The 144,179-nt window shown below is 37.8% G+C and overlaps 1 long non-coding RNA gene across 1 annotated transcript; it reads right to left on the reverse strand.

The window, feature by feature from the left end:
• Positions 1-15,263: 15,263 nt before the first annotated feature.
• On the reverse strand, positions 15,264-76,267 carry LOC132122570 (uncharacterized). The gene is made up of 2 exons (XR_009426398.1): positions 75,925-76,267; positions 15,264-15,720 (listed from the first exon to the last, which is right to left on the reverse strand). It is a non-coding gene; the product is annotated as an uncharacterized LOC132122570 (long non-coding RNA).
• Positions 76,268-144,179: the final 67,912 nt, after the last annotated feature.

Consider the following 144,179-nt stretch of genomic DNA (forward strand, 5'->3'; position numbering starts at 1 on the left):
TTTTTTTTGATTCTCAAAGTGACTGTTGCTGCTGACTTGCATTTTATGAATCACCAAGGACCATGGTTTCAGCTAAAAATCTTCTCACCTACATCTTGGATGTCCTGAGGTTGAGTAAATTAACAGCAATTTGACATTTTTGGGTGACTTATGAATTAAATTGACTGTGTGAGATTGTGAAGGCCTCAGAGTGAGTCCGGCTGTCTTGGTGTGGTGTGTGTGTGTGTGTGTGTGACAACACCCATCATTTATAAACGGCTGTCCCTTCAAACCACACCAAAAGGCTGCGGGTCTGTGAAAGCATAAAAAGTGCACACTGCACTCATAATATTTTCCAGCATGTGAACTTTTGTTTTGTTTGACACTGCTGTTGTAATATGTGTGCATGGTTTATTTTCATTTGGAAATTTCTCTGGCTTGTTGCTTGCATGGGGTTTTGGGATTTTTTCTCCCATTATCACATCGCTGACAGAATTCACAATAACTAATATTACAATATATGAGTTCAGATTATGATTTAAATCTAAATGTGCAGCTGAAACAAAGTCATAAAAAACGTTTTTTATTAAAAAGCAAAAACAAAAATAATATATATATATATATATATATATATATATATATATATATATATATATATATATATATATATTAATACAAATTTTAGTATCTCAATGATACTAAAACAGCACTGACCCAAACACCAAAAATAACGTTTAGTTGAAAAACTGATTTTGCCATCTTCTCCAAAATAAATCCTCAGAATAAAAAGAGAGAAAAGTGAAAACAGAGTTGAAAAAGAAGGATGAAGGTATCTGTCTGAAAGGAAAGGAAATGACAGCGAGGACGATCGTGTCTCGAGCTCCTCGCAGCTGTTTCTGGGTAGAGAGATGAGCGTTAGGTTAAGCTCATTTCCCACAGGCAGTAATTGCTATAGCAAATGTCTCTTAATGCAATTGAAGTAATGCATGTTGGCCTCTGGATGGGTCAGTCTGGGACCGATTCACTGCTCATGAGGAGTGACAGACTTATATTCCATTACTGCTATTAACAGCCATTCTGCTTTTCAAATAACAGGAGAAACCAACCACTGTAAACACTGGGACTGATCAGTCGGGTTTGTGTGTGTGTGTGTGTGTGTGTGTGTGTGTGTGTGTGTTTGAGTGCAGATAATCACTTATTTTCCAAATGTTTGACATCACTCAGTAGACCCGGCCAGAATGAAGCTTAAAGGTATTTCATGGGAAAATCAATAAAAAATGGGGTAAGACGCCTTCAACATCTCAATCCAGAGACAAGAGAGAAAGAGCAGCCTTTCAAAAAATGAGAGGATAGAGGAGGGAAATTTGCAATTTACCAGCAATAGTGAGGTGGGACAAAACAAACTTGAGCTCTGTGCGTCATTATTGACGCACACTCTCTATAGAATTACGGCCATGACATTTATCAATACAATTATTCAGATTTTTTTAATTTTTAATGAAAAACTAAAATACTAGCGTTGATATTACATCTTAATTTTAAAATATAATGCACTCAATAATTGAAAAATACAACAAAGGAAAGGAAAGGAGTTTTTCCATTGTATTTGTCATTAAAAAATAATAATAAAAAAATCAAATATTTGAATATATCAAAGTTGGATATTATGAGTAAATTTAACAAATATTTCAGATAATTCACTCAATACTTTAAATAAATAAGCACACACACACACACACACACACACACACACACACACACACACACACACACACACACACACAGACACACACACACACACACATACACATATATAGTCCAAACATTGGAAACATTTCTATTGAACAACATTCATTTTGTATTTGTAAATAAAATAAAATGAACAAAAAAAAAAAAGAATATCAACTTGAGTATTATGTGTAAATTCAACTACTTTTCTACTTGAAAATGGATCATATAATTATTCAAGTTTTATATTTCTTCTTAAAAAAATAAAATAATAATAATCATCATCATGATCATCATCAAATGATTGTCCCTACATGGGAACGAACTAAACTAAACTAAACTAAACATATATATATATATACATAATGTGTCAAATGATTTTCCCAACATGGGGAACCAAATGATAACATAAAATAGAAAATAAACTAAAAAAAGAAATAGTGACTTGAATATTACATGTACGTACATTTTAACAAATATTTGAGACATATTACTCAGTACTTAAAAATATATATTTATATTTGTACTGTATTTGTCAGAAATTCAGAAGAAAGGGATAAGAAAAAGGAAAGAGAGAAAGAAAGAAAGAAAGAAAGAGAAGCTATTAATCTTATGTAAAATGTTACTTGTAATGCATTAGCCCCAGCTTGTGATAGGATCTATATGAAAGAGGAGTAATTGTGTAAAAGGAAGAGGGGAACGAAAGAGCACTTGTTTTGGACACGGACTGAGATGGAGAATCAGGCAAATATGATTTGGCCTGCTAATTCCTGTCATGTGAATGGAGAGATTAATTAATGGGAACACTGGGTTCTGATACAATCGCTTCAACCCCAACCCCCAAAATCTTTTCTCTCGTCCTTCGCATCCTCATTTCCGTAATTAATTCAGCCGAGCACTAATTACAGAAGCCTTTTACCAAAACACCGTGAGGGGGAAGGAAGACAATCAAGTCCCACTGCTGCACAAGAAAAGAGAAAGAATGTCGTTTCGGAGGAAGAGAGCTGGAAAAATCTAATAAACAAATTTGTTTGGTTGTTTTTAAACCCCGGAGGGCCAAAGACGGGAAAACTGCAGCCTCTCCGTCCCGTTCCAGAGCAAATTGATATTCCTGTCCACAGCTCCAGGCCCGATCCTTTCACCCGACTCTCTTTGATGAAGTTCTGAGGGACACTGACATCACAGCAGCACAATGCATCGTGGGAGGAGAGTACAGGCATGGAATTAGTGAAGAGAGTCATGGGGAGTCGGCCATATGCAGATGAAGAGCGGCGCGCATCTCATTTATTCCCATGTTCTCAGACATCAATCCTACACAGATTCTTGGGAAAACGACAGCTTGAACTGCTTGGTCAAATAAGGAGTCTGCACTAAAATTGAGCTCTATTGAGGTTTGACTGCTTTATCTGTACAAGTGTAAAGAGATAGTTAATCCAAAAAAAAAAATGCATGTTATTTTAATTTAATAGTACTACACAGATCAATATTATGTGTACCTTATAATGCAGATCGTCATTATAAATGTATTATTAAACAAATATGAGATACATTACTCAGTACTTGAAAAAGATCACATGATTCTCACAACATAGGGAATGGTGTTTTATACTGTATCTAAAACAAACAAACAAATAAATAAATAACAGTAACTTGAATATTTTAGATAATTCATTCGATATCTGAAAATATAATTTGATTCACTAAACAGATAACCACGATTTTCTATTGTATTTGTCAGTAAATTAAATATTGATAATAATACATATATGAATGAATATTTATTTTAAAAAAAAATATTTTTTCGATTATATTTCTAAGTAAATAAAATATAATAGCAACTGGGATATTACATGTAAGATACCATATCAGTTTTTCTATACTACAAAACATCAGGATTATTTCAGTTTGTTATAATTGCTGTCTCTTTTTCATTGTTTGTGAAATTACTCTCAAAATAGTTTCTCCACAAAATGTATTTCAGTGTAGGTCATCTTAAAATGGACACATCATCTTAAATATAACAGATATGTGAGATATTGTACTCAATACCAGAAAAAGATTTTTTGCTTGTAAAAAAAAAAAAATAAAACAGTGCTTCGACATTTGCATACCATGAACTGTAAATTGCATGCTTACTGCTGTACATGCTCAAAGGGATAGTTCACCAAAAAAACAAAAAAAAACTTTCATGTCGTTCCAAATCTGTTAAACTGTTAAAGGTCTTGTTTTTTGTCCAGACAGTAAAAGTCAATGGGGTCCAGTGTTGTTTCAAATCCCACTGACTCTTATTGCATGCAAATCATTCTTTAAAATATAATTTGTGTTTCACAGAAAAAAATAAGTCACAGAGGTTTGTAAATGATGACAGAATGATGTTTTTTTTTAGGGGGGGGGCTGAAGGTTCCATTTAAGAACCGGCTGTTGTCGTTTTTTTTATTTTTTTTTTCTCTGTCACAAACACACAAACATGATGACCCAATGCGGCGTTGTTGCTCGGGGCAACACAGCATCTTAGAAAGCACGGGTGAAGGGGAGCCTGTGATGTCATTGTTCCGGGGGCCCGGCGAGGGGCCGTGTGTGTGTGTGTGTGTGTGTGTTTGTGCATGCATGCAATCAGATCCTACTGGAATGATGTCAGCTTTTGTTGCCCGTCTCCATTCAGCACAGCAGATCTGGCCTGAATTGAGTCCTGAGGAGAGAAGTGTGAGAAACTGCAGGCTAAGGTAGAGGAGAAACTAACAGCGCCGCTATAAAGATGTCATCAAACTCAGCTTAACCTCCGTAAATATCCGACGCTGGGCTTTTAAATCTCTTCAGCATCTTTTTTGACTGCACAATGTAAAACCAAGGGAAGCTTTTCAGTATCTGTGCTCCCATCCAAAAAGTGGCAAATCAAATTTGGAATATCATATAAAATATCAGCAATAACTTTCTAACATAGTGAATGACTTGGAACATGATTACAAATGTTGTTCAGATGTTCGGGAACGCAATCATGTGAGATAGTTTTGCAAGTATTTATACAATTTATAAGTATGGGTTTTTTCTAATTACACAAAATAATTGTGAAAACAAACTTTCAGGCATTTCATTGACTAAAGGTAGTTGATGTGGTGGTTAGCACAGTAATCCAATCACAACAATTTTGTATGTATTTATGTATTTTCCAGTAGAAAACCATGTTTGGAGAATCAGATGATCAAATAAATAAATTTGAAATAAATATATATATAAAAAAAAAAAAAAAAAAATCTAAACATAAAAAAACACAAAATGACTAAAATATTGTTATAAATATTTGTTAAAATTAATATTGAATAAAATTTAAATGAAAACAGAAAATCTAAAAATAAAAAATAATTCCTAATTTACATTTTTTTTTTTTTTATTACTAAAAACTACAATAGCATCTCAGTGACACAATGGCATCCATTTTTTTGTGCATTTTGAGATTTTATGCATTTTTATGCAATATCCCCAAATTTGCATAAAAATACTTTTACTTAAATGTCAAGAAGTTTCTTCTGTGAAAGTCACAGACTAGTTTCTCTCTGTGCTGCTGAAGTTCGTTATAGGCATTGCTGTTTTACTCTTAGATGGGTTTTCACCAGAACGAATGATGGTGTTATTTATTTGCATGCACCGTCTGCGTTATTTTAGCACCTGGAGGGAATCATGCAAATCAGATAACGGTGCAAACATGTTCAAATATCTGTGCTGAATGCATCAAACATGTCTCTTAAATAAAATTCTGCAGACAGTAATTACACCGTCTTAAGGGTGACAAGCGTACAGCGCAAGGTTTTTGATGATGAATCCTAACAATCTTAATTTAGACAAAAATGAATCATGTTTGCACTGAAAAATACAATCTAAAAAATATGCATTTTGCATTTATCTTGAGGGAATAATACAGCGATTTGCAAAGAAATACAAAGCTTAAAAATGGCAAATTCACTCTGTAACAATGCAGTATATGAAGAATTTCTATATTTACTAGGATGAAAAGTTGGTTTAGTAACAAACATGACCAATCTCTTATGATGTAAATACATCAAGCTTTTCATAAACTAAAGTTACAAATCCATGTGTCTGGATATAAAAGGATTTTTAACTGTTTAAAATATAATTCAAACTGCATTTACCCTCGTTTATCATCATTTGTCAGCAGTTTGTGGGATGATGTCATCATCCAAAATCACAATTGAGCATAATGATGAAATAGTTTGAATGGATTTAATTTATTGTACTTCATCGACCAAGAATCTCAAACATTATGGTTGGTGAAAACAAATGAACCATATACAAAGCCACAAACAATGCTTTTATATATTACAAACATTCCAGCTCTGTTTGCAATGACAGTTCACCATAAAACATTAATAGATTTAACTACAGAAGAATTTTTTATATATGCATCGCATTGATTAACGTCATATTTGATGCAGGAGACCATTTTTGAAGCATCTTCACTAATATCTGACTCACTTATTTAGAAATCCTCCACTGTTCACTGTAGAAGCACAGGAATAGAGGCCTGACTTTAGTGGATTGGCCCCAAGCGCTGTCCTCCACAGGTTAAACATCACTGTATCTCTCTTTGGGAAGCTCAAAGAGGACAAATGACCAGCACTTCACCGCTAGACTCTAATCTCCATGGCTCAATGTATAGGGAAGGGCTTCCTCATCACAGACGACCCATGCAGGACACTTAAAGAGCAGTGCTGAAGCCATTGGACCCCGATGCAGTTTATAACCCAGACGCAGCCAAACAAACATAAACCAGATGGACTGATGTGGGATTTAGAAGGAAGGGGGGTCAGAAAGAGAAAAGGGTGTCTCTTCTTACACCATCACTATTATAAACAACTGGTGGCGCATGCAGATGTTCGAGTGCTTCCAAACCACTGCTCGTCTCTGTAGAGTATGTCACTGACAATCACTCAGAGACCGAGGACAGCCACTAGCTCTTCAGATGAGAAAGTCTCTCTGTGAAGATCTCTGAAGGGGTGTTAGCATGACCCCAGTGTTTATTACAGCTCACCGGCAAAGATTTACTGGTGAAGGAGGCCAGCAGCACAGGTGTATGACACCTGATGGATGAAATGCATTTTGCATTGCTTTTCGCTTCCTGCAGAGAAAAGCAGAGGAAGCTGTGAAGGACAGTCTACATGTTAGTTTTATACTGTGTGTGTGTGTGTGTGTGTGTGCGTGCATGCGTGCTTGTGTGTTAGTGAGTGAGTGAGTGAGTGAGTGAGTGAGTGAGTGTGTGTGTGTGTGTGTGTGTGTAGAAAAAATGTAAACATAAATTAGGCCATATGAATTTAACAAACTATTTATTGATTTATTTATTTACTTAGATATCTATATATTTTCAGACTTTTTGTTTGCTTGTTACTACCTAATACAATTTTTATACAAATGCACATTGCATACAGTACATGTACATATATGTACAAACATGTGATGTGTATTTGTAGACTTATTTAAATTGAATTAGGTAGTAATGTTGTATATAATTATGATTTCATATCAATTAAATATGTTGAATTGAAATAGAGGGATGGACGGATGGCCAGATAAATAGATAGATAGACCTACACATGGTCTAAAGCTTCTCAAGCGTGGGCTCACTTGCTGAGGTTTTGACTGCAGGACTCTCACGCTCTGCAGTCAAACAACCGCTTAAGAGAAGGCCTTGTTCCAGTTTGATTTCTTTTGTCATGCTAACTGTAACCTTTTGAAACGCATTGACGGGGCAGGTAGCAATGAGAAACAATGGGATACAGTAGCATCCTTCTCTAGAGTTACTCCACTCCCACAGTCCTCGTCTTCCACTCCGTGGGCATGAATGAAGCCATCCAAGTATGACATCACGGCTAGCCATTTGTTTTCTGTGCATTGCCATGGAGATGACATCAGCGCATCAGGACAGAGACGTTACGGTCTTTGCTTTTAATATAAGCACTACTGAAAAGATCAGAGAAACTATGAAAAGTCATGCTGACTTCCTCCTTCACTGTGAACTTCCACCGGGTCAAGAGCAATAAGGTTCTTCACCAATTAACCGGATGGGTTTCAATCTCATCTCACTCCATCTCTAGCAAAGAAAACTTTAATATACAGCATGTCAGCACAACCACCATCTACTTGTTAATCTGCGACATTCTGCCAGCGTCAGCGACATTTTCCACACAAAGTTGTAATTTTCATTTTTGGTATGCAGGTGTTTCTTCATATGTAGGAACTCTTATGTCCCAAGAGATGATTTTCATTAAAAATATAAGTTCCTTTTCAGGAACTCGAGCTGCGTCGAAACGCTTTTGGGGAACGTCCCTGACGAGACCGACTCTGAATATCGTGTGCAATCAGTCCATCGGAAAGGCGTGACGTCACGGGCGGGGTGACGTAGCGACCAGGAAGCTATAAAAGCACGTGCCGTGCAGCTGGCTTCAGCTTCGAATCTGTCAGCAAGCGCTCTGTGTGTGCATGTGCAAAAGTCTGTCCTGTTGGTCCTATTTATTGTTGTCTGTCCCTTAGCTTAAAAAGATCGCTAAAACAGCTCAATATGCCTAAGCAGAAGCAAAAGACCAAACATTTGAAGGGCGATTCCAAGCCGCGTTACAGACTGTGTGTTCCTCCCTGCACTCGCTACATTACGAGCGGGGATACACACAGGCTGTGCGTGGCTTGCCTGGGATCGAAGCACGCTGAGTCGGCTCTCGAGGGGGCCGACTGCCCGCATTGCGAACGTTTGCCAATGCGGACGCTTCGATCCCGGAGGGCTCTCTTCGAGGAGGGAGCCTTCACCAGCGTTCCTCGCGGTGCTGGCCCCGCTTCTGCCGAGGCAGAGCGGCTGCTGCACTCGTGGGGTTCGCAGGTGGATCTGTCTGAAGGAATGGAGACGGGCCAGTCCTTATCTCCTTCCTCATCTGCCAGATCCGGCGCCCAAGCCCTGGGTTCGGAAGCACGCTCGTCGGTTTCTTCCCCCCAGGGTGAGGGATCAGCTCTTCACCTCTCGTCCTCCGAGGAGGTCGATGTGGAGACTGTTGCTGGGGATTCGCCACCCCTGTCGCCCCAGTATGAGGAGCTTTTGGAGGTGGTCACGCGTGCAGTAGATAAATTAAAAATCGACTGGCCTGCTGAAAAACAGACTGAGCCGCAGAGAAGCAAATTAGACGAACGCTTTCTGCGGCCGAAGCAACCACCTCCACGTCGGAGCCTTCCGTATTTTCCCGATCTCCATGATGAGTTATCGAGATCGTGGAATCACCCGTATTCGACCCGCCTCTTTGGCCATGATTCACTATATTATGGCAACGTGATGGGGCTGGGAGAGCGTGGTTATAGAGCGATGCCACGGGTTGAACAGACGCTCGCGGGCTATCTGTCACCCGGTTCGGCCTCGTCTCTAAAGGCTCCGACATTGCCCACTAAGCCGCTTCGAGTTACATCATCGCTAGTGGGCAAAGGTTATGTGGCAGCAGGTCAGGCTGGGGCGTGCCTTCATACTATGGCAGTCCTGCAAGCTTATCAGGCTGACCTGCTGAGAGATGTCGATGAGGGGGAGGGGATTAAGTCTGAAGATATTGAAGAACTCAGAAAGACCGCTGATCTCTCCCTCCGCGCCACTAAGGAGACCGCTCGTGCAATTGGGCGGTATATGGCAGCCTTAGTGGCCGCGGAGAGGCATTTGTGGCTGACCCTGTCAGAAATTAAAGAACGAGACAGGGTCTGCCTCCTGGACGCCCCGCTTCAAGCCTCGGGCCTGTTCGGCGACACAGTTAATACTGTCGTCGACAGGTTCCAGGAGGCGCACAAGCAGGCGGCGGCGTTCCAGAGTTTCCTCCCTCGTCGCTCTCGTGGAGCATCTGGGCGGGAGATGACCATGCCACATACCGGCTCCTCACACCGGGAAGCGCAAAAGCAGAGCGTCGCCACTCGTGCTCCCCCACGTCGGGGCCGAGGGCAACGACGCTCTGAGTCGGGGGCTTCTAGGGCGAAAACTGATTTAAGATCTGTCATCGAAGCCCGGAAGTCCTCGACGAAAAGATCCTGACGCCAGGATCCAGAGGGTAGCCCCTGCTGGGGTAGAGCGCGGTTCACCTCATTACACGGTGCCCGTCTCACCTCAGTACCCTCAGGAGGTCGGTCTGCCAACCCTGCCAGAGCTTCAGGGCGCAGCGGCCTCCAGCGAGCGCCACCCCCAGTTACTTCCGCCCGTGAGCGTAGCGGAGCTGGGATGCTCGCCGCCCCTTCGGGGGCCTCTTACACCAGAGGTCAGTCTCGAGAGACTGATTCCCTTAGTAGATTATTTAGCAGCGTGGAAGCTGCTGCCAAATGTATCTCAATGGGTCCTGCGTACAATAGAAAGAGGCTATTGCATTCAGTTCGGTCATCCACCACCGAAGTTCAACGGGGTTACACCGACTGTGGTCGGCCACCAGCAGGCTCTGGTTATGGAACAAGAAGTGAATACCCTATTAAGGAAGGAGGCCATCGAGGTGGTCCCTCCTCTAGACAGGGAATCCGGATTTTACAGCCGGTATTTCATAGTTCCAAAGAAGGATGGGGGGTTGCGTCCGATCCTAGACTTGCGTCTCCTGAACCGCTCAGTTATGTCACTGAAGTTCAAGATGCTCACTGTCAACCAGGTTGTAGCTCAAATCAGATCCGAGGACTGGTTTGTCACAATAGATCTCAAAGACGCATACTTCCACATATCCGTCCTTCCACAACACAGGAAGTTTCTGAGGTTCGCTTTCGGGGGCAAAGCTTATCAATATCGAGTACTTCCCTTTGGCCTCGCACTCTCACCCCGCACGTTCACGAAATGTATGGATGCGGCTCTGGTATCCCTCCGTATGCAGGGCATCCGCATTTTAAATTATATCGACGATTGGTTGATCCTAGCTCAATCAGAGCAGATGGCGGCTCGACATCGAGATGTCGTTCTCGCACACATGGGGGAGCTGGGTTTGAGACTAAACGCCAAGAAGAGTGTACTTTCTCCAGTTAAGAGAACCACCTATCTAGGCGTAGTGTGGAATTCGACCACGATGCAGGCACGCTTGTCTCCTGCTCGGATCGAGTCGATCCTCACATCAGTCGAGAGAGTCAAAGAAGGCCAGTCACTCACTGTCAAACAATTCCAGAGATTGTTAGGGCTGATGGCAGTTGCGTCCAACGTGATACCTTTTGGCCTGCTGTACATGAGACCCCTACAGTGGTGGCTCAAGTCCAAGGGCTTTTCCCCGAGGGGAAATCCACGTCGAGTTATCAAGGTCACGCGGCGGTGCCTTCGTGCCTTAGACATGTGGAGGAAACCTTGGTTCTTGAATCAGGGCCCGGTGTTGGGAGTTCCTTGTCGCCGTGTAACGCTAGCGACAGATGCGTCCCTCACCGGTTGGGGTGCGGTCATGAGCGGCCACCCTGCCCGCGGTCTGTGGAGTGGTCGCCATCTAACATGGCACATCAATTGCCTAGAGATACTAGCGGTCTATCGAGCATTGAAATATTTCCTCCCAGACCTGAGAGGTCACCATGTGTTGGTGCGCACCGACAACACATCAGTGGTCTCTTATATCAATCACCAGGGGGGTCTGCGTTCGCGCCCCTTGTACAAGCTGGCACACCAGATCCTTCTGTGGTCCCAGGGCAAACTCCTCTCGATCAGAGCAGCGTATATTCCTGGGAGATTGAATGTGGGAGCAGACATACTGTCGAGACAGGGGCCGAGGCCCGGGGAATGGATGCTTCACCCCGAGGTGGTGAAGCAGATATGGAGAGTATTTGGTACAGCCCAGGTGGACCTCTTTGCGACTCAGGAGACATCGCAATGTCCCCTCTGGTTCTCTCTAGTTCATCCAGCTCCTCTGGGACTGGACGCTATGGTACAGACCTGGCCGAGGCTTCGTCTGTACGCTTTTCCCCCTATCGCTCTGCTCCCGGGAGTTCTGGCGAGAGTACGCCGGGACGGGGCCCGTCTACTACTAGTAGCCCCGTTCTGGCCGGGCCGAGTATGGTTCTCAGATCTAGTCTCGCTCCTCGACGGCTCTCCGTGGGAGATACCGATCAGGACAGACCTACTCTCACAGGCGCAGGGCACGATAATTCACCCTCGCCCGGAGTTGTGGAAGCTGTGGGTGTGGCCCCTGAGGGGGCACAGCTGTTAGCAGCTGGTCTCTCAACCGAGGTTGTTGAGACCCTCCTCCAACCCAGAGCTCCCTCTACGAGGAAACTGTACGCCCTGAAGTGGAAGCTCTTCACTTCATGGTGCAGAGACCGCCAGCTTGACCCAGCAGACTGCCCAGTTGGTACAGTTCTGGAGTTTTTACAAGCCAGGCTCTCTGCGGGGTTACCCCACTCCACCTTAAAGGTTTACGTGGCGGCCATAGCTGCTTTCCACGTCCCTTTCAATGGTCAGTCAGTGGGTAGACACCCCCTAGTTACACGTTTCCTCCGCGGTGTGCTGAGGCTGAGACCTCCAGTACGATCCCGTGTTCCCCCCTGGGATTTGGTTGTGGTTCTAGAGGCTCTTTGTAAAGCTCCATTCGAGCCAATACAAGATATCTCAGATAGACATCTGACATTTAAAACTGCCCTGTTACTGGCAATCACCTCACTAAAGAGAGTTGGAGATCTTCAGGCCCTTTCGGTGGCCCCTACCTACTTAGACTTTGCCCCTGGTATGGCCAAAGCATTCTTATACCCTCGAGCGGGTTACGTTCCGAAGGTTCCCTCTGTTACACCACAACCTATCGTACTGCAGGCCTTCTGTCCTCCTCCCTTTCGGGAGCCAGACCAAGAGAAGCTAAACTGTATGTGTCCAGTGCGAGCACTGGACGCATACGTCCACAGAGCTGCCCTGTGGAGAAAGTCAAACCAATTGCTTGTTTGCTACGGTCCTTCTAACAAGGGTTCTCCTGCCACCAAGCAGACCCTTAGTCGTTGGATAGTCGAGGCTATCAACGTCTCCTATGAGTCCTCTGGTCTTCCCCCTCCTTTGGGGGCCAAGGCTCACTCTACTCGGAGTATGGCGGCCTCCAAGGCCTTCTCAGCAGGTGTGTCCCTCTTGGACATCTGCAACGCTGCGGGGTGGTCCACGCCCTCCACATTTGTCTGATTTTACGATCTTGACATGCGAGCCACGCCGGGCTCTTCTGTTCTCTCGTCTTAGCAGTGCTCTTTTGACTACACACTAGGCAGGGATTTGGAAGTCTGGCAGCGTGGGCACATCGTTCCCCAAAAGCGTTTCGACGCAGCTCGAGTTCCTGGAAAGGAACGTCTCAAGGTTACGTATGTAACCCTAGTTCCTTGAAGGAACGAGACGCTGCTTCGCAGAGCCATACTCCCGGCACCCCTGCCGGCGCTTGCTTCCCTACTCGAAGCTGAAGCCAGCTGCACGGCACGTGCTTTTATAGCTTCCTGGTCGCTACGTCACCCCGCCCGTGACGTCACGCCTTTCCGATGGACTGATTGCACACGATATTCAGAGTCGGTCTCGTCAGGGACGTTCCCCAAAAGCGTTTCAACGCAGCGTCTCGTTCCTTCAAGGAACTAGGGTTACATACGTAACCTTGAGACGTTTTTCATAATTTTCCATTTGTTATATGAACGTCACCATCGCAAAGTTTTCTGTGTGAAAACAGATATTGTATAAATTAGAAAAAAAGGTAAATAACATGATCAACAAATATATGCTTGAGTATGAAAATATTTAATCATAATAAAAATGTGCAATATTTACTGTGTGAAACATCTTATTTTATAAATGTTTAAATTACATTTACATTATTACATTTATGCATTTAGCAGATGCTTTTATCCAAAGCGACTTACAGTGCATTCAGGCTATACATTTTTTATCAGTATATGTGTTCCCTGGGAAATGAACCCATGACCTTTTGCACTCCTAATGCAATGCTCTACCACTGAGCCACGGGTAAATTACAGTACAGTAAATTACTCCAAACTATCAGCAAATATTTGTATCATGTGCAATAATTTAATTAAAATGTAATCTATGCATCTTAAGTGATCACAATGATCCAGTACTATATAGTAAATTTCATAAATAAATATGAAGAAATGGCAAGTGCAATTTAAGTCTAATTTCTGGATGTTAAAGACCTTGGGACAATAAAGGTAACACTTTGTCTTTGCTATATACACTTAAGGTTTTAAAGAAACTAAAAAGATGAGCTGAGCATACAAAATTTGACAATACATAGAGTGATGAAATACTACTCCAGTAAAATTATAAATAGAACAAATTTTAACATGAGTAAAAGTGTTTTGTATGAAGGGTGAACTGAGGTAAACTGGAACACTTATTGCCATTGAGATGACTGGGAATAAAATGGCCCAGTCATTCTGGATTAAGTATACTTAAGTATCAAAAGTCCAAGTACTGATCTCTAAGAACTGTTTACTTTTTGTTGTTATTTGATATAATTCATCCTTATGTTGTAAATACATATTGCTAATATACGTGTATTTCCAAATATCTACTGTATATATATATATTCCCGGTGGCACAGATAGGATTAAACATAAATAGGTTATAGATCATATAATGAATCCTTAAGAGTAAGCACACTGGAGCTCTCAGGATCTTGGCTTATTTTGAGTCAGATAAGACCAAGTGTTTTGTTAATTTGAGACTTGCTCTTAATGTATCTCAGAGTAAGTGGTGATCAGATGACTTAATGTGATTTTTGAACCAGTGAAACTGATTTATTTAAAAGCATTCTGTCATGACAACCCTTGGAGGGATTGGCATGGTAATGTACATGACAATGTTAATGTATTTGCTCTTTAGTGGAATAGATCTGCTACACTGCAGCTGAGGCAGAGCAAGAACTGAGACATGCTACTGTCAATACATCCACCACATGCTGCTGTGAGCATGTAAGAAATACTGCTGCTGCAAATATAACATACATGAAATAACCCCCCTATAGAATACATGAATCACCTCGTAGTAGATCTATACAGGTGGAGCTGGGGAAGGTGGAGGCTTTCTGAAGCAAGCTGAGGCAAGCTCTAGTCATATATTTGAATACTGAGCAGTGAGCCTATTGGCTACTGATAGAGGAGAGAACCAATCAGCTGTGCCATGTGATAATGATGTCATTAGGTCAGATTGAGTTAGACCTTTAGGACTGCGCCATCTAGAGTTTCATGCCAGAACTCTGTATTTGTCCCATAAGAATAATCTGTTCATGAATTGGACATTTGAGATCGCCATTGCGCTTTAAATTGGATCATGATTTTTATTTTGTTTTCAATAACTGTTGCTCCTTGTTATTATGAAGTTGAGTAAAAGCTATTATCCTTTGGAAAGAAGTAAAGGCTTTTAAAAAAACTAATAAAGTGACAAACACTTGGAAACTATGTCAATCAAAGATGTTTTGCCTTAGGTTGTTGAAATGACTTTAAGGCCTGTTCACACCAACATAGAGTTTTGGCACAAAAATACTTAGTGCTTTCTCTTTCCAGACCAATACGAAACAAAAAATGCAGATGGGCTGAACGAAAACACAACTCAATCGTAATTTATATTTGTTTAATAGTCAGTGATCCAGTAAAGAAAAAAATGTTCTCCCTCATACAGTAAATCCTGGTACAAATTACAGTATAAATAAAGGCCTCGGATTGGTGGTGACGGTGTGACGAGGCAGTATCAGGATGAGTGATGTAAATGTCAGACAGCTTAGAGGACGATAACATTCTTTCCCTTGGGTTCACGGCTGGATGGACTTTATAGTCCTGCATCATCTGCTCTCCTGTGCTGAGTGATAAATTGAGGCTCTGTAAATCTACACAGCTTTTATTTACTGTACAGTTCCTCAATAATGCTATCCAGAGCCTCCCGTGAGACCCAGTTTGTGTGTTTACGTCGGAGAGTTTTTTGATGTAGCGGTGTGATTTTTACCAGACAAATGTCACTCTGTCTGAACAGATGACAGCATGCTGTAGTTTCCCATTGGATTTGGGTGGTTGATGCATCTGAAACAAAACAGAAGAAGCCCAGTCAGAATTGTGGCACTGAATCAACAAGTAACATGCCTATAAAAGTCAAATGTCAAATACATTTTGTTCCCATTTTTGTAATTGATCTTTATTGCTGACTCTAATGTGGCAAGTCATAATCTCTTATCTGTTTATCTGGTGCATCTACACTGCTGTTCAATAGCTTGGGGCTGGTATTGTTTTTTTTTAAAGAACTCTATTCTATTCATCAAGGCTTTTAATTTTTTTTAAAATATTATTACAATCTAAAATACCAGTCTTCTATGTAAATCTCTGTTAAAATGTAATTTATTTCTGTGATGCTCCGCTGTATTTTCAGCATCATTCCTCCAGTCTTCAGTGTCAAATGATCTTCAGAAATCATGAAAATATGAAGATTTACTGCTCAAGAAACATTTCTGGTTATTAACAATGTTGAAAACAGTTGCTGCATAGTATTTACGTGGAAACCACACACACACAAAAAAAGTATTTTTCAGGATTCACAGATGAATAAAAATTTCAAAAGAACAGCTTTTATTTTTAAATAAAAATATTTTAAAAAGATTATAAATGTCTTTACTGTCACATTTACATTACATTTACATTTATTCATTTAGCAGATGCTTTTATCCAAAGCGACTTACAGATGAGGACAGTGGAAGCAATCAAAAACAAAAAAAAGAGCAATGATATATAAGTGCTATAACAAGTCTCAGTTAGGTTAACACAGTACACGAAGCATGGGATTTTAAATAATACAAATAAAAAAAAAAATAAAAAAAAATAACCGATAGAATAAAAAAAGAATAGAGCAAGCTAGTGTTAGAGATCTTTTCACATACACACACACACACACACACACACACACATACAATTGCATAATAAATGAAAACAAAATAGAATACAAAAAGGTTAGAAAGGTAGGTAGATTTTTTTAAAGAATAGAATTAGAATAGTGAGTGTTAAAGTTAGAGAGTCAAATAAAGATGGAAGAGATGTGTACATTTGATCATTTTAATGCATCATTTGTATATATATATATATATATATATATATATATATATTAGTGCTGGGTGGTATACCGGTTCATACCGAAAATGGTGTATATTTTAGTTTATGATATTAATTTCGAATATACCGCCATACCGATGTATTTAATTACTCAGCGTTCGGAACAAACATTATGCTGCGCCGCAGCCGCGCGACACTGTTTCAGACGGACCCTTTACAATGTTGCACTTCTAAGCAGCGACTGCGAGGCGTGCTGAGGGTAAACACAGCAGTGCTCTGGTGTTACGTTATAACGCCTGCTTCACACATACTCCATCTGCAGTCCATATTAACGGATTCCAGCTGCACGAGGTTGCGTTCAGGGAGTTCAAGGAGCGGTGCGTCTGCAGCAGTGCAGCGATTGTTAACGTACTGAGTCTATTTTTGCTGTGCTGCAGGCGCTGAATTAAAGTGAAAGAGCATTGTTCGCGGGAAAAAATTAACATGGATATCACAATATTTGTCATTCACAATAAATGTATACGAATTAAAGCCTCCACTTGGAGAGTTCCTGCCTCAAGTGGAGGAGTTTAAGTATCTTGGGGTCTTGTTCACTAGTGAGGGAAGGATGGAACGGGAGATTGACAGACGGATCGGTGCAGCTTCTGCAGTAATGCGGTCGATGTACCGGTCTGTCGTGGTGAAGAAAGAGCTGAGCCACAAGGCGAAGCTCTCGATTTACCGGTCAATCTACGTTCCTACTCTCACCTATGGTCATGAGCTTTGGGTCATGACCGAAAGGACAAGATCCCGGATACAGGCGGCCGAAATGTGCTTTCTCCGCAGGGTGGCTGGGCGATCCCTTAGAGATAGGGTGAGAAGCTCAGTCACCCGGGAGGAGCTCAGAGTAGAGCCGCTGCTCCTCCACATCGAGAGGGGTCAGCTGAGGTGGCTCGGGCATCTGTTCCGGATGCCTCCTGGACGCCTTCCCGGGAAGGTGTTCCGGGCACATCCCACTGGGAGGAGACCCCGGGGGAGACCTAGGACACGCTGGAGAGACTATGTCTCCCGGCTGGCCTGGGAACGCCTCGGTGTCCCCCCAGAAGAGCTGGAGGAAGTGTCTAGGGAGAGGGAAGTCTGGGGTTCTCTGCTTAGACTGCTGCCCCCGCGACCCGGCCCCGGATAAGCGGTAGAAGATGGATGGATGGATGGATTAAAGCCTACTGTGTTTCACACGCAACACATGGGTTTTTGGCTAGGTTTAAAACAAGAAAAAGAGCACTTTTAGATAAACAAGGAAAACAATATATATGTTCACCTTTATGGAAGCAGAAAAACAAAGTTCATTAAGACCCGTGGGATTGCTTGTGATAAAGATTTAAATGCAAAAGGCACGAGACTGTTTCTGTTTGTTGTGTTTTTTATTTTTAAATATTTTAACAAGCAATGTAGGCTAATTATTGTGTTTAAATATTTTGTCACTTGCTTGAGCAGCTTATTATACAAACCTAGAAGTAAAATGCATGAATAATGCTTTGTTTATATTTATTGAATTCTATTTTTAAAAATCTCTTTAAATAGCTTCACACTGAAGAAAAAAAAATTGAATTTGCTAATGTTTTAAGGTAAGTGGTTCCAATCTAATTATTTTAGCTACATTTAAATAAACAAATTTAGTTGACTAACTTTCAACATTTTATTTTTTATGTAGCTAAACTAAATTGTTTGCGACCACTTACCTTAAGAAATGTTTGTAAAAAAAATAATAATAATAATAAATAAAATCAGTGCAGAAAGACCAACATTTCAAGTTTGTCATTGTTTGTCTCCTGACACAGTTGGAAAAAGAGCAACCAGCATTAACGCCATAATCTACAAGTTATCATATATCAGCCAAAATGCTTGTTGAAAAACCCAGTTAATATGCAGTTTACTACTACTTCTACCCTAATACAGAAACATCTCACATCTCATCCCTACAATCCTCCACAGCCTTCCAATCTTTCTCCATCTCTGACATCACAGCTGTCTCAGAGACAACAGAGCCACCCTCTTTTATTCCGAACAGATGGAAAAACAAATAACAGATCCAGCATGATTCTGAATCCAAGCAGAACCAGCCCTCCACTCCCTGTGACATGTCAATTATCACCGATATATATCTCTTTCTTCTAATCGCGCCAAACAGAGGCCGCTCTCATATTGCCGCTTTTTAAATAGCCGTGGCTGTGTACTTTCTTACCTGAATGTATTATATGTACCTGGAGAAGAACAAATCTTTATAAAACACTGGATTCTTGTTGCTCTTAGACTAAAATTATCAGTACTTTTTTTGTAGGAGAATTCGAACTGAAGTTCAGCCATATACAGCGTCCAACCACAAACCACTGAACATAAGAATATCTCCAAAGGATTAAAGGAAATGTAAGTGAAGACAAGAACTGTTGCTATTTAAAGCAATAAAAACAACACTAAACCTTACCAGAACATAGCAGAGTGGCATGCACTGAATAGAAAATAGGAATTAAAAAACACCTCAGTGAACTAGACATGTTAAGTACATTTTATATCAAATCATACATGAACTATGTGGTTGCATCCACAATTTCAGGCCCTATCTACCAGTATAAACCAGTTTGGGGTAAGACTGATTGGTTAAGATTGATTGGTTGGTTGGTTAATGTTCGTTGGTTGCTTGGTTAAGATTGATTGGTTGGTTGGTTGGTTAAGGTTAGTTGGTTGCTTGGTTAAGATTGATTGGTTGGTTGGTTGGTTAAGGTTAGTTGGTTGCTTGGCTAAGATTGATTGGTTAATGTTCGTTGGTTGCTTGGTTAAGATTGATTGGTTGGTTGGTTAAGGTTAGTTGGTTGCTTGGCTAAGATTGATTGGTTGGTTGGTTGGTTAAGGTTAGTTGGTTGCTTGGCTAAGATTGATTGGTTAATGTTCGTTGGTTGCTTGGTTAAGATTGATTGGTTAGTTGGTTAAGGTTAGTTGGTTGCTTGGCTAAGATTGATTGGTTGGTTAAGGTTAGTTGGTTGCTTGGCTAAGATTGGTTGGTTGGTTAATGTTCGTTGGTTGCTTGGTTAAGATTGATTGGTTGGTTGGTTAAGGTTAGTTGGTTGCTTGGTTAAGATTGATTGGTTGTTTGTTTAAGGTTGGTTGGTTGTTTGGTTAAGGTTGGTTGGTTAGTAGGTTGGTTAAGGTTGGTTGGTTGATTGAGATTGGTTGGTTAAGACTGCTTGGTTGCTTGGTTTAGAAATACATTTAATACTTTTTCTTCAGCAAGGACAAATTAAATAGATCAAAAGTGAGAGTAAAGATATTTACAACATGGTTGGTTAAGGTTAGTTGGTTGGTTGGTTAAGTTTGGATAAGGCTGGTTGGTTGGTTAGTAGGTTGGATAGTTGGTTAAGGTTGGTTGATTAAGTTTGGTAAAGGTTGGTTGGTTGGTTAAGACTGATTGGTTGTTTTGTTTAGAAATACATTGAATACTTTTCTCCAGCAAGGAAAAATTAAATAGATCAAAAGTGAGAGTAAAGACATTTACAACATGGTTGGTTGGTTCAGGTTAGTTTGTTGGTTGGTTAAGTTTGGTTAAGGTTGGTTGATTGATTGGTTAAGGTTGGTTGGTTAAGATTGTTTGGTTGGTTCAGCAAGGACAAATTAAATAGATCAAAAGTGACAGTAAAAACATTTTTAAGGTTACAAAAGACTTCTATTTAAAATAAATGTTTCATTTTTGAACTTCTATTTATTAAATAATCCTGGAAAAGTGTATCATGGTTCCCACAAACAACATTTATCAGCAAAACCATTTCCAGCATTTATAATAATCAGAAATGTTACTTGAGCAGCAAATCATCATATTTTCATGATTTCTGAAGATTATGTGACACTGAGGACTGGAGGAATGATGCTGAAAATACAACTGCATATCACAGAAATAAATTACATTTTAAACTATAATCACATAGAGAACAGCTATTTTAAATTCAAATAATATTTCACAATATTACTGTTTTTAATGTTTTATATTTGATTAAATAAATGCAACCTTGATGGGCATAAAGGGTCATCTTTCAGAAAAAAAAATCTTACCGCGCCAAAACTTTAGAACAGCTGTATATTATAATATGTCATATTATGGATCAGAAAATTGGCTTCTTTTGGAATGATTTTCATTGGCAGAGACAAATATACAAATTAACTGGCCAAGTTAACTGGCCTGAAATGCGAGTTGCTCAATATTAACAGTTCTTTTTATTAAACCTGCTGATAATCAGAACATCTTGTGATGCATCTGATGTATAAACAGGGTAATAAATATTTTGATTTAATGCAAACAAGACAAAAAAAACAAAACAAAAAAAACATTCTCATACTCACTTTCACAGTAATCATATTCACATATAAATACTTCATCACTAAAGACTCAGAATAACCAATTATTGGCAGCAGAATCGTCTGTGAACACACTCACCTTCACGCCTCAGTGGCAGATGGTGTTTAATGCCTCATTGATCAATTACAGTCATTTGAATAACTATCTTCTGTAAGAATGGACATTATTCCTGGAAACAAATTACTCATCTCATGACTCATAGGGGAAACAGCAAAAGTAGTTATAAGAGGAAAAATCTTTTTTTTTTTGTTTTTTTTTTTTGAAAACAAGACAATGAACGTGATTTGGAAACCTGGCAGTGTCTCCTGACTTCTGACAGTCAAAGCAAATGGGAGTTAAATAACAAATCTGATAAATTCTTAACAAAGAACAGAATTCTCTTTTCAAGACAAAAACAATGTGAAGTAAAACTGGCACTCATTAGCGAACTGCTCGCCCAGCTGCAGATCAATGACAAGATGACCGTCTCACTACGGAAAACTCTTGCAAGTAACTTTTCAATAACATTAAATCTAGAAGAACTTAGGAAAGGACTTGACTTTTCAATGTCAAGAAACCCCAAATAAGATCCGTTTTGCAAATGTACAGTAACATAATCATATGCTCAGATGAATGAATGTATGTTCATACAACCTCTTACTAGTTAATATTCAGTCTGTCTCTATTGGTTACACTTTACAATAAGGTTCAATTTGTTAATATTAGTTAACCAAGTTATTTATTTTTTTAATATTCATCTTATTAGTTTTTTTACATTAGGTTATTTAAAGGTGCCATGTGCAAAAATTGAGGTAAAAATATCCAACAAATGACCTACACGCATCAAAAGTATGAGAAGAAATAAGAGCGATGATGTCATTAAAAAAATGTCAAGTTATAGTGCTGCAGAGATATCAACCTTAATTAGCATTAGCATTACTAGCCCCGGCCCGACAGGTGTCGTAATACCGGTTTCGGCCATGGGAGGCAGTATGAGGGCAACATAACCACCAGCCTACCTGCAATACACGAATAACTCGCACGGCTTGTGGGCGTAATCTAACCTGATGTCAATCGTGTGGAAAGTACAGCCCACTACTTCATTTCAGTTCAGGGAAGAGAGCGGAAGGATGACTAAAGCCCTTGGCAAGAGACCACCACCCGCTACAGGGAAACAACCGCGCTCGGAATCACAAATCAAATCCGATAAGAAAAGGAGCCGAACCAGAGTAAACATCGGCACTGCTTTCAATCGCTGGAGACAACTGATGGACCTGAAAGAAATGAGGTTCGACACCGAACTTGCAACATTTCTTTTGGATTGGTAAGTTAGATGCTGTTAGTATTTCGCTAGAAGTTTCTTTTATATGTTTGTGTATTTTTTTTTCGGGAAGTTATAACATAGAAATGTATCGAAGGCTGTTCTATAAACGTGCTAATGTTAGCGATGGCTAACCGTAGCTGCGTTTGATAATTAGCTAGCTATAACTTACCCATTTTTTTATACCATAAGTAACCTGCTCTGTCTAGTCTGTTGGTCTCCGTGTTCTCTTTGCTTCGTGGTTTTTCTGTACGTGAGAAAATTGATGTGTGGCGTGAAAGCGTGTGAAAAGAGTCAATTGCGTGTGTCTCACGGTGAATGCCGGTGAGAGTTGGCAGCTCTGGTTACGTTGGTTGGCGCTAGCTTGGTCAACATCAGCTATCTGATGTTGACCAATAATGTTGACAGAATGCTGTCTGTCAAATTAATTTAATTCCAATAATGTGTATATACAACTCAATGTAATATGAACAAAACGAATATGAACATATTCACTGGTAAAGGTGAAGGGGAGTAGCTTGAAGATGTCATGTTTCAAAATCACTTGACATCACCCAACGCTCCTCTGGAGGCAAAACGTCCTCTTATAGCAGCGGTTCTCAATTCCAGTCCTCGCGCCCCACTGCTCTGCATATTTTGCACGTTTCTCTTTGTTAACACACCTGATTCAGATAATCAGCTCGTTAGAAATGAACTCCGTTCATGAACTGTTTTTCAAATGTTCATTGCTCCCTACTCCCTGAGCAGGGGAAATCTGTTGAAGTTTACCTCACATTGAAACATTCATTCACTGATTTGTGCTGTGCAGCGTCTTTAAACATGGACAACTGTGACATCATATACCTCTGTAAATCGATACAATTTAAATTCATGTCTTGCACACTTCAATGCACTTTGATTGGAACATATAGCTACGTTCACTTCTAACTGGAATCATGGCTGAATATCCTGTGATGTCCACTTCGCAGGGCACTTATGTTCGAATAGAACAAATGTCTGAAGCGCTAAGAGAAACGTTCAAAATGTGCAGAGCAGTGGGGCGCGAGGACTGCAATTGAGAACCGCTGTCTTATAGGCTTCAGCTATGCTCTAGGGTTGTTGTGAAGGTAGGGGCGGAGCATAGAGACAATGCCGTTTCTCGTTTGTTACTCTAGAGTAGACCAATTCACTTTATTGAGGCATACTGCCCCCATCTGGTATGGAATGTGGAGTATGACTTGATTTTTTTGCCAGACATGACAGATGGCACCTTTAATGCATATCATTGCTCTGTTGTTGATTCTGATTGCTTCTATTGTCCTCATCTGCTAAATGACAATATAAATGTACATTTTATGCTTTAATTAATGTTAGCTAATGAACTTTATTGTAAACTGTTACCTTTCAAATCTCTTCCTCCTACAAACATTCACTTCCTGAATTTTCCAAAAAGCAGTATGAAACAGAAAATCTCCAGTTCATTAAATGTTTAAAAATGATTGTCTTAAACATAAATAACAAGTTAACTTTGAAGGTCATTGAACTTCATTTCTCCACCGCCTCCTTGCAGCCTCACAGCAAACAGATCCAGATGGACACCCGCTGGAACTGTATCAACAGATTTGGTATCATCTTTCCCACTTGTTCTCTAAATTATGTCAGAATTTTCATAGAAAAGCAATTCTGAAACCAAATAGAGCTGTAATATCTCTTGGTCACAAAACAATGGTCTATAGTTATCTTAGGTTATAGAATCCCTGGCAGATTCTATTTGAGAAAAACCTAATGAAGTCTTTGGTATTTGGACCAAATCATATCGCCATCGCTTGTGAGGGATGAACTATAAGTGAGGGGGTTTATAAATACAATATAAATATAATACAATACAAATTTATAAAATTAAATAAAATATTAAATTAGAAGCATTGCAATCATTAAAGAGAAGACCCTTAAAACAGACAATCAAACATCATCTCATTGTAACCTCATCTTCTCACTGTCCTTTTTAATAATGCTTGTCTGATATGATGCAATGCTGGTGTACGTGAGTTGATGTTACTCTGATGAGGGTGTGTGTTTCATCAGTTTCCATTTTCCAACTTTATTAAAAGCTCTTCCACAAACAGACAGTGTCTTACAGTGCCTGGAACATCTAAGCGGGCTGCATCTTGGGACGGGGCGTGTAGGACAACAGGGTGTTGGGATATGAGGGTGCGCTTGGTGAATTCAGTACTTTAACAAAAGAAATTAATCATTGAAACAAACAATTTTTTTATAAATTGCTTTTGTATGAGTCCATGCATACTTTTATGAAAACATTTAAAACAGCTAAGCCATGGATCAAGTCTATAGTCGTGTTTTTGAAAGCTTACTTGTTTTATAATTTTGATACGTTTAAAAATATAATATAATATATGACATAATATAAAATTATATAATTTTGCATTATAAAATTGCAGATCACAAAATAAAAAAGTGGCCCAAAAAAAAAAAACATAAAAAAGCGCCCATCTAATTTAATATAATATAATTTTTTATTTTTTTATTTTTTTTGTGCAAAAGCAACCGTTTTATGAAAGCGGTTACTGTCATGCTACTAAAAGTTACTACAATACCATAAGTTGTATTATATATATATATATATATATATATATATATATATATATATATATATTGTATAGTTGTGTCTATTCCACTGGTTCTGCCTTTGCTGTAAGTCATTGTGTTTATTTCCTCTGCCGCAGATGGAAAAGACAGCAGTCTTTATGGTTATCTGTACGGCTTACGTTTTCTTGTAGAAATCTTCATTGCCTCAGCTTTCATGCTGATATTTAAGACGACAGGTAGTGAGCAAGCAATCACAGAAACACTCACATGCCAAACAGCATCCTGATGAGGAAGAAGTCCTCTGTCTGAGGTAATGTTTCCTGGCCAGAAAAACTATCTGTAGAGATTGTGTGCAATGGCTCTCCCCTTAACAATCAACCCAGACTCCTGTGCATGTTGTGACATCAAGTCCATTGAGTGGCGCTAAAAGCAAAACGGATCAACGTGAATCGAGCAACGTTTTATCATGTTGGTTGTTGTGTCGTGAAAGTTTATAAATAAAATGTCTGCTAAAAGGTTAATACTCAATTGCATTTGAAAATAACAATCCACCTGCACTACAATTAACCAACAGTGTTATTAAAAACAAACATGATATAAAACACATTTAAATGTGCTATATAAATAAAATACAAATGAACTGAGCAAATGCAATGCTGTACTGGGTGTGCTACCAAGCAAGTTTACTATGTCAGAAAAGCCAAACATAATGAGCTGATTACGTGATTCAAAAGTCAAAATGCATTTGTTTAAAAATCATGTACTGATATAAGTTTTTTTTTGAGGAATTTCCATAGTATTGTGAAAGGAACTGTGCAAGTCTTTAACCGAAAATCTGCCGTTATCACAATGTGTGAAAACGAATAAAAGTTGTCCGTGTTTTACTGTCACAATTGTGTTGAATTGTATGTACAGGTATGTTTTGCAAAAATGTAGGAAGTGACATGTTTTTCCAATAAGCCTGGGTTGCAAATATCTCCTGTTAGAATTTGCTTACACTGGCAGCTTGGCAGAAAGTGCCTTTGAATTTCGCCAAAAGACAGTATCTTAGCAGGGAGCATTACTAAGTTTCCGACCTTTTTCAAACAGATCTCGTATTGGGAGTGCATCTATGAAGCAGCACTAGGTTTTGGAACAGATCAAGCCTCTCTTGGCAATCCTCTCAGCCTAGTAAAAGACATTTCAAAGATCATATAATTGGTAAAAACGAACCCTATCCCACTGCACACGTGTGCCAGTGCGCATCCACATGGTGAGATCTTCTGTGCAGAGCATTAGCAAGAGTTTATCCCCGATCGGGTTTTAATGTTAGAGGCTTGCATGGAAAGTGGAGGAGGTGGGGGTTAGAAACAGCTCTGTGGGAGTCTTTTGCAATTAGTAGCTATTCCACACATCTGGAAACATCTGTCACAGGGGAATTATCTCTTGCTTCTGGGAACAGAGCTTGCAGGCCAAAGGCATATGTTTTCCAAATGCACGTGCACACACACACACACACACACACACAAATCACATAAATACATAACTGCTAGTCAGCCTGAAATAAATTCATATTTAAGTATATTTAGCAAAACATGTTGTCGGAATAGTTTAGCGTTTTATAAATACATATGAATATAAATTTACTCAACTTTTTTATTTATTTGGGAATGCAAAGCCACTAAAAATATTGCAAGTGCCAACTTTCTCTCACTAACACACAGAACATAGACAAATATCAACTCATTCATTATAAGCCTGTGTAAAATGAAGCAAAAACGCCATGATTACTTTTCCTTTCCAGTCCTCTTTTAATCCAATTTCTCAAATTATAAAAATCTGGTGCCATGATGTTTTGGATATTAGGCAGAGTGGGGCTGAGGCATTCAAGCCTTTTCATTAAAAGTTAATTAGAGTGTTTATTTATTTCCATTTGGCTCCAAAGAAAGGGACTTGAATTAGGAATCAATGAATTCAAAAGCTTAATGATGCTACAAATTAAAAGCAGTGTTGCACTCAAAGATCTTGTAAAGATTAAGAATGCCACATACGAAATATGAGGGGAAGATAAATATGCCATCGATCAACATCTCTGGGGCATAATCGGTCTTGTTAACTGACCAGTATCCTCTAAACATGTCCAGCATGGGTTCAAACAAGTGTAAAAACGACTCACTCGCTCCGCTACAGTGTAACCTTTAAACTAAATCCTAAAACGTGGAATGTTTTGATACACAATCAAGGCCAAAACTGAATGTTGCACACGATTATGCAATCCGATCTAAAATGAGTCAGCACTTTTACATGATCCCACTCTCTCCTTTCTCCAAACCCCAAAGCCAGAGTCTCCACATGAGTACTGATCGGTCCCAATGAAACTCTCCCCAAGGGAATGATGAGTGTGTGTGTTTGTGTGTGTGTGTGTGTGTGTGAGTGTGTGCACCCGCTTTACTGCACCAGGATAAGGTCTATTCTCAGTATGCATGTAAATGAGTGGGTCAAATTCCAGACCCAGGGATTTGTTGGAGACACAAGGGTCTGGCCAGGACTATGTCAATAATTCAACCTGACCACAAGGTCTCTTCCGCCTCCCAACTGCCTGTTTAAGACGGTTCTCTCGTTCTGTCCGCCATAACAAACACAGGGTGAGAAGTACAAAAACACATGCAAAAGTGAATCAACACACATGCACAGACTCACATAAACAAATTGTCATTCACTTATATGCAAATACCTTTTAAGAGACGAAAAATAAATAAAAAATGTGGAAAGAATTGTCCCACATTGACTTTCTGTACCGACCCCCAAAACATAAACAAATTCCCACATACACACCACAATACCTCATCTGAATTGCTAGAATCAAACAAAAGTGGACAGGGACAAAGATGGTGGTCTGCAAAAAATATTTCCACCTGAAGTAATATTTCACAAAAGAAAGAAACCAAAACAACACAAAAAAGAAAACAAAACAAAAAACAAACAAAAAAATTACAAAACAACAAAACAAAACATGCATTTAACTCAAAACAGAAAGGGAAAAAAAAAAACATGAAAAAAACCATGACGCAAAACACAACAAAAACATAAAACAAAACAAAATGTACAAAAAAAAACATGAAACAAAACATAAAAAAAAAAAACTAACATGCATCTAGACACCTGGATTGAGTGTTTGTCACAAATTTAATCAAAAGGTATAGGCCTAATATTTAATACGACACCCGATTCAAATTGAAGATGTAAAAGAGATTAATATCCCTCCAGAAAGTGTACAGCGGAGGTTTCTTGAAGGTACAGCCTGTGAAAGCAAACCCATGTACTCTCAGAGCTAACGCAAGTACAAAGGCACACAAGGATAGAAGCAACACATGAAGACAGATACACAGTCTTACAGGTCAGTGTCAAGTGCACTTTCTTTCTTCGTCTAGACTAAATACATATTTATAAATGTGCATGCATGCACGCTCTAACATCAGGCCCAAAGAAAGCAGACTCCTGAAACCAGAGCCAGCAAGGTGCAAGAACGTTTTCCTGGGGACACCCAAATGAATAACCAAATAAGCAAACAGTAATTCAAGCTAATGTGGACTAAAGCACAGAGTTCAGGCCATATACCATGAATAAACTCTTCTCAGTTACAGCAGCGAGGAAGGTAGGGAGGTCTAGCAGTTGTTAAGGATGTCTTTTCTCTCCTTGAGCCACCGGATCAATGACTATCCCCCTTCACTCTGTTTGACTTGGAGTCTGACTCTGGACTGCAGATGCTGATGAGACCAGGCTTTGAGCTGGACCCAAAAACCTGCAGGAAACCAACAGACCCTCCTCGCTGCTCAAATCATGTGCACCATGAGCTTTTGTTGTTTTGAACTTACTGAAGTTGACAGGTTTTATTTAACTTCTTGTCATAAACACATTATACACAAATCCATTTGGTCAGAAAAAAAAGTAAAAGTAAATTTTAAAGTAATGTGCTAAAGCAAAACATTGGGTGAAATTGTGACGTTTATACTCTTTGTGCCTATTGTGCTTGTGCAAACCATGAAACCTCAACTCACACGCAAAGAAAATGCATAATTACTAGGACTTTGAAATATAAACCAACAGGGACATTCATACGGACAGTGATTCATTGCAACAATGCAAATGAACATTCATTTTCCGTGAGAATTGTGTTTTGTCAGTGACAGACTCCACTGGCGCAGCGACAAAGCTGAGCTCAAGATTATGCAAATGAGGCGGAATACTGCTGCGACTTGGGAAATTACATGTTTTGTCTCCTATCTATTAAGTTACAATAATAATAAATAAATAAATAAATAGTAACTGTAATAGTAAAATAGTAATTTTGCTTGTTTATGTTCAATTAAGACATAACGTGTTATGTTAATATGAATACTCACTACGACGTCATTTTGCTATATTGAACGATTAAACTTTAAATGCAACAAACCACAAAAAATTTAATAAAAATTATATATATATAGGCAAAAAATTGTTCAGATGCAAGTTTCTTAAAAAAATAAATTAAATAATAATAATAATAAAAATCTCAGGCATTCAATAATGTATTCATTAATTAACTTCACAAAACAAGCAAATAAAATAAGGACTGACTAAAAATCTTTTAGCAGGACCTGGATAAAAATGCTAATTTAAAAGAAAACAATCCCAGAAAAATAGACAGAGATTTTTGCATTTAAAGTATTTATATATTTGCTAAAATATGTATATGTAAACAGATTTTATACCTAAATATTTTTTGGCCATTTTTTCATAATGTTTTGAAAATATATGTGAAAAATATAAATATAGTTATATTTCAACCACATTTTTTATTAAAAATGTAAAAACTATCAAACTTGAGTTCCATCATGAGTAGAAGATAACACTTCCAAAGACTTGTCACTATGGTTAAGATCACAGTAAGGCCACATCTCTCTCTCCGTCTCCCTAACGCTCTGGACTCGCGTGATGAAAGTTTGATTGGCAGTATCTGTGTAATACATCTGAGTTTCTAGTCAGTGTGTATCTCTTTAAACAGACAGCCAGATGGGTAGATATAAAGTGAGAAGTACACGTTAGAAAGGACGAGACCGTTGTGTAGGAGGAGTCCAAAATCCCACTTACAGCTAGACTCGTTATCATCCAACAAACGCAAGCGCTTCCAGTGAGATCTTTCCGTCTGCAAGCCTCTTCTCTTTGTTATGGAGCAAATCTCCTGCCAGGCCACTTTGTTTATTGTCGGCATTCATGCCCATTTGGACAAAAAAAGGTTAGTCTTTTAAAACACCCAGTCCTTTCCAAATCACACTTCACCAGCTATCCATCTCACACTTAAAGCTTTCCATCCCATCCCTTCTTTCCATTTTCTCTCACTTTTCTGCTGTTGTCGTATCTCCAGGACGCCGCTCACGCAAAAGCTGGAATTCAGCATGTCAGATATATGATGCTCCACAGAAGATCTCGCTGGGTGTTGAGAAGCCCCCTGGCGCTCCTTCCCGCTGAGATCTGATTCGCCAGGAAGAGAGAACTGAGAAGCGGGAAATTGAAACATCTTGCATTAATAACCGTAATCGAGTGGTTCTCATTAGGCACTTCCCATGCTGAACCCTTTCAAACAAAAAGCATTCGTGTCTAACATTTCTATCATTTTCTGTATCACCTCTTCATTCACACTTTCTATTAGGTGACTTTAAGTACTACTGTACATGCTTAATCATTTGGTACAATTTACTTATGTTATTTTACTTACAATTTACTTATAATGTGTTAGTAATCTGTAGCTACACTGTAAAACTTCAACCCATACCTAGGGCCTTTACTGGCCATAAATAGTTTTTTACTGCATGTGCATCATTTAACAAATCTAAAATTCTAATCCAATTCCAATGATTATTATTAGATGTTCAAGATGGTAGCACTGAAAACCTATTGTAATTGTTAGAGTGATCACAGATCAGCGATCTCCACATAAAACGGATCGTGCAGACCAAACCGTAGGTCAAAGAGATGTGATACTTGTCCTAGGTTTTTCATCCGATTGGAATCAAACCAGTGCTGAAAGAATCTCTGGAAAGTGAATATCAATAATTATCAAAAAAGTTGAACTTTTGACCAACTGTTCCAAAGGGGTGCCAAAATGTTTGAAAGGGGTGGGCCCACTAAAATGCCTATAACTAATGAACGGATTGAGATATCTTTGCCAGCTAAGAACGCATTTTTTTTTTTTGGTCTTATGAAGTATTCTAATTTGTTGAGATTGGTTGTGAATTGGTGGGTTTTTGTTAAATGTGAGCCAAAATCATCACAATTAAAAGAGCCAAAGACTTAAACTACTTCAGTCTCTGCACACTGAATTTATTTAATACACATGTTTCACAATTTGAGTTGAATTACTGAAATTAACTTTTCCATGACATTCTAATTTATTTTTATTTTGAGCTTGGCCAGTTGGTGATGGTGTAAGACAGAAAAACATGAAAATGGCTATAACTGCACAACCATTTGTCTTATCAACATGAAAATCTGTATGCATGGTCTACGAGGAAATTTGAGGTCTGAGAGAAATTTTAAAGAAATTGGCCACTGGTGGGGTGATATTGCATTTTTTCCAATAAGCATGATATTTGTATCATACAAAAGAACTCCTCATTCCCGGACAACTTTGCCTCTAGAACCAATTCTGTCAAATAAAATTGTTTGTTAAATGATTTGGAAGTTGTAGAAACTACTAGTGCAAACTAGTCGTAGGTTTTTTGCTCAATAAAAAAAAAAATCCTTAAAAAAAATATTGAAATTTACACTGTTGGACACTATAACGGGGTAGTTATAAAACAGGCCTGTCCAAATTTACCCCAAATCCTATAAAGCCAAAAGGAAAAATCAAAACTTCGCAAAACCTGCTGAGCACATGTGACAGATAATTCTGAACAAGCATGCAAAGTTTTAAGGAGATTGACCCACAGTTGGCACAATAATGGTCATAAATGTTAAAAACATCATATTTCTATATTCATGCCTTAAGTGCTGGAACCCCGGTATTCGCTGCTTGCAGCTATTATTATTATTAAATTAAAATATATATATATATCAAAGAACTATCACTATAATAATACTGATCATTATTAATAATATTAATTAATATTATATTATATATTAATATTAATACACTGTAAACTTTAATATTTAACCCTATAACACAAACTCTACCATTACTCCTAATCCTAACCATACCTCAAACTCAGAAGTAATTGTGAGAATTTTCCAGAACAACACTGTAAACCAATAGACTTGTACTGTAGTTACTGAATGTTAGTAAATAGCAGTTACGGTCACCTAATATAAAGTGTGACCTGATCTTCAGTCTGTCTTCCCTGTTTTCCATGTCTGAATGATGCACTATTTAATGCACATAGTAATAGTCATAATCTCAAAATGAACATACTGTCTTTTATTCTGCACTAAATTAAGCCTTTTTCCTCTAGTAAAAATAGACATGCTAAAGTAGGAGACTAAAGTGCTCACTGAAACCCACGTCACTGCTGACGAGGTGCAAGGGTGTGCTTCTGTTCCTGCAACCAAGCTCCTGGAGACGTAAGAAAACAGAAATAAAACCCGATGGAACATTTCTTTCCACTGGCTTGCTGGAGGGTGAGGACATGGAGTAGCAGGTGACTATCACTTCTGGAGCACCAGAGAAACTGTTCCATGACTCACAATTAGATATGAAAGCGCTAAAATATCCATTTCCCAAATTTCATTTATGATCTTTCTCGTAAATAATAAAATCGAGCACGGGCAAAGTACACTCCAGTACTGCGAGCTAAAAGACTGCCATGTGTCAATGGTGACAAGTACATGGTAAACGTCAAACAAACACAAAAACACTGAAGCAAAGCACTGAATCACATCACTGTCATCCGAATGAAACATTGAAAGCTTGCGCCAGTCAGTCTGCCTGGCTGAATCCCTGGAAGTACAATTATAGGAACGCATCGAGGGATTGAGTGGGTGACTAACAGGCCGCTAACAGATGGAAGGAGGAATAAGTAGCGGAACGGAGGAAAAAGGCGAGGAAATCCTTGGTCCAGTGCGTTGGCATGGAGCGGAGGCAAGGGCCAAGGCGGGCAGGTTAGTCATTACAGCTGCTGCATCTTCTGGATCAACAGTGGCAGGCATGAAAGAGCAGAAGAGAGCGAGAAATAGATGACTGTGACTCTGCAGAAAACTGAAGTTGGGTCATTCTGTGTCAAACTCAACCAGAGGTACCCAGCTTTTTTTTTTCCTGAGGAAAAACAGACATGTATTGTGATGAAAGCCAAAATATTAAATGTCATGGATGAATATTTACTGAGTAATCCACTATTTTGTAGAGGGGGTCAAAATGGGGGTGAAAATGACTTTGAAAACATAACAGCATTATAATGATATTTTTACACAGAGATTGATAGGTTTGTTAGTAAAATTTGTTGACTTTAGCAATCTATGTTACATTCTATGTTACATTATGTGTCCATTTTTACCATTCGAAAATGGGGAAAACCCCATGGAGAAAAATGGGGAAAGTTTGTTAAGACCCAATATCTAAAAGGACATTCAGATATCTTTAATACTTCTTGAGTTACAGGTAACTCTTGCTGTTTCCCCATTTTTTTATTTGGTGACCATCAGGTCAATCGTGAGTCAATCAAGAAAACATTGAAAAGTTTAATTGTATGCAGTTGTCACTGAGGCGGTACCTTCTCAAAGTACCGAAGGAGTCCATATTGGTACCTTAAGTTTACAAATTATTTACTAAAGTGTACATATAAGTACATAAAAGGTACCACCCCAGTGACAGCTTTTTTACCTTTTTTTCTGAGAGTGTAGGCCCAAGAAGACCTTTCCATAAATGTTAAATGAATCTTTAAACTAATAAATGACAAGGTCCTCTTGTTCCTCTGAAATTAAACCTTGGCGATAACGCAATTCGAGAAGAGCAGGAAGCTCGTGCCAGAATCAGTCAACAAAACAGTGGGGAAAAAAGCCCATACACATGCAAATACACATGCAAAACAACTCCAGACTCATTAAGCATCATCATCAATTAATATTGGACCCTTTGAGAAGGCATGTAGAGTTCCAGTATGGAGCAGAGCCCTGCTGCTAATGAAACGGACGGATCATTCAGCCGTGGATCCTGCTGCACTCAGTGGCTGCTAAAAGACATCCATACTTAGTCTGCAGTCTTTACTTCCCCTCATCCACAGTGGGATAAATTAACAGTGTGCAAGAACGGAGGGGGAGAGGCTGGCATCCTGATGAAAGTGCTACTTTTCTTGGAGTACCTTCAGAAACGGCACAGCTTTTCCCTCCGAAGGTTCTCTAAAACTCCCAGCTGTTTTCTTTGCGTGTCGTTTTTGCCAAAGAGTTAATCATAATAATCACACTACTATTAGTTGACGTCAATACGAATAACATCTAAAGATGATTGGTGTAAATCACTACTATAATGCCCCTGGTACGGAGCGATTGGATAGTGTTTGTGTTCCTTCCTTTAATAATCCAGTGGAAAACAAGTGGAAACGGGTTTATAAGAGACAAATTCAAAGGACCTGCTTCTGATTCATTTTTCCTCACATGTAAAAGTCAAGAGAGATTTGCCATACGTGGCATGTTACAGTTTCATGTGTGTCAGCTGACCACTGCTGAGATGAGTCTTGACAAGGTAGGGCAATTAAGGCTGTGCTGATTTGTTGGGGTATTTCAATAAGAAATTGCTTTGACAAGTCATGGAAGAGAATACAACGCTGGAGACAACGCAGCTTTTCCACCTTCACCTTTCAAAGTGTGTCTTGAGCTCTTAGATGGCAAAACCGATCAGGTGTAAATAAATTCATACAGTATAATAAAATTTCAAGCAACTGACGTGACTTTCACGAGAGGCATTATAACTTTTAAGACTTGGTTCTCCCAGAAGCATGCAACATCTTTCAAAATGTAGATCTTGCATAAAATATAATCTTCAAATTACTACAAATCTAGTTTAAAACTTGTTAAACATTTTTTGGAGGGAAAACAAGTTTAAATTGAATTACTAAAAATGTGATTTGATATTTTTTTCAAAAATATTTTTCAAGTAAAAGGCATAAAAGCAAAGAAAAATCTGAAAATATATCTGCATTGTTTAACATTTCGATCTTTTATTCAAATAATCAACAAAAATATAACTTTTCATTAAAATGGAAAGTGTTGTAGGAAATCACATTACGAAATATGTGTTTTTGTATATATGATGCATACAATTGTATTTGTATCTCAAATACAAAAAATATCAAATATTCAAATATTATGATTTTTTTTAGTTTTTTTTTTTTTTTTTTTTTTTTTTTGAGAAGTAATTTCTCTCATCAAAAGGGCAAATTATCTGATATTATAAGAGACTTCTTGACCCTGACACACAGCCATGAGTGTCTCCAGGGGTCCTTCTCTATAACATTATTTCCTGGTTTATAGGTTTTTGTGGTCGCACTTTTAAAACCACAAGAAATAATAAAAGAATATGCCAAGAAATACTTAAAGATTGTGCCAAACTATTTTTTTGTCCATGTGATTGTATTTAAGGATTCCACGTTTTAATAATGGAGCATTAATTGCTCTAGCACATAAAATACAATCTACACAAACATGTACAAAAAATCACTTCATGACATAAAATATGCTCTAAACCTGACTGAGACAAGTGCGTTCACTGGGATCATCTGCTGGGCTCTGTTTATTACGTCCATCCACATCCAGCCCAATAAAGAAGCTTTCTGCCTACCAAGCGGGTTTGAGTGCGTATGGTATGTGAGTATTTCTGTGCCAGCATCACAGCAGAAGAAACATATTACAAGTAACTCAAAAAACAACATCACTGACAGAAACCATGAGGCCTAAGACCATAATATGGACTCCAATTACGCCTTCTAACAGATCGCACAATGAAGAAGTCCTTGTGCTCGTCTTTGAACGGTTCCATCTTAAACCCCAGCTGCAGCTGGTACTGAAGCGCTGTGGCATCCCGTCCCCAATTAAGACCCAAAACAAACGACAGAATCTGCCTTTTACGAGCTGTGATTTGAGTCCTGACCTTTTTCCAGCTTTGCCATCCATAATCACAGCAATAACTTTGAACAGACTGAACAAAATCTTTCATGTGCCGTTTTACAGCTTTTTTTACAGCGATGGAGAGGAAAATCCCATAATGCTGGTTCTTCTGTTCTGATGAGCTGATATTTGATGGGAAAGTATGCCATGGCGATTGAGTTCACTTGCGTCTGATGTGGCTCAAGCGTATTTGCTTCTCTAATGTGTCTGTGTGTTTTAAACTGTACTTGTAGCTGTGCACGCATGAATTTGCAGAGAAGAAAATTATACTTACGTAGGAAAGTGCACGACAATGTTACTACCAAGAACCTAATACTGACTTTGTGGGTAGTCTAGCATTAGCGTGGATAATCTAATGAGTGCGAAGGAAGCATGTCCTCCAATGACATTATTACCTGTCACTCAAAGGGACATAACGCATACAGACAAGTACAAGAACTGTTACAATAATAACCAGTCACGGTCAAAAAAATAAAAATAAAAAATTTAGATGCATTTACACAGACTGTTCAATGTACCTCAGATGTGGCATGAATGCATTTACATAGCATTTATGAAAAACTGCATAAATAATGCTATGTGTTTGTTCATTATTATTATTATTATTATTATTATTATTATTATTATTAACGATAATAATAATAATAATAATAATAATAATAATAATAATAATAATAATAATAATAATAATAATAATAATAAATGACACACTTAAAGTATAATTCCATTTATTTCAAAATCATTTAGAAGTAACAGATAGTGGCAAGCCACTGGGGTTATTAAAGCAATAAGCCAAAAGATGTTGTGGTTTACAGTGAATGTATACCAGCTTAGGGCATTGGGCAATAATACAAATAATAAAACATTTTCCACCAAACAATGTAGTTCCTCAAGATCAGTTGTGGTTGCAACAAAGTGGTTCCTGAGCAACACACAAACATAAACAAAGGTGTGTGTTTGTAGAGTAATTTACAACAGCTTCAAATGCGGCTAAGCCAATCAGAATCAAGGACCGGAACTATCCGCTTTATAATGAATAACCATTAATTTAACAAATTTGTTAAAATGGCTGATCTAGGTCATTGATTCATTCATCAAATGGATTTGTTTAAAACAAATAATTATTCACAAATGAAAGACTGCTGTGTTTCTCAGAGACTCAAAACACTTCTGCTATGGTTGTATTTGAATTTTTTTATTAACAATGAGAACAAACAGACAATTTTGTGTCTAAAATGTAAAACAATGAGACATTTGCATTTGTGCTGATATTCGGGAAAATGTAAATATATATTAATTGATTTAAACACAAAACAAAACTGGCTCTGAATATTTCTATATCTTGAATTTAAATAGGCCGGATTATGCAATGAAAGGGGGCATGCTGAATCTGTGTTTTTGCAAATCTAGTGACAGTCAGTTTGCACATTGTTAAAACAATACTAAATCGATCTTATTGTAGATGATACAAATCGCACACCCATAACAGGAACAGAAGAGAATGTGATTGGATGAAACAGAGGGAGTTCCTGCTTTTGAACTACAGAACTGATCAATAATGTGGTTTTTCACACATGTGGTGGAGATAGAGCACACTGCAGGAGCTGATGTCATCAAAGAGCTCAGAGCCCAGCCTAACCGGGATTTCCTCTGGCCAATACCCCCTAGGGCTCATGGGAAAGCACAGGCTGTCTGCTCGATTAAATACTGCCCAGCATTGCATAACACAACCCATAATGTCACAGCCAAATGTCAGGAGCTGATGCAACTGTTGTTTAGAGGTTTACAGTCCCGGAGCTCAAAAGTGGACACCAGGATGACGTTGCAGGATGTACCTGGAACATATGTCAGCTAATAATTTGCCTGTTAACATGATTGAGAAAATATTTTGTGGTTACCCTGACAATAATGATAAATAATGGACGCTCATCATGGGTAACACATTTGTGCCACTTTGATGTATTGAAAATACTGCACTTTCTTGTTAGTTTAATAATGACATTAAAACACATTTTAAGCATAATATTAAGAAATGTGCATTGTGCAATAAATAAATAATTAAAATACAATTTTGAAACAGTGCATGATCCTGTCTCAACTCTTCTGTGTTTGACAGAAGAAAAAGATATATACATAATACAGGTTGAGGGACAACATGAGACTGAATAAATGATGACAATATAATGTCTCAATCTGCAGATTGAGGTATAGCATGACTCAAGAAAGAGAAATGAGGCATGAAAAGATGATAAGAAAGAATCAAGCACATAAATTCACACAAATTAATGTTTTTTTTATGTCTCTGTATGCAGCCGTACATGGCTAGAGCTGTACAGCTCCCTCTCTCCCCATCATTACTCCAGTGCTTTTACACAAAAGCCTCTCATTAATGGATCTCGCGGTTACAAGTGGTCAAGCGGCAGTGCTAAGACCGGGAGGAAGTGCATTCCATCGCCCATGGTTTCTGGCAAAGCCGTAAGCTACTTACCATGGGTCCTTCTCATGCCCTGTGCACGGTAACTCCAGGCTGTGGGAACCAACTAACCTAGATAGGACATCTCACTTAAAGGCAAAGTTTATGCATAAATGAAAATCTGTCATCATTTACTCACCCTCATGTTGCATGTTATGATTTCTACCGTGTATGACAGTTTGCTTATGCTCCTCTATTGTAAGTCGCTTTGGATAAATGCATGTGCTAAATGCATAGCTGGAATTGGAATAGTTTCATAGGGAAGTTTAATATTAGTTTGATTTCTGCAAGCAGGGATAGGCAGAAAGATGAGGCACATTTTCTGCCTCTGCTACGGCCGCAACATTGCTCTGATTAGGGGGTTAAACTGAAGCACATGCAGGGAGCACCTACAGATGGATCTCATTCTCTCTGACTCATACACACACACACACACACACACACACACACAGTAATTTAAGGTCAGTGGAGACCATATTAATACTGCTGGCCAGTAACAGGATGGACATATTGAGATACTTATGAAGTGGTTTACAAGAGCCTAAACTGCAGCAACAGGCACGAAGACTTCTGTTCATCTCTCTCTTCATTTAAAGCAAAGACACATTTTGCCATGGACGACTTTATCTGTTTTTTGACTTTTTTGTCACTTTATGAAAAAAGCGGCCGGGTTGCCTCTGATATTGAGAAAACATCAGTCAGAATATTGATATCAATGCATCTCTAATTACTGTACAACACATACAAACAAAATGAAAACTCTTCAAAAACTGATTAGCTGATAGCATACAAAATATAAATGACAATACAAAATTTCTATACTATTTCCACAAAAATTAAAAAAAAATAAACGCAACTGTTTTAAAGATTACAAGCGAATTTAGGCATCACAATAGTTTGTACAGCATGACACATGGATAAAGACTAAATTCAAGAGTGTTATTAAATTCTTGTTTTTAAAATGTTTAAAATAAAATAGGTCATATTTTATAGACAATATCTGCCAGTGACCAGCGTGGTCTCAATATGTGATGCATCCCTAAAAAAATCAGCACTCATTATATCGCAGAAAATACAGTAATTGATGTTTAATTGTTTTGAGGCTATTTTAAGATTTAGCTCATCATCTAAAAGTAATTGAAGAGACAGCAACAGGTTATAGCAAAGATTACACTCTTTCAGTGCATTTTCCCTTTACATGTTGTGCATAAACGTCAGTTCACCAGTTCGCACTAACTTATAATTAAATAAAGGTTATGTGTATTTGGCGTGCTGTCCAGGGAGAGAGCTCAGATCTCGGCAAGACTCCCGAGCCCGGCCCAAATTTGGTTTGGATTGGTTATTTCTAGGAGTTTTCTCTTGTGCTGATTGGATAAATGTTGTAATTACTAATGATGAACTGGCCGTGTTAATTATCTGTGCGTGCTCCTCCCGAAATGTGTTTATAAAACATCACTTAAGCACATTTGCAAAATAAGTATCTGTTCTAACAAAAAGCACAACGCAAAATGCTAACAAATGTATACTACCCCATGACATGCATCCACCAATGTACAGAGGCAATTTCAGTCAATTTTCTTTACAAAAAATGCAACCACTTCCCATAAATCAACTTGATATTTAGTTCTCAATTCATGCATTTATCCACTGACCTGTATGAAATCCTGGGACTGATAGATATAATAGAAGTTTTCAAAATAAAGTTAATTTGAGCCCTTGAATAGATCAGCATGAATTGAAGGTTTGAAGTCTTCGGTATCAGTCTTGAACTCCCTACAGTAATTGTTCACTGACACTGAAATGCAGAACATGTTTAGATTCCTAATCTAAAGCCAAAGTCTGCATGTGTATATGTTCTCCTGCTCTGAAATAACGAAGCAGTGTGTTTCTGTGTCGCTAAGGTTTGTGTGGGCTCGGTGAGCGTTTTGTGACCACCGTGACCACCTTTGTGAACATCAGGCCTGTTTGTGGTGGTTTAGACACAAGCTTTCTGCCAAAATCTGTTCCTGCTTTTTTTAGTTTTCGGTCCACTTGCCAGATGAGTTTATGTCCGTGCTGAATGAGCAACGCTCAAGACTGGAGCTGCTCAAAATCAAGCCCGTTTCCTCGCTCGATTATGTTTACCTTTTCTTGAGCTCCTCATGTCTCTGTTCCACCTGAACAATCAAAAGTTTACTTAGTGGTTGCTGAACGTTCAGAAGAATGCTGTGTAATACCATTACCTCAGCTTTTCCACTGTCTTTTAATACACACTTTGGTATCACAGTGTGTGGCTCGGTGCGTCCACAATGTGGATGTCGGTGCCTGCAGACACAACCAAACATTCACAATATGTGCACACGTGTATTTATAGGCATGTTTTAGAAATTGTCAGAAATTTTGTTCTGCAACACGATGAGCATTTTCCCTGTTGCTGCTCCTCAGCTGCTGTCTTAAGGTGAGACTCTTGAGGTGAACAGGGTAAAAAAATAAATAAGAAGAATTAAAGGTTAGTTCACCCACATATTAAAATTATGTCAAACCAGTAAGACCTCCGTTTATCTTCAGAACACAGTTTAAGATATTTTAGATTTAGTCCGAGAGCTCTCAGTCCCTCCATTGAAGTTGCGTGTACGGTATACTGTCCATGTCCAGAAAGGTAAGAAAAACATCATCAAAGTAGTCCATGTGACATCAGAGGATCAGTTAGAATATTTTGAAGCATAGAAAATACATTTTGGTCCAAAAATAGCAAAAACTACGACTTTATTCAGTCTTCTTGTCTTGTCTTGTCATTGTCTAACCCTTTAACTTACAGATAGCATCATACTTCCGCAATTAATAATTACAAAATTAATTAAATTAACTAAATTAAAAAATATATATATATATATATATATATTAAATTAATTATTAAAAATGAATAATTTCAAAAATGTTTGTATTACAAGTTTTATGAAATGCTGTTTACATATGCATGAGGCGATATCAAATTAAATATGCACTAACTTGCATCGTTTATTATACTTAACTAAAAATAAAACCATAAAACATTTTTTTTTGTTAAATCACTGTTTTTAAGAATAAAATAAAAAATGTTATGATGTATGAACCGTTTGGTGTAAATAGATAGATATGTACTGTATTTTATATCTACAGACAGATATAGATCAAATGAACACTCATATATGTATTTTGGATGCTTTCGTTACACTAATGTGAAACTCCTTATGGAAAGCCAAATAGCCCAAAAGCTCAAAATTGGCCAATGCATGCCAAAACAATGTTTGTTTGTTTTTGTTTTTTCCCCTGTACTCTCTTGCCTTGAAGGAAACATGCATTTGTCAGTGTGTGTTTGAGCTCTCCTTAGGTATGAAGTTAAATTCCAAGCATTTCCCAACCCAGCAGCCTCCAGCGGCTCCGTCTGAGCTTCCAAGAGCTACAAAAACACTCTTTCTTAAAGACCCCGTGAAATGTCTTGCTGAGCGCAGTTTTCTTTCCTGCGTTGATATATTTGCTATAGTGAAAGGAAGTTGAAGCAGGACACGATTTAGCCAATAGACTTAAGCTACATCAGAGTGGCTTTCAAAAGTCTGAATCAACTGAAACAATCGCATCACAAAACTCATTTATAATGCCAACTTTTACAAACCAGCTGCACATGTTTTCATGAAAGTGTAAAACGTAATCAACGGTACAATAAACACTAGTAAGGAAGAAGTCTAGGCTACTCCATTCAGTATAGTAATAACATTTTCACATCATGCTAAAAACATTCATAAGAATCGGTGGGTGGGGTTAAACAGGTATTGATGTAGTTTAGGTAGGGTTGGGTACCGAAACCAGGTGCCAATATTGTACCTATGGAACCGGTATGCACTGAACCGAGTCAGAACGTAGATTTCGGTGCCTCTTAAATGCCTTAGCGATCATTTGAAATATTTGTCCTGGTTCTCCGAAATGTACACAAGAAGCATGGCCGTCGCTAGGCTTTTTTAGCGTGGCTATAGCATTTCGCTCCATAAACTGTACACAAATCTGCGATCGCCTCAGAGTCAGTCACCTTAAATTGCATATAAAAATGGTGGCAGACCGGTCTCCTCCTCGTCTTTCAGCACGCTCTTCAATCAACAGAATGCGGCGGAGCAGCGCGAGCGGACTCAAGCATAAACAGAGGACACAAGGTATGTGTTTATCGATAGTTTGTTAGAATATCTTTATCTGTGCATTTCTTTGTCATAAATACAGTTTACAAAAGGTCACGAGGGAGCAATCGGTTTCCCATCTACTGTAAAGTTTTCGCTTGTCACTGCTCATCACACCACAGCTGTTTCCTCCAGCGACAATCTAGCCCTTAACACATATGAACACATACTTTAATTACACTTATTCAAATATACTTAATCTAATTACACATACTTTATACATACACTACTGTGCAAACGTCGTAGGCACTTTAGTATTTTCACCCAAAAGAATGGTGTTTGGCCAGTTATTTATATATTTTTCTGTAGTGAGTCAGAAATAAATATCAGTTTACATTTTATTTGTCTTACATTTTGGTTCCTCAGTTCATGACATGTATAGTACACCACATAAGATAATATTTTTCGTTCTTTGTGTTTTTATAGCATATCACTTAATCTAAAATTTACAGAGTTTTATTTAAGTGTCTTTGTTTGATCAGGCATTACAAACGCCAGCCCTTCTGGGGTCCTAGGCAGATTATATTCACCAAGTGGGCCAAATCAATGAATGCTTCCTGCTTCCTCTCCTTTATGATGTCTGTGAATTCTAATTTGACCCCATTAAATCACTCTAATTTGATTTAATGGAGTCTATTTTTTTTTATCTTTCCTTTTGCTCTTTTCGGCTAGACACTGCTGCCATGACAGCACAAAAGCACAGTGGGTTTGTGGGAATGTGGTGCTGTTATCTGTACGTGAAGGCCATGGGATCCTCTGCTCTTCTATCTCCCACATGACCACACTATGCACAGAGACCCCGAAGTTTAGTTGTTGCTAAGCGATGATAATATTCATAATTCTTCTTCCTGCTATGATTCATGTTGGGTTCACAGTAAATAGCTGTGTAATTGCATGTTGGTGTTCCAGACTCCAGAGGTGCAGAGTTCTACTGGGTCGACGCGCTATCGCTATTAGCATGGCCACTTTGGTCAGAAATATCAGCCAAGTCTTCGTTCCAAGAATGCAGTCCGAGCTCAAATAAATACGCTGTAGCATATCATTCATACTAAATCAGGGTTGATGGCCTGGACCGCACCACATGGCACCCTAACCAGTGTTTTGATGAGCGAGCTCAATGAGAAGTGCTTACAAATTTCCTTGATAATAAGAGCTTGATATAGTATAAATACCAGAGTTAAACATGTCAGGCTTTTGTTTCTTTGCACTGAGAATATTTTTATAGAAACCACTGCGGTTTTGTGCCACAAAGGCAAGAGAGCCATAATAATGGTGAGGTGGATTTAGGAACAGAGAAATAAACTTCAGACCATTCCAAACATACATCTGCATTAGAGAACCCAGAGGGAGGAAAGGTGAAGGAAAACACGCTGAATTGTCATGGTTAGAGAATCTATTAAAGGTAAGACAAACCCTACGATGTACTGGTGAGCTTTCAGACCAAGGCCTGCTGTTCACAACAGTCTTCACATATTTGATTTACCAGGTCATGTGCACCTTGACAAACCCAAAGACGTAAATAATATAGCTGAGCCAGACTGCACTAGTCTAGGGGTGGGCAATATGAACTCAAGGACCTCCTAGCCAGCTAACTACTGCAAGATAGATTAGATAGATAGATTTCAATCAAACCAGACCGATCAAACTCAATCAAAAAACATCCCAGGAGTGAAGAGCATATCTTTGAAAAAGTCCAGGCCAGGATAGAGCGCTTTAGCTCAGAGATAATGGGGTCTGTTTGCTTGTTTGCATAGTTATAGAGCAATTTTTAGACAACTCTTCCCATGATGTCAAAGAATGGTCAAAGACTTGCACTCCCCGCTGACCACTTCTGCCTGTTAATTCACACACTGGAGTTTGGGGCCAGTTTTGTCAGAAAGCATGACTTCATAGTCGTAGCAGCGTGGCAAAGGTCTAGCAGGGCTTTAAGCCTGGGTAAACAACTCAGTGGGAATACCGCTTCTTCCACTGTTTTTTCAGCTCATGCATTTGTTGCTACTCATTCCTATTTGATCAAGCAGCGGTGCACATGCTGTCAAACCAGTTTTGGGCAGTCATGCCTCTACAGTTGACTGAGATGCCACCAAGGAAACAAAAAAATGGTGTGCCAAGTATGGAAAAGAGACATTTTGGGTAATAATAACAAATCTTGATCTTAATTAATTCCAATGACATGAAATGTTTGCATTGGGATAAATGAAAACACAATATCCAATCTGGGGTCTCATTATGTACTGTATTTACAGGAAGTTCTAAAAGCAGGTCCGACTGAAAGCATAGGCTTTGTGGACTCTCACAGAGATCAAAGGAGGATCAACAAACAGTTGTGTAAGGAGAGTCTGGGCGGGGGGGTGGAAAGTCTTTCAGATATCTCTCCAGATTAATTCCTATGGAGGAGAGGAGCACCCTACAGTCAGTAACGATTCAGGAGAAAATGAGAAAACACAGCAACTCAAATTAAATTCTACTCATGTGGGAAGATTCAGGGGCGTTCACGCAACACCACTTTTAACTAAAAATGTACATTTGTATGCATTTTGGGGGCCTGAAAATATAAACTTTTGAAAATGGATATGAAAGTGCACGTTTATGAAAACAACAGGTACATTTGCATGTAAAAACGGAAACTTTTGTAATTTGCATTTTTCGACAACATTCTCAAAATAATCCCCATTCATACAAATCCATGAAAGTGACTTAAAACATTGTATTATGCATTAGCCATGCCATGTTTTAAGAAACACTACGTAAACACATAATATGTATGTGCGTGACATCACGTTTTCACAAATGCTGTCAGTGATCCATAAAAAAATTATTAATCACACATTTTTACACACAGAAAATTCATTTTTCTAATTCAGAAAAAAATGAAGAGAGTATATTTTTAATATTTGTTTAATAACATCTTTATTTAATTGTTAAATATTTTTAAGTTAAACTGATAAAAAATTAATTGCATGCACTAACACTAATTTTGACAGCACTAATTTTCACAAAATAGCAATGAGACGATAATGGGATCATTTTTAAAAACGTTTAAAACAGTTTTCAAATGTTTGCAGTCTCAGGCCCTCAAAATGTTGTTGTCGTGTAAATTAATGACCAAAACAGTTTTCCATTTTTAGTTATTAGAAAACTGTGTCATGTACACAGCCCCGAGGTAAACTACGAAAATGTAATTTTGTGAAACATCATGCACATGCATATTACACGTTAAGTCTATAGGAATGTGTATGTGCGCATGCATGTAGTGTTTCTTTACAAAGTGACAGTGCTAGCTACTAACCTGGCATGCATAATGCAGCATTTTTTGTTGTTTTCGCAGATGTGCATCATTTTGACAATGTCTTCTGTACATAGGGCTGTACGATTAATCGATTGCGATTAATTGTGATTGTCATGTGCATTTACTCAGTAAAGCCGGTTCTGTGATTAGCAGTAAATCGTCATCACCTGCTGTGATGCCATAGTTTTCTGACAAGCTATACAAAACCGCACTCATAATCGCAGACGATTTAATCATATGATCCTGAAATCAATGAAATCATTCTCAATTATGACAGCTGTTTGCGTATCTTCTCAGTGAACTACGGCTCTGTGTAGTAAATGCTGCTCCATCTGAGACCACGTTAAAATATCAAATTTAATAACATGTTTTAACTCCAAATTGACTTCATAACATCAGTCGAGTGTTTAAAATAAATCCTTCTATGAGATGATGTAGCTTCTTAAACAGAATAATTAAGGCACACATTATTTCAATGTATTCTAAGCAGTGATGAAGGCTAGCATGTCCTGATATTGCTGAGTTAGATGTGTTCCTAGGTCAACATATTTTGTTGACCCTGGAACAACATCTTACTCAAAAAATTTAGTCTTGACCATATCCCTACACCTAACCTTAACCATGAGTGACCTATGACTTAACCAGAGGAAATGATAGATGAATGTCACTGATGTACAAGCACCCAGAGGTGGAAAGAGTACAAAAATATTCTACTCAAGTAAAAGTACCATTACATTAATTTTACTTAAGTACAAGTAAAAGTACTAGTCTAAAAATCTACTCAAGTAAAAGTAAAAAGTAGCTCATTTAAAATTTACTCAGAGTAAAAATTACTTAGTTACATTTTAACAGTGGGAGGGAGTCAAAATGGGACAGGCCAAGGGTGTCAAACTCAGTTCCTGGAGGGCCACAGTCCTGCACAGTTTAGATTTAACCCTAATTAAACACACCTGATCCAGCTAATCTAATCATTTAGGTTTATTTGAAAACTACATGATATGTGTGCTGGAGCAGGGTTAGGGCTACGGCCCTCCAGGAACTGAGTTTGACCCCTGGGATAGGTCTATTAATCTCAAACTAGTTGTTTTTAATTAAAGGAATCAGTTATTTAGAATAATAAAACATTTGGGCTGTTACCAGGCAAACCAATATCAGCAAACTCATCTTTTAATGCAGAGGAAATACAGAAGATTCATTGGAAGTGGCATTTAGATGTATTACACTGTTTAGTGCAGGACAAGAATGCATTTAACCTGCAGTTACAAATGCATGAATAATGTTTTGATATACAAGACATAAAATGTTGAATACTCATTTGAAATGATAAGAAATTAATTATTTAAAAAAATCAAAAGATACTTTAAATGTGAAATAAAAATGGCCAGTATGTGTCAGCAAGTCACTGTTAATAAGTGAGTCATTGCGATTGAACCGAATCATTTAAACGGTTGATTCATTCAGGAACGAAGCACTGTCACGTTGCTCAGATACGCAAAACTGTGCTTTGGTGGCTGTGTTTGGAATTATTTTCTGTTGTAGAAATAGAGCTAAAAAAGGCAATATGGTGTCTAAAACGCAAGTCTCTTAATTAACTTGTTTACTGAACTGTTATATATATGTATGTATATATTCATGATGATTTTTGGAGGAAAAGACGGCATTCTTTGTGTGATTTTGATTTAATGTATGAAATTATATAAATATGTGAATTTTCTGCCCCTATATCTTCAATTCTGTGATCATTCTAAATGCATTTTAGGAGACTGAATCACACCGTGAAAGAACGCACTATAAGCGCGCACATCATTAAAACAAAAAACATGATATTATCGCAGACGATATATATAGCACACTCCTCACCACTGTCTTTTTGGCTAATTTGAGCAAAACCTCTTGCTAAAATGTCAAAGCTTCATTTTAACCACCAATGCAACGATGCAATTATTTAGCTTACCTCTACATTCTTGCGAAGGGTTGATGTCTCGTCGAGATTTTATAAGCTGCTAGTTTGGTCTTCCTAGGCAAGTACAGCTTACACTGCATAATAGAGCATACATATGGCCAGGGGTTCACTTCATTTCCTTCGAGTTCAACTTCAGAATATGACGGGGTTTCGTTTTCAGCGGTGTCTGCACCACTAACGCCTGTTTTGACCGTCTGCATCTTTCTTGTGATTTTAGCACCAGTTTGCCCTCCTGCCCATTATTTACTGACGTAGTTTCCAGGGAGCGATTTTTTTTTTTTTTTACTCAGTAATTCATGTGTTTTACAATGTAGCGAAGTACAATACTTCAAACAAAATATACTTAAGTAAAAGTAAAATTACAGATTTAAAAAATTACTTTAAAAAGTATTAGTACACAAAAAAGCTACTCAATTACAGTAACGCGAGTAAATGTAATTCATTACTTTCCACCTCTGCAAGCGCCTAACAGTGATTGTAAGCGTAAACTTCACAAAATCTATAAACCTGTTCTTCAAATCTGATTGGTTAATCACAATGTGGTTCCAGGGTCAACAAAGATGTTGTCCCAGGAACATGTCTCACTTGGTAAAATCAGGTTCTGCATGAAGGCTATGTCGATTAGCATTTTATCATAGATATAGTTTATTATGATGAAAATTATAATAATAATTACTCTGATACACCATATATTGCCGTAGTCATATATTTATTAGTCACGCTAAATCAATGAAAGCAGTTAAATCTTCTGTTTATTTAGCTGCAGTGATTTCTTCTTCGGGACATATTTGGATTTTCAGCGTGAGAGCGCCCTCTGACCTTTGGATGGAGATTTACTGCTGATCACAGAACCGTGCTTCATTGAAATATATTCATGGCAATTGCAGCATCTGCCTTATCGCGATTTATTGCCTTTGCGATTTAATTTTGATTCATTGTTCAGCCCTATCTATACACATATTTTTCAAGGAAATACGTTTCAATTTTTTGTACACTGTCATGTAAACATATTCTTAATTAAACAGTTGAAGAGGTTATGAAACATTTTTATATTACCCTTTTAAAACTTTCTCCTCAACACACCCCTTAAAATGCATCCTCATCTTATGTTATAAAGGAAGAACTCCTATTACAAGAGAAATACTGCTCTTAGGTTAATATATATATAAATAAATATATATATATATATATATATATATATATATTGTTTTGACACACAATTATTAGTAAATGGGACCCATTGATTTTAAAATGTTTACATAATAGAAATGTTTAAGTCAGCACAACCACTTACTAATTTTCCAGATGCTATCCAGATGTTGACAATTGCGCACAAAATTCTTTAATGTTACTGGGTTTCACATGTTTTTGAAGCCTCATCAACAACACAATTCTTAATCATTTTCCTTTATGCTTGACAGTCATGCAGGTTTAGAATAACAAAGCTAGAAAAGCAAAGTTTAGGTGAACGATCTTTTTAATGGTTATGTCAGCCATCATGGATGTATGGAGTGATAGTGGGATAATACAGTAATATGCTAAAACCACACTCTTGGAACGAGCCCTACCTGGGTTTATATTTGAGATTAAACTTTATATAATAGGATTTACTGAAAGATCACACTGCTAAACACTGCCTGGTAGTCATGGAGAAATATCATAAATAACAATGTCACTACTACATGGGCCTTAGCCAAATCCTCTGCACTCTTCTCTTACCTGAAACAATCAGTCCAAGTCACGTAGACACTGTGTCTTTTGACGACACACTTCATCACTGCAAACACACATGCACATAGACAAACGGAGTAATATATAATTTTCCCTGACGCATTTTCCAGTAAATTACTCTGCCTTGCCAGTGAAACAATATTCTTGGTTGCTACCAAGTTTTTTTTTTTAGTATTCTTTAAAAAAAAAAAAATCCTTTGGACCACTGAAATACTTTTTGGAAAAAGGCAGCGACTGTCAAAGTAGAAGTAACTCAGGTTTGGCTGATAGCTTCATCATGTTTTCCGACCATGTTTGACTTGATCTGGCAAACTATTTTAATGTACAAACTAATTTCATGTCCAGCCATCAAACTTATCAAGCCTGAGCGACTTCTCAGCACTTCTTTCAGAGCGCAGGAAACACGGTTTCATCACTTGTCCATTAGCTGTTTTGGCTCGGCACTATGGTTTCACCTTCTTTTGTGCTTACTTGGTATTTGAGAAACTACAAAAAAGACTCTTTCCCAGTTTGATATATTTAACATCGATCCCTGTGTTTTTCAACCTGCTTTACTTCAAGACCCCGATTTTAAGTGGCAGCAGAGTAAAACATTTTTCATGCATTTAAGTATTTTTTAAATGTCTTTAAAAAGCGATAATGTCATCTGTTTGTCACTATGCACTAGCACTCACTTCTAGTGGTTGACCGATGTATTGCCCTTACCAATTATATATATATATATATATAATTATTTTTAGGAAACAGTAAAGAACTTGTTCTACACGTGTTATTTACGATATTTAAATAGAGATTTCATATCTATTTAAAATTATAAAATTATATAATTTTTAATGAAACCTTAAAAAAGAAAAATGGTCTGATATTTCTTATTAATAAAAGTAATGATTATAATAATACAAAGATTGCAACTTTATTTATATATTCTTATATATTATTATTATTATTTATATATTCTTATTATTTATTATGTATTATTATTATTATTATTATTATTATGTAAAGCATGTTCTACTGTACAATAGTAGTATGTTTCTGTCACAATTTCTTCAAGTAAAACCATTAACTCTTATTTTGGCCGTGGTCCGTGTGGTGCTAGTTTTATTAGTTGACTTCAAATCATATTTCTTTTCGTGCTTTAATAATCACAGACACTGGTCAACTTCACAATTAACAGCCCTACTTTTGATTTATTCATCCACAATTTGCATCTTATAATGTACATTCAATTTTTAAGGCTGGAGAAATCATGAAAGAGAGAGAGAAAGAGTAGTACTGTAGTTGTAGTAACAAGGTTTCATTCATAATGAAAGGTTATTTATACAGGTATGTTTGGCCACCAAAGAAGAAAACATCTCGCATACCTGAGTTTCAAGGTATGTGGTCCATTACACCCTCTCAAATGTTACCCCCTCCCCTCTCTCTCCCTCTTACACACACACACACACACACACACACACACTGCTCAAAGTCGGGAGAAGTAGCATGATAAAGCAAAATGCTTCCCTGTTGAAACCAACCACCGACCTGAGATCCTTCCAAGCTTATTTCTGCTGATCCCCAAAGACTGTGAGGGAGTGAGACCTTATTTACAGCATTACATTTCCACCACATTCCCTTAAACTGATCAAATAAAGCAGGAGCCGATCATAATTCAGCCAAACCAACCAATTAATCATATCAGTTAAGAGCACATTTCTGTCTGCTCCCCTGATACAGGCAAAACATCTTACTTACACTGTTATTTTTGCATCCATGTGTGTGTGAGAGCCTCTCTGTGGCTCTTTCTTCAGGACATGCATGTTACATGTACCTTTGTGGTTTCAGTTTGTGGTTCACAGATAATAAAACATGCTCATGATCGGTTTAACCTGACTATTGAAATTGTAGTTAATATTTAACACTACCCTGCTTCCTACTTGGAAAAGTGCTGTAAAATGGACAAACAATCAACTTGTAGAGAAATCCCCAAATCTGATGTTATCTGTATGATGTTACAGGGACATAGCAGCACCCAGGAAGACCTTCACACTTCATGACAAATCTTCACTTTTAAGCAAATTAGAGTCAAAGTTCCTGCATTATGCAATAAAACCTGTTTGGGAAATATTTCCAGAAGTTGACTGTGAAATGCATTATTTATGCACCACAAGCATCAGCGAAGAGAAAAGCAAAAATAATACAATCTCATATTATTATTATTATTATTTTTTTTTTAGAAAAAACAGGTTGTTCCACATCAAATTCACAACAAAAATCATTGAGCTGATTTAATGACTGTTAAAGTCAACAACAAAAAAGAAATAAATAAAATAAAATAAAAAAAAAGTGTTACTATATTGCACATTTTTGGCATTGCTGAAATGTTGTATCAATCAATCAGAAGCCAAAGCTGGAACTTTCAGGTTTTGAACATCAGTGAATAACTTTATGTTGGCAGTCAGAGACAGCAAGCAGGAATATCCCCAAAAAAGGTAGTTTAACATCTGTGATACGAGTGAGATTCACACCAGCCGCAGGTCACCATTCGATTGTGAAACGCTTTCTCTCTGACACACAAACATGATGCTGCTGTGATGCTAAAATCCTCTAATCTCAGGTTGTGTAACTCAAGCTGATATGTTCTGCCTGTTTATGATGCAGCGTGACTCGAAGGTCAGTTACAAAAGAGTAATCTGAGTGATTAACTTTTTCAATTTGCAAGGATTGCCATCTAAAATTAGCAACACATTTGATTGCATGCTACTAGAGGTAAATAAGCATGTAAATAAGCAAAAGTAAATGAACAGATACTGGTCAAATGCTACGTCCATAACTTTTTTTTGGTATTGAATATCACTATTTTTTAAGGTAATGTAAGAAATCTCAGTATTTTGACAAGACTATGCAACGCCTTCATTCATTCTGGATACTAAAGCAACATAGAAGCACAAGGCTTACCCTGCTCTACGTCTAATCCCAAAGTAAGACCGAAATAGAACTAATACAAGAGGAAGCGCTCTCTTTTTTGCCCTTCCTTCTTTTTTTGGTACTGCGATGGCACGAGGACAAAGGATGGTCTCCTTTCTGTCCGTCAACGGGTCATTTACAGGAACAGAGAACGATCCGTTATCGCTCTGTGACTCTTTTAATTGCATCCAAAGCAAACATGGCTCTCTTTCAGGTCTTCGGTTTTTCTGAGGACGACATTTTTGAGCTTTGGAAGCATGTCCCCGCTCCCCTCGTCACCTCCCTCTCGGATCCGTTCCCGGAGAGTTCCTCAAAGTCACTGCGCATGGAAGAAACCTGGAATGAATCAGCTAAAGCTTGCATAGATCTGCCATTTCATCTGCATCGTGGAGGAACTGTTGAGTAACAAGTTGCATAATCTTTGCCGCTTTCTCCCATAGATGCACACACAGAAGGCCAAAGCGGCAACGTGTGGCTCAAATACACACTTCAGTTTCAGAGCAAACACTTGCCAAATTTCAACAATCGTGACTCATTCCAATGTTTATCTCATTTGTCATACATTGTCTTCAACTGTTTAAATGAAGAAGCAGATAGACACGACGAAGGCCGACATCAAAGCGCTGTCCTCAAATGCTACTCGTTGGATTCAACATTTCGAGGATTCACATTTATTTCGGTCTGCTGTGGTTCCTGTGTGCTGGTGTCCTCCGCGACGGGCTCTTTCCGTGGGAAGTTGATTCGGGGCTCCTGTCCCACTGTGGATTATTTCCTTTCCAGCTATTGATGACGGCTCCGAACGGCAGGCCTTCAGAGAGAAACAGCAGGCAGAGGAGCTGAATCCTCATTTAGTTATCACTCTATACTCCTTTTGGGCCCACCTCAATATTCATTAGCAAAGCCTGGCCGCCAAGATCTAGTTAGCCTTTGCGTTTCAGCACACGAAGGAGGAATACCAATTCAAATAAATATATTAAAATGTGACTTTTCGAGCTCAGATCGCATGATCCCATGACAAATGCCTTTAGGTGCCAGTTTTTGGCATTCTGGGAAACAGCGGTGCAGTCATACAGCAGCTCTGGCGGTCTCAACACGTACAGTATCTAGCGGCCGCTGCCAGGCAGGTCCTCATCCATAACATAAACAAAGGAACATTATGTCTGTCAGCCTACGCTGAAACATAAACAGCAATTTATCTCATCCACATGGGAATACGCATATTCTTTTATACCTCCAAATTCCCCCGCTTGCCTTCCTTTCTGACCTGCAACCAACAGAAATAGGATGTGATAGATAAATGAACTCGAAACTAGCAGCAGAAAGCCTGGTTATATATGAGCATGTGAGGAGATTATAGATTAAAAAACTAATACGAGGTGTTTAAACCTCAGGAAATAGTGATCATTTAAACCCACAACGTTGAACAATTTACTTTTACACGTCGTTTGACCTGAAATGTGTGTTGGCAGGGTGTGGACACAACCCCCCTATAATGATAAAAATCCAACCAGTGCTTTTTATACAAACCCGATTCCAAAAAAATTGGGACACTGTAAAAATAGTTAAATAAAAACAGAATGCAATGATGTGGAAGTTTCAAATTTCAATATTTTATTCAGAATACAACATAGATGACATATCAAATTTTTAAACTGAGAAAAATGTATCATTTTGAGGGAAAATAATTTTTTTTAAGATTTTAAATATCATGGCATCAGCACATCTCAAAAAAGTTGGGACAAGGCCATGTTTAGCACTGTGTGGCATCCCCTCTTCTTTTTATAACAGTCTGCAAACGTCTGGGGACTGAGAAGACAAGTTGCTCAAGTTTAGGAATATGAATGTTGTCCCATTCTTGTCTAATACAGGCTTCGAGCTGCTCAAATGTCTTAGGTCTTCTTTGTCGCATCTTCCTCTTTATGATACACCAAATGTTTTCTGTGGGTGAAAGATCTGGACTGAAGGCTGGCCATTTCAGATCCTTCTTCTACGCAGCCATGATACTGTAATTGATGCAGTATGTGGTCTGGGATTGTCATGTTGGAAAATGCAAGGTCTTCCCTGAAAGAGACGACGTCTGGATGGGAGCATATGTTGTTCTAGAACTTGGATATACCTTTCAGCATTGATGGTGCCTTTCCAGATGTGTAAGCTGCCCATGCCACACACACTCATGCAACCCCATACCATCAGAGATCAGATCATTTGTGTTTCAGCTTCATCTTCAGAAGAAGTATAAGTTTTTGTTTTGTTTTTAATCTCTGCAAATTGCCTTTCCTAACACTGAACTAGTTAGTAAGTTCCACAACGAAAGCAGCTAGTTAACAGACTCTAAGAAAACGCCTGGTCACCCCACAGAAGAGAGGAGTGAGGTCAGCGGAGCTCATCAGCATTTAAAGGGACACGTACCAAAACAGATTGCTGAAAACAGAGCTGATTTTGACTGGGTAAAAAAAAAAAGTATGTTATGTTACAGTTCCTGCTCCATATTTTTGTGTAAATCATGATTAATTTAATGCATATAAATTCATTGATGCATATGAAGTTCAAAGGAACAGTATTTATTTGAAATTTTGAAAGACTTTTCTGTCATTTTTGATCAACTGACACTTTACTTGAAGCCTTTATGAATGATGCATAAGACAGCGTTATTAAAGGGTATAATTCATTATAATTATTCATAATGTGCGTTGTAATACATTATATCTTGTTGTAAATAATTATAACTAAAATATAATTAACACATAATGTAACAATGAATTGATGAGTGTAATGTATTAAAGGAGCCGTATATAGGATTGTGGCCAAAACTGGTACTGCAATCACTATAAAAATACTGTAGAGCGGTGTATCCCGTCCCCCTACCCCCTGACTCAAGGTTGCCAGATAAGCTGCAGGATTCAGCAGAAACGTAGGCTGCTTCACTGAGCTTCCAATGGCAAGTGACGAACAGACGTACACAGTAACACAGATTTTTTTCTGTTAACTATGTTTATGCTTCATGAGAGATATTTTGATAAGTAATTATGTATTTAAAAAATTTACTAATTGTCATTAGTTAACTATAATAGTAAAGATGTATGCTCGTATGTGACAGTATAATCGTAAAGATGTATGCTCGTATGTGACAGTATAATCGTAAAGATGTATGCTCGTATGTGACAGTATAATCGTAAAGATGTATGCTCGTATGTGACAGTATAATCGTAAAGATGTATGCTCGTATGTGACAGTATAATCGTAAAGATGTATGCTCGTATGTGACAGTATAATCGTAAAGATGTATGCTCGTATGTGACAGTATAATCGTAAAGATGTATGCTCGTATGTGACAGTATAATCGTAAAGATGTATGCTCATATGTGACAGTATAATCGTAAAGATGTATGCTCGTATGTGACAGTATAATCGTAAAGATGTATGCTCGTATGTGACAGTATAATCGTAAAGATGTATGCTCGTATGTGACAGTATAATCGTAAAGATGTATGCTCGTATGTGACAGTATAATCGTAAAGATGTATGCTCGTATGTGACAGTATAATCGTAAAGATGTATGCTCGTATGTGACAGTATAATCGTAAAGATGTATGCTCGTATGTGACAGTATAATCGTAAAGATGTATGCTTGTATGTGACAGTATAATCGTAAAGATGTATGCTCGTATGTGACAGTATAATCGTAAAGATGTATGCTCGTATGTGACAGTATAATCGTAAAGATGTATGCTCGTATGTGACAGTATAATCGTAAAGATGTATGCTCGTATGTGACAGTATAATCGTAAAGATGTATGCTCGTATGTGACAGTATAATCGTAAAGATGTATGCTCGTATGTGACAGTATAATCGTAAAGATGTATGCTCGTATGTGACAGTATAATCGTAAAGATGTATGCTCGTATGTGACAGTATAATCGTAAAGATGTATGCTCGTATGTGACAGTATAATCGTAAAGATGTATGCTCGTATGTGACAGTATAATCGTAAAGATGTATGCTCGTATGTGACAGTATAATCGTAAAGATGTATGCTCGTATGTGACAGTATAATCGTAAAGATGTATGCTCGTATGTGACAGTATAATCGTAAAGATGTATGCTCGTATGTGACAGTATAATCGTAAAGATGTATGCTCGTATGTGACAGTATAATCGTAAAGATGTATGCTCGTATGTGACAGTATAATCGTAAAGATGTATGCTCGTATGTGACAGTATAATCGTAAAGATGTATGTTCGTATGTGACAGTATAATCGTCATACTTGCCAACCTTGAGACCTCAGAATTAGGGAGATATTAAAAAGGACCGGGGGGGGGGGGTGTCGTCATATATATCACATACACAAACGATGTGTCGTCATATATAATATCACATACACAAACGCAAAGAAAAATGTAATTCATTTATTTGACAAATTCAATTCCTTAAGGCCTCTCCTCAGGAGGTTAGACCCTAATTTGTTAGCTACTGTAAATGAAGAGATATGAAATAGCTAGATCTTATCAATAAACATTAATTAATTCATAGCCTAATGCAACAATTACATAAGTAAACTCTCAAAACATTCTAATTATGACATTTCATTTTTAAATTTTCATGTAACAGTCTAAAGCTAAATAAATAGCTGTTCTTGCCTTTCATTTCAGACGTCTGCTTCTAGGGGCCGTTCACATATCGCATCTTTTTCGCGCTCAAGGTCGTTATTTCAACCGTAGGTGCGTGGCCGCGGTGAGCACGCTCATAATGGAAGCAAATGAAAACCATTCTCTCCTCGGGAAACTAGGTTTGACATTCTGCAGATTGAAGAAACTTCAGAGCTGCCAAGGTATGAAGAGGAGTTAATTGAGAGGTTTCGTGTTTATTCAGGTCTTTATTCTGAAGAAGGAGCGATAGGTAATACAGGGTAGTCTGATAATCGGGCATGGACATAAATAAAATAAAATAAAAAATTAATACATGTTCTTTTGAACGTTCTATTCATCTGTGAATCTGAAAAAATAAAATGCATCACGATTCCCACAAAAATATTGTGCAGCTCAACTGTTTTCAACGCTGATAATAATCAGAAATGTTTCTTGAGCAGTAAATCAGTATATTATTCTGATTTCTGAAGATCATGTGACACTGAAGACTGGAGGAATGATGCTGAAAATACAGCGGAGCATCACAGAAATAAATTACATTTTACAATATATTCACATAGAAAACCGCTATTTTAGATTATAACAATATTTCACAACAGACCTTTGACTGTTTTAACTGCATTTTGATCAAATAAATGCAGCCTTGGTGAGACTTCTTTTACAAGCATAAAAAATCTAATTAACTAAGTACATTTTAATGAGGGTTATATTTATGCAGATATAATAAACACTGTCTGGAGGAGGAGACATGTTTTCCAAGGACAGAGAAAAAATGCATTATGCATATTTCACATATTCTGAACATTTACAAATAAATAAATAAAAATACATGGTCTACAACTGGTCCTAGCAGACAGAGATGAAGCCTTCTGAGGCTTTTTCTCCTCCTGAGTGTTTATGGGCTGTGCCCTAATCTGAGGCCACGTCAAAGACAAGGATCTCTGGGAATAGAAGAGCCGTTTTAATATTTTGTAAAAAGGCTCTTGTAAATTGTGTTTCATTTTACTAGATGTTTGACTGCAGAAAAAATAATGATTCCTTAAGGATACAGTGTATCTTTACAATTAAGGAAGACCTGATTATTTGGCCTTGAAACGTCTGGCTGTGTTTTGTACCTGTAACTTTGTATCATTATAAACTACGCAATGTGCCTAAGGAGTAAAACAACAATATCTGGAAAGCACATTCTCGGCCAAATAGACAAAATGTAGCAAACTCTTACATTGACCAGCCATGTGTTATATTTACACCGTTCTTGAAGAACTCTGCATTGTCAATGAACACAAAAAGATGGTTCTTTCCTTAAAAATAAAGGTTCTTTATTAACACCAATGGTTTTGTTAAGAATCACTGACACAAAAGGTTCACATTAAGGAAAACGTGGTTCACTTTTTACTGAAAGGTTCGTAAATAAACAAATAAAGAGAAAATGAATTAATATTGGTCTGTAAATGCAAGATACTTCAGGATATTTTTCATTGGTGTAGCAGTTTCAAAGCATGTTTCTTTATGGTACATCATAAATATGTTTCTCTTTGGCAACAAAAAGGATTGCTATAGTTACAAACTGAAGAACCCTAATCTGGTACCCTAAGTGTTCCTGTGGGTTATGAAAGCAGTCGCAGTCGATGTCGACGGTGGGAAGAGTGTTCAGATTGAAGCCACACCACTGTCCAGCATGAGAGAGGACGGCAGGATTTAACCCTAATGCCTGGAGCATGACAAATCAAACTGGAATCTCTCTATCAGGGCCGCTTCAGTGTAAGATGCCTGGAGAAGAGCTCTGTATTATTCACACTAATTGATTAAAACTGTAGCAGCGTTGTTAAAAGAGAAAGCTGGACCCCAATCCACCCTAATGAGACACTCTTCACTGAAAAACCACTCAAAAAAACAAAAAAAACTGCGACTAACAGCAGTTACACTGTCCATAAACTGCAGGAGAGTTCCAGGGAATGATGAATTCTGCACTCTGTGGGTCTCGTCATAGATTCGAGATAAACTCAAGTTTACACACTGCTTGATGAAAACCGATGTTTGATATGCACTGATGTGATCTTGTTCTTCATCATCCTCCCTCCCTCCCTCACACACACACACTTTTAACTCACACACAGATTGATGAACAATGCTGCGAGAAATAAAATCCAAAAACAACAGTATTTATGGGTTCACAGCGCCCAAATTCCTCACCCGAGGTTGGACGGGACGCCAGCGCAGGTTTTCAGAGAGGCCAGAAAGTGCTGGAGGTTCAACACGTAATCGCATGATTTGCAAAGTTTCATTTGATACAAACAGAGCTTGTGGATCTTTTTATCCTCCAATCGCCTCAACAAAGCTTGTTTCAGTGCAAGTTTGTGTTTAATTCGAGCAAACTGTTGTTTCGGTTCAAGAAAATTGATTGGTTTCAGAGTAAGAGATTGCAGATCAAAACTGGACCAATCAGTTGAGAATAAAGTGAAATATGTCTGTGGCAATACAGCCACAGTCATGAACAGTGATTCGCTATTAGTTGGAGAAGGCGGGACATTCTTATCCTACAGAGCATCTGATTGGACAAAAATCTGTGTAGTGTATAATGAGTCATTAATATTTACAGTAGGTTGTTGCCTGGAAGATGAGGACTGTCTGTTTGAAATATTTTATTTTAAAGTCTTTCATACTTAGATTGTATGTAACTGTATGAAAAGTACACTGTAGTTGGAAGTTAAAAAAAAAAAGTGAGAAATTAAACTAAGTAATTTATCAAGCTATTTTCTTCCCTCCAATCAATTGCCATATCAATAAGAATTTTATTTAATTCAATAAGGTCAGAAAACAACCTTGTCTCCATTGGCTTTAAACTTAAAAATAGAGAAATACAAAAGTATTTTATAGTAAGACTTTTTTTTTATTTTGTGAAATCTATAGTTACTGTTTTAGCCTTTGTACGCAAGTACTGCAAAAACATCCCACCTAATTGATTATAAAACTTTATTAATATACTAATTTTAAAGTGCAACATATGACCAGAGTCAATCACCCATTTAAATATTTTCCCAAACATAACAGTGCAGTAAACCATTATACTAGATGGAAGAAAATTAATTAAAAGCGAATGAGTTCCAAGATCTCAAGCAATGAAACGACCCACTAAAAATATCACCTATATATAAATACATATATATATATATATACAGTACAGACCAAAAGTTTGGAAACATTACTATTTTTAATGTTTTTGAAAGAAGTTTCTTCTGCTCGTCAAGCCTGCATTTATTTGATCAAAAATACAGAAAAAACAGTAATATTGTGAAATATTATTACAATTTAAAATAATAGTTTTCTTTTTGAATATACTTAAAAAAAAAATTCTAATAATATATATTATAATAATATATTTTATTTACTATCACTTTTTATCAATTTAACACATCCTTGCTGAATAAAAGTATTGGTTTTATTTTTAAAAAAAGAAAGAAAAAAAATGACTGACCCCAAATTACTGACCAGTAGTGTATATTGTTATTACAAAATATTTATATTTTAAAAACATAGCTTCTTTTTTTTTTTTACTTTTTATTCATCAAAGTATCCTAAAAAAGTATCACATGTTCTGAAAAAATATTAAGCAGCAGAACTGTTTCCAACTTTGATAATGAAGCATCATATTAGAATGATTTCTAAAGGATCATGTGATAATGATCCTAAAAATTCAGCTTTGCATCACAGAAATAAATGATCATTTAAAGTATAATAAATGTAAAAACAATTATTTTAAATTGTAATAATATATCACAATATTACATTTTTTTTCTGTATTTTTGATCAAATAAATGCAGGCTTGATGAGCAGAAGAAACTTCTTTCAAAAACATTAAAAATAGTAATGTTTCCAAACTTTTGGTCTGTACTGTATATATTAGTGAACATTACATCAAACCCTACATCAAAGTTGTCCTAAAACCTATAACCAAAGTGTGCTGCTGTCTTAGGACAACTTTGATGAACTTTTTTGTTCCACTTCAAATGTTGACTACTTTATATATATACACTGTTCAGGAAATGCTGGTATTTATAATATAAGATTTAAAAATATATGGAATGAAAGATTACATTTATGGGATGAGACTTGAATCAGGCAGGTGGATGATTGACATTACAGAGTTCACTGTTGTTTTGAAACATGTCAGTGGTATCTTGCTGGTAAAATAATTCCAGTCAAGATCCAGTCAGACTAAGCACATCATTTGACACATTGTTCAATAAATAGATTTTACAAGTTTCAGGGTTATTACAGTTATCTAGAACCATAAAAGTATCTGTCAAAATAAATCTACTGTATATTTAGTCGGCTAAAATGTTGTATTCAGTTGACTAAAACAATTCAAATGACTAAAATATGACTAAAACTATATGGCATTTTAGTCAAAAGATTAAAACTAAATCAAAATTCCCTGTCAACGTTAACACGGGATATGATGGAAATCAAGATGACGGGATGTTCACTCTAAACTCGTTGTACTGTTTGGAATATGACCAGCTATTGCCAATGTTTTTCTAGTTCAACAAAGTATTGGAAAATCTGAGGCAATGAATTCAAAGTCATTCAAATTAGAAAGCTATTGCTCTGATAACAAGGATATAACAAGCTTTATTATTATTCATTAAGCACTGTCAAATTTGTATTTTATTTCCATACACTGCAAACGTCATTCTACAGTTGCTATATATTCAGACTTTATTCCCTATATTCAGACTTTCAATCCATAAATTCAAACTTTCATTTCATATATTCAATCTTTGATTCAATACAGTCATTTCATTAAATATATTCAAGTTTAATTCCATACATTCAATCTTTCATTACATATATTTAAGTTTCATTCAATATATTTAAACTTACATTCAATACTTTCATTCCATATATTCAAGTTTTATTCAATATATGCACTTTCATTCAGTTTTATTAGAGCTTTCATTTAATATATTCAAGTTTAATTCCATTCCATATACTTCATATTATAAATATGATATTTATCCTGAATGGCATGGCATGTGTGTATATATATATATATATATATATATATATATATATATATATATATATAGTGCTGTAAAAATGATTAATCGCATCCAAAAATAAGTTTTTTTTACATAATAAATGTGTGCGCTGTGTATATTATTTATATATAAATATAATGTATAAATGTAAACAATTATCAATTTAATGGATTAAATGTAAATGACCTAGTCTCCATTGGTTTCACAGAAAAATTCCAGAAAGAAGACGAAATTACTGTTGAATATCGTAAAATCTTAGAAATATTTCGCATTTTACACGACCTATAAAACTTTAACCTGCACTATTACGAGATGTGTGGCCCAAAGTAACCTGAACAAATGGCTGCCAATGCCAATAATACATAATTAAGATAATAATGATTCCAGATCCTTAATATGCATGAATCATCATATTTGTCATCTTCAGTAAACAAGCTCAAATGATGTTTTGCTGGACAACTCTCTCATAAACTTGGTTGACATTCATAATTATTCAGTATATATTACCCTAATAAAGCAGATGAAGTTCAGCCTCATGTTAAATGCAGTCTGATCTCTCAGCAGGAGGCCGGCGTGCAGAACAGCAGGTAATGTTAGTGGACTGGCAGTAAACATTTACTGCAAACTTCTTTGGTAAGGCAATTATGCTGCTTTCAAATTCCCTGATGTTATACTCTCTCGAACTGCTAGCTGCATGCAGTGAAACTCTCAAACAGTCACGCAACTGACAGCAAATAACTAAAAAATTTAATAAAAAAATAATATTAAAACACAATATACATATAGCAGTTTGTTTTAATTACAGACATTGCTGAAGACGGACGAACTTGAGTCAAGTGTGTCTTATAAACAATCATATTTGAAGGTCAAACAACTACTAAATCAGCTGCTGTTGAATTAAATGTTTAACATTTTCAGGAAACAGGTTCTAGAGTAACTTCTGATGTGTCCTTAAGCCCTACAACTTTATAATTAAACACCTTTTCTTTTAATATCTCCTGATTTCATTAGTCAAAGCAATACATAAAATTAAAATATTTTTTTTATAATTTACATAATTGAAATCAAGTATTTTACACAAATACATTTGTTTGCCAAAAGCAATTATTATTATCATTGTTATTATTATATGACTTTGTATGCTTACATGGTTTACTCCTACTTATTGAAAACAAGTAATATTTTTACTTTTACTATACAGTTACAAACTTAAATTATACTAGAAAACCATGACTAGGACGAGAGATAAGCCCACGCTGTATAAATAAATGTATTCAAAGGGAAGGTGGCAAGTGAACCCATCTAGCTTTGGACCGAAGTTCAGCAATAAACATTCTCCAGACTGAATTCATTTGGTGAATGCCAACCAAACTGATCAGCACGAAAGTTTTATGTTTGTTCACCATGAAGGAGACAGAGCACTTTCATATAATTCACTTCGCAGAGTTTATACGAGCCAGGATTTCGTTGTTCCTTCACACGTTCTGGAATCCTTATGATCCTATAGCAGCACGATTAACGACTCGCAAACCAGCTCCAGAGAAAACGATTAGACGACAGAATTAAGAAGGATGTTGATATTTCTGGCACGAGGATCAGTGGAGAAGCACAGAAAGCGAAGTGGCCCAATTTGCGGATGTTTAGCTGGAGGTGGAGCTCGGTCCCCCGAGGGCCCGTCGTCATGGGTACCAGCGTGTCACCAAGGGCCCTTTCTCTTTCACGCTTTCATTCTCCATTCTGTTCTCCCTCTCAATCACCAGGACAATTAGACACAAAAACACAAGTCTCCCTCCCTCTCCTTCTCCAAGGCCAAACTCTCCATTTCAGTCCCCGGAGGGAAGGCTGAACTAAGCAGAAAGTGTGTTTTTTTTTTATTTTATTTTTTATGAATGCTGAGCTGAAGTGGAAAGAAAACTTTGAATGTTCTTTTCATTGTTTGTTTTCTTACCCTCACAGTTTTCCCCTCCTCTGAGTTGATCTGTTCTTTTAGTCTAGAATTACATAATGGTGCCATCCATCCCCATTAAGAGCTGTTGCTTCCTAAAGCCTCCGTCGGGGGAATAGAACGGGGACGGTGTTTTCTGAGCTTCTGTACATACCGTAATGTTGTGACATATGCATGTGGAAAAAATGTCTTTAAATTGGATGTCAAGAGAGCTGGAAGTGTAAAGTATGTAAGCGAGGCCAAACTCAGTAGCCTGTGCCAATACCTCATCTGTAATGATGACATTAGAAATCGTTCAGGCCACTGTTGACAACTGTTACTTAAGGGAAAGTAACTTAAACTTGCTTGAAGCCGTTAATTAACATATTCGTGACATCACTGAGTTTAATTTGCATACTGCCTAGCGGCAGTCATCTATTGTATTTCTGTGCTCAAATACTGTAACGTACATTAATTTGAATTCTCAAATAAAACTTTCCCAGGTCAGTTTTTAGATTTAAACAACATAAATAGCAATGAAAGCTAAAATATTAAATATTATAAATGTGTATTTACTGAGTAATCCCCTATTTTGTAGAAGGGGGTCAAAATGACAATTTCCACCAAAGATTTAGAGCCAATTTCCAGTTTACTCATGGAGCTGTGTTGAGATCTCCATATCTCTGCGCCTTTACAATCAGGATAACAAAAGAAAAGTTTGTTGAGAACCAGAATCTAAAAGGATATTAAGATATCTTAAATACCTTTTGAGTTACAGGCATGCAAACTTGAAGCAAAAAAAAAAGTCACGGTTGGCATATAATGAAACAAAGATTGCTTAATTTTACTAATAGACCTACCAATCTCTGTGTAAAAAATAATATTGTGATGCTGCAATATTTCTGAAATCATTTTTTTAAAATCACTGGCTCAAAATTGTCATTTTAATACTCCATTACTCAGTAAATATGCATTTGTGACTTAATATTTTGGCTTCCGTCACTTTAAACTGTATGTTTGTCTTTCCATAGAAAAAAATATATCAACAAAATAAAAAAAATGATCTGGGGGTCTCTGGTTGAGTGGACTTGGAATGACTCATACAATATGCATTTTCTATGTATTATACTGTATGTATACAATTTTTATTTGAAAGTACTTTTCTGGCATGATCATGTTAACATCAAAGCATTATGGGAGCCCGATTCTGCCACTGAATGAAAAAAATAAATCAATAAATGAAATTTTTGTATGTGTGTCTTTTTATCTTATGATTCTGACTGGTTTCTTGCAATTGGGAGTTTACATCTTGCATTGACATTTTTTTTTTTTTATTGTGTCATATAAACTCACAATTCTGACTTTTTTCTTGCAACTGCAAGTTTATACAGTATCTTGCAATTCTGACTTTATTTCTCAGAAATTATATACCCCAGTTGATTGGGTAACTGTTTTCACTCAGTACCATCTGCATCCATTTGGTCCATGTCAACTTGGTATTTAAACTGACTGAATCGAACAATGTGTTCTGCAGCATTGAGCAATATGGCCAATCAGAGACATATCTGATGATTTCTTGAACACGATGGCCAATCAGAGGCATTTTAATTCAGAATCCACTCACCACTTCACGATTTACGGAAGCATACGAATCCTCTCAAGTGTATACTCGATGTAAATAGCATTCATTGTGCAGTGTAGATTGTAACAGAACTTTAGTGAGGTGTTCATCATGGCGTCAAATAACCTTCCAATATATGTCTGTATATTCATGTTTTTCGTTTGATGACAGAGGCCAGTGACACATCTAATGCATGTTCATCCTCTGTGTTGTGGAGTATGCAAATAATGACGGTAAGAAAACCCACTTCTTAGCAAATTATCAGAATATTGAAAGCTGCATGTAAACTGGAGTGAGGTTTGCTGATCTTGCTGCGATTAAGGAAATAATCACATTATTGGTGCACTTGTAAACATAGCCAGTGACAGACTGAAGCAGGTTTCATTTCTGGAAATCTAAGTTACTGTATATTAACTACTCATTCTGAGCTGTAATGTTACAACTGAAGCCGTGATCGAAGACCCATAGAGAGAGAATAAAACAAAAAGCACTGCACACAAGTAAAGCATTTGAAACCAAATGACATTTATTTTTATGCATATTCATTTCTAATCTATGCATCAAAATGTTTTTAATATCAATGATCTTAGTCTTTTAGCTGTGTGTGAACACTGCAATTTCACTCCCAACAGCAGCAGACGACAGTGAAAGCCTGCAGGTCAGACACACTGAATAATCTGCGATTCAGGAGTAAAAGTAATGCTCTACTGTGCTTTATGGACTTGGTTAGCCAGTTGGCTCACCACAATGCAAATCTGTGCTTGAAACAAAATTTCAAAAGGCAAAAAAGCCTTACAGAAGGAAGCCCTCATGTCTTACATCTGACGCTGCATCACTAGCCCGAGCGCTCAGTCACACGTGTATTTACTCTCTACACAGACCCTGACAGCATCTGTGAGCCGCTTCTCCAGACAGCACTGAGATTAAACAAAGCGCAAATGGAGACTCCTCAACACATCTTCTGAGAAAAACAGAACTGCCTTTTAAGATGACATCTCATCGATGTCTGAAACAGCTAGATATCCCAGACCAAATAGAGTTTTAGAAGAAACATCTTAAACAAAGGAGAATTTCACCCAAAAAAGAACATTTGCTAAATGTTCTCACACTCAGGGCATCCAAGATTAGGATGAGATTGTTTCTGCATCAGATTTGGAGAAATGTAGCACTTGTTCACCCATGGATGCTATGCAGTGAATGGGTGCCGTCAGAATGAGAGTCCAAACAGCTGATAAAAACATCACAATAATCCGCAGCGCTCCAGTCCATCAGTGAACATCTGGAGAAGACAAAAGATGAAACACATCCAGCATTAAGATGTTTTTAGTCCATTATAAGACTTCATCCAGTGAAAAAGTGGTCTGGTCTGAATCCTGAGAGAAATCTGTGCTGTGGATCACTTGTGGATTATTGTGATGTATTTAACAGCTGTTTGGACTCTCATTCTGACGGCACCCATTCACTGCAGAGCATCCATTAATGCGACACTCATGCAATGCTACATTTCTCCAAACCTGATGAAGAAACAAACTCATCTACATCTCGGATAGCATGAAGGTGAGCACATTTTCAAAGAACTTTCATTTTTGGATGAACTATTAGTACTCTAAATGAATCACATTAAAACCAGGATGTGAAACAAACTCCTTTTGAGGAAACAAAAAGGATTCTGTTTTCACTAAAACGGTGTAGCTGGTTGTACTAGTTACATCATGTTGAATGTTTTCTTGGCTTACCGGCCTTCATCTATCTGGACCTTTACTTAGACTCTACCTGCTTCATGTTATGTTTGTGCAATCTAGTCCCTCATTGGTTTTATAAGGCACCCAACACTAGGAGAAAAAACTAAATGCATGGAAATAAAAGAAGAAGCAATGGTTACTGAGAGCTTACTTTTTAATTTGTTCATGTAGGAATCATTTCTCAGCAGAATACTGTCAGATTTCATTACATGTGAGATGGAAATACGCTTTGAAAGTGTAAACAACAAGATGCCTCTCCAGTAGTTTGAAGCTCACCTGACATCCCAGAAGCAGATCGAGCCGGCTGACACACACACACACACACACACACACACACACACACACACACACACCTGCAGTCCAAAGCCTAATCCTATTAAAGCGGAACTAGGTATTATTGAGATCTAAAACCAACCCGCCCTCACAAAGAGGCTAACAAATGAAGACTTAGGTTAAGAAACACCTCCAAAGCCTCTGGACAAAAGATTAAAACCAAAGATGTTTAATAAAATACAGCTGGAGCACTGCCTGTGGGATAAAGCTGCATATGCATTAGATAAGAACCACAGATTTACAGATTTTCTGCACTGAAAGTTTTAGCACTTCGTGCATTTTCATCATTACCATTCAAACGACTGATTAATATTGAACAATGATCTGCCATTAAGGGACAACATGTCTGAGAAAGTATATCAGAATGAATTCAAAACACATTCACACACACACATGCAAATATATATATATATATATGTGTGTGTGTGTGTGTGTGTGTGCGTGCGTGCGTGCGTGCGTGTGTGTGTGTGCGTGTGTGTGTGTGTGTGTGCTGTCAAACGATTAATCGCATCCCAAATAAAAGTATTTGTTTACGTAATATATGTGTGTTCTGTGTATGTTTATTATGTATATATATAAATACACACACAATCAGTATATATTTTTAAAATATTTGAATGTATTTACATATTTATTACATATACAATTACATAATTACATATACAAATATAACATTTTCTTAAATATATGCATAAATATGTGTGTATTTATATATACATAATAAATATACGCAGTACACACACATATATTATGTAAACAAAAAAAATATTCTGGATGCAATTATTTATTTGAAAGCACTAATACAGTACATACATAAATATATATATATATATATATATATATATATACACACACACATCTCACAGAAGAAAGGACCTGAACTTAAACGTCTTTACAAGTATATTTGTGTAAATGTGTGTGATTGATTGCCATTGCGAGGTTCACATCTGCATGACTGCTGAGCGTAAACAAACACTGAGATATTACTGTAATCCAGAGGATTTAAGAGTATGATTAATATGTGACAGAAGTAGATGAAGAAGCGTATGATACCAGCCAGAGGTGGAAAGTAACGAATTACATTTACTCGCGTTACTGTAATTGAGTAGCTTTTTTGTGTACTAATACTTTTTAAAGTAATTTTTTAAATCTGTAATTTTACTTTTACTTAAGTATATTTTGTTTGAAGTATTGTACTTCGCTACATTGTAAAACACATGAATTACTGAGTAAAAAAAAAAAAAATCGCTCCCTGGAAACTACGTCAGTAAATAATGGGCAGGAGGGCAAACTGGTGCTAAAATCACAAGAAAGATGCAGACGGACAAAACAGGCGTTAGTGGTGCAGACACCGCTGAAAACGAAACCCCGTCATATTCTGAAGTTGAACTCGAAGGAAATGAAGTGAACCCCTGGCCATATGTATGCTCTATTATGCTGTGTATGCTGTACTTGCCTAGGAAGACCAAACTAGCAGCTTATAAAATCTCGACAAGACATCAACCCTTCGCAAGAATGTAGAGGTAAGCTAAATAATTGCATCGTTGCATTGGTGGTTAAAATGAAGCTTTGACATTTTAGCAAGAGGTTTTGCACAAATTAGCCAAAAAGACAGTGGTGAGGAGTGTGCTATTTTTGTTTTAATGATGTGCGCGCTTATAGTGCGTTCTTTCACGGTGTGATTCAGTCTCCTAAAATGCATTTAGAATGATCACAGAATTGAAGATATAGGGGCAGAAAATTCACATATTTATATAATTTCATACATTAAATCAAAATCACACAAAGAATGCCGTCTTTTCCTCCAAAAATCATCATGAATATATACATACATATATATAACAGTTCAGTAAACAAGTTAACTAAGAGACTTGCGTTTTAGACACCATATTGCCTTTTTTAGCTCTATTTCTACACCAGAAAATAATTCCAAACACAGCCACCAAAGCACAGTTTTGCGTCTCTGAGCAACGTGACAGTGTTTCGTTCCTGAATGAATCAACCGTTTAAATGATTCGGTTCAATCGCAATGACTCACTTATTAACAGTGACTTGCTGACACATACTGGCCATTTTTATTTCACATTTAAAGTATCTTTTGATTTTTTTAAATAATTAATTTCTTATCATTTCAAATGAGTATTCAACATTTTATGTCTTGTATATCAAAACATTATTCATGCATTTGTAACTGCAGGTTAAATGCATTCTTGTCCAGCACTAAACAGTGTAATACATCTAAATGCCACTTCCAATGAATCTTCTGCATTTCCTCTGCATTAAAAGATGAGTTTGTTGATACTGGTTTGCCTGGTAACAGCCCAAATGTTTTATTATTCTAAATAACTGATTCCTTTAATTAAAAACAACTAGTTTGAGATTAATAGACCTATCCCAGGGGTCAAACTCAGTTCCTGGAGGGCCGTAGCCCTAACCCTGCTCCAGCACACATATCATGACATGTAGTTTTCAAATAAACCTAAATGATTAGATTAGCTGGATCAGGTGTGTTTAATTAGGGTTAAATCTAAACTGTGCAGGACTGTGGCCCTCCAGGAACTGAGTTTGACACCCTTGGCCTGTCCCATTTTTGACTCCCTCCCACTGTTAAAATGTAACGAAGTAATTTTTACTCTGAGTAAATTTTAAATGAGCTACTTTTTACTTTTACTTGAGTAGATTTTTAGACTGGTACTTTTACTTGTACTTAAGTAAAATTTCATTAATGTAATGGTACTTTTACTTGAGTAGAATATTTTTGTACTCTTTCCACCTCTGATACCAGCAAACACAAGAGAGTGTAAAAAGACACTTTATCGATGCAGCTGAGGAGAGATGATTTTTGGTGGGAATGTGCTGTGATCTACCGATGTCACGTGCTTATTCATTTTCTAATACAGTTAGATACATACAGGTACACTTCAGGTGTACAGACTTGTTTCTTCTGCATGCCCTCGTGCTCCAGTGTTTCGTGATAGAGCGCTGCTGTCATCTCCTGGCTGTGTTTGGAACAGACGCTCCTGAACACTGGAAAACGTCAGTAAAAATAAAAGCCAATGTTCTGATTAATGTTCATATTAATGAATTATTTGTGTTGATGTTTCACAGGTGTTTTACTCGTAATTTAAATTATGCATTACATTTTTAGGGTTATTGGAAACATCCATAACTCAATAAATAATGAATGACCTGGCAGAAAATTTAATTTTCAGATTTGTTTTTTCAACTAGCATGATGCTACATCACATGGCATCATTTGGATGCATGTTTAACCACTAATGTGTATCCTTGATTTAATCAATAATGATTGGCCTTTTAAAAACTGCGTGTAAATCTCTCATTCTGACATATTATAACCAAATATTACATTCAATCTTCGAGTCAGCTTGTTTTCTTTCAGTTAGCACAGGTTTTGTATTTATTTTGGTTGTAAGCCCTTATTGATCTGATCGTATGCACCTCAGTTTTCAATTGTATGGATAATACTCTTAAATGTAATAATATTTTACTACTCAGATGTGAATGTGAAGTGCATGGCCCGTATTCATAAAGAATCTTAATGCAAGAAGTAGCTCCTAGTGACAAAATTAAAAGAACATTCTTAGAAATGTGGGCGTTTACTCTTAAAATTAAAGAAAAAATCCTAGTAAAGAAAAAAGTTATTCAGAAAGCATCTTAACCCTTAAAAGAGGTCTTAAGGTCAAACTTGTTAGGAGCACAGACGAGGACTTTTAAGAGGCTTAAGAATTTCTTTAGCAGAGGAGAAAATGGCAGAAAGACGAAGAGGCAGAAGAAATTACATTTAAATTACATTTACATTTATTCATTTGGCCTTGTGTTCATCTACTAACTGGACTAACAGTAAACACTGTTCCTCTGTCCAGTTTGGCTTTCTCGCCCTTCTTGGTTTTGATTCCATGTTTGATACATTAAAACCAACATTCAAACTGCCACTTAAATAGGACAGCAATCACTGTAATTGGAAAGAGTGGAACAATTCTTATCATTCTAAGCCAATCAAATACCTTATAGGAAATTAAAAGCATGGTTAAAAAAAAAGGATTTATATACACACATATAATGTGAGTGTGTGTGTGAGAGAACGGTCAAATAGGAAAAATTACGCATGTAAATTCAAAGTGAGAATTAGAATAGACCCTATACTTAAAATCACTCTTTTTTTCCTTCTTGGACAACCAACCAATCACAGTCTTCAAAAGATTGTGTCATACATAGCAACGGGGTCAACCCCGCCTCCTCACTAAGATGAAATTTTTTGTCTTTTCCTTACTCAGAGTTGCTCTCAGATCGGTCCCGAATCGCTCTTAAGCTAAAACTCCTACGTAAAAGTGTTTAAGCTAAATTAAGAGTTTTCTGAGAGGATTCTTAGAATCTTTCTGAATACGGGCCCTGGATTTTAGTCTGTTTGTCTCCCTCTGCTGGTCGTTTGCTTGCACTTGCACAGCTTTTATTTTTTATTCTCTCCTAATTGGAGTTGAATGGGCATATATTGTGTGATATATGGGTATATTGCTGCCAGAAATGTGTCGAATGTGTGACAATGAGAGGGTTTTATTTGATCCATCGTACATTGGACTGTTAATATGTATTTTGTTAATAGTGTACTGTAGCACTGCTGGGCCAAATGCACTTTTCATCATGGCTTATGCAATCCTGACGTGAAGTATCTGCTCTCATTATTTTAGTACATGCATGATTATTAATCGTGAGGATTTTCTTGTACTAATGCTCCCAGAAGATCATTAAAATAGTTAATTTTTCTAAATCTCTCCACTGAGGACAAAGCATCACGACTGCGCCAGAGCTGCGGGTTTATAATGAAAGTAATGACTTGCATTGTTTGTAACTGATACTGGTCATTAGGACGGTCTTTTACATGTTTATATGGATCGTGTTTCTACACAGGGTTTGGATTGTTTTCAGATATGAATAGGATAATATTTTCCATGTGTACTCTTTGTAATATTTTGAAAAGCTTCACTACACTAGATGTTGAATTGGATATTCAAAGACATTTTTTTTAACGTCTCTCTCAGAAGAGTTTTATAATTTTTATTATGGATTCAAATGTAAGATTCTATATGATTTTTATGAGTACTATTGTTGTTACTTGTGTGTTTTTGTTTAGTGACCTCACTGATCTGAGCTCATGGGCCCGTATTCATAAAGATTCTAAGAATCCTCTCAGAAAACTCTTAATTTAGCTTAAAAACTTTTACGTAGGAGTTTTAGCTTAAGAGCGATTCGGGACCGATCTGAGAGCAACTCTGAGTAAGGAAAAGACAAAAACTTTCATCTTAGTGAGGAGGCGGGGTTGACCCCGTTGCTATGTATTACACAATCTTTTGAAGACTGTGATTGGTTGGTTGTCCAAGTATTTAAGTATAGGGTCTATTCTAATTCTCACTTTGAATTTACATGCGTAATTTTTCCTATTTGACCGTTCTCTCACACACACACACTCACATTATATGTGTGTATATAAATCCTTTTTTTTTTAACCATGCTTTTAATTTCCTATAAGGTATTTGATTGGCTTAGAATGATAAGAATTGTTCCACTCTTTCCAGCTACAGTGATTGCTGTCCTATTTAAGTGGCAGTTTGAATGTTGGTTTTAATGTATCAAACATGGAATCAAAACCAAGAAGGGCGAGAAAGCCAGACTGGACAGAGGAACAGTGTTTACTGTTAGCCCAGTTAGTGGATGAACACAAGGCCATTCTTAAAGGAAAATTCGGGCCGGGTGTCACAGCAAGGGACAAGAAGCAGACATGGGAACGTACAGTACAAACTATTAACGGTTCATTCCCCCTGCTTGTGCGCACCTATAAGCCTGCTATATTCATAAATGCAGTTTTTTGAGCCTGCGAGGTGGGAATGTCCAGTGGAAACGAAATGAACTGCGACACAATAAGATGTTCTGAAAGTGCTGTAATTGTTTGTGTGATCACTCTGCTTACAGAAGGTTGTGACAGACCCAAATCATCACTACTGCATTGTTGCATTTTCCCAGTTGCCAAATATCTTAATGTAGTGATTACTTTAATTTCTGGCGCTATGGCATTTCTGCGCTGTTTCGGAGATGTTAGCACGTCTCTAATAAGATCAGTCACAAACATGATCCCAGCATGATCTAATCTAGCGTCTTATTAACTCACTGTCATCCATTGTCTGCAACACATTTCTTCTGCCTCTTCGTCTTTCTGCCATTTTCTCCTCTGCTAAAGAAACTTCTAGTCCTCGTCTGTGCTCCTAACAAGTTTGACCTTAAGACCTCTTTTAAGGGTTAAGATGCTTTCTGAATTACTTTTTTTCTTTACTAGGATTTTTTCTTTAATTTTAAGAGTAAACGCCCACATTTCTAAGAATTTTCTTAGAGCTTTGTCACTAGGAGCTACTTCTTGCATTAAGATGCTTTATGAATACGGGCCCTGGACTATGGACTGCACCACTGAAAGAGACCAGCAGAGACCAGCAGAGACCAGATCTGCTGCCATACACTTGAACTTTAACCTTCTGCTCTCTCATCCAATCAGAAGCCCTGGTGAGACAGAAGGAAACGGTTTCTCTGATTGCACCAATCAAAGGATTGATGCACTTTCTGCCAGCCAATCAGTGGGCTTTATCTACTGTACAGATTAACAGACTGCTGAAGATGTAGGGTGTTGTTTTTTTTTGTTTTTTTATTAGTCCAGAAGTCCTTCTTCCAATTCCAGGGCAAGGTTCCAGAATGGAAGTGTCCATTAAAGTTTCTGCATTACTTATTTAAGCAGCAGTTGCATTGGTTTTTTCACTGGCTTACAGAGAGACAAAAGCATCTTCTTTCTTGAGATACTGATATATAAATTTTAGTTTTTGAGACTCGATGTAGCTACACAGAATGATCTCATCCCTTGTCAGCAAAAAAAAAAAAAAAAAACTCAAATCCACTCAAATGCTTTTCTTGAGAACAAAAAGTATAACAAAAAAAAAAGCTTTCCCCCTTTAATTCCCTCATTTGTGACCATGGGCAACAAAACCAGTTTTCATCACCTGAAAGATGAATAAATATGCTTTCAATTGATGTATGGTTAAATAATTGTCTGAGATACAACTATTTGATTTGTAATCTGAGGGAGCAAAAAAAAAAGAAATTTGAGAAATTCATCTTTAAAGTTGTGCAAATGAATTCTTAGCAATGTGTATTACTAATCAAAAATTAAGTTTTGATATATTTATGGTAGGAAATTTGCTAAATATCTTAATGAAACATGATCTTTACTTAATATCCTAATGATTTTTGGCTTAAAAGAAAGAATTAATAATTTTGACCCATACAGGGTATTTTTGGCTATTGCTACAAATATACCCCAGAGACTTAAGACTGCTTTTGTGCTCCAGGGTCACCTTTATAAAATACTTTATTTTTATTTTTATCCTGACTCAATAATAATAATAATCATCACCATTAAAAAAGTTTAGCATTTCTATGAAGAAGCCTACAATATATACACATTTCTTTAGACAGCAGGAAATACTCTTCATATTGCATTCTTCAAAATCATTTAAGTGAGTGAATTGATCTCTGATATTGAAAACACATATTATTAAACAAACTTAAGGAACCACACCATCCTCATCAGACAGACTGATGCTTGTCAAACTAATTTTACAGAAGACAATTATAAATGATATGCGGTGCAAACACCTCTATCATACACCACAGATGGGGGGGAATAATCAGCATTTTGAGGGCAGTTTGCGCAGGTGCATCACATCAGTCCACTACAGCACACACAGATTGATTCATCTGAGCCATAGAAGAAGAAGAAAGTCAAAGTGAGACTTTCAGTGAGACAGTCAGCAGTCTTTATAATACTGTAGCCTTCATTATAAATAATGCTCTTACCTTAACAGCGATGTTCTCTATTCTCCAGTCTCTTTAGACTCCAGTCTCAGTCCATAAATCCATGAACTCTCCTATATCTATTAATCGATTAAAGGCACGTCTTCTTCATCCTCGCTGTAATGTTATTGATTCCTCCTGCGCGCTGTAACGGTGCGCGACTAACGCGTAAAACACAACCAACATACACTTCGACAGAGACAAACATAGTCCTAGAAATAAAAAGCCAGCAGGAATCCATGTTGCCTGATGAAGATGATGTTGAAGAGAGAGCTTCGCTGCGTCCAAAGCGAGAAGTTCAAGCTTCTGAAAGTTCTCAAACTCAACAAGTGCGCTCTTCATTCCACAGGCGCGCACACGCGCTCAGAGCAGCGCGAGGCATCATGGGAGATGTAGTTTGACCAAACTTTATTTATTTTTTATTTTTTTATTCTTTTATGTATGGTGTATACTATGAAGGCTTTATATATATCTTATCTACTATGTCTAATATCAATGATGCATTGATATAAAATAAAACCAATATTTTCAAAGTGTGTTATATTTTGAATGCAGTTTTTTATGAGGCCAGATTAGTTTAGAGACTATATGGAATTTGAGCCATAAAATCACTTGCACAAGATCACTGAATCATTGAATCACAGTATAATTGAAAAGAACTAGTACAAAAAAAAGGAAAAGAAAAAAAAAAACCTTGTTGTGTATAAAACCATTACATTAAGTTTTATTGTTACCCCTGTATGAAATAATATTCAGATTTCTGTTTCACAAAAGCTTCTTTGTGGTGAAAGAAGGTTCTTCAGATTATAAAAAGGTAAGAACGAGATGGTTCTTTAAAGAACCTTTGACTGAATGGATCTTTATTGAACCAAAATAGTTCTTCTATGGCAAGAACCTTTTAAAGCACCTTTATTTTTAAGAGTGTATTGCTGCATATTTAGGATTCATTATATATTCATATTTAGTTTTGATAGAATTATTTCCTTTACAACACCATATAGTGAAATAAATCTGTGGGAGTTAGTGCATATGTGGTCAAAAGCAATGATTTATTGAATAATACGTGCTCACCCACCCACACATATAATTCTTGGTTGGTGAGTTCGTCCAAGCTGCATTACTGTGCAAGCAAACACAAAGACATTGTGAGCCGTCCCTGTGTTTAACCCCAACACATTCCTTCACACATGCCATAACCAAAACTTCAGCTCATATGACTGCAGCCCACTATTCCAACACAACAAAAAGAGCTCTTTCTTCATGATCTAGGTCAACGATTTATAAACAGTTATTGTCAGCCATTTATTCAAAACTAAATGGTTTTCTACAGAATGGTTTCATTTACATGAAAAACTCCCTCAGTGGCGTTCATTAATAATACCTGACTAATCTGATTTGTTAATTGCAATAACCAGCTCCAGTCTGGAGTTAACATTCAGAACAGAGCTCTATTGACTCAACAAAAGACAGATGAAGGGCGATTCGGAGCAAGCAGTTGGTCGGTCTCCCTCTTACTTAAAGAATTAGGGATCAACAACCAAATCTTTTAAGTAAGGCTTCTGATGTGATGAAGTATTGATTGCAACCTTCTTATCCACCTCGGCATAATCAGAAAGTTTAGTGGCTGAAATTGAATCTATTGCGGTTCTCGTCAAACTGCTTCCACGATGCATTGTCTGATCCATAAATATGCGATCCAGCTCAGTAAGAAGCTTATGGAGAAGCATATTTAACTGGGATATTTGACATTCAGTTTCTTTGGTCGCCCTGTAGGATACTGCAACAATGTGATGGACGTAGAAAATATTCAGTTTGAACAAAAGACCAAAGCGTGGTGGACAAAATTGAGATAGTGAGGGAAAATCACTTGAAGCTCAGATTCAAGCTCTAACTCTGTGCATTGTAAAATTTACACCAAGGAAAAGATTTTGCATCAATGCACTGAAGATTAGCCACTTTGCCAGAGACTATAATGACCACTTCAAGAGCAAAACATTGGGTTTCCTTCAAATTATCTTCATAGTTCAGATACTATTTTGACTACTTCACTTTCCATGAATACAGAGTACAAAGCAGACTCTGAAGAAATTATCATCCAGAAAATGTTCAGATGTCAACCTCGACATGAACTGTAAAACTACTAATTATATGTAATGTTCTTATTTTCTATTGAAGCTGCTATTTTTTTTTTAAAGAAGTTAGCAAAATTTGTGACAGATTTGTGTGATATTATCTGGCACTTTAATATTAATGTAAAAATTTACATAAATATTAAATACTTCCAACATAATATACAAAATGTTGATCATTTTGACAATATTGCTAATTTGTTTCTTAGATAACATTGATGAATTGTTGAGTTTGAATAAGGTAATTGTCAAGAATGTCAATAATCCATGCATATGATGCGAAACCACACTGTAAAAAAAAAAAAAAAAAAACAAATAAGTGAAATTTTAATGGTAAAGAACTGATCACTTGTGATAAACGGTCAAAACCTGAAATAATTTGAACAGGACATTTTATGTGTACTGTGAAATAGTAAGTTTACAGTTTTTAAAAAGAGAAAAAGAACAGTTCATCTAAAATTTACATTAAAACTTAAATTGTCAATTCCCAGAATTCCCTTTGTGACAGATAAAACATTAAATTGCACTTAAAGTAACATTCTGTGCCAGACGCTACAGATGCGAGAATCAGTTTTTTACTTCTTTCTCCCTGTTTGAGTAATGAAATAAAAAAAAGTTCAATTCCTTTCACACACAGTGCAGAACAAATGTTTCAAAGTAATAATTTTACATCATTTACATGTGTGCATTTTACCTAACATTTCATCTTATTAGTCATAGTCTTATTGCATATCTGTAATCATCAGCAATTCAAATAACAAACAAGATTGTCCATAAAATGACAACTTCATTTCATAGCTGAAAACATCCAGTTTACTGAGTCATCATTGCCTTTCATTCAAATGAGTGCACAACAATATTAGGAACATATGGTCTTTAGATTAATGATGGGAATCTCACGTATGCACACACACACACACCTAAACAACCTCTCAAGTCACTCATTCAAGTTTGAATAATTTTTCTTGTGTGGCATCAAAGTACCGCGAGTGTGTTTCGAGAGCAGCCGGCTGACTCAGCCGCCACAGTTTCTCCAGAGCGACCGCAGGAGCGCTGATGATGACACAGCTGTTTCACGATTGGCCAGATCCACCACATGACAACAATCACGTGTGTTTCGGGGTTTATTCACCATCTGCAGTTCCAATAATGTCCACAAATCTGTGTTTTTAGAATGGTAAAAGCTTTTTTAATGTAGTCGCACTGTTGTATTGAATAACGTTTATCATACAACACTGATAAAAGGGTATATACCCCACTGTATTAGTATTTAAATAGTATATGATTATGTTGAACTTTTATTCTTGAAAATATGGCGCTGTATTAAGCAGTATATGGAAGTGTGTCTGTTGCTCATGAAAACGTTTCTGAAACGTGTATTTGACAAATACTGAATTGTATTTACTTCATCTGTGATAAAGATTGCAAACACCGCATGAGTCTCACTAACGGGAGCAGAAGTGTCCGGCTGACATCTCTGTTTCAACTCCGACCCCGACTGCAAGCGGCTGCTCTCGTTGATCACCGTCCGTGATAAAAAAATACAAAAAACACTTACAAAAAAAATAAAATAAATAGGGCCTGCTGTTTTTTCCCCCTTTGCTGCTTTGACTTCAGGGGCCTGCTGTTCATCCTCAGCAGGGGATGAACACCCCTCGCTACTTTAATTAAAGAGGGGCCTGCTATTCTCTCCCTCCTTTTAAGGGGAGAATACCCCTCTGCAAGCCAGTAGGCTACATTAAGAATATCTCAATAACATTCGTAACATATTCAAATAATTTGGGAGCAAGAACCCCATAAGGAACCATACCGCCAAAAAATTGTGTTCAGTAAACTCAAGTAACTTGCCAAAGTGGTCCTGTCTGAAATGTATTTATTTATCCTGATTGTCTGATAAGTGCCGGAAGCAGGACTTGAACAATTCATTATTAGTAATTACTAGCAAATACTGTTATAATTTCTCACACATCTTAAAAAAAAAAAAAAAAAAAAAAAAAAACTCCATATCAGTCAACCACTAATCTTAACTGAAATTAATCTCATAGGTGAAAGGTTCAAAAAGTTTTATAAACATCTTTTTTTCCAATGAGATTGGCGCAGTGCATCTAGGATCACCTTATCTGGAAATGTTTGTCTAAATTACAGTCTCTAAACTGTTCGGAGCAGCCTTTGCACTGGAAGTGCTTTTGACATCTCAAAAGAGCACAGATGCAGGCAGCTCACTAGGTTTTGGATGTGAATGTGTCTCTGTCTGGACTCACCAAAAGGATCTCCATGTGGACACCCCAGAACCCCTCAACGGGAGACTCACGGCAAGGCCTTCTGGAAAGTTTTGAATGCCAATGCCAAGAGCCAGATTTCTGAAAGAAACTGACAAATCTTTTCAACTTGACAGATCGGTATTAAAGTGGTCCAAATGACTCTGCTTCTGAGTCTTCTGAAGCAAAACTGTATATTTTTGTCAGTTCCTTCAAAATCGAGTTTCTTCTATTCTACATTTTGATGAATTAGTAGCTAATTTATATGAATTTGTACATTTTCAAGAACATTATCACTGTTCTTTTCAACATAATGCATGCACTAAAACTTTTAATCTCCAAATGCTAAAAAAAAAGCACCAGTAAACTAATATGAATGTGGTCAAAATGAAGAAATGTGACCCTTGACCACAAAAATAATCTTTCCATTGATGTATGGTTTGTTAGGGGGACAATATTTGTCTGAGATACAACTATTTGAAAATCTGGAATCTGAGGGAGCAAAACAATATTGAGAAATATTGAGAAAATCAATAAGAAATAAAGTTCTTAGCAATGCATATTACTAATCAAAAATCTAGTTTTTATATTTTTACAGAAGGAAATGTACAAAACATGTTCATGGAACATGATCTTTACTTAATATCCTAAAGATTTTTGGCATTAAAAAAAAATCGATCATTTTGACCCATACAATGTATTCTTGGCTATTTCTGAAAGTACCAGACATTAAAATCAGCTAAATCAGTTCCCAAAGATGAGCACACGCAGATCTTTTCAACTCTCTTAACGTCACACGTGACCTCAGTGAGAGATTTAACAGCGGTGACCAGTGTGCCAGTCTTGAGAAATGACTGCTGGCTAAAGCTCTCCAGACGAAGGCTTTCTGAAGGGTACCATTTGGGTGTGTCATACCACGAGACCACGAGAAAAGCAGGTTACGGATGGGGCACGAGCTACAGTACATCTGGAGTCACGCTGTTATGTTTGGATAATTCTGCGTGAGAGTTTCTCGCACAAGCCAAGACGGAGACTGTGGACGAGTGTGTCAGCAGGCATTTACTCAAACGAACAACGCTTCATTATGAGGATGATTTAGACTTGTGTGGAGGCGCTGGGAGCCGGTTTCTCTCCTGAGGGTGGTCTCAGCCACAGAACTGATAAGCTCTGTTTGTTTGGCCTGCATCGTAATGCAAGCAGCCTCTAGAAGTCCAGTGCTCACAAAGCAAGAATGGCTGCTCTGTTTTGACTCCCCCTCTCCACCAGTCTTCTTCAATCTCTCCTGCTGTACGATGTGTGCTGGCATGCGCTCAAGGAACTGCCCCCAGAGAAGTCAGATTAATTACAGCTAGTCACGGAAAGGCTTACAGCGCCCGCGTAATGCTGGAGAGTCTGAGACTGAAGAGAACAGATTCAAACTCTTTCTAACATGCAACCCAGAATCAAAGTAATGCAACTGAAATGAATGTGCATGAAGGAGAACTAAAACTGTCAAGCTCCAAAATGACAAAAAAACAGCATTAAACTATTGGTTAAAGTGATGCAAATGACTCTTCTTCCAAGTCTCCTGAAGCAATTCTGTAAAATTTGGACTGATCCTTCAACACAAACTAACCATTTTACGTTATGGCAAAATGGTGGCTATTTGCATTAAATCATAAAATCTTGTTTGTATAACTTGAATGTTATGGAGGTTTTTTTTGTTTAGTTTTTTTTTTTTTTTTTTTTTGACAGGACTAAAAAAATTAAATAGGAGCATTCAAATATTATTGAAGTGGTCTAATACTAGTGGTTCTTCCAAGTCTTCTGATGCATTAAAGTCAATTTTAATTTGGACCTCCTACACAATCTCATGGCAGTTTGTAACTAGTTCCATTTTGGAAAATATAGGTGGCTAAAATACTAAGTATTTGCAAGAGCTCTTGTTACATTATAATCCCCCACGTCCACTATGTTTTCAAAACTCAGGCAATTTGATAATACCTAGAATATCAAAATCACACTTTAGAATAATGGTCCATTAGTTAATGTTAGTTAACTATTTTATTTAACATGATCTAAGCAAGAACAATCCTTCTACAGCATTTATTAATCTTAGTTGATGTTAATTTCAACATTTACTAATGGATTCTTCAAATCAAAGGTTGTGCTTGTTAATATTAGTTAATGCACTGTTAATTAGCATGAACTAACAATGAGTAACTGTATTTTCATTAACTAACATTAACAAAGATGAATAAATACAGTAATAAATGTATTGTTCATTGTTTGCTCATGTTAATTAATGAATTAACTAACATTAACTAATTGACCATTATTCTAAAGTGTTACCCCTTTTCTTATTTGGCGCCTAAACTCTGGAATAACCTACCTAACATTGTGACTTTGCTGTAGCCTGGAATTGAACTACTGGTTTCGTCTGGTCAGAGGAGAACTGGCCCCCAACTGAGCCTGGTTTCTCCCAAGGTTTTTTTCTCCATTCTGGAGTTTCGGTTCCTTGCCGCTGTCGCCTCTGGCTTGCTTAGTTGGGGTCACTTCATCTACAGCGATATCGTTGACTTGATTGCAAATAATTGCACAGACACTATTTAAACTGAACAACGATATGTAAAGCAATACTGTAAATATTTGTCTGTTCCTTCAACATAATCTCATCCCAGTTCGTAATTTACATTTCAGGAAATTGATGAATAATTTGTATAAATTCGTACATTTAATGTTAAAGGGTTATTTCACCCAATAATCAAAATTATGTCATTAATAACTCACCCTCATGTTGTATCGAACCCGTGAGACCTCCGTTTATCTTCAGAACACAGTTTAAGATATTTTAGATTTACTCTGAGAGCTCTCAGTCCCTCCATTGAAGCTGTGTGTACGGTCTACTGTCCATGTCCAGAAAGGTAAGAAAAACATCATCAAAGTAGTCCATGTGACATCAGAGGGTCAGTTAGAATCAAAAATACATTTTGGTCCAAAAAATAGCAAAAACTACGACTTTATTCAGCATTCAGCATGTGAGATTTCAAAACACTGCAGTGTATGATATCCGGTTCGCAAGCGAACCAATCAATGTAACCGGATCTTCTTGAACCAGTTCACCAAATCGAACTGAATCATTTAAACTGAACTGATTGTGCGATGAGGTGAGTTATTAATCACATAATTTTGATTATTGGGTGAACTAACCCTTTAATGTAATGCACAAGATTAAGGACTAGGACTGTCAAACTCCAAAACCCAAATCAATCAATCAATAAATAATAATAATAATAATAAAAAAAACATGAAAATACAACATGACACAATCCAAGCCAACCAGAACTACACAACATCATAAGCTATGTGGAGTGGGGTTTTTTTTCGGCCAATAAGATTTCATGGTGGGCGGGGCTATAACATGCAATGCAGCATACATTAATACAGTTTTTATCACTCGTCACATTAATGCATTGTGTCTGGCTAGGTGTAACTCCCAGTTCAGAGCCAGGTAAAAAATGAAAAATTCAAGTCATGATCAAATGGCAGTAGCAGCAAATTTGCATGGATTAATCGTTCACTATAAGATTTATGAGATGCATTTAAAAAATAGATGGGGTGATTTTCCACTGAGCGTCGAGAGAGGAAGAGAAATTAAGAGTGGACGAGAGGACAGGAGAAACTGTGGTGTGGAATAATGAAAGACTGAAGAAAAAACCAAGGGGGGTTTTAGGAGAAGGGCGAAGCGAACTCGCTCACCCAACTGAAGAGTCCACGGCCTAATGTTCACACAGAGTGGAAACAACAGCCCTTCAGAAACATGTTTTCCCATCCCCAGGAATTCTTCTCTGGCATATTTCAATCCTCTGAGGCAGGTCTATTTCTGTGAGGCTTCAGTAACCGCAAGCTCTCAGCAGTAAAACAGGGTGGAGATCTCGAAACGTACAATGCAATTCTAACACGGCCCTTTCTTAGCTCCCTATACGAGCTCAAGAGCAAGAGAGAGTGGGTTTGTGATACAGTGTGTGTCTGGGCTGACGTCTGTATTAAAACAAACAAAAAAAGCATAAAGGGAAACATTCCAGCATTATTGCAAAAGCATGAAGAAGCCTCCATTGAGAGGGGAAGACACTGGCTCCAGTGTCTGACCACAGAGCTCCTCTCTGGGCACAAAGGGCCTTTGGTGCCCCCCCCTCCGTCCATGGGGGTCTGCCCTGAATGGGCATCTGTGTGTTGGGAAGTGCATGGGGATCTGGGTGAAATGAGGGAAAATCCCCTAAACCATCTGCACCAATCACTACGGCTTTCCAGCGACCTTTGACCTGCGCACTCGCTGCTTTTCACGCAAAACTGTGGGAACATTTACCTACAAATAGTTTATAACAGCCTCTGTTTTGCCGCAACTGGCTCAAAGAATGCTTCACTGAACAGTGCTGAAACATTACATTTTGCAGTCCTACTGTATGTAAATTAATTCATTATAAAATTAATTTTAAAAGGTTATGCTAAATATTGGTTTCTGAAAGGTAATAGAAATAACACTTGTCAGAATTACACAAGATTAAAAAGCAATAAATCTTTAAATCTTATGTGCCCTCCAGAAGTTTGCGCTCTGCAAGTGATCGACGCCTTGTGGTACCATCCCAAAGAAGTTCAAAATCACTCTCACGGACCCTTTCCTGGACTGTGCACAGCTGGTGGAATGACCTCCCAATCTCAATTCATACAGCGGAGTCTTTACTAATTTTCAAGAAACAGCTAAAGACTCATCTTTTTCGCCTGCACTTAACCAACTAACACTAGCACTTTTCCTTTTCTTGTCTTTTAATTTTATTAAAAAAAAAAAAAAAAAAAAAACCTACCTATGCATTCCATACTAAACTAACTGTGACTTGTCGTGGCACTTGTAAACTGTTGTTGCTCTCTTGTTGACCTGACTGCTTCTATTGTTCTCATTCTCATTAAGTCGCTTTGGATAAAAGCGTCTGCTAAATGATTAAATTTTAAATGTCAATAAAAAATTTAATTATTTATATATATATATATATATATATATATATATATATATATATATATATATATATATATATATATATATTAATAAAAATGAAATATTAAAGAATTTTGTCAAAATGGCTTTTTAGACAGTTGATCGATCAATCAATCTTTATAGAAATGTTTAATTAAATATTCAAGAATTTAAATACATTTTAATGAGATTTGTTTTTAAAAAGTAGCATTGATCTCAATGTAAGATAATTTACAGATAAATTGAGGAAAAATGGCCTTCAGTCAAAAGTATATGCATTAAATATTCAAGAATTTAATTAATTTTTTTCTTGCCCTGCACTGCATGGACGTTCATGCAAAATTTCACTGGTGAGTGTAAGATGGTGACAACAATCTTTATGCTGGCTTGTCATTTGCCATTAGTTTATTTCAAAGAAGGCAGAGACCAGAGCTTTGCTGAACCATAGTCAATGCCAGCACACTCACATCTTATACTGTATGTACAGCTTCTACAGTATATACCCAAAATCAACAAATCTGTATTTTTACAAGCATGAGTAAGTACACTAAAATGTACATGAAGTAATTATAAACTGCATATTTAAAATTGCATTATTTACTTATTAATTATTGTTATTGGATGAATATATGTACGGATATTTTTATAAGCATGAAGTATACAGGTATAAACTTCAATTAAATTTAAATCACATTTAAAATTGAATTAATTCAATTATTTAATTATTGATTTTGGTATTGGAAGTATAAAGTTTTTTTTTTTTTGATTTTCATTTATTTATTTGTTTGCTTGAATTAATATATTTCACATACTACTACTCAGAAGACTGAAATAATTAAAAAAAAAATTATCCTTTTTATTTATTTGATTAAAAATACAGTAAAAACGTTAATATTGCGATATACAGGTGCTAGTCATATTATTAGATTATCATCAAAAAGTTGATTTCACTAATTCCATTCAAAAAAGTGAAACTTGTATATTATATTCATTCATTACACACAGACTGATATATTTCAAATGTTTATTTCTTAACTGACTACTAAGGAAAATCCCAAATTCAGTATCTCAGAAAATTTGAATATTACTTAAGACCAATACAAAGAAATTATTTTTTAGAATTCTTGGGCAACTGAAAAGTATGAACATGGCAAGTATGAGCATGTACAGCACTCAATACTTAGTTGGGGCTCCTTTTGCCTGAATTACTGCAGCAATGCGGCGTGGCATGGAGTCGATCAGTCTGTGGCACTGCTCAGGTGTTATGAGAGCCCAGGTTGCTCTGATAGTGGCCTCCAGCTCTTCTGCATTCTTGGGTCTGGCATATCGCATCTTCCTCTTCACAATACCGCATAGACTCTGGGACCCTGATTTCCAAAGGAAATGCAAAATGTACTTTCATCAGAGAAAATAACTTTGGACCACTCAGCAGCAATTCAATTCAATTCAATTTTTTTTTCAATTCAAGTTTATTTGTATAGCGCTTTTTACAATACAAATCGTTACAAAGCAACTTTACAGAAAATTATGTTTCTACAATATTTAGTAGTAGCTAGTAGTTTGTGCACGTTTGACAGGATTTTAGAAAAATAAAAATAATAATAATAATACAAGACGTAGTCAGCTAGATGATGAACTATCAATCTTATTAATTAATAGTAATTATATGATGCAGTCACACATGTAGCAATAATTGTTAGTTCTGTTTGTTAATTCAAGGTTAGGATCATCTGGGGTCCTCTGAGGGTCAGCATCATCTCTTCTCAGGTGTTCTGGATCCAGACTGGAGCTTGTGTAAATCCTAGTTACCACGGGATGTAAATCCCGTGGCAAAACATAGAAACAAAATAGAGACATCATTAGCATAGCTGCTGATCCAACAAAGTAAAATTAGTTTAACCCAAGCTAAAGAATAAAAATGCAGATGCAACTACACTCACAATTTAAGAGATACATTATTCGAATGCTTGGCGAAAGAGATGCGTTTTTAATCTAGATTTAAACAGAGAGAGTGTGTCTGAACCCCGAACATTATCAGGAAGGCTATTCCAGAGTTTGGGAGCCAAATGTGAAAAAGCTCTACCTCCTTTAGTGGACTTTGCTATCCTAGGATCTACCAAAAGTCCGGCGTTTTGTGACCTTAGGGTGCGTGATGGGTTGTAGCGTGGTAGAAGGCTAGTTAGGTACGCAGGAGCTAAACCATTTAGGGCCTTATAGGTAAGTAATGATCATTTGTAACAGATACGGAACTTAATAGGTAGCCAGTGCAGAGACTGTAAAATTGGGGTAATATGATCATATTTTCTTGACCTGGTAAGGACTCTAGCTGCTGCATTTTGGACTACATGTAGCTTGTTTATTGACGAAGCAGGACAACCACCTAGAAGTGCATTACAATAGTCCAGTCTAGAGGTCATGAATGCATGAACTAGCTTTTCTGCATCAGAAACAGATAACATGTTTCGTAGCTTGGCAATGTTTCTAAGATGGAAGAATGCAGTTTTTGTAACATTGGAAATATGATTTTCAAAAGACAAATTGCTGTCTAATATAACACCCAGCAGCAGTCCAGTCCTTTTTGAAGCGAGATGCTTCTGACGCTGTCTGTTGTTCAAGAGTGGCTTGACACAAGGAATGCAACAGCTGAAACCCATGTCTTGCATACGTACGTCTGTGCGTAGTGGTTCTTGAAGCACTGACTCCAGCTGCAGTCCACTCTTTGTGAATCTCCCCCACATTTTTGAATGGGTTTTGTTTCACAGTCCTCTACAGGGTACGATTATCACTATTGCTTGTACACTTTTTTTCTACCCCATCTTTTCCTTCCCTTCACCTCTATATTAATGTGCTTGGACACAGAGCTCTGTGAACAGCCAGCCTCTTTTGCAATGACCTTATGTGTCTTGCCCTCCTGGTGCAAGGTGTCAATGGTCGTCTTTTGGACAACTGTCAAGTCAGCAGTCTTCCCCATGGTTGTGTAGCCTTCAGAACTAGACTGAGAGACAATTTATAGGAATTTGCAGGTGTTTTGAGTTAATTAGCTGATCAGAGAGTGGCAGCAGGTGTCTTCAATATTGAACTTTTTCACAATATTTAAATTTTCTGAGATACTGAATTTGGGATTTTCCTTAGTTGTCAGTTATAATCAAGAAAATGTAAAGAAATAAACATTTGAAATATGCCAAATATGTGTGTAATGAATGAAATATAATATACAGGTTTCACTTTTTGAGTGGAATTAGTGAAATAAATCAACGTTTTGATGATATTCTAATTATATGACAAGCACCTGTAGTATTACAATTTAAAATAACTGTTCAAAAACGAATGTATCCAAACTTTCAACCGGAAGTAATTGCGCATCACTAAAAAATAAATAAATAAAAAGATTAATTGAATTTACTTAAAAAACAAATAAGGTAATGGTTGCAATCAATTTGTTTTAGTGTAACGAAGAGGCTGAGGCGTTATTAGAATCCATTTGCAGAAGTTTATTAGGGAAAGATCTTAGAGACAGAATTGTTAAACCAGGTAGAAAGTCAGTACTGTAATTGCAGTTCGATCTTTCAACATACACAAGGGGAATCCACAAGGCAGAGAGGAGTTGGCAGGCAAATGAGTCAAACACAAACATCAGTCCAATTAGTCTATAAATCCAATGGGGCAATCCAAGAATCGAGAACGTGAAGACAGGCAGAATCATACACAAACAGGCAGGCAGAATAACTATGGGAAATGCTTGGTAAGGCAGGTAAACTGGCAATACTTCACAATGGGCAAACACGTGTTAAATACTATCAAACAGGAAATGACAGTAGAAGCAGAGTGAGCGGTAAACAGTCAGTACTCAGGTGAGTGCTCCCTCTGCTGGTGTGACGCTACAGAATCCCCTCCCCTATGAGTGCCTCCTGGCACTCGGCACGGACGTCCCCGTGGTCGTGGCACAGGTCGATCGGGTCTGGCTCGATAGAATTCCTCCATGAGAAAGGGATTCAGAATGTGGCTGGCAGCTACCCATGACCTCTCCTCAGGTCCATAGTCCTCCCAGTCCACCAAGTATTGGAGCTGACCCCCTCTCCTTCTTGAGTCCAGTAACTCCTTGACCTTATAAGCTGACAATCCATCAACGTCCAGCGGCGGTGGCGGTTCCTGAGTCTCATTGTTGGGGTCAGCATACGGTTGGACCGGTTTGAGTAGCGAAACATGAAAGGATGGAGAGAAACAATAATTAGCAGGAGGCTCTAACTGGTATGTGACCTCATTAATTATTCTGAAAATCTTGAAAGGACCAACATACCTTGGGCTGAGCTTCCTGCTTGGTAGCCGCAACTTGAGGTCCCTCGTAGAGAGCCAGACCCGCTGTCTTGGTTGGTAGGGAGGGTGTGGCCAACATCGCTTGTTGGTCTGGAGTTTCTGCACTCTCACAGCTCGTTGAAGTTGTATGTGTGCTCTATCCCAAATCCTCTCACTACACCGAATCCAGTAGTCCATGGCAGGGACTTATGAGGGATCACCAGACCACGGGAACATGGGGTTGATAGCCAAGGAAGCACTGGAAAGAGTCAGACCTGTTGACAAGTGAGTCAGTGAATTCTGCACATATTCTGCCCATGGAAGGAATTCAGACCAACGATGCTGTTCTCGGGTGCAGTAGGTTTGTAGATATTTGTCCGGTTCTTGATTTAGTCGTTTGACTTGTTTGTTTGCTTGTGGATGGTAACCTGGTGTGAGGCGTACATTGATATCAAGTTGTTTGCAGAAAGCTCTCCAAAGTTGGGACATGAACTAGGTTCCCCTGTCACTGACAATATCTTTCGGGATGCCATGATTTCTGAAGATATGTTTAAACATTGCCTGCGTGGTTTCCATGGCTGTGGGAAGTCCTTTTAAGGGGATCAATCGACATGACTTGGAGAATCGATCTATGATAACTAGGATAGTGTTGAAACCACTGGACAAAGGTAAGTCTGTGACAAAGTCAATGGAGAGGTGAGACCAGGGACATTGTGGAATTGGCAGTGGCTGGAGGAGTCCTGATGGTAACTCCTTGGGGCTCTTGGATTGGGCACAGACTTGACAGGCTTTAACATAAGCTGTGACATCTTTCATTATTGAGGGCCACTAGAATGAGTTTCGTAGAAAATGCAGTGTGCAGGATATTCCAGGGTGGCCAGAGCTGACAGAGGTGTGGACCCTTTGCATTAACTGGTGACGTAGACTTTGTGGAACATAGTGTTTATTAAATGGACAGTTGGCAGGAGCTGGTTCTTGGAGCTGTTCGCATTGTATTTCTTCCATGATATCCCAGGTAATCGGGACAATGTCTGCAGATGGGTGAAGTTTGCATTTTTGGGTATGGCTGTCGAGGGGAAGATCATACTGTCTGGAGAGAGCATCTGCCTTACTGTTCTTGCTGCAAGGGCAATAGGTCACAGTGAACTGGAATCAGGTGAAGAGGGACCAGCAAGCTTTGCGTGGATTGAGTGGGGAAGTCATGGCCTAGTGGTTAGAGAGTTTGACTCCTAACCCTAAGGCTGTGGGTTTGAGTCTCGGGCCAGCAATAAAATGACTGAGGTGCCCTCGAGCAAGGCACTGAACCCCCAACTGCTCCCTGGGCACCGCAGCATAAATGGCTGCCCACTGCTCCGGGTGTGTGTTCACTTGCTGTGTGTGTGCACTTTGGATGGGTTAAATGCAGAGCACAAATTCTGAGTATGGGTCACCAAACTTGGCTGTATGTCACTTCACTTCAATCACTTTAAGCACATTGGATGTATTCCAGGTTCTTGTGGTCAGTGATCACCTGCAAAGGATGGACTGCTCCTTCTAACCAGTGTCTCCATTGTTCAATGGCTGCTTTCATGGACAATAGTTCTTTGTTTCCAACATCATAGTTTCTTTCTGCTGCAGATAACTTCCTTGAGAAGAATGCACAGGGATACAGTTTACCAGGTTGGCCATGGAATTGGGAGAGCACTGCCCCGATTCCACAGTCGGAAGCGTCCACCTCTACCACGAATGGAAGGTTGGAGTCAGGGTGTTTAAGGATGGGGGCTGTGGTAAACCTGACCTTTAGGGCATTGAATGCTTGGTTAGCCTCCTTAGTCCACTTCAGTTTTGAAGGCTTGCCTTTGAGGAGAGATATCAGAGTGGAAGCAACCATACTGTAATTTCTAATGAATCGTCTGTAAAAATGTGCAAACCCCAGAAATCTTAGAATCTAATAGATCCTTGATCGTTGATGACTGTGGCCATTCTGTGACTGCCTTGGCCTTGGCTTCGTCCATCTTTACTCCTTGGTGACTGATAGGGTAACCCAGGAATGATGTCTGTCTAACATGAAACACACTTCTTTGCCTTGACATACAGTTGATTTTCTAGGAGTCGAGTGAGAACAGTCCTGAAATGGTTGATATGCTCATGGTTTGATGAAATATTCCATTTCCAATTGAAGTATCGTTGATGGCTTTCATCTTGATAGGTGGATTGCATGGTTGAATAGGTATATTATATTTCTTGATGAGATCCTTGTAAATGAGGTTTAATGTGGCTCCAGAGTCAATCATCGCTGTTAATGAAACGTGATACCAGCGTGGAGTTTTGGGCCTTGTGTGGGCATCCCTGACAGCGATGGCCTGGTTCACCAGAATAAAAACATAAACGTAGTTGACGTCGCCTTGCTCTTTCAACCTCAGAGAGTTTGGAAAAACCCACTTGCATTGGTTCTTTACTTACCTTGGTGATAGATGTAGTTATGGATTGATTGATACTTGAGGAAACAGGCGGAATCTCTCTCATATTCTTTCTTAATGGAGTTTGTTTCATCAGATTATCGATCTTTATAGTGAGCGTATTAGAATCCATTTGCGGAAGTTTATTAGGGAAAGATCTTAGGCGAATGAGTCAAACACAAACATCAGTCCAATCGGGCTATAAATCCAAGGGGGCAATCCAACAATCGAGAACATGAAGACAGGCAGAATCATACACATACAGACAGGCAGAATAACTATGGGAAATGCTTGGTAAGGCAGGTAGACTGGCAATACTTTGCAATGGGCAAACACGCTGACTCAAGTTAAATACTATCAAACAGGAAATGACAGTAGAAGCAGAGTGAGCAGTAAACAGTCAGTACTCAGGTGAGGGCTCCCTCTGCTGGTGTGGCGTTACATTTAGCTACATTGTAACAAACAAATTTAGTTGACTAACTTTCGATTTTTTTTTTTCATAATTACATTATTTTTTTCTTGTAGCTAAAATAAACTTTTTGCAACCACTTATCTTAAAAAAAATGGTAGCACTTTATTTTACAGTCCTGTTCCCCATGTACATACTGTGTACTTATTATAGTAATTATAATAACTATGTTATAACTAGGTACTAACCCTGAACCTACCCCTAAACCTAACCCTACCCCATGTAGTTACCTTGTATTACCAGAACTTTCTTAGATAAATACACTGTAAGTACACTATAAGTACATGTAAGTACACGTACTGTAAAATAAAGTGCAACCAAAAAAATATATATAGTATCATTTTTTTCAGTATATCTGTGTGTGTGTGTGTGTGTGTGTGTGTAAGTACTTGTTTAGTATACGTTAAGTATATGTTTACAATTGCAGTGCTTAAAAAGCTCAAAAAAATACTTGTACTCCAGCTACATGAGGGAACAATAATGTGAACAATTAAAGCTGAACTATAATACAGACACATTCTGTCCCATACAACTCTAACTTCCAGCACTGGAATGCAGAATCTCACTGTTTCCTCTCAAACTTATAGCTCTTATAAAAGCAGCTTTGAGAACGGCAGGTGCGTCTCTGAAGAAGCCAGACAGAAAGTTGGATTGCAGGCCGTGTTTCATGTATAAACACACACACACACACACCTGTAGTGTGGAGCCAAGTCCTTCTAAACCTAATGTGAATGATGTCCAAACTCTGATTAACAGCATTTGCTCAGAAAAACCCTCACTGTTCTATGGACACCCAGATGCACGTTAATCACGGATTTTTAGGGAATATCTCCACAATTATGTACAAGAGGCATTCAAATTGGTAATGAATGTGATTCTTTTATTAAGGTCAACTCAAACGCCATCAACATGTTTTTCCTTCTAGAAAAAAAAAGACAAACAAAAAATAAGAGAGCAGGGAGGGTTGACAAACGCTGCCAAAACTCAATAAACAAAGAATAAAAGCAGTTCGAGAGAAATGAATTTTTCCAATCCCTTAAGGCTTCTTAAAGCCCTTATCATGTGAAAGAGATGAGAGACGGCGAAATGAAAACAGGGTAGGGTGGAGGAAATGGAGGGATGTGGAGAAAGAGGGAGAGAGATGGATGAGAGACAGAGAGCCGGAGAACAGGGGCCCTATGTTTTTGAGATTCAAAGCACAATGTGCTCTTTGAGGACTGCTGAGAATAACATTTAGATAGAGAGCCATCAGTCCAGCCCTCACACTGCTCTCTCTCTCTGCTTTCTTTTCTCACTACATCACATTTTCACAAAATATTTTTACAGCCTGCATATACAGTACATTTTGAAGCGTAGACTGAACTTTTAGCACACAGTTTGTCTCATAAGTTCACAAACCACATAAAGTCAACGTGAATCATTAGAGGGAAAAAAAGATAATTACATTTTTAAAATGCAAATAATGTTTTGAATAAATAAAAGTAAAGCAATTCATGGGTTAAAATGTTTATTGAATAATTATTGTGCATTTAAAGCACATTAAAAGAAAAAACAATATTATTATATTTATTTTTATATATTAATTATTATTATTATATATATTAATAATAATAATATTGATCATCAGAAAAATAAGAAAATGTTCAAACTGTAAAATATAAATAATAATATTATGAACGTAATAAATAAAGTAAAAAAGTGAATGTAATGTAATTCATGAGAATTTAAATATCATATATAATGTATAATGTATAATGTTTTTTAAACACTTAAATTACATTTAAATCATGATCTTGACTTGATTCTTATAATCATAAGCTCATCTATGCATTTATAATAATAATAGATTTATTTTAAAATAAGAGATTATTCAAATTGTAAAATGTAAATTATATGATTTTGTTAAAATGTTAAAATGGTTATTTATAAACTCATAAGCAATTAAAGTTTTAAATTAAATTACACACATTTATCTTATTAACCTGAGATACTATCTATCCTTGTATTCAATAGTTGTTGTTTTTTTTTTTTTTAGCTAATAAATTCAGTGGGAATTTTTTTCCCCACATACAAATAATAAAAAATAAATTCAAGCAACAACAGCCTGAATAATTCATCAAGTACAAGATGGGAAATATCAGACAAAAACAAACTCCAGTCGACTTATTCCTGATGGAATTGGGGAAAACTGCAACAAGAAACAAGTCGATCACAAATCTACCAAACCAAAACCACAAAAACAATGTTTGTTTAGCAGCGCTGGTTATTTCTGACCCATCTGTTCACTGAATTCAGCAGATGAGAAATTATGATCACTTTCAGCCCAGTGTTAGTGGTGCTTTACTGCAACTAAAGAAAAATATATACATTTAGAGACATGTAGAAGAAATAGAAAGAAATATGAAGCATCCATCGCTGACAAACTGATGCACTTGTGCAAAAAAAAAATAATAATAATAATTAAAGCTGCAAGCAGCGATGAAAGGGCCCTCGCACTCGGGCTCACCACCACCCGGTGCCCATAGGAGGAACAGTGAACGTTGGGCCATATGCTTATAAAATAGTAAATATTTGTGCCACATTTCCTGCTGCCAACAGGTGGCGCTATGATTATAACTGAATATCGACATGTAAATGTCTTCAGGCCAGGACTCTTACCAAACATGCAAAGTTTTGGGCAGATCAGACAAGTCATGTTTAAGTTAGTATAAAATAAGTCATTTCCTGTTGCCAGCAGGCGGCTCTATACTTATAATTGAATATTGGCCTTTAGTTGTGTTCAGGCCAGTACTCTTATAAAACGTGATGTTTGGGTCAGATTGAGAATTGTATGCATGAGTTACAACAACTTTCTGTTTTATAGTATTAATAGCATCATTTTGCAAGTGTTGCTAGAATGTTTGAAATATTTCTAGCATGATTAGCACACAATGGCATATTTTACTGTGTTTTAAAAGTGTCAAAAATGACCCTTCCTGTTGCCAGCAGGTGGCGCTATGACTATAACCAAAAATGGGCATGTTGAAAAATGGGCAGATCGGACATTGCTTGCCTGAGTTACAGCAACTTCCTTTTTTTACTGCATTAGTAGCATGCTTTAGCACTTAGCTAAGTGTTGCTAGCATGTTTTAGTATGCTTCTAGAATGTTGCCAGCCTATTTAACACTTGTTGATGTTTTTATTATTTTGCAAGGAGTCCATAACAGTTTTAAAAATGCCACTTCCTGTTGCCAGCAGGTGGCACCATTATCGAATACGGGCATGTTGATGTGTTCAGGAGAGGACTCTTATCAAACTTGTTCAATTTGGGGCATATTGGACACTGTATGCCTGAATTACAGTAACTTCCTAATTCACTGCAGTAATGTGATGCTTTAGCATTTAGCTAAGTGTTGCTAACATGTTTTAGTATGTTTCTAGCATGCTGCCAGTGTATTCATCACTTGCTGGCACTTTTTAATATGTTGCTAAGAGTCCAGAACAGTGTTACACATGACACTTCCTGTTGCCAGAAGGTGGCACTATCATCGAATACGTGCATGTTGATGTGTTCAGGAGAGGACTCTTATTCATTTTTTTTTCAATTTGGGGCACTATATGCCTGAATTACAGTAACTTCCTGTTTCACTTCATTAATAGGCTATCATGTTTTATTATGTTTCTAGCATGTTGCCAGTATATTTAGCACTTGTTGATGCTTTTTAATATGTTGCTAGGAGTCCATAACAGTGTTACACATGACACTTCCTGTTGCCAGTAGATGGCGCTGTGGCTATAATCAAATACGGGCATGTTGATGTGTATAGGACAGGACCCTTGTCAAACGTGTGAAGTTTGGGGCAGATCGGACATTGCTTGCCTTAGTTACAGCAACTTCCTTTTTCACTGCCTTAGTAGCATGCTTTAACACTTAGCTAAGTGTTGCTAGCATGTTTTAGTATGCTTTTAGAATGTTGCCAGCCTATTTAACACTTGTTGATGTTTTTTATTATTTTGCAAGGAGTCCATAACAGTGTTAAACATGCCACGTCATGTTGCCATTAGGTGGCGCTATGACTATAATTGAATACGGGCATGTTGATGTGTTCAGGACATGACTCTTTTCAAACTTGTTCAATTTGGGGCAGATTGGACACTGTATGCCTGAATTACAGTAACTTCCTAATTCACTGCAGTAATATGATGCTTTAGCATTAAGCTAAGTGTTGCTAACATGTTTTAGTAGGTTTCTAGCATGCTGCCAGTGTATTCATCACTTGCTGGCACTTTTTAATATGTTGCTAGGAGTCCATAACAGTGTTACACATGACACTTCTTTTTACCAACAGGTGGCGCTATGACTATAACCGAAATACGGGCATGTTGATGTGTTCAGTAAAGGAGTCTTGTCAAATGTATGAAGTTTGGGGCAGATCGGACATCGCTAGCCTGAGTTATAGCAACTTCCTTATTCAATGCAATAGTTGCATGCTTTAGCACTTAGCTAAGTGTTGCTAGCATGTTGTATTATGTTTCTAGCATGTTGCCAGCCTATTTAACACTTTTTGACACTTTTTAATATGTTCCTAGGAGTCCATAACAGTGTTAACCTTGTCACTTCCTGTTACCAGCAGGTGGCGCTATGACTTTAACTGAATTTGGTCATGGGTGTTTGTTCAGAACAGAACACCTATCACACGTGTGAAGATTGGGGAAGATCGGACACGGTTCGCCTGAGTTACAGGAACTTCCTTTTTCATGGCGAAACATCAAACTTTGCCAGGCCGCCAGGAACACATCCCTTGACGAAAACTCAAAACCTTAGCAATTTAACATCACAAAGGTCTTATGATGACCCTCACCAAATTTGAAGACAATCGATTAAAACTGTAGGAGGAGTTCGTCAAAGTACGAGGCATGGAAATGGCAAAAACTGCTAAACAATTGTACAGGAAATTCAAAATAACTTACTTCCTGTTGGGTTTTGGATTTTTTACCAAGAGACTTTTTTGTAGATAATGGTGTGCTACATATGTGTACCGATTTTCATGCATGTACGTGAAACGTAGCTCGAGGCGCACTCCGTTGAAATATAACAGGTGGCGCTATCGAGCCATTTTGCCAAACCCACTTCTGAAACCTATATCAGACATACATTTTCGCCAGTCCTGATGCGTGTGCAAAGTTTTGTGAGTTTTGGAGCATGTTTAGGCCCTCAAAAATGCGATTCATTTCGGAGAAGAAGAAGAAGAAGAAGAAACGGAGCAATTACAATAGGGTCCAATAATTTGTGGACTAGATGAGAAAGAGACTTCAGCAAACATTGGGATGTTTTGAAGCTGTGACGCTGACATATGAAGTCCAGACTCCATTTATTCTCAAAAATCACAACACAAATTGAATTTTCAGAAACAACATAATGTGTGATGATGAGGAGCACAGAGACACTGAAAACAAAGGATCAGGACATTAGTGTTGTTCATTATTCTGAAAAGCAATTCATCTGAACGCATGAGAAAACAATGGAGAAAATAAGAAAATGACATATGAGAAGAGCATGAAGAAGAAGCTGAAATACACTGATGTGCTTATTAGAAGATTATATTCAAGTCATCAGTGTTGCATACATCAAGTCTTTCTCTGGGTGATTTCATAAGCAGTATTAAAATGAATCATACAGTAAATGCAGGCTTTGAGGGGGGCACTACTTCATCTATAATTGCATCATGCTTGCACCAAAGTCTCCTAAAGGCAAATCAGCCTACAGTAATTCTATTCAGGCAACAAACATGCATATACAGTATGTCAAAACAATAATAAACTGACAAATCAGTGTCATATATTGTGTTTCTTTAGATTAATTCATGTAAAAAATATATATAAAAATAATAATAGTAAAGTTAGACTGCATTCATCTTAGCTTCAAAAGCAATTCACATGAAGAAGGAATAAAACAGGGACTTGTTCCTGAGAAGTGTGTTACAGGGGCGGTTCTAGAGGCAGGGCCCTGGCCCCTGCTGAAATCTGATTGGCCCCTGATTGGACCCCGTTCCATCAATCGTTGACGAGAAGAACAACCGGAGAATTCTTCACAACGATCACAGATGCAATTCCACCCCCAAACAATTGGCGGCTCTCGCGGCAGTAATCTGTCGATGCAACTTGGGAAGAGAAGCAGAGGTCTTGGCTTTATATTATATTATTTTCTTGAAATTTTGACTGTGAATGGCTTTGGCTTGAGCGATACCAAAACATTCTCTGACGTTTTGCCAGTAGGCGGGAGAAAGAATCCATCTATCTATCCAACTTGAAGACAATTCTTGGTGAGTCACAAATCCTTGTGTTGGTTGTCATTAAAATATTAAAGGATATTTAGCTGCTGCTCTCACTTATTTTAGGTTTGTTAACTTAATTGTGGAAGGACTGTCGAAGTAAACCGATAAACTTGTTAACCCTTTGACACATACGATCACACAGGTGTGATTAGAACTTTCAATGCCTCACGTCAACTGCTGAATTTAAATCCGCTTTCGCGCTTTGACTGGCCCTGAGCCAGATCAGACGCGCTGAGCACTGGTCACATGACAAATAGTGTTTTCAAACATATAATGCTTATTTTAGGTTTAAGACATTTAAATACACATAAGTACAAGCAAAACCATACATTTACAGTTTGTAAAATACACACTGATGTCTATGAAAACGGCAATAATGATCCTTACAAATATAATCTGACTTCATGTTTTTATTGATATCATATACAGATTGTGTAGGTAACTAAAGTTTACTCTGCCCTTCTCAGAGTTTACCGGATACCTACTTCAATATGTTTCTGGAGGAGAGGATGAATGTGCGTGTTGTAAATCCACAGCTCAGATTCAGCGCGAACCAACATCGGGGGGCACATCATCACGCGGTATAGATCAACTAACACGGTCGATATAAAAGCGTTTAAGCTACCAAATATATTTACTTGCACATATTTCAGAATCGGAATATCAGATATTTCATAATATAGTGAGTATGTTTGAAAATGTTTTGAATAAAACAGCAAAAACGAAATAAAAGCGATCCATGTATCATACAGATCTATTTTGACTGTGTTGTGTCACATGACAAGCACGACGCGTCGCCATGGAAACAATATGGCGGTACATTCTTTACGTGACTGGAGTATTCTGTCTCTATTTTTTGCTACCCTTGTCGCCACTTTTCGCTCCCAAATGCCCCAAATTTCTATATTCAGGTCAGAATCAGGGTTCTCTAATTGGAAAAAAGCACTGTGCAGAAATGGTGGCTTTAGAGATCATTGCAAATCAGAACATCACAGAAGTGCTGTGTTTGCTTGCAATTTCTTAGCCAACCTGGATGCAATTGCACAGCACGATTAATTAATTGAGAAACGCATGAATGCACATGGAAATGCAAAATACACCAGTAAGAACATTCAAAATGAAATTTTAGTGTGTGTGTGTGTGTGTGTGTGTGTGTGTGTGTGTGTGTGTGTGTGTGTGTGTGTGTGATGCTTTGTGTCCTTTATGCACAGTATAAATAAATAAAAAAAAATAATTAACTTTACTGGGTCATATTTTTTATTAGAGCGTTTGAAAAAGGAATGACTGCCGAAATGTATTTGCACCATACTGAATAAATTATTTTGTGTGCTTGAATGTACCCTGTACTTGGCCCCTGAATGTAACATGTGGCCCCTTATTGGCCCCTGTTACAGAAAAATCCTAGAACCGCCACTGCGTGTGAACATACAGAAAACCCTGATCTTGATTTTAGATTTGATCTATTTTATCTAAGAGTTCTCAAATAAATAAATATAAATCAATCAATCAAGATAATAAATAAATGATAACATTTTGTCAGTGTTTACCATTAATTCAGGTCAAATCTGGATTTTACAGCCTTTGGGTTTATGTTACAGTATATACTATATACACACACACACACACACACACACACACAGTATATAATATTTTACATATATAATACATTATAGTTCTGAAAAATAATTAAAAAAAAAAAAAAAAAATAAATAAAAAAAATAAAAAAACAATCAAATCATTTAGAATTATAAATACATTTCAAGTTCTTGTGTACTGAAGAAAATAAAATGGAATCAGAAACCGTTTGTAGTACGTTCGTGAAAGGAAAGGAAGAGGACAAAGGGGTCGACTGGACTGCTGACGAATTTATTAACTCAAATTCAAACTCAAACTTTATAAACACCAATGGTGACTTTTACTCTGACATCAACACAGACACGACTGCATAACACTTCCGGGTTACTCGTTCCGGTTCCGTTTTCCGGTTCGCGTCAGCAGTCCGTCTCTCTCTCGACTACTTCTGTCTCTCCTGGCGTTTTATACTCTCTCCGCGCCAATTACTGAAACAAGAAACAGGTGTTGATAGTTTTTGCCCAAACCACTCACTTACCGCTTGTCTCCTGATTCTCTCTCCCGCTGCAGACTTTGCTAAACCACGCCCCCCCTGCCACATACCCCCACGGCCCATCTCAGGCCGGGGAGCCATCCGGTCTGCAGCCCCCCTCCCATTTCTGGAGAGGAAGTCGGCCACCGCCATCTGAACACCCGGCCTGTGGATCACCTTGAACGTAAAATGCTGAAGAGCCAGATACCAACGAGTGATCCGCGCGTTGGTATCCTTCATGCGGTGGAGCCACTGCAGCGGAGCATGGTCCGAACAGAGGGTGAACTCCCGTCCCAGGAGATAATAGCGGAGGGTGAGGACGGCCCATCTGATGGCAAGGCACTCTCTATGGTGCTGTACTTAGACTCTCTTTGAGAGCTTCCTGCTAATGTACAGCACCGGCCGTTCCTCCCCCTCTATCTCCTGTGACAGGACTGCACCCAGCCCCCTGTCCGACACGTCTGTCTGCAACAGAAAAGGGAGAGAAAAATTAGGAGAGTGTAACAACGGCCCGCCACACAGGGCAGCCTTGACCTGGATAAAGGCTTGCTGACATGGCTCCGTCCACTGGACTGTATCTGGAACCTCCTTTTTAGTAAGGTCAGTCAAAGGGCTGGTGAGTTCCGAATAATTAGGAATAAACCGTCTATAATATCCAGCCAGCCCCAAGAACTGTCTTACCTCCTTTTTGGTCTTGGGACGTGGGCAGGTCGCAATAGCGGCTGTCTTGTCAATTTGGGGACGCACCTGTCCATGCCCCAAGTGGAAGCCCAGATACCTTACTTCCACATGCCCAATCGCACACTTCTTTGGGTTGGCCGTGAGTCCCGCCCCCCTCAGCGATCTCAGGACAGCCCTCAGATGCTGCATATGCCGCTGCCAATCATTACTAAATATAGTGATATCATCCAGGTAGGCAGCCGCATATGCAGCATGGGGCCACAGAATCTTATCCATGAGGCACTGAAAGGTAGCCGGTGCCCCGAACAATCCAAATGGAAAGGTAACAAAGTGGTGTAATCCAAACGCCGTTGTGAAAGCTGTCTTTTCTTTGGATAATGGAGACAAGGGGATCTGCCAATAACCCTTTTTTTAAGTCCAATGTCGAATAAAAACGAGCCGTGCCTAACCGATCAAGCAACTCGTCAACCTGTGGTATTGGATACATGTCGAATTTCGACAAAGCATTCACTTTGCGGTAATCCACACAGAACCGGACTGAGCCGTCCGTTTTCGAAACTAAAACTATCGGGCTCGCCCAGTTACTATTGGATTCTTCATTACCCCAATGTCAAGCATAGTGCCTAATTTAGCCTGAACTACCTTTTTCTTGTTCTCAGGTAAGCGATACTGCTGGCTGCGAACTACCACGCCCGTCTCGGTCTCAATATGGTGCTGAATCAGGTTAGTACGGCCCGGTAGGGGCGAGAAGACGTCGGCAAACTCTGGCTGTAATTTTGTTAAATCAGTGAGTTGGGACGGAGAGAGGTGATCTCCCCCTGGGGCCAGGGCGAGGGATTGTGGTTTGACATTCGCCTCTGGTCCGAGATCATCCTCCCCGGCAATCACCATTGCCAACATCACTGATTCCGCCTCATTCCATATTTTTAGGAGGTTGAGGTGATAGATCTGACGGGCCCCGTTCCTATCGGACCATATTACCTCATAATCGAGATCTCCGACTTGTCGTGTGACCTCAAACGGTCCCTGCCACTTAGCCATTAATTTAGAGCTCGACGTTGGGAGTAATACAAGTACTTTCTCTCCCAGTGCAAATTTGTGTAATCTAGTTCCCCTGTTATACAGCTGGCTCTGGCAGTCTTGGGCTTGTAACAAAAACTCCATTGATAGCCGCCGCAACGTGTGGAGTTTTGTTCTCAAGTCCAGCACATACTGAATTTTGTTTTTGCCCTCGGGGCTGGCGTCCATAGAGAAGCTCAAAGGGGGAAAACCCCGTGGAGGCTTGTGGGACCTCTCGCAAAGCGAATAACAAGGGCTCTAGCCACCTATCCCAATTCTTGGCGTCTTCTTGAACGAATTTACGGATCATGGATTTAAGTGTGCGATTAAACCGTTCGACCAGGCCGTCGGTCTGTGGGTGATAGCCGCTAGTTCGAATCGATTTAATGCCAAATAATCCGTACAGTTCGCGTAGCGTACGTGACATAAACGCCGTGCCCTGATCAGTGAGGATCTCTTTCGGAACCCCCACCCGGGAGATAAGACGAAACAGGGCATCCGCAACACTCTTAGCGGAAATGTTGCAGAAGGCAACTGCTTCAGGATTTCGTGTTGCATAGTCAACTATGACTAATGCAAAGCGATGTCCCCATGCAGATCGCTCTAATGGCCCAATGAGGTTCATACCAATTCTCTTGAAGGGGACCTGCATTAAGGGAAGAGGGCGCAAAGGCACTTTTGGGGCGGCCGGTAGGTTCACCAACTGACATTCCGGACAAGACGCGCACCACCTGCGCAAGTTGTCGTGAATGCCCGGCTAAAAGAAACGGGTCATGAGGCGATTCAGTGTTGCTGCCTGTCCCAAATAGCCCGCCATAAGATTAGAATGAGCCGCATGGAAAAGCATTTCCCTGCAGCTCTTCGGAATCAACAACTGGGTTGTATTCACTTTTGTCAAAGCGTCTTGGGTCACTCGATAAAACCGATCTCTTAAAATGGCAAAATATGGATAGGTGAGTGGGTGGGCAGGTTGGAGAGGCTGGCCATCAATGGAGCGGACCTTTTGAAATGCGTGTTTTAACGTCTCATCACGAGACTGCTCCAGAGGAAAGTCATCCCCCTTTGAGAGAATAAGTCTCCCGATTTCGCTCGGTTCCTCTGAAGCAGAACCCAGCGGTCCTGGCTCAGTTTCTCCCACCTGCACCCGCGCGCCTCCTTCCGTGCCTTATTTCCCCAAGAGGCATCCACACATAACGACCCCAATAAAACTGCAAACGTGGGCCAATCCATTCCCAAAATTATCGGATGGGGACAGCCAACTCCACACTATGCTTTTGTCCCCAAAATTGAATAACAATTGGGACCACCGGATACTCCACCACATCCCCGTGTACGCACCACACCGTAACCACGCGGCTTGTATCCAATGCCCCCGGTTGAATCAGGCTTTGATGGATTGAGGTTTGGTTACATCCTGAATCCCCCAAGGCCGGATATGTACCCCCCTTGATACTCACAGGTATTTGGTACTCGCCAGCCGGATCATCGTCCCCACCTCCATCACTGGACACCTGTCCACGAAATGCTCAGGGTCCCCGCAACGCCAACAGGCCAGCCCAGACCTCCCTGCCGCCCCTATGGCAGGAAGTGGATTCGAGAATTGGTGCGGAGAGAGCGGAGAAACAGAAGCGCTGTCCCCTCCGGCAGCCATCAGGGGCGGGGCCCTTGGATTCGCATAATGCCCTTGGTCAATCCCGCCCCCGAGGCGGGACACGAGGAGGGCCGGGTGGACAGGACCTAGGGAGAGGGACAGGTCGAGAGAGAGAAGGGGAGGAGAGAGAGGGAGAGAGAGGGAGAGAGAGATCGAGATGTTAAGGGTTCGCCGACCCCTGGGCACGCCACCATGTGGTCCTCTGCTAGATGGATGGCCGAGTCCAGTGATGTGGGACGTGGCACTGGACCCACTCGGCTGTTTTCTTCGGTAGCCGAGCGATGAATTGCTCCAGCACCACGAGGTCGATAATGTGTTCCACGTCACTCCCCTCGGCCAGTAGCCACTTGCGGCAGGAGTCCCGGAGCTGCTGGGCCATCGCGAAGGGCAGACCGGATTCCCCCAGGTCCAGTGAATGGAACCGCTGGCGATGCTGCTCTGAGGTCCGGCCGACCCGCTGAATGATGGCCCTCTTTAGGTCATCGAAGACTAGGAGGTTCGCCACTGGTAGCTGTTGTGCGGCCACCTGGGACTCGCCCGAGAGCAGGGGGATCAGACGGACTGGCCATTGGTCGCGGGGCCAGCCGCACGCTTCCGCTGATTTTTCAAACATTTCTAGGAATACTTCTGGGTCGTCTTGTGGTCCCATCTTGTGGAGGGGTAAGTGAGCGGGAACCGCGGGCGGTCCCATGGCCTCGGCACGAACCTCCCGGTCGATCTAGCTCCGGAACCTCTCGCGGTCCTCCTGCTGGGCTTGAAGGATGAAGGTCCAGCCGGCCCTGGTGTTGCTTCTGATGTAGGGCCGCGAGGGATGAAACTCTGCAGGAGGGACTCTGCATAAAGGCGGCACTCCTTCTTCCTTTCCCGAGTTTTGGAACCAGTGTAGTAAGTTCGTGAGAGGAAAGGAAGAGGACAAAGGGGTCGGCTGGAGTGCTGATGAATTTATTAACTCAAATTCAAACTCAAACTTTATAAACACCAATGGTGACTTTTATTCTGACATCAACACAGACACGATCGCACAACACTTCCGGGTTACTCGTTCCGGTTCCCTTTCCGGTTCACGTCAGCAGTCCGTCTCTCTCTCGACTGCTTCTGTCTCTCCTGGCGTTTTATACTCTCTCCGCGCCAATTACTGAAACAAGAGACAGGTGTTGATAGTTTTTGCCCAAACCACTCACTTACTGCTCGTCTCCTGATTCTCTCTCCCGCTGCAGACTTCGCTAAACCAGCCCCGTTTAATTCATTAAAACAAATTAATGGACAAATGCATGGCTTTGACAGACTTAAGATGTATGTAATACATGTAATTGTTCCCAAAAATAAATAAATAACTTAATTGATTAAGTAAGCAAAATGCTAAATGCATGATAATATTTTGTCAGAGTTTATAATTAAATCGGGTCAAGCCCTGATTTGGCAGACTAGTGTTTTAGATTTATATTTAAGTATAAAATCTAAAACCAAACTCTAATTTACATTTAAGCATCTAGCAGATGCTTTTATCCAAAGCAATATACAAATGAAGACAATAAAAGCAATCAAAATCAAGAGATAAATACAGAAGACATCTGTGAGGAGCCCAAACTGATGGCCATCTCAAAGCAAATAACTCCAAATGTTGCTAGATCCACTCCAGAAAACATCAAACACTGACGCCAGTGCTTCAGTTTGACATAGTAACAGCTGCAGCTTATGAAAAGACTTTTGAGCATAAACTATGATGAAAAAATTGTGCTATAAACGTTCAACAAACAGTCTCTCGGCAAATATTTCCAACAAGTTTAAAACCAAATGTATGATACACTGTAAAAAATGACTGTGCATTCAATGGTAAAAGACTGTAAAAACCTGTTAAATGGTTAAAGGTAAGTTCCATTACTATACACAGTGAAAAACTGTATTGGACATTACATGCAATTTTACAGTAGTATACTGTTTTTGGAAGTTGAAAAATATTGTAATTTACAGTTAATAACTGTAAATTGACATTCCCAGGATTCCCTGCGTTACATTTCAAATTTGATGTTTGTTTGTTTGTTTTTAAATAACATTGTTTCTTAGTTTTTCCTTAATAAACAGTGCAGAAATCAGTAATGTAATAATTATTCAATAATGGCTTGATATTAAATATCAGATGTCTTACTATTTGGTCACAATCTTAAATATATGATAGTACAATTATTATTAAACACTTTGACATTCTTAACCATTTCACTGACCCAGTTTGCGTTAATATCTTGCAAACACATTTGGCAAATTGCATATTTTCCTCTCTTACCTTTATCATTTCAGTTCTTTCATGAGCACATCTGAGGAAATTGCTGAAGAAAACTGGATGGCTTTCTTTAAAGAAAAAGCGTGCATAAGATCTCTTTCTATTAAAATGAGTTTGTGACACCTTATTATAATGTGTGTTTGGACTGATGCAAGTATGATTCAGGGTTTGAGAGAAACACCTCCAGCAGAGAAGCGTCCGGGAGACTGCAATTCCAGCTGAGTTTGTCACATTTAGCTAGAAATAATATAAACTTGCTGTAAAATGTCTTGACAGCCTCAAGATCACGTCACCTCCACTGCTGAATGCATCGAGGAGTGACTTCACTCATGTCACACTTATCCAGCCAGGATTAGTTAGCCAACTAAAAATAAACCATAAAAAAATATTTTATATACAATAAATGTTCAATTAAATGAATGGATGAATTATATTTTAAAACAATATTTTAAACATTTTATTTTAGCTATAGTTGCGAAGGCAATAGTTTTAATTTTAAGTAATAAACTAAAAATAAATAAACCAAAAATAATAAAGACTAAACTAAATAAATAAAAAATAATGAAGATATATGGTATGGTACGTGAATATAGAGACACCAGCCACCATAGTCACCAATGTTTACCAGAGCGTCTGACATCTCTGCAAATTTTAAAGAGCTGGCTAATGCTAAACGTAAATATAGTAAGATTGTAATTCATGCCGGTGCTAATGATGTTCGACTTCGCCAGTCGGAGAACACTAAAAATAACATTAAAGAGGTGTTTGAGCTTGCAAGCAGGATGTCGGACACTGTAATATGTTCTGGTCCTCTCCCTGCTTACCGTGGTGACGAGATGCATAGCAGATTGTATAACATAGGTTTCATAGACAATTTGACGAGCTTTAGCGCCGGCATGAATAACAATATTACTGTATTTACGTTTAGCATTAGCCAGCACTTTTAAATTTGCCAAGATGTCAGGCGCTCTGGCTCCCGGTAAACATTTGACTATGGTGGCTGGTGTCTCTGTATTCACGTTCCATACAATAGAATAACCAATAACTAAAGCACTTTCATCAGGTTTCTCAGTGGGTGCATCACTGAGTGGGGAGAACCTGTTTAATGTTTTGATCGGAACAGAAGAGCGGTGTTTTGACCCATGACTATGCTGCCTCACTGTCACCCAGTTGCCCTGCTGCAGGGGCTCTGTTGCCGGAACTGAAAAATGTACAGGAATCCCTGAGCTAGACGCATCCAAAGCCGTATCTAGAGCCCTAACATTCTTACTGTCCTAAATTAAAGTTTGGATGCGTGTCTTTAATTCTGAAATCTTCTCTGTCAGCCTAACTATTTCCCTGCATTTATTACATGTGAATCCTTCATCTGCGACAGAGATAGATAAACTGTACATGTGGCAAGAGGTGCAAATAACAATAACAGGAGAAGCCATTACTCACCGTGCTTGATGAAATATTCTTACTGCAGTTGTTTGATGAACTTGTGAAAAACTGGAGCGAGAGGAGAGGAGAAAGGAAAACAGCGATAGGTTCGAATGAAAACACTAATGACAAGCTAACGAGTGCTAACGCTTTGTAGGTGTACTGCACTCACGGATATAAAATAAAAGTGAACGATCAAAATTAATCTGATAAGATTGATCAATAATATTAGAAATATGGTGTTTATTAAGTTATATTTTAGCACTTTAAAAACAGAGAGTGATAGTAAGATAAAGATTCTAGAGAAAAATAAAAAAATAAAAACAGCTACACGGAGCTACGATTAGCTACAGAAGGCCAACAAGAAGTAGAGAAAACACTGTCCAACAGCGACACCCGCAGTCAGGGAGTCATCAATAGTCTTAGAGTTTATACTTGACTAACTGGGGCCCAGGTCAGGAAGCAGACAGACTGGCTAAACCAAACGTCTTCTAGCTGCCTCACGTCAGAGGTCAGTTAATTCTCAGCACACAGAGACTCTTTCCCATAGATATCACACTATAGAGACTGTGTCTGTTCCCGGAACTAGAAAATACAAAAAACATCCAAACCAATTTAAGAGTAACAATTTAATTGAGGTTCAACAAATAAAAAACAGATGCAATACGGATAAACAATTTATAAAGCTTGGCTTATTAAATATCAGGTCCCTTTCTACGAAAACACTTTGTAAATAATATGATCACTGATCATAATCTAGATGTGCTCTGTTTGACAGAAACCTGGCTAAAACCTGATGATTACATTATTTTAAATGAGTCCACCCCCAAGATCACTGTTATAAACATGAGCTGCGTCTAAAAGGCAAAGGGCGAGGTGTTGCTTCAATTTATAACAACGTTTTCAGGATTTCTCAGAGGGCAGGCTTCAAGTACAACTCATTTGAAGTAATGGTGCTTCATATAACATTATCCAAAATGTTAATGATAAATCCTCTGTGATGTTTGTACTGGCTACTGTATACAGGCCACCAGGGAACCATACAGACTTTATTAAAGAGTTTGCTGATTTTACATCCGAGTTAAAAAAAAAAAAAAAAAAAAAAAAAAAAGTAGTTAGTGCTGGCTACTGATAAAGTTTTAATTGTTGGTGTTTTTACTATCCATGTTGATAATGAAAAACATGAATTGGGATCAGCATTTATAGACATTCTGAACTCTTTTAGGTTAGACAACACATTTCAGGACCTACTCATTGTAGAAATCATACTCTAGATTAATGATGATATGATGATATCTCAGATCATTATTTAGTATTGTGCAAACTTCATATAGCTAAAACTGTAAATTCTACTTCTTGTTACAAAAATGGTAGAACCATCACTTCTACCACAAATGATTGCTTTGCAAGTAATCTCCCTGATGATTCCAATTCCTTAGCATATCCAAAACCTCAGAACAACTTGATGATGTAATAGAAACTAGGAACTTTCTCCTTTCTAGCATTTTAAATACAGTTGCTCCTTTATGCTTAAGGAAGGTTAACAGTTTGACACCAGGGTTTCCCATACATTTATTAATTTGTGGCGGCCCACCACAATATCAACACTGACCGTCACGGATTGATTCAGATTTTAAAACATTTACATTACATTTACATTTAATCATTTAGCAGACGCTTTTATCCAAAGCGACTTACAAATGAGAACAATAGAAGCAGTCAGGTCAACAAGAGAACTACAACAGTATACAAGTGCCATGACAAGTCTCATTTAGTCTAGTATAGAACGCATAGGTAGGTTTTTTTTTTTTTTTTTTTATATAAAAATAAAAAAGACAAGAAAAGGAAAAGTGCTAGTGTTAGTTGGTTAAGTGCAGGCGAAAAAGATGAGTTTTTAGATGTTTCTTGAAAATGAGTTGGGAGGTCATTCCACCAGCTGTGCACAGTCCAGGACAAGGTCCGTGAGAGTGATTTTGAACTTCTTTGGGATGGTACCACAAGGCGTCGTTCACTTGCAGAGCGCAAACTTCTGGAGGGCACATAAGATTTAACCAATGAGTTTAGGTAAGTTGGTGCCGTGCCAGTGGTCGTCTTGTAGGCTAGCATCAGTACCTTGAATTTGATGCGAGCAGCTACTGGTAGCCAGTGTAACCTGATGAGGAGAGGAGTAACGTGAGCTTTTTTGGCTCATTGAAGACAACCCTCGCTGCTGCATTCTGGATCAATTGCAGAGGCTTGACAGTACATGCAGGAAGGCCCGCCAGGAGAGCATTACAATAGTCCAGTCTGGAGAGAACAAGAGCTTGGACAAGAAGTTGGGTTGCTTGCTCTGACAGGAAGGGTCTAATCTTCCTAATGTTGTATAAGGCAAACCTGCAGGACCGGGTAGTTGTAGCAATGTGGTCTGTGAAGCTTAACTGATGATCCATCACAACTCCTAGGTTTCTAGCTGTCCTCGAAGGAGTAATGGTTGATGAGCCCAGCTGTATAGAGAAGTTGTGATTAAGCAATGGGTTAGCTGGAATCACCAGGAGATCTGTCTTCGTAGGGTTAAGCTGAAGGTGATGGTCATTCATCCAGCTAGAGATGTCACTCAGACAGGCTGAAATGCGAGCAGCTACTGTCGGGTCATCTGGATGGAATGAGAGGTAGAGTTGGGTGTCATCAGCGTAGCAGTGATAAGAAAAGCCATGCTTCTGAATGACAGATCGTATGTCATGTAGATGGAGAAGAGAAGTGGTCCAAGTACTGAGCCTTGAGGAACCCCAGTAGCAAGGTGGTCTGACTTTGAAACATCACCCCTCCAAGACACACTGAAGGATCTGTCAGAGAGGTAGGACTTAACCCTCAGGATTGCTGTTCCAGACATGCCCATCTTTCTGAGGGTGGACAGGAGAATCTGGTGATTAACAGTGTCAAAAGCAGCAGAAAGGTCCAGTAAGATGAGTACCGAGGATTTTGAAGCTGCTCTTGCCAGTCGCAGGGCTTCAGTAGCCGAGAGCAGAGCAGTCTCAGTTGAGTGGCCACTTTTGAAGCCAGATTGGTTGCTGTCCAGGAGGTTGTTCTGTACAAGGAACATAGAAAGCTGGTTGAACACAGCTCGCTCAAGTGTCTTTGCAATGAATGGAAGAAGGGATACCGGTCTGTAGTTTTCAAGAAGCGCTGGATTTAGAGATGGTTTCTTGAGCAGTGGGCTTACCCGAGCCTGCTTGAATGCTGAGGGAAATGTTCCAGAGTGAAGAGAGGAGTTGATAACGTGAGTAAGCGAAGGTATGACTGCAGAAGAGATCGCTTGAAGGAGGTGAGTGGGGATCGGATCAAGTGGACAAGTAGTAGGATGATTGGACAGGAAAAGTTTGGAGACGTCCATCTCTGAGAGTGGGGAGAAGGAGGAGAAAGAGTGTGCGTCAGTCATTGTGAAGTTATCCTCAGTCTGCGGTGTGGAGAATTGGTCACTGATGGTTCTTGTCTTATTTGTGAAGAAAACTGCAAAATCGTCCGCTGTAAGAGTCGATGGAGGAGGTGGTGGCGGCGGATTAAGAAGAGAAGAGAAAGTCTTGAAGAGTGTCCGAGCGTCACAACAGCTGTTAATTTTGTTGTGGTAGTAGGATGTTTTAGCTGTGAAGACATTTGCAGAGAAGGAAGAGAGGAGAGACTGATACACACTGAGGTCTGTAGAGTTTCTTGATTTCTGCCATTTCCTCTCTGCAGCCCTGAGTTTGGAGCGATGTTCACAGAGAACCTCAGACAGCCAGGGGGCAGATGGGGCTGTGCGTGCTGGTCTAGACAACAGTGGGCAAAAGTTGTCCAAGCAAGATGTTAAAGTGGAGCAAAGAGTGTCCGTAGCGCTGTTCGTGTCCAGAGCAGAGAACTGAGAGAGTGAAACCACAGAAAATAGGCGAGATGGAGAGAGTGAGCGTAGGTTCCATCGAAAGGTGACCTGTGTTGGAGTGTGAGGCACTTCAGGAGTAAGTGCTAGGTTAGCAGTAATGAGGAAGTGGTCTGAGGTGTGCAGTGGAGCAACTGAAGAGTTGTCCACAGAGCAACAGCGCGTGTAGATGAGGTCCAGTTGGTTGCCTGATTTGTGAGTCGCTGTAGTAGACACTAGCTTGAGATCAAATGAGGTGAGCAGAGTTTTGAAGTCAGCAGCCTGGGGTTTATCTAGGTGGATGTTGAAGTCACCAAGCAGTACCAGAGGAGTACCATCTTCAGGAAAGTTTGAAAGCAGCACATCAAACTCCTCCAAGAAGTTTCCCAGTTGACCTGGGGGACGATAAATGACCACAAAGTGGATTTTAACAGGGTGGGTTACAGTAATGGCATGTGATTCAAATGAACCAGTACCTGTAGGTGATGGCTGAAGATTAAATTTCCATTCTTTTGATATAAGGAGACCTGTCCCTCCACCCCTCCCAGTGGTACGAGGAGTGTGGGAACAAGTGAAATTAGTGGAGAGGGCTGCAGGGGTGGCAGTATCTTCAGGTTTGATCCAAGTCTCTGTCAGTGCCATGAGGTTGAGACCAGAATGAGCAGCAATAGAAGAAATGAAGTCTGCTTTGTTAACTGCAGACTGGCAGTTCCAGAGACCAACTGGAATAGAGAGCGTAGTAGTAGAGGTCAGAGGGACAGGCCGTAGGTCTGTCAGACAGGCCTTCCTGCGACGTCCATAGCGTGCTCTCCGAGTGTTAGTAGTGATAGTAGAGACCTGAAAGCACATAGTGACTACAAGTGTAAGAGATATTTGAGAACAAGGTATACAAAAAGTAAAGAAAGGGGGGAAAAAGCAATACTCAAGTGCCCTGTCGGTGTCCTTGCTCGGTGGAGTCGATTGTCTTTACACTCGTCTGTCTTCACACGAGGAGGGCTCACACGAGGGCTGCCGCGACCGCTGCCGCGGTGAAACTTAGCGCTTTTGTATTAGCCTGATTACCTGTGATTGTAGTCAGCTGGCCACGCCTCACTATTTAGCAGATCGAAACCAGGCAGTCCCGCGATCGGCAAACGCAAAACCAAGCGCCACTTTCAGCACGTATTAACCAGGGTAAGACACACACAATTTAAACCAAAAACTATTTAATATGGGTACAATTGTATTTTATTGTAGAGCTACGCGCTGCTTGCCCCCCCTTCCTCTCATAAACTGACAACGGAGGCACGCACGACTAGCCCCTCCTCTTCGAACAGGATCTGAATCAAAACATGAGCATGCGTTAGTTACAGATTGTATTCCCCCAGTGAAGATTCCAGAATCAATCCGGAGTTGAATGGTTAGTAATGAACACTGTTGCTCAACATAACTCTGAGAAGTTAGTCTATGTTAAGCGCTGTCGCGTTTCCAATACAGATTCGCGCGAAACTTTAGTGTTTTTTTTTTTTTAAATATCGATAAACAACTATTGCGAAATGACGGCGTTTCCATTAACCAATGTTATGCGACTAAAATGTCATTTTTTTCCTCTCACGATCAGTCATTCTAAAAATCATGGCAACGGACGTTGGTAGGTTTATATATATCACAGCCACCAGACTAGACATGATATTATTATTATCTCCAGGTTCAGGTTGGTGTGTGTTGGTTTTTGTCCACCTCAATATATAAATATCATTAATGAATGAATTTGCATAAAAAATTACTACCACTAGCTATTTAAAAAGTAAATGTAAAATAGATAATAGAAAAATAAGGTTGCACTTTATTTTACAGTACGTGTACTTACATGTACTTATAGTGTCCTTACAGTGTATTTATCTAAAAAAAGTTCTGGTAATCCAAGGTAACTACATGGGGTAGGGTTAGGTTTAGGAGTAGGTTCAGGGTTAGTACATAGTTATTGTAATTACTATAATAAGTACATAGTATGTACATGAGGAACAGGACTGTAAAATAAAGTGCTACCAAAAATAAAATCTAATTCAAAATATTTGCAACAGCAATGATAGTATTTAAATGCTACCAAAATATCTCAGATCCCAACATTCCCCAAACTCTACACTGCATGTGTCTGGGCCAGTGGCTTCAGTGGATCCGGTCAGGAACATGTGCTCTGTACCAACACTGGAGCTACACAAACCATTCCCTGTTTCTTTGAAGAGTCTCGGAGCATCTGGTTTTAACAGTCCACTTGAGTATGTGGGTACTGGGGAATGCACGGACCGCTTTGACGGGGAGAAGAGTGCTGGGAAAGAGGGAAGAAACAGAAGAGTGGCTTTCCCTGGAAGACAAACAGACTTTTGTTTTAGAGCGCAGAGAGAGAGAAGACTGTCTGACTGCCTGTCTGCGGCTCAGGAGAGAGAACCAGACAGTTTCAGAAACTGCATGCACAAACACATCCAAAATACATCCAAGCTCTGAGGCCGTGTGGAGGTCAGGTCAAGACGTCCAGACGCCTCTCTGAGTAAACAACCAGAGTCTAGGTCAAATAATGTTAGCAGAAACACTTCAGCTTGTGCATACCTGTCCAGTCTGGAAAACCACAAAAACACATGTCACGGGATTGAGCTAAAGTTCAGGCTGAGGAAGTTTTTGGTTTCAGTAGCATCCAAAAAGAGACTGCAATTCTTGGTTGACTAACGTCATGCTTCGCAAACATGGCTTTTCAAGAGTCACTGCTGACTAAACAGTCTATAATGTCTATTATTACCATTGTTGAGGGTTTTTGATGTTTGGAAAGCATTTGGAAAGTTTTAGTTTCTTTAATGAATGGAAAATACGATCTGATGTGGCTTCCCTGTGATGCTCAGCCAGCTTCACCTTAATTACCAAAAACTAATCAAGCAAATGTAAACGCTTTCTTCTCCCAGAAATCCTTTCAAAGAGGGCTGAGATTCTCCTGGTTCCTCGAAACAACAAATTGAAGGACTTTACAGTCACGCAAGTATCCAGACCATTACTGCTTGAACCAGAAAGAACAGAAAGAAGGATAGAAGAGAACAGAATACAGTGCAGTATAATAGAATCAATAGAAGTCATAATTGAGCAATATAAAGTTGCAATTACCTTTTTGGGGGCAGATCAATTCGAATTAAGAAATATAAACTAGCAATTATGAGGGGAAAAAAATCTGAATTCTGAGTTTATACACTATCTTGCAATTCTGAATTCCACCATATTCTCAAAGTAAGATATATAAGTATCTTTATCCTCTTTTATATATTGCTTTTCTGAAGAAAAATATACTATAAATCAAAATCTAACAACATAGTCGACCAGCTTTAATCTGTAAAATGTGGCATTAAGATATAACAAACATCAGTATCATGGTTTCTTGTCAAGTGCTGACAAAGGCCTCTTCCTCATGCCGTATCATACTGTAAGTTCAGCTGCTGCCTGTGTTACTTATTGAACAAACCATGTATCTATCAGTCTTTAAATCATGAGCAAACAGAAACCACAAGCCCTCGGATGTAAAGAGATTACATGATCATAAGACTAATGCAGAACAGCTTTCCCTATGGAGAGACACACAGACGGTACGACACAGTTACTAAATAAAGACACGTATTATATCTCAACATCTGCAAGCTTCAGCTCACATCTGGATGCCGCACACACACACACACAGGACCTCATTGAGACCCAGTGGAGTCCAGGTGCTTCAGCGCTTACAATGTGGCTCTGATTCTCAGCGACAGCTAATAGATTCCATCTGGTGTGATGTGAACACTTCCTTCTCGCTCACTCGCTCCAACCCTGTCTGCCAGGATTCTCCTGCTTAAAACAGACTAACATGATCACAACAGCACACGTGTGTGTGTGTGTGTGTGTGTGTGTGTGTGTGTGTGTGTGTGTGTCTGTGTGTGTGTGTGTGTGTGTGTGTGTGTGTGTGTGTGTGTGTGTGTGTGTCTGTGTGTGTGTGTGTGTGTGTGTAGAGATCTCATACTGTAATACCAGCTTTGTCCACTTGGTGACAGCAGCACGCAATACTGTCAGCAAACACTGCATGTGCCCTTTAACGAAATAGTTCACCCTGAAATGAAACTTCTGTCATCGTTTCCTCATCCTCACATCCTTCTGGCCCAATATTAGTTTGACAGAGAACAATTAGGCAGAAACTCTTCTGCAATACGCCTGACCGAGCTCTCAACTCTTAACAGAACATTTCATTTTTACTCATTAAATCTTAGTTATTGAGAATCAGCTTCTTCCTCAGTATTTTAGCCTTGTTTTCCCATACAAATATCTATTTTCAGGAAATAAAAAAATCTGAATTCAGAGATATGAACTCACAATTACAAAATTAAATTAAATTAAAACGTTTGCAATGACCTTTTTACATTTTTATTCTGTGGCGGAAACAAAAATAGCATAATTATGGGATTTAAATTGCGTGAGGAAAAGTAAAAAAATATATATTTTGCAATCCTAATAAGTATTAACTGTGAGATCAAATATCACTTTTTTATTTATGTATTTCTTTATTTTTACAAACCCGATTCCAAAAAAGTTGGGACACTGCACAAATTGTGAGTAAAAGAGTGGAATAATTTACAAATCTCATAAACTTATTTTATTCAGAACAGAACATAGATAACATATCAAATGTTGAAAGTGAGACATTTTGAAATGTCATGCCAAATATTGGCTCATTTTGGATTTCATGAGAGCTACACATTCCAAAAAAGTCGGAACAGGTAGCAATAAGAGGCTGGAAAAGTTAAATGTACATTTAAGAAACAGCTGTTGGACCAATTTGCAACTTAATAAGTCAATTGGCAACATGATTGGGTATAAAAAGAGCCTCTCAGAGTGGCAGTGTCTCTCAGAAGTCAAGATGGGCAGAGGATCAGCAATTCCCCTAATGCTGCGGCAAAAAATAGTGGAGCAATATCAGAAAGGAGTTTCTCAGAGAAAAATTGCAAAGAGTTTGAAGTTATCATCATCTACAGTGCATGATATCATCAAAAGATTCAGAGAATCTGGAACGATCTCTGTGCGTAAGGGTCAAGGCCAGAAAACCATACTGGATGCCTGTGATCTTCAGCCCTTAGACAGCACTGCATCACATACAGGAATGATACTGTACTGGAGATCACAACATGGGCTCAGGAATACTTCCAGAAACATTATCGGTTAACACAATCCACCGTGCCATTCACCGTTGCCAGCTAAAACTCTATAGGTCAAAAAAGAAGCCATATCTAAACATGATCCAGAAGCACAGGTGTTTTCTCTGGGCCAAGGCTCATTTAAAATGGACTGTGGCAAAGTGGAAAACTGTTCTGTGGTCAGACGAATCTAAATTTGAAGTTCTTTTTGGAAAACTGGGACGCCATGTCATCCGAACTAAAGAGGACAACCCAAGTTGTTATCGTTGCTCAGTTCAGAAGCCTGCATCTCTGATGGTATGGGGTTGCATGAGTGCGTGTGGCATGGGCAGCTTACACATCTGGAAAGGCACCATCAATGCTGAAAGGTATATCCAAGTTCTAGAACAACATATGCTCCCATCCAGACGTCGTCTCTTTCAGGGAAGACCTTGCATTTTCCAACATGACAATGCCAGACCACATACTGCATCAATTACAACATCATGGCTGCGTAGAAGAAGGATCCGGGTACTGAAATGGCCAGCCTGTAGTCCAGATCTTTCACCCATAGAAAACATTTGGTGCATCATAAAGAGGAAGATTCTACAAAGAAGCCCGAAGACAGTTGAGTAACTAGAAGCCTGTATAAGTTCAGTTCAGTTCAATTTATTTATATAGCACATTTAAAAACAACCATGGTTGACCAAAGTGCTTAACAATGTCTAGAAAAGAAAAATAGAGAGTCACACACAAATAAGACAAATACAGTAAAAACATCCCAATGTCACAGCTCAGCTTGATATAAAAGCCAAGGAATACAAGTGTGTCTTAAGAAATGACTTAAAAATTCCAACAGTCTGAGCAGTTCTTATGTGTACAGGTAAACTATTCCACAAATTAGGTGCCACCACTGAAAAAGCCCTGTCACCTTTATTTTTTAACCTAGTTCTTGGAACATTGAGGAGCACCTGATTGGATGACCTCAATGCTTTAACGGGGGCATGGACATGTAAAAGCTCTGATAAATACGCAGGCGCCAACCCATTTAAAATCTTAAAAACAAACAATAAAATCTTGATATCAATCCTGAAGCGGACAGGAAGCCAGTGTAGTGAAGCTAGGACAGGGGTAATGTGCTCATACTTTTTAGTCCCAGTCAAAAGCCGAGCTGCTGCATTTTGGACTAACTGTAAGCGTTTAAGAGATGACTTATCCAGACCAACATACAACCCGAATTCCGGAAAAGTTGGGACGTTTTTTAAATTTTAATAAAATGAAAACTAAAAGACTTTCAAATCACATGAGCCAATATTTTATTCACAATAGAACATAGATAACATAGCAAATGTTTAAACTGAGAAAGTTTACAATTTTATGCACAAAATTAGCTCATTTCAATTTTGATTTCTGCTATAGGTCTCAAAATAGTTGGGACGGGGCATGTTTACCATGGTGTAGCATCTCCTTTTCTTTTCAAAACAGTTTGAAGACGTCTGGGACGTCTTATATAGATTTCCAGCTGCTGAAGAGTTCGTGGTCGTCTTTGACGTATTTTTCGTTTAATGATGCGCCAAATGTTCTCTATAGGTGAAAGATCTGGACTGCAGGCAGGCCAGGTTAGCACCCGGACTCTTCTACGACGAAGCAATGCTGTTGTTATAGCTGCAGTATGTGGTTTTGCATTGTCCTGCTGAAATAAACAAGGCCTTCCCTGAAATAGACGTTGTTTGGAGGGAAGCATATGTTGCTCTAAAACCTTTATATACCTTTCAGCATTCACAGAGCCTTCCAAAACATGCAAGCTGCCCATACCGTATGCACTTATGCACCCCCATACCATCAGAGATGCTGGCTTTTGAACTGAACGCTGATAACATGCTGGAAGGTCTCCCTCCTCTTTAGCCCGGAGGACACGGCGTCCGTGATTTCCAACAAGAATGTCAAATTTGGACTCGTCTGACCATAAAACACTATTCCACTTTGAAATAGTCCATTTTAAATGAGCCTTGGCCCACAGGACACGACGGCGCTTCTGGACCATGTTCACATATGGCTTCCTTTTTGCATGATAGAGCTTTAGTTGGCATCTGCTGATGGCACGGCGGATTGTGTTTACCGACAGTGGTTTCTGAAAGTATTCCTGGGCCCATTTAGTAATGTCATTGACACAATCATGCCGATGAGTGATGCAGTGTCGTCTGAGAGCCCGAAGACCACGGGCATCCAATAAAGGTCTCCGGCCTTGTCCCTTACGCACAGAGATTTCTCCAGTTTCTCTGAATCTTTTGATGATGTTATGCACTGTAGATGATGAGATTTGCAAAGCCTTTGCAATTTGACGTTGAGGAACATTGTTTTTAAAGTTTTCCACAATTTTTTTACGCAGTCTTTCACAGATTGGAGAGCCTCTGCCCATCTTTACTTCTGAGAGACTCTGCTTCTCTAAGACAAAGCTTTTATAGCTAATCATGTTACAGACCTGATATCAATTAACTTAATTAATCACTAGATGTTCTCCCAGCTGAATCTTTTCAAAACTGCTTGCTTTTTTAGCCATTTGTTGCCCCTGTGCCAACTTTTTTGAGACCTGTAGCAGGCATTAAATTTTAAATGAGCTAATTAAGTGGATAAAAGTGTCAAATATCTCAGTTTAAACATTTGCTACGTTATCTATGTTCTATTGTGAATAAAATATTGGCTCATGTGATTTGAAATTCCTTTAGTTTATATTTTATTAAAATTTAAAAAACGTCCCAACTTTTCCGGAATTCGGGTTGTATAAAGAGTTACAGTATTCTAGTCTAGATGTTATAAAAGCATGAATTACACTTTCAAACTCCTTACGTGGCAGGTAGGGCTTGACTTTAGCCAACAGTGTTAGTTGAAAGAAACTGGCTTTTACAAAAGAACTAATCTGTTTTTCAAATTTAAAAGCACTGTCAAAAATCACACCGAGATTCTTGGTAAATAGACGAACATATAACCCTAAATTATTAATTAATTAATTAATTAATTACCAAGTGCATCTACACAAGCACTTAAATCCCCTGGACGACCAAACACAACAGTCTCAGTCTTATTTTCATTAAGACAAAGAAAGTTCTGATCCAACCATATTTTTAAATCTTTCAGGCAATTCAGTAATGACAGAAATGAAGCTTTGTCATTAGTTTTGACAGGAAAATAAATCTGTACATCATCTGCATAACCGTGAAAAGTGATAATGTGCTTTCTAAAAATATACCCCAAGGGCAGCATATACAAAGAAAACAACATAGGGCCCAATACTGACCCTTGAGGGATGCCACAAAAGAGAGGGTGGGCAGATGATGAAAATTGACCAAGGTGAACAGAAAAACTTCTGTCTGTCAAATATGATTGAAACCAATTAAGGGCTATGCCCTTACTGCCGACACAGTGTTCAAGTCTATTTATTCAAGTCTAAGTGTATTAGACAAGAATGGGACAACATTCCTATTCCTAAACTTGAGCAACTTGTCTCCTCAGTCCCCAGAGGTTTGCAGACTGTTATAAAAAGAAGAGGGGATGCCACACAGTGTTAAACATGGCCTTGTCCCAACTTTGATATGTGTTGATGCCATGAAATTTAAAATCAACTTATTTTTCCCTTAAAATTATAAATTTTCTCAGTGTAAACATTTGAGACATGTCATCTATGTTGTATTCTGAATAAAATATTGAAAATTGAAACTTCCACATCATTGCATTCTGTTTTTATTCACAGTTTGTAAATCTTGGGCTTCATCACTTTTTTATCGGTCTCATTTTAGGCATAAATATGAATTTCTATTCACTTTTTAGAAAAGACGACATTTTGCCTCTCAAGTAATTTTTTCTTGATATAAGAATGTGTATATAATGTATTTGTACTGGAAAAAAAGATTATTTTCCAATCCATTTAGAGCAGGTTATGAGATTTAAGCAAGTTTAGATGTTCTTCCATTGCAACGTTTGTTTTGTCTTTTCAACCTAAAGCATTAGCAAATATTGTCTTTAACCATTACATCATTACATTTTGTCTGCATTCTCTCCAATATTTTTCCAGCTTCATATTAGATTGAATTCAGTTTATCTGTGAAACACAAAATGGGATGTTCAGATGTTCTTCAAACCACAAAAGATTGGGGATTTATATGGCAAAGCTCAAAAAGCACTATAATAGTATAATAGAATCATGACTTGTGCACGTTTTCTTCTGAATTGAGCTTTTTGTGAGGACCAGACTGAAATGAATTTTTGTATGCTCAACATTTATTATGCCTTTCCATTCACTTGTAGACCACAGAAGCTCAGATGTTCTGCTGTTTTGTGCTTTGTAAAAGAAAATAAATGTTCTGGAATGATATGGACTGCTTAAATGTTTGAAAAAGTTTTCAATTAACTATCCTTTTCATCTCTTACCGGGCACATTCAAACATAGCTGAGGGAGTTTTACTGACCTCTCCAAAGCCCACACCAACAGCCAAACCCTCTGAAACACATAAAACACACACCTGGTCATGCTTTCACACACCAGCATCAGATGATCAGGACAGAATTCCACAAGAAGAAGAAAACTGATCACACAAAATCAAGCCCAATGAAGGAAGCCTTCAGAATTCCATCACTCTGGCACTGCACTCCATATACAGTCATCAAATGTGCTTCGAATGCAGTTTGTGAGATGATAATTCAGTCCATTGCTCAGAATCTAGTGGGAGCAGAGGATGTTTGTTGGCAGCCACACAGACACTCTTCTGTCCAGTTATTGTGCAGTTCTTGGGTCACTGTGACTTTAATTTTCAGATTCCTCTTAAAGATAGATAGAAAAATATCATAAAAACAGAGTTTAGGACTGCAGTGTTCGAAGCCATTGTAAAATACTTCATAATCACAATTTTTTTTTAAATTTTATGTGGTTAAATTGATGTTTATTTATTAAACACACACACATGCAAAAAATAAAATAAAATAAAACAACAACAAAAAATAAAAGTTTCAATGATCTTTTAAAAAATCTTTTTTATTCCGTGGCAGAAAAAAAAATAACATAATTGTGGGATTTAAACTGTGTGAGGAAAAAAATGTAAGCAAAAAAAGTCAGATTTATGAGTTTATATCTTGCAATAGCAAATTAAAAGTATTAACTGTGAAATAAATGTCACGTTTTAATTCAGTTGTATTATTTTTTTCATCTTTATCGCTTTTCTATCTCTTTTTTTAATCTCAGGCTTATGTTTTAGCCATAAATATGAATTTCCATTCACTTTTTAGAAAAGAAGACATTTTGCTTCTAATGTAATTGTGACGTGTCAAAATTTGCAAGATATAAACTCAAAACTATGATATACAAACTGATATTGGCAAGATATTGTAATTTTAAGAACAAAAGTCAGAATTGTGAGGTAGTAAGTCATAAATGCCTTTGTTGTTATATTCTGTTTAATTAACGATAAATTAAGGTTTTTCACATTGTTTTACGGTCATTTAGTGTATGTTAGTGTGTAATCATGTGTTTGTGTGACTTCCTCACCACTTTTATAATAAAGGTAAAAGCTAAAATCAGATTTTAGTAAATTTGTAAATTAACATTATTTAAGTTTAAAAAAAAAAAAAAATAAAGTCTGTAAACTTAAAATGTTGCTACTCTATCTTTGACGGTAAAAATCTTGCAACCTTTCTGTTTGATTTCCTTTTGGAGGCATATGTTTCTTAATATTTAACAATGCATTGTGTGTTTCTGGTGACCCCTGTATTAAATGTGTAACATCGGACAAAGTTCATGTTCAAAATCACTTTCCAAACTTACTTCCTGTTTACTCTCAGTTCTCAATTTCTGTTATCAGGGAGTCATCGGTGCATGTGCGGGGCTGGATTTGTCTTGATCTCATGTGGTTTGTTCTGCTATTTGAGTTTGGATTTCAAACATCTCACACAGCATCGAGACAGATGCGCTTTTCCAGTCCAGCAGCGCCTCAGCCATCTGATAAACTGACATCCAATCAGAGTCCAATTCAACTCCTCTCATCCACTACTGCGCTCCTGCAGCGACATACACCTCCGGACAGATCCGCGTGTGTGTGTTTGTGTAAATACGTTAATTCAAAGCCATCAATCAGATTAATCAGGTCAATCTTATCTTAAGCCAGGAAAATTCATTTTGGGCTCAGAGGAAATTAAGGATATGTAAATGCATTTTATATCTAAATCAACCTGACATTAAATCAGATAAAAGTCTGAAGTAAACACTTGTGCTGCGGTTAAAGTCACAGGTGTTCTTTTAAACATATTCCTTAAAGGATCATGACAATTAAAAATATATCATGATATATTGTGCAGCACAACTGTGTTCAACACTGATAATAATCAGAAATGTTTCTTGAGCAGTAAATCATCATATTATTCTGATTTCTGAAGATCATGTGACACTGAAGACTGGAGGAATGATGCTGAAAATACAGCTGTGCATCACAGAAATAAATTACACTTTAACAGAGATTCACACAGATAAAGGTTAGTTTAAATTGCAATAATATTCAAAATATTGTTTTTATCAAATTAATGCAAAATTAATTTAATGGTTTTAGTTTTAGTTTTAATCATCAATTGTTCTCTTCTTTTTCCACATAAATATTAAGACCATATGGTCTACTTCAACTTAACACGCTTTACTATATACATTATCTTTATATTTAATAAAAAGTATAAAATTCTGAAGTTTTTCTCCCACAATCAGCAGAAAAAAAAATTGTGTAGACCTATATTTGATCCACTTTGCCTTGTTTAAGACTGTCCTCTGTATTTTCCTCGGCCCACATGAGATCTGATGAGAAAATAAATGCTGCTGGAAGCCTAATAGTTTTAATTCTACATTCTAGATCAGTTTTAATACAGTTGTCATTAGGATCCACTTCAGTGCTGATGAACTACACTGTAGGTAAACACACATGTACATGTTAATCCCAGCATGCTCTGAGACATGAACGCATCACATCGACAGATTCATTACAAACATCCCCTCGAGCTGATTTATACTCCACCTCCATACATAAAACATGATCTTCCCGAAGAGAGAAATGAAGACGTCTTATCTCTCCAACCAAATACCTCCAAATCTCCAGCACGAAACAGATATTTTCTTGACTTGAAGAATAGAGAAAGGCTTGACTTCAAAGCAATAATTAAAAGGCGAGATGAATGTCTTGAAATGTGCAATGCGGATTTAGTTGAGCATTATAATGTGTTCTGGATGCATGCATGCAGTATTTGTGCTTAATAAAACACGATGACGTATAGTCCTGCTCGGCAAAGTGATGCAGCACAGTTTTGATGCTTAATTTATTTTAATAAGTGAGTCATGCACATCATAAATGGACAAATTGTGCTTCATTTCTTTGCCTCGGGACAGCCATCACAATAAATCTTCATCGTCACAAAAAAAAAAAAAAAGTCACTTTGATTTTCTTTATTTTATTATTTTTATTTATACTATTTTATAGTGTGATTTCACACCATGATGACCTTTACCCATAATCTAGATTATTTCCCTCATTTTATTATCATTTAAGAACTATTAGTAAAATCACGTCACCAAAAGTGGTGATGCACCAAGTGCCTCTGGAATATTTTGCATGCTCTTTTATTGCAATAGATTTGTAACTCACAATACTCTATAAATTCGGAGATCAAAAATAAGGATTGGCTCTGTATTTACATGCACACACTTTGATCTGATATACTGTAAGAATATTAGATTGAATGCCATTATAAAACCTATAGTTATATAATTTGTATATATTGCTTATATCGTCTCTGACTATATATCAGATCTATATAATTATATTGCATTTAAATGTGAGCCTGGAGCACAAAAGCAGTCATAAGTAGAACAGGTATATTTGGAGCAATAGCTATACATTGTATGGGTCAAAATTATAAATGTTTCTATTATTCCAAAAATCATTAGGATATTAAGTAAAGATCATGTTCCATGAAGATATTTTGTAAATTTCCTACCGTAAATATATCAAAACTTCATGTTTGATTAGTAATATGCATTGCTAAGAACTTAATTTGAACAACTTTAAAGATGATTTTCTAAATATTTAGATTTTTTTGCTCCCCCAGATTCCAGATTTTCAAATAGTTGTATCTCAGACAAATATTGTCCTCCCAACAAACCACACATCAATGGAGAGATGATTTATTCAGCTTTTAGATTATGTATACATCTCGATTTAAAATGTAAATTGTGTAAAATGTATATGTATATATTTGAAAATATAAGAATATCATAAAATTGATTAAATATGCAAATATCAGTGTTACTAAAATAAAAATAAAAACTATATTTCCCATTTAAATACATTTGATTAGGAATGTAACAGTCATTTTATTAAAACAGATCCTATATACAAATTAAACTAAACAGGAGTAAAAGGCATGCATGGGAAAATTGCAATGATATCTAGAAATCCATCTTACATATATGCCAAATAAATATAAAATAATAATCTTGGCCACAAGATCGACAGAAACATTAACAGTCTCATACCCATCAGACATTCCCTACAGATTCCTGAAATAAATCTGAAAGCAATAACAGCGGGAGAACACTCCCGAGTGATTAAACTCCACTCAATAAAACACTGCTTCAAATGCACAGTCATAATCTGTCACAATGTAGTCCTTTCTGCAGCATATAAGAAAGTACAGTACAATGTCTAACCGCCATTGGACAAAAACAAGATGCAGTCAATGTGCAAGATCAATATATGACGAGTTACAATGTCTCTTTCACACATCAGTATGATAAAGTGTGTGGCAGTCAAATACCAACAGTGTGCATGTGTGTGAGTTTAATTAAAGAGTCATACTAGCAGCTTCATACGTGCACACTAGAGATTAGAGAGCAATGCTGGATTATACACAAGAGACATGACCGCAAATAACTGAACACTTTACGACCATCTCACCTGTGTTCAGCTCGGACAGCAAACCGATGGGGAACAGAGAGTAAAGTTCTGGTGCAATATAAATATAATTTTATTTTGCTTTTGTAAGAAGTTCTTAGATGAGAAGTGCTAAGAAAACCTCCAGCCAAATGACAAATGCGTTAAATTGCACTTAACTTAATGAATTGCAGGTGCATGTGAAAATCAGCCTGGTGTTTCCCACAGGACATGGAAACCACACACACACACACACAGAAAGACTTAAGGCTACTGATCTTCATGCTTAAAATAATAATATCTACATGTAGAAATTAATGAAACTTGACTTTATTAAACAATGTGATTTGCATTTGATCCTCTCACAATGCCTGTGTGTTTGTGTGCATGAAAGTGTTTGTGTGCGCCAAGCTTATGATAATGATTCACATGTGCGTTATTTTTTTAGACTTTGCACATAAACAAATAAACATTCTATGGAGTCAAAACAATTAATGCTTATTACAAATAAACTAAAATCAGTAATTCTGCATCATCTGAAATTTTTAAATGCTCTAAAACACTTGAGTCTGGTGTGACATTGACGAAACTAAGCAGAAAGAGAGCAGAGAGCATCTTGGGAGAGGCATTTTATGCATGCATGCATTCAAAGTTAAGCTCAGAATCGTGTCTTAATGTATCTAGTGTGGTCCCCGAGGTGGTTATCGCACTTGATGCAGAGAAGGCATTTGACAGGGTGGAGTGGGGATACTTATTGGCATGTTTAAAGAAGTTTGATTATGGCCCAAACTTCATTTCATGGATTAAGCTTCTGTACAGCTCACCAAAAGCCTCTGTAGTAACAAATGGCAAACATTCACACTATTTCCAGCTGTCAAGGGGTACTCGCCAGGGCTGTCCAATCAGCCCACTTCTATTTGCCTTGGCCATAGAGCCCTTATCTATTACACTCAACATTTTACCATCAATTAGTGGAATACACAGGGGGGGGAGGGAGCATAGAGTATCTCTATATGCAGATGATTTATTATTATATGTATCAGACCCTGCTCTGGGCTCCCCTCATATTACCCATGCTTTGAGGAAATTTGGGGCTTTCTCTGGGTACAAATTGAACTTCAGTAAGAGTGAATGTTATCCTGTTAATGATCTGGCTCTTCAAATACAAGATGATGTTTTACCATTCCAAATGTCTAAAAATGGCTTTAAATACTTGGGTATTAATATTACAAGGGACATGCAGCACCTCTATCAAGAAAACTTCTGTCAGCTCTTTGAAAAAACTAAATTAGACCTAAAGAAATGGAAATCACTTCATCTATCCTTGGCAGGGAAGGTGAACTGTATCAAAATGAATATACTCCCCAAATTTCTTTATCTATTTCAGTGTATCCCACTTTATCTACCTAAATCTTTTTTTAAGTCCCTCGATAAAGCTTTTATCCCATTTTTATGGGATGGGAAAAAGCCTAGAATACGGTTAGAATTACTACAAAGACCTAATAACCAAGGTGGCTTAGCTTTTCCAAATCTTTGCTACTATTATTGGGCCGCAAATGTTCAAAAAATCATACATTGGCTACACACCCCTGACATAGACTGGTGTCTCTTTGAGGCTGCATCTTGCACCTCAACATCTCTTAAAGCCCTGGTCACCTCCAGCCTGCCCGCCCCTATTATGAAATACACTAAAAATCCAGTAGTCATAAATACCCTTAAAATTTGGTTTCAACTTAGACAGAACTTTAAATGTGAAAACATTTTTCATTTAAGTCCCATACACAATAATCACCTTTTCCCCCAGGCAATGCTAGACTCTGAATTCACTCTTTGGCAAAGGCGAGGCATTCTCTATTTTAAAGACTTGTCCACAAACTCCATTTTTGCAAACTTTGATGATTTGTCGCACAGATTTAGTCTGCCCCGGTCTAGCCTATTTCGTTACTTTCAAATCCGCCACTTCCTTCAGCATCATTTTTCTAACTTTCCATACACACCACCACCCTCGGGCTTAGAGAATTTGTTAGAACCCGCAGTCAATTCCAAAAAAAATATTTCAAGGATATATGGCCAGATAACCAGTCTTAAAAGCATAAATCTTGCAAAGATTAGAGCAGACTGGGTGAATGAATTAGCGGAGGAACTAGAATTAGAGGAGGACATTTGGGACAACGCTTTACTAAGAGTAAATGACAGCACTTCCTGTGCCAAGTTGAGCTTAATTCAATTCAAAATTCTACACCGCATTCATTACTCGAAAGTGAAATTGGCTAAAATATGTCCTAACATAGATGATAGCTGTGACAGGTGTCGTAACACTCCTGCCAACTTAACCCATATGTTCTGGCTGTGTCCAGCCCTCACGACCTACTGGTCTATGATTTTCAAAACTTTGTCAGAGGCTCTTAACATCGACCTCCAACCTAACGCTGCAATGGCCATTTTCGGTATTACAGATAGAAGATACTCTACACTAAGGAAAAATTATAAAAACATAATTGCGTTCACAACATTGCTTGCACGTAGAAGGATTTTATTACACTGGAAGTCAAACAATCCACCTAAAGTATCTTTATGGCTTAGTGACCTAATGCAATTCATACAACTAGAAAAAATAAAATACACACTGAGAGGGTCCAGGGACAAATTCTTCTATGTCTGGAACCCAGTACTGTCACACCTGAACAAACTTAAGACTATGCCCACTTAGTACCAATTAGCAGCCCCTCTTGCTTATTCACTTGTTACTGTGTTATTTTTTTACCCATGTGAATCAAATGTCCTGGGAAGTGTGCAGCCTTAATTGCAGTGAGTCTGTGTGTATACCTATTTTTTGCTAATTACTTTTTTTTTTTTTTTTACTTCAATTATTTCTGTCTTAATTTATTATTTTTGCCTTGGATGAATGTCCCATGTTCCGAGGGAGGGGAGGGGAGGGTTGTTACTATTACAAATTGTGAGCATTTTTTCTACAATTGTTGCCTTTTGTAATTGTACATGCCCTGTATCACTGGTGCTCAATAAAAATACTTGAAAATAAAATAAAAAAAATAAAAAAGAATTGTGTCTTAATTCTAGGTCAGGATGAAGCACAAGACTGTCACATTAAAATCAAAGAATGGATGTACAATGAGAAGGAGTTAACACATAATTTACAGCTCAAGTATATTTATAAATTTTAAGATTTATTTGAATTGCATTTCAATTGCCATGCATTTGGATGACACACTTTTAACATAAGCAAATTAATAAACTTAATGTGATGCATATTTGTCAGCCACACATAAATTAATAATGTAAGATTTCTGTAATAGTACGAATAAACTTGTGTTTTAAATACACAATAACCAGATATATATATTTGTCATCAGTGCATTCATATTAACAGCTTAATATGAACATTTAACCATGTGCATATTTTTATACAAAATTAATATATCAATACAAAATGTGATTATAATAAATATAGTAATTTATTGTTAGTATATTATATTTATTATTATTAACTGATCATGGTAACGGCTTTGTTTTTATACTATATATATAATAAATTTGTTATTAAATATGTATTTGTTAATACATTTGATATATATATATATTATCCTTAAAAAAATAATAATAATCATTCAATCCTCCTTGAGCAACAATAATCTTCAGCTCCTTATTTCCATCCCTCTTTTTCTTTCCACTGGGTAAATTATTAAGAGATAATTAATAGTTTAATTAAAGTGTCAGAGCTTGACAAATTCCTGCAAGTCTTCTTTAGATTACAACAAAGCCAAATTCATTTTTTAAAAGTACTGTAGAACAGGAATGGCCAATTAAGCTAACTATTATATCTTTCCCATGTGTTTAATTCTGTATTACAGCAAAAATACTGTCACTATATTTTAAACAAAAAAAATAACATACAGGGTGATTATTGCAGTTGCTCTTCGTTCCACTCGCCGCTCTCAGCGGAAATCATTTCTGACACAGTGAGGAACTTTCTCCATGTGCTTTATATCACTGCCCTTCTCAGTTCAGCTGCTATCTGTCTGCACGACTCAGGATAAGCGGACTGCCTTTGGGGAGAAATGTGTTTTTACCTGCTTAAAGCTGTCAAAAAAGGGAGAGATTTTCAAAAAGTATACCAAAAATCTCTAAATGAATATACTGTATGTTACAGGAACAGTTCACCAAAAAATTAAAATGTACTGAAAATGTCTTTATCCTCAGACCATCCAAGATGAAGATTAATTTGTTTCTTTCTCAGATTTGGAGAAATGTAGCATTGCATCAGTGTCTCATCAATGGATGCTCTGCAGTGGATGCAATGGGTGCCGTCAGAATGAGAGTCCAAACAGCTGATAAAAACATCACAATAATCCACAAGTGATCAACACCACTCCAGTCCATCAAATAATGCCTTGATGGCATTTAATGTTTTTGGCAATTCTGACGGCACCCATTCACTGCAGAGAATCCATTGGTGAGCAACTGATGCAATACTAAATTTCTCCAAATCTAATGAAGAAACAAACTCATCTACATCGTAAATGGTCTGACGGTGAGCTCATTTTTGGATGTACTGTTCCTTTCAGCAGTTTGGGCTGATTTAATTGCACGTTGAACACATTTTTACAGAATGTACTGTATGAGGAATATCAATAGTGTGCTGCACTGCAAACACTGTAATTATGTCCTGACAAAAGTAGCAGAACCCCGGCATCAGCGGCTGACAGAGGTTACAGAAGGGCTCTACAGCAGACAAAAAGCACACTCTTACACGTCTACCAGCTTCTTCATGTCACTGACATTTACCATAAAGGCAATTTTGCTCTGCAGACATTTGACCTCAACACTGTGAATAAAAGTCTGCAGATGTTTTATACCAACATGAAGACTACAGTCTTCTCCAGAAATCTTCAGGGTAATGGTAATAAGAGTCTAAAGACTTCATACCATGCAACTAGGAAATCAAAAAGAAAAAGAAAAAAGTTGGATAACTTGAAATCTGGATAACACAGTTGTACTAAACTTAATATGATGCATATTTGTCAGTCATATTGTACATTAATGAAACAGGTAAAATTTCTGTGATTTTGTAATAATATATACAATAACCAGATTCATATATGTATCATCAATACATCCAATTTGATTCCAAATTGATTACTGATTATTGCTTATTCGACAGCTTTATCATTTTCATAATTTGGCTCTGTGCCACCAGAACAGAATTTAAAATTAAACTTAAGTGCACTTTAAGCTTTAATTCAAGGGGTTGAACAAAAACATAAAATGCTTAGGAATTACAAACATTTTTATTACCCTAAATATATATGGACCTAACTGTGTGTGCATATATATTTAAAAGATTTATGTTGATTCTAACCAGTGCATATGTGGCAAAGTCTGCAAGAACAATCGTGGCTGAAAGATCCACCAATCAAGAATGAAGTGTTTGGGAGGAGAAGAAGCAGCACAATGCACAGGTGTCCAACCTGGTGAGACACAGGAGGGGCCAGGCCCGGAGTCAACCCACAGTGCCCAGAACCTCCTCGTGATGCAAACAAATCCCCCCAACATTAAGTTCAGCAGGACAGAAGACAGATCAAATGACCAACAGTTGGCATGACTTCACTGTGGGAGCAATTTGATGAAGATGTCAACCAGATTTTGGAGGCAACAGTTAAGGGAGAGACTGACGGAAAGCTGCTAGCCATGACAACCATTAATGCCATTTCTCATAAACTAGTGCAGCATACACTAACCAGGTACCATATCCCCAACAGAATTACAGACCTCATCAATGATTATTACAGCAATTTCAGGTTGATGGTCTCTTCAGGAGCAATGACATCAAACTGGCACAAGGTTCAGATTGGGATCATTACAAGATGTACTATTTCTGTCATACTGTTCTCACTAGCCATAAATATGCTCACCAAGTCTGCTGAACCACAGTGCAGAGGCCCCACAACAAATTCAGCCCAGCGACAACCACCCATCAGGGATTTTATGGATGATCTTACAGTCACCGCAAAATTAGTTCCAAGGTGTTTTTACAGGGTCTAGAGAAGCTAATGGAGTAGGCCCATATGCATTTCAAACCTGACAAATCAAGATCATCGGTACTGAAGAAAGGGAAGATGGAAGATAAACACATTGCAGGCACAACCATCCCAACTGTTTCAGAAAAGTGTTTGACAGTTCTTTCAGAGACATAAGATCGATCCATGCCATCCGTACAGAGTTTGAGTGTTAGCTGAAATCTACAGACATTTCTAGTTTGCCAGGGACGTTTAAAGCCTGAGTATACCAGCACAACATTCTCCTTCTTGTATATGACTACAGATTACAACAGTTTAGATCTTGGAGAGGAAAGTTAGTAGCTACCACAGGAGATGTCTGGGGTTGCTGAAGAGCCTGAGCAGCATCACGTGGACATCACAACAAGCTCCAACTACCTTCCAAATGCTTAGAGGAGGAGTTCAAAGTAACAATAACTTGAGAAGTGATACAATACAGGGACTCAAGAGACCAGAAAGTAGCCAAAGCAGGAATCCAAGTGAGGACTGTCAGAAAATGGAAGGCAGAAGAGGCTGATCAGGAGAAAGAGGCAAAATTGCGGCACAGGAGGCTTGTGGGAGTGGTTACATAAGGCAGAGCTGGGCTGGGATCCTTTCCGGTACCACATGTGTACTTCGGTAGAAGGAAGAAAAGGAACAGCCTTGTTAAGGAGGAGGAGAGAGCAACTGTGGAGGAGATTAGATCCTGCAGGGCAGTGGGAATGAAACAACAAGGAGTCTGGACGAGATGGGAGGAAGCAATAAATAGGAAAGTTACCTGGACAGAGCTCTGGAAGGCTGAGCCACACCGTATTAAATTTCTCATCCTGTCAGTGTACAATGTCCTGCAGAGTCCATCAAATCTTCACTTATGGGGAAAGTAGAGTCACCAGCATGCCCACTGTGCTCCAAACGAGGAACCCTGGAGCATATTTTGAGCTGCTGCCCAAAGGCACTTGGAGAAGGTCGGGACCAATGGAGGCAAAATCGAGTCCTGAAGACCACTGCTGAAGTCATCAGCACTGAAGATGAAAGGGCAAAGCGGTCCGGACCCTCCAAGCAAAGAATTAACATTGTCAGAGCTGGAGAGCAGCCTACTTAAACGAAGAGGAAATCTGCAGGCATACTGTCCTCTGCAAGGGTCTGGCAACTGCTATTACACCTAGAAAAACAGCTGAAGTTCCCTAGTCATATTGTAGTTAACACTCTGCGACCAGAAAAACAAGACAAAACAAGTTGCGCTTCTGGAACTGACCGTCCCTTGGGAAGATTGCTTAGAAGAAGCTTTTGAAAGGAAGCTCTCCGAGTATGAAGCAGTCGTCAGCGACTGCAAGCAGTCAGGATGGATAGCAAGGTGCATTCCAGTTAAAGTTGGATGTAGGGGGTTTGCCGCATGTTCTCTGGCCAGAGCCTACCTCTAGCAGGGCCTTGAGGGAGCGAGCAGGAGGGTAGCTATACACAGCACCACTGAAGTAGCAGAGAGGGCTTCAAGGTGGCTATGGCTAAAACGAGGAGAGCCATGGAGTACTAAGTAGCCAAGCTGGGGTCTGATCAGCTCCAGCTGGGTCACCTGGAGGAGGGTGTATGATGTTGAGAGACCCGAAACAACAGATGATTCCAGGAACATCACTGATGACGTATGTGCAAAACTAGGCTATTGGAATGATTGCATTTTGAAATATGATTATTTAAATGAAATGTTTGTCCGGTATTTTTATGTTGCAACTATCTAATCCTCATGGATGGATATTTTAAATGCAATTCAAATACATAAAGCTTAAATATAGGTCTAAATATTTTTGTCTATGATGCTTCATGCAAGGGTTTTAACTAGTTTGTCTTAGCAGAAGAAAAGCAGATCTGATGTGCAGCAGGAGCACAGAAACATGTCTCAACTCAAAGTGGCACATTTCACTTTGTCTAACAGAATAACAAACTTCTGGGAGAGAAAAGAAGTAATGGAAAACAACATACAGAAACAGCGAGGCTCTACAAAGCCTGCTGGGTTTCACCGCTGCTTAAGAACCAGCGAAGGATCCTAATGAATGCACCAGAGGAATCATACAAGGAAAGCCCTGCGCTGTGCCATCAGGAAGAGAAACACTCCACTCCACCTTATCAAACATCGAGACTGTAGCAGAAAGCAAATCCACGTGTGTATTTTCCCCAAAGTGCATTGGTTCATCTTATTTCAGAGGTTCATTAACATGTCTGTAGAGCCTTGTGGCTTTGCAATCAAGATCTGAGGTTAGAAAAGGCCCCAAAGAGCCAAAACCTCCCAATATCTCTGTCTGACCCTAAAGCACATCCCAGCATTACTCAAGGAGATTCTCTTCGGAGTGCTTCCTATCTTTGATGTGACACAGAAGAAGATGAAAGCTGGTGCTAATAAAGAAGCGAGCAGCTCATGTCCTGTTTTCTCACACGCTCAGAAACTGACGTGAAATGGTTGTGCACTGAACACTGAACATTTTATTGAAGAAAGTAATGGGAGGTCATGATATCATGGGCTCTGGTCCAAAAGCATTGAATAAAAGAGGCTCTCAACTGAAAGCAAAGTAACTTGAATATTAATATGCAAATAAAAAAATTAAATAATTTCACATGAAAATGTTAAAAAAGAATAAATATCGTGACATAATTTTTTTTTTAGTAAATTATTGCCTAAGATCATCTATAGGTTAGTAAAATCTTGTCAAAGTCTTTTTCATTTTCAATCTTTTTTTTTTTCTTAAACCAATGAAGCCTCACATATTAAGCAATAGTCAGAGATATCTGTTTATTGAACATTTACACTATATATATATTCTGATGCATGTAATGTAAATCAATGATTGATATATAAATATCAGTCATCACTCTATATCTCCAATAATGTCTGTCAGTGAGATGAGATGTAAATGATCTGCACATATAACACAGTGATTGAGAGCTGAAGAAATAAACACTCCTCAGAAGATCCTGAGGATCAGATTTGAGACTCTAAAACATGATTGATGTAGAACCAATTAAAGCTGAGCTGCTTCAGTCCAGTAAGAGTTCATCTGGAGATATTACTGACCTTATTCTGACCTTTACTTGATCACAATCACTCAAGATTTTGCAGAAGAAAAGACACGTGAAGTAGCAGCTGAAGCTGGACGTTTCTACAATTACTCTAAAAGACCTTTGACCTGTTAATAAACTCTAAACTATCAATCAGAGACAAAAGGCATAGAGTAGACTGAGTGTGACAGCTTTAACAGCAAAGTTTTGAACTCGTTGATCATTTAGAGACTTTAATAATACATGATGAAGCAGTTGTTCACATTGCCCTTTTTTCAGAATAGAAAAGAACGCAGAGGCACTCAAGCTTTTTTACTCATTTTTAACTTGTCACAACTCATTTTTAACACAACACAACACAACACCACAGCACAAAAAGGGTTTATTTCTGAGAGCAGGAACACGGTGGACAATTTGGAGTCAGTAATTATCCTGAAATCTCTTGATAAGAGCAGCGAACGTGTTACACAAGCGCCGCTGTCATGGATGTAGTGCTGGTGTTATAAAGGAGATGAATTCAGAAATCTCTGGTGGAGTCTGAGCTGATGCTGATGACTGTAGATGTGATGAAAGGACAGTGTTGCTGTAAGATGCTCCAGATGATGGTAATGATTGTGATTATGAAGGGTTGTAATCAGTGCTGGTTAGTTACTGATTACATGTAATCTGGATTAAGTAATCAGATTCCATTAGATCATATAACATTAACATGTTCGTAATCAGATCAGTTACTTTTTATACACACACACACACACACACACAGATATATATATATATATATATATATATATATATATAGATTACAAGATTGCATATTATTCACACAATGGTTGTAGATTATTCATACTTTACTGTTTTGCACAAATTATTATTTTTCTCCCATAAAATATATTTCTATTTTAACTTTTCAAGGGTTTTATTTTGAGTGCTTCTATTTTAAAATGAGTTCGTTACAGCAGTTCAGTTAGCTATTTTAAATGATTCAGTAATTATTTACATCGCATCGCAAACCCCAAAGAACCGTTCAGTAACTAGCTCTTAAAATAAGTTTTAATTTGTATTTTTAATGATCTAAATAATCTTTTTCCACTATAAAGAATAAATGAAAGGTTCCACAGAACCATCAACGCCAATACAGATCTTAACTTTTTTTTAAGAGTGTAAAAGTGTTATTACAATTTTATTGTGATAAAAATGGCTTCATAAGCTTTTCTGTTTACAATTATACTCAGTTTTATTTTGTACCACAATAACAACATGACTAAAAGCATAAAACAGACAAATTAATAGTGCTCTAATTAAATTATGAGCTCCCGAATTTGCTGGCCAGAGTTATTTCTATTGTACGTGCCTCACCATTAACTTGATTGTAACTCAATTTTAAAGTGATTTAATTAATTTTTTGTGGTAATTAACATCATGCCGAATGCAGTAGACTCAGACGACTCGACAATTTATAGTGATGAGAATCAATGCCAAAGGAATAATAAATGATAGTCACTTGAAGGTGCTGCAACATCTTAAGAAACAAATATGCTTTTTATATTTACCTCTTTTTATTTTGAACAGATAGCTGTTAGACTACCAGAGACAGCTCTGGTTTTGTTCCTTCAGATGCTTTTGTGCACCTGTCCTGGATGTTGAACAGAAATGCACACGCAGTTCCATTCAGATTCATCTTTTAAAGAAGAAAACTGCATGAAATGACTTGAAAACGGTGGACTACAATGGAAAGGTTCCACTGACAACAGATCGCTACAACTCTTAACAGGCAACACACAGCTTAAACTGACATAAAATGAGTCCGATTACCTGCTCATGCGTTTTCGTTTGTGCTTTGAGGGACGTTTAAGGTCACAGGACCAGCACAACCTGATGAGAGACTGCATTTAAACTTTGTTGTTAAGAGTGATGGCTTCATTTACTGGCTCTGCTACTTGCTCCAGTTTTGAGGCTGTGAAGGTAATCTACAGAGATCTCTGTCAAATTGCTTTTAAAGAAAAATAAGGCTTTTAAAATGCATGAAATCTTAACCAGGCTGCATAAGCGCCAGCATGGATATCCACTGCACTGGGGCTTTTTTAGCTTTTGCGAAAGAGAAAAAAAATCCATTGTGACCTTGTATGAAGAATTGATCAACTGATCATGTTGTTTGCACACAAATTAAAACTCATCTTGTAAAGCACCTTGAAAAAAATAAATACAAAAAGCCTAATATTACTAATTCCAATGAAAATGTTCAAATTATACAAATTAAATATTCACTGTAGGTATCACCTTTGATATCAAAATAGCAGAAACAATGTTAATGTCAAATATTTTAAAATTGTAATGACAAAAAAAGTGTTCTATACTTATAAGATGCAAAGGAGTGAAAAAATATGTTTAAATGCTCTATTTAAAGTCAAATGTGCATTTCCACTAGCCTAGAAATCTAGACGCACCCTAGCGGCAGCAAAATGTATTTCGCAGCCTAGAGTACATCTTGATGTAAGTCTGGCTGGCCAGGCTACATTTCCACACCTGTGAACATCATCAGACTCATTTATTAAAGTTGGAAATGAGTTGAGTATTGAAAAAATCGTTGCAATCTGGCTCTCAAAACCAGACAGGATTCACATATTTCTGTCAACTTTTCTGCTGATTAATGATAATACAAGACCTTTTCACCTTAGCAAATGGCTGTTGAAAGCACAAATGCAACAAAATGCATCAAAACGCGAAACAGGCACGAGTTTTAAAAACAGCAATCCAAGTACTGGATTTCATTCAGCAATTATGATGCAGGGCAGCATATTCTTAGCATTAAAAATTAAAATAAATAAAAAAATGTGCCATATCGCATGCAATATTTAATGCATCTAATAAAAACAAGGAGTTAAAAAGATTTGAAAATAAGTTTAGGACTCCTATCAAAAGTCTAGAGGCAAATGTCTCTTTACGTCAAGACACTATACTATTGTACATCTGGACATTAAAAAAGCATTTAACACCTTTTTGAAGCTGGATGTGCTTTTGACACCTTTAGGAAGGGATTTAATGAAGGCTGGAAAAGGTGTATCCTGGACAATGGCTTCGTTTGTCTGTCACACTGACCTTTTCAAGATCTAATCGGCCAACAGCACTTTAGATCATACATCAGAGACCCGAGGCAAAGGTCAGATCATCATCATGTCACGAGAAGCGCCGCTGAATACAACTGAACTCAACTCTGCACCTTATCCACCTTATCTTCCAGGGTGTCTGGCTTTTGGTCTCATCTACATCCAGCTGTAAATAACTGTGCAAAACAGTTCTTTTTGCTGCTAAATTGGTGTGTCTTTCCATATTATTTGAATGTATTATCTTAATTATCAACACACCTGCTTGTAGTGCAAACAGTTTTACGGTTTACTGCACTTTTTTCTTCTAGTGTTGGCAGAACACTACTTTAAGAGTTGGGGAAAAAGTCAATTTATTACAGTGTTTTTATTTTATTTTTATTTTATTTATTTTTTCTCCATTCAATTCATGAATTTAAAGTTATTGTATTCCCTTGTATTTAAAATAAAATAAAATAAAATAAAATAAAATAAAATATTATTTCAGGTCAGTAAGATGAAAAAAGTACTTTAGCTCACCAAGGGTGCATTCATTTGATTAAAAAAAAATACAGTAAAAACTGTAATATTATGAAATATTATTCTAATGTAAATCAGCTGTTTTCTGTGTGAATCTGTGTTAAAGTGTAATTTATTTCTGTGATGCTCCGCTGTATTTTCAGCATCATTCCTCCAGTCTTCAGTGTCACATGATCTTCAGAAATCATGAAAATATGATGATTTACTGCTCAAGAAACAGTTCTGATTATTAATGGAGCCTCAAAGAATAAAAGTATTAATTAATAAAATAAAAACAAAACGGCACTGATTCCAAACTTTTGAATAGTTATATATTCATAAAATAATAATTTATAAATTTTACATAATATGTGGCTGACATAACGACTTCAACTCAGTGTACTTCTCTGTTGAACCATCACGTCTGATTCATCAGTTATTATATAAGAGGGAATTTTCTTAGCGACCTTGAGCTGTACCTTCCTCTCAAAGCCATGCTAAAGCACAGTGCTCTATTGATCTCGCCTCGTTCAGATGATTCATTCTCAGAAATGCTCGCTTTGCTGACAATGCGTCCGTTTAAGAGTCTGCTAATCCAGGATGAATAGAACAAGCTGAGAGACACTGTGTAATTAAATCTCAAGTCTTACACACTTTCACTCTTCACTGGTCGCTTTGCAGGTGGTCCATCAGCGTGCCTGATTTCAAGGGCCATGAGACGCACATTGAGGACAGCTGGGTCACATTGTGCTCAAAAAGATTGCAAAAAATCATGTTTGTGATAATGAATTGGCCGCAGTAAGAGTGTATCTTGTTTTAATTGGGCCCCAGTTCACCTGTGCATAAATGTAAAAAGTCTCCTATTGTCCTGATCGAAAGCCTGTCGCTTTGTAAGCATCGTGAGGAAACGCCTGTATTTTTGCAGTGTGCAAATAAACCTATGCAACTCATGTTTCAGTACGGGATCAAATCACTGTTTGAAGCGCCTGTCACAGGGAAAGGTCACATGCAGATATGAATAACTATGCAACAATGCCTTCTCATAGGATCAGGCCACAGACTCATGAATGATGTGGAGTCATTGTTGACTACGCAAAAACCCAAAATCAAACCATTTGCTTTTAAAATCACTAATATACAGTACAGACCAAAAGTTTGGAAACATTACTATTTTTAATGTTTTTGAAAGAAGTTTCTTCTGCTCATCAAGCCTGCATTTATTTGAACAAAAATACAGAAAAAAATTCTTCAAATAGAAAACTATTATTTTAAGTTGTAATAATATTTCACAATATTACTTTTTTACTGTTACTAATATATCTGTATTTTTGATCAAATAAATGCAGGCTTGATGAGCAGAAGAAACTTCTTTCAAAAACATAAAAAATAGTAATGTTTCCAAACTTTTGGTCTGTACTTTATGTATACAAGTTATTTATGAGGAGAGACTCACTGGGAATGTTGTGTAAAGTAATGGCCAGGATCAGCAGAATGATTCGCGTCCAGCTGCTTCCTTTTTGACCGCTCACTTCCTGTGCTTTAGGACTCATGTCCTGCTCCTCCGTGTGGTTGGTGCTGGGACCCCTGCGTCTCTAGTACACCTCTCTGTTCTCCATTTTGCCTAAAAGAGGAATAGAAATGGCATGTTAAAGATTTTCTCCATCGTCATCTTCTGGAGAGCAGCACATTTCAATGATGCACTGAAAGAATCAGTACAACAACAATTCATTAGTCACAAAATCCCATAAATCAGCGTTTAAATGTATTTAGACACGCTGTTAACAGGGCTGTAAGTCTGATAGAAAATCAAAAGACATTAAAGCGACTCATAAAACGTGACCTTTTGAGGTTAACCACCAATGTTTCCTCAAAGCAATTTCTTTCATTTGCTATAGTGTTTTATGCTTTTTTTTAAGAAATAACAGTATTGTAAATATACTGTAAATGTATTTACCGTAGGAAAAACTGCAAATAATCTGTATTTATCAAATAACAGAAAAATACAAGTTTTATTATTGAAAAAATAACAGTTTTAAAAGATAAGAATTTATTTTATCAAATAAAAGTATTGTTAAAATACTGTACATTTATTTACCGTAAAATACTGCAAATAATCTGTATTTATCAAATAACAGAAAAATAAAATGTTTTATTATTGCAAAAATAACAGTTTTATAAGTTAAGAAGTTATTTTATCAAATAACAGTATTGTAAATAATCTGTAAATGTATTTACTGTATAAAAAAACAGTAAATCACCTGTATTTAACAAAAAACAAAAAAATAACAGTTTAATTGTTGCAAAAAAAACATCAATTATGAAACTAAATTTCAGGTCAACAGAAGACAGGGTCTATGGATATTTTATAGCTATCACGAATTGTGATATATATATATATATATATATATATATATATAGACTCTTTTATGATTATAACCTGTGTTTTTTATAACTATAAGATAAGTATTATTGATAGAATATTTCTGAATGTTTTCATTCATATTTCATTTCTGTGTAGCCAATATTAGCAACTGCAATAAATAAAATATGAAATATTATATTATATTTATAATATTTATGAATTATATAAAGTTTTACATACAAATATTTTACATTTATATAGTATGTACACATATATTTTATATTTTCAATTATTTTTTTTAAGAGTGTTGTAACATTGAATCTTTTGTCTTCTTCTACGGTAGACAAAAGTGAAGTTATTCAGCTCAATTTAGTTCAATGTTGACTGAATTTAGTACATTAACTGTGTCGATGTCATACTCAGGAAATCTTGAAATAAATACTGTTGTTTTTGTGTTTTTGTACTTTGTTCATAGAAAAGTACAAGTGAATTGATCAAAGTACAAAATACACTATTTACCAATCAGTTGTTTAGTCTCAGATTGATCCTGACATGAAATCATTTACAACACTGAGTTCACTACAGCCGATAAATCAAGCTTGAGTCTCATTACTGAAGTCGACTTGTTTTCCCATCCATGATCAATATGTAATCAGCAGAACAGAACAGAACATGCCGAATCTCTCAAATCTTACATTGTATTTATCACAGCTTTTATCCCTACTTAAATGCCAACCGTCAAATCAATTATTGCCTTTAATCGCTATCAAAATGATATCCAGAGTACATCTGAAACTCACTCCGATAATTACTCGTCACTTCAGAGCGCAATTAAGAATGTATCGGGTGAGAATTAAAAAAAAGAAGATATTGACAATGATGACCCTCAGCTGTCCTCACTGTAACACATCTCTCCCAACCACAAACTAAAGCACATAATCGATGCAGATCACTGAAAGTTCTTGAGGAGCACATCTGTCATGGGTAAAAGAACGGAGGATTTTCAGATGAGTTTGCATGTGGAATATGAAATATCATTTCAGTTAGGTAAAAGATAGTTTTGTGTTGGGCAAATGTCTGTGTTTCAAAAATGTTGAACAGTCATAAAATGAAATAAATTAAGCAATGTGCATTTTTATGAATATTCACTGAGAAATGATGATGTCATTCATAAAATAAATAATGCATTAAAATAATTAATACAAATAAAATGCAATAAAATAATTAGAAATGTGTCACATTTAGTTGCATTTTATTTCATGATTCAACTGGAACAAATATGTTGCACAACTGAAAAATTACACAAGCTTGTGCATTTCATGAATATTATATATAAATATAAATTGTATAAATAATTCCTTAACAAGTAACAAAATAAACACACACACACACACACAATAAATTGTGGCACATTTGGTTGTATTTTATTTCTGAATTTTAAAGGGAGCACATATGCTGCACATGCATAAAATGAAACAATCCATGTGAATTTAATGAGTATTTTATAATTTATTAAGAATTCATTGATTATAGGAAATATTGCAGGTGCCATTTCAGCCTTACTAAAGCTTGATCCTCTGTTAATTAATGAGATGCAGGGTCATTATTATTACCAGAGGTAAATAAATAAAGAATTAAAGGAACATCTGAAAGCATTTTATTTCATATTTCATAATGGAGCTTGAAGTATGCCACAGATGAGCTGTATAAACAGATGGCAATAATCGGTAGCACTTTCTTCAGGTTTGCAGCCACATTATCTCTAAAAATAATAAATAATATACTCTAAATGGTCAAAAACATCTGCTCGGATGTTGCAATGAAATACTGGATTGTGATTTTTAAGGTTTATTGTTGATGCTGTTCGTCTGAGTGATTTCTTCTTAACTCAAGTTCGCACCCAAATCTCTGGTGTCTAGATATGACTCTGCGCTTTCCTTAACCTAAACATTTCTCATCTTCTTTACTTGTATTATCATCTGGCAGGCGAAAATAGTTTAGGAAAGTAATAGCACACCCTTCACAAGCCGTGCAAATTGAGATATCATTCATGTCTGCAGCTCGCCTTAGCAATAATTAGTTTTTCATGGTTTGTACCAAGCAGAATGCACTCAGGAAAATAACTACACTTTGCTGTATCTGTCAGTAACACACACAAACACACACACACACACACACACACACACACACACACACACGTGTTTGTTTTTGTGTAAAGTGTGTTCATCCCATAGGTGTAATGGTTTTTAAACTGTACAAACTGTATATTCTATGGCCCTACACCTAACCCTCACAGGAAACTTTGTGCATTTTTAATTTCTCAAAAAAACTCATTCTGTATGATTTATAAGCGTTTTGAAAAATGGGGACATGGGTTATGTCCTCATAAGTCACCCTCTCCTTGTGATACCTGTGTCATACCCATGTCATTCTACAGAGTTGTGTCCTGATATGACACAAAAACAAGAGCACACACACACACACACACACACACACACACCAACACACACACACGCACACACTGAGGAGTCATAACAGCACAGCTTCATAAGCATCCAGTGAATCCATGCAAACACAGGCCTGATACTGTCCACATCACTTAAATATCACAGTAGCACCAAACCAAACCAAAAAATATAAACAGCTCAAACATATTATTACTTAAAGGTCAGAACAGCATGTCAGTGAAGACCAGGCTGCTATTTGTGTCTCCACGGGCGTCCGGTGTTTCTGTTGATTACTGCTCGTTTGCTGGTTAACTTCGCAATATGCTAATGTGTGTTCTGCAGCTACATCCCCACTGATTTACAAGAGTTTGACTGATATGCAGTAACAGATTTAACACACTGATCCGTTCAAACACAATACTGTTTCATTCACTGCAAAACGACCCAGAACAAAGCAGGAGACGTCAGCTCCCTCTACTGGCCGGCTCTGACCCGCTGGGGCATTTGAACCCAATTTAGGGTCACTGTAATCACATGCACTTCTGCTTCTGCATACACAGTCCTTGCTTATATTTTGCCTCATTATTTGCAGGAGATGATGTGTAGAAATTAAGCAGGTGCAGGGCTCCGGAGTGCATACCACAGGCCTTGACTGTAACACAACTCTCCC

The sequence above is a fragment of the Carassius carassius genome, chromosome 40, assembly GCF_963082965.1.
Source record: "Carassius carassius chromosome 40, fCarCar2.1, whole genome shotgun sequence".
NCBI lineage: Eukaryota > Metazoa > Chordata > Actinopteri > Cypriniformes > Cyprinidae > Carassius > Carassius carassius.